This window comes from Pelodiscus sinensis, chromosome 18, assembly GCF_049634645.1.
Source record: "Pelodiscus sinensis isolate JC-2024 chromosome 18, ASM4963464v1, whole genome shotgun sequence".
Classification (NCBI taxonomy): Eukaryota; Metazoa; Chordata; order Testudines; family Trionychidae; genus Pelodiscus; species Pelodiscus sinensis.
The window spans coordinates 12,210,033-12,341,566 of NC_134728.1; the positions used below are offsets into that span (position 1 = coordinate 12,210,033).

General features: G+C 44.4%; 1 protein-coding gene, 1 long non-coding RNA gene and 1 pseudogene across 4 annotated transcripts; 2 read left to right on the forward strand and 1 right to left on the reverse strand.

The window, feature by feature from the left end:
• Positions 1–27,264: 27,264 nt before the first annotated feature.
• Positions 27,265–58,708, reverse strand: LOC112547691 (uncharacterized). Of its 2 annotated transcripts, none has more exons than XR_012896498.1 (5): positions 58,570–58,708; positions 47,562–47,774; positions 37,042–37,125; positions 27,640–27,792; positions 27,265–27,395 (listed from the first exon to the last, which is right to left on the reverse strand). It is a non-coding gene; the product is annotated as an uncharacterized LOC112547691 (long non-coding RNA). The 2 variants fall into 2 exon arrangements; XR_012896497.1 differs by having other exon boundaries at positions 27,640–27,828.
• Positions 58,630–83,067, forward strand: LOC102448285 (androgen-induced gene 1 protein-like). Of its 2 annotated transcripts, none has more exons than XM_075901122.1 (6): positions 58,630–58,885; positions 67,561–67,704; positions 71,886–71,987; positions 75,482–75,597; positions 82,293–82,444; positions 82,881–83,067. In XM_075901122.1, the coding sequence occupies exons 1-6, from the start codon at positions 58,856–58,858 to the stop codon at positions 82,910–82,912; spliced, it is 576 nt and encodes a 191-aa protein (XP_075757237.1). In that variant the 5' UTR covers positions 58,630–58,855; the 3' UTR covers positions 82,913–83,067. The 2 variants fall into 2 exon arrangements, with proteins under 2 accessions (XP_075757237.1, XP_025046268.2); XM_025190483.2 differs by having other exon boundaries at positions 58,633–59,023.
• A 25,540-nt stretch (positions 83,068–108,607) lies between these two features.
• LOC142818885 (aurora kinase B-like) lies at positions 108,608–123,567 on the forward strand (annotated as a pseudogene).
• Positions 123,568–131,534: the final 7,967 nt, after the last annotated feature.

The window sequence follows — 131,534 nt, forward strand, 5'->3', positions numbered from 1 at the left end:
GTTACATGTACAACACAACACTGGGGACAGAACAGATGCCTTCTTACTGTTTTTCCTTATTTCTCATTGATGTCAATGTTTTAATCCAGTGATTCCTACATGGTGTTTTGTGATCCACTCATGACCTAAAAAATACCTTATTTAGTATTAGCCGTGTAATGATAGTACTGAAAGGCCCAAGACAGAACAAGGGCCCTCTTGGATTATGTGCTGTAACTACATATACTAAATTCTTGGAGCAGGATCTATCTGTTACTCTCTAATTTGATATGAAGCACAATGAAGGAGGAGGGAGTAGAAAAAGTAAGGGTAGAATCCTGATTTACTCATCTCCCAACTATTCAAACAAGAGATTCTGGCAGAGAGGAAGAAACGAACACCGACTCACTCATTAGCCTCAATACACTAACAGGCTGTAGAATATATTAAAAGATGTATATTATACATGAAAAAAAAAGTAACCACTGTTCCACTCAGCTCCTATGCCTATTAATTCATCAGCAGGACATGCAAGAAATGGAGTTATATTTTTTAAAAAACAAACAAAAACAACCCACTTAGTTATTTGAATTAAACCATCCATATATGTAAGGATTACTCATATTAATACTGATTGCAGAAGTGGGCCATGAAGAGCACAGCAATTGTTTTCATCCTAGATTAAACACAACTATTCTTTATGCAAATCAGTGGTTCTCAAACTTTTGCACAGGTGACCCCTTTCATATAGCAACCCTCTGAGTGCAACCCCCATCTTATAAATGAGAAACACATTTATAATGTTTAACTAATATAAATGTTGGAGGAGAAGTGGGGCTTGTGGAGAGAGGCTGGCGGCTCGCAACCCCCCCCCCCCCCAAGTAATAACCTCATGACCCTGAGGGGTCATGATCCCCAATTTGAGAACCCTTGATGTGAACTCTGGAGGGACATGAAAGCCTATACTTTCATACATCTAAGAGAGACAAAAATAGTATTAGCCATGGCCAACTTTTACAATAAATATAAATATTTGTTTGAATATTGCCTATGGGAATCCTGGGAATGTGTGTTTAAAATGCTTTGCTTCCTTATTTCTTGCACCACAAAGCAATTTTGCTAAAAAACAAGATAATATGTTGCACAGACATATCAAATTTTTGCTTTGGTTACCTGAACTTTTAGTATTTATTATATTTTATTCCTAGAATAATTCTAAACTCTTATTACAATATATGACTCCTTATAGAGAAAATAAGCAGTCAGCTACAATTTGCAAACCTTTACTACTAATAATTAGAGATGTAAAATCCAGGTTAAAAAGTTAACCAGTTAAATGGACAGTTTAACCAATTAACCATGATCCCATGGGCCCAGCTGAGCTGGAGGAGCACTGCACCAAGCTTGATAAGCATGCATGTACAGGTTAACCCTTTACATCCCTAATAATAATATGACCTCCTGCAAACACATTTCTGAAAGCTTTATATTTTGTTTTCTCTCCCACTCCAAGATGAATGACTTTTATCCCTTTCTGGGTCCCAATACTACACTGAAATCTTCACTTCATTGGGATGCTATATAGACTTGGGGTGTTCCATGATTGCAGAAACTAATTTTTGTTGTTAGCCCTGCTTTTTACTCCACAATATCATCAAAGAAACAAATTGATACCAGCAGTACTGCATGAAATGGAAGGATTCTGGCTGGTCAAATCTGGCTAAAAAATTAGGCTTTATAAAAATAAGCTTTTAATACAACCAAAGACAATTATTTCCATTACTGAATCTGTTGTGGAAATCATTTAAAATATTCCCTTACCTTGTTTACAATTGAAACACAGAAACTCTATGATAATTCACTGAAAGTTAAACTGACTAGTCTATTTTCCTTATCCAAGTTAAGAAAATGGGAGTGTAAGAGGGTGCGTGGCAAATTGTTTGTAGCATTTATGCTGATTAACTTAGATTTTACATGTATTTCAGTCTGGAACCTGATTCCCCTTTTATTCATACAGCCATAACTCCAGAATTTGAGTGGTGCTTAGTGGTGATTTATCCAAATACAAGGCAGGAGGGAGGGATAGCTTGGTGGTTTGAGCATTGGCCTGCTAAACCCAGGCTTGTAAGCTCAATACCTGAGGGGGCCATTTAGGGATCTATGGTAAATCTGTCAGGGAAGGTACTTGCTCCTGCTATGAGGGCAGGGGACTGGATTTGATTAACTCTCAAGATCCTTTCCAGCTCTATGAAATGGTATGTCTCCATTTATTAGATAATCAAGCCTGTAATTTTTAACCTGTCATTGTTCTTTAATGTGTTATAAAAGTCCACACAGAACTGTCTTCTCATAAAAATATTTTCAGTCTTTTTATATGAAAAGTGGACCCAAAATACACACATATATGTATATTGAACCTGATAATAATGTCACTTGGCAAAATGAACTGACAATAGCTGTTCTTTTATAGTGAAGGCATGAACAAAAAAAATGTTAGTACTGATTCACTGGGGATACTTTGTGTCCTTAAATATAATCACAGCTATTACCATTGTATACCGAACAAAACACTGCACCATGTAGAAAACACACACACACACACACATGGCTGCAAACACTTATAGACACCAATAACGGGTAGATACTGTATCCCTTTCCTGTACTTTTCAGAATATCTTTGGGAGAGAAAGGTAAGATTAAAATGTAAAGAGCTATAATAACAAGCATACTGTGTACTTCAATGATACTGTCACTCAAGGAACTCAAAGTACTTTGCAAACATGAGTGAATCACAGTGCACAGTATCTCATGAGGTTGTTAACTGTTAGCATCTCAATTTTTCAAATGGAGACAGTGATGTACAAAGAAGTTACATGACTTGTTCAGTATCATGCAACATAAGTAGCAGCACCAGAAACTGGAACCAGAATTCCTGATTGCAGATTATCCACTAACTTCTAGCAATAGATGTCATTGTACGCACCGTCCCTGAAGTGGAGGGAACTTTATCTAGGCTTGCTGAAGGAAGGCAGAAGTGTTCCATGATGGTGGAGAGGGGGCAGAAGGTCAGGAACTGCCGTAAACATGTGAGTGGTAGTCAGCTCTGTGGCACTGACTCACTCCCATGGGCATTGGAACCCTTTTTCCACACAGCAGGATTTCCAGAGTCAGGATCTCAAACGCAAATCACCAACATGGCCCACCAGAGAAGGGCTTGTGTTGCAGTATCTGGTCTTTGACAACCCAGCTACTGGGTTGCCGAATCTGGCCAGGCCCGCCAATAGAGTGGAGGGGAGGGGGCAAATGGGGCAGTGCCCCAGTGCCTGGCAATTCAAAGGGGCTTGGTGATGCAGCTGCAGTAGCAGTGGTAGTGGCTGGAGCCTTGGGCCCCTTTGAATTGCCACTAGAGCACCAGAGTGCCACTCCATGCAGCTCTAAGAGCTGGAGGGGGAGCACCATGGTCCAGGCAACGCTGAGGGCTCGTTGCCTCCAGGCCCACCTCCTCTGTCCAAGGAGCCTCCCCCTCCCCACCTTGCTCCTGGCTGTTGGCCCCACTGATCCTGGCATAGTGCAAGTGGCAAAGGGGGTCTCTTGGCAGAATGGAACTTCACCTATTTGGTCACTATAAAAGAGACCACTGGGAGATGTCTGGGAATCTGACTGGGTATTGGTGGGGAGGCAGCCAGCCTAGCTGCTGGTGCCTCCTTGTGACAGCTGTCCAGTGTGAGTACTCCATAGGGAAGGCATCCAGTGACCAGATAAATAACCTGGGAAAGGACTTAAAAGAAGGTTCTGAATGAATGGATGGAATGCAGGTGGGGGATCCTATGATTGGTTTAGGAGGGAGCCAAATCTCCCTTTCCTATAGCCCACCTTAACCCTTCTATGAGGGAAGGGGATAGATGGTAAGGTCCAAGCCATGGGTTGGCTTCGGGATCTGGATGAAAAATGAAGAGGGGCTGAGGGAAACCCTGGGTAGTATCTAAATAAACATGGATTTGTCTGTGCTGTACACTTTATCTGCTAGGTGGTCCCAAATGTATACAGTAAAGTTGCATATCAAGTGTCTCCTGTCTTTTCAGTATAGTTGGACAATGCTTATTGGAAGTACTTCCTGGAAAATAGATCATATTTGTAGTCAATTACATTTTCATGCACAGTATGAAAAAGTAATTGTACCATTAGTAATAACTTAATTATGAATGTTACAATAAATACCATTTTACTTGGTAGAATAGGAGAAGGGTGTTTTGAGGGAGAAGGTTCAGAATTGTTTTTAGAGTACACAAGTTCCATATACTTCTAGACTTCAATTCTAATTAGTAACAGAGTGGCTTACAGGCCCAGAAGTGACTGCTAGTCCCCACCAAGATACCTTTTTTCACCATAAACAATTTATGCCTCTGGTATTTCTTCTCATTCTGAAATCATTTCTTGAAGCTGAAATAATCTCTCTGTGCCTTATAACATACGTGCATATTTGACTTCGGTTCTTCAGCTGTTCTTCAAGGGACCTGATCCTGTGAAGTTCTAAGTAACAGCACCAGGGTGCTGAGTGCTCACAACTTTTGCTAAAGATAATAGAGTTGAAGGTATTCAGCCCATTGCAGGATCAGGACTCAGCTTTAGAATCTCCTCACCTTTGGAAATATTGATAATCTTTCCCAGGAAAATTAGTCTTAATGATGGTCTGACCCTGACACATCTGCCTGCTCATTGCATTATCAATAGTCCCTGAAAATCACACACAGTGTCTCAGCTCTGGTGGACAATAACAGCTACAAACCATGCTTTATCTATGAAGCCATGGGACCACAAGAGTCTTTTGGGTACTGTAGATAAATATTTGGGAATATTTTATCCTTACTAATTCCACAGTATGCTCCTACCATTTCCTAGTTTTACATATTTTTTGTGTATACAGGCAGTCCCCGGGTTACGTACAAGATAGGGACTGTAGGTTTGTTCTTAAGTTGAATCTGTATGTAAGTCGGAACTGGCGTCCAGATTCAGCCGCTGCTGAAACTGACCAGCGGCTGACTACAGGAAGCCCGAGGCAGAGTTGGTCTGCCCCGGGCTTCCTGGAATCAGCCTCTGATCAGTTTCAATAGGCTGAATCTGGACGCCAGTTCTGACTTACATACAGATTCAACTTAAGAACCCCAGGCGTCCCCAAGTCAGCTGCTGCTGAAACTGATCAGCGGCTGATTCCAGGAAGCCCGGGGCAGAGCAACTCTGCCTCGGGCTTCCTGTAGTCAGCGCTGGTCAGTTTCAGCAGCGGCTGACTTGGGGACGCCTGGGGCAGAGCAGCTGGGGTGCTGCTGGGTTGCTCCAGTAGCGCCACCAATCCACCAGCACCCCAGCTGCTCTGCCCCAGGCGTCTTGATTCAGCCACTGCTGAAACTGACCAGCAGCGGCTGAATCAGGACGCCTGGAGCAGAGCATCTGGGGTGCTGACAGGTTGGTCCAGTAGCGCCCAGAGCGGCGCTGTGGGACCAACCGGCAGCACCCCAGCTGCTCTACCACAGGCGTCCGGAGAAAAGCCTGGACTGCTGAGGGGGGGGCATACTAGCTGCGCCTCCCCCCCAGCAGACCAGGGAGACGCTAGCGGGAGACCGAGACGCACCCGTGTCCTCCACAGCTTTGCTCCGCGTCTCCCTGGTCTGCTGGTCTGCTGGAGACCAGCAGACCAGGGAGATGGGGAGCAAAGCCGCGGAGCACGCCGGCAGCGGGACAGCCGTGGCGCGTCCGGGCTGTCCGCTGCCCGCATGCTCCGTGGCTTTGCTCCCCGTCTCCCTGGTCTGGTGAGACGTGGAGCAAAGCCGCGGAGCACGCGGGCAGCGGACAGCCCAGACGCGCTGCGGCTGTCCCGCTGCTGGCGTCCTCAGAGGCTTTGCTTCCCGTCTCCTTGGTCTGCTGGTCTCCAGCAGACCAGGGAGACGGGCAGCAAACCCCGTTCGTAACTGCGGATCCGACATAAGTCAGATCCGCGTAACTCGGGTACTGCCTGTATTGCATCAGAAAATAGTAACTCAGAGAGTGCAAAAGAAAGCAAATTAAACCTGTAAGATCAGAATACTATGTAGCAGGTGACTTAACTTTTTATAGCAATTGAAACATATAACATTGATTCATCCTATGGCAGCATAGAATTTAGGATTTATCTAGGGGATTAATAAAAGTGTATCAATTTGTGCTCTTTGTTTCTTCTCCTCTTAGGTATTTTTATGATTGAAACCTCCAAAAGGTTTGACCTCAGTATAAACATTCTATAAGCTAAAAATATATTTTAATATATAAATAAAACATTATTTTTTACTTATAGTTGTCTCAGTCTATATCATTTGTGCATTGGAATATTTTCCATTCTAATTCCTATACCACTTCTCATCTCACCTGAATATCACAGTATTGTACAATGTCTATATTTCTATTTTAAACTCAGCTTATTTCTCTCAAAAGGGAAACATGTTATTCTTGTACATTGCTGGCAGCTCCACAGTGATCAGACAAATAGGATTCTTGTAGTTGCACAACAGAACAAGGGAATTTGTGTTTTTCTTTTGTCATTGTCAAATTCACTGTGAATTTTCTGTGCTAAGAAAGAGTTAACAACCTTCCGCCAACAGTCTGCAATCAACAGGTTGCTCTAAGAGCAAAATAATAATCTTAATCCATCTTTTAAAGTTTTGAAGGCTGGACTAACAGATGTAAAAATACCGATTATAAAGCTGTCTCAGACAGACGTGGGACTGGTACTAAGATGTTCTGGAGAAAAGCTTTCCTCATCTCAAATTGAAATAATTACTGCAATAAAACAAACATAACTTAATGATCTATCTGTCTCATTCTGTATAGAATTTCTACCCACATAAAGTAACAACAAAGCACTTGCTAACCTTTAGATGGCCAGTCCATAGGCAGGTGGAGTGGTACAGGTCTCTCTGGAATAGCCTTGAAACAATAGAAGCATCCTGTTTCCTTTTTCAATTTTCTTTTTTTTTTTAAACTGATCATTGAAGGTTTTGCAGTGGGGTGTGTAGGGGGTGGGGGTGATTTCAGCCCATGCTTGGCGTGGGAAGAGTTTTAATGGCTGTTGCTGGTAATATGGTTTGCCTGCTACAGTGTCTGCACTACTGCAGCTCTGTGTGGGCGTAAAGAAATGACACGACTGGGTTTCAAACCATTACAGTGAACATTTGCAAACAGATAAAAAACAAAAACAAAACAAAACTATTGGGTACAAATGAAAAATTATTTTTTTCCCTTTCATATATTCTCTTTTGGTTTTGAAAGAAGCCTTCTTTTTTAATATTAAAGACTGAATAGAACAAATGCCCTTTCATTCCATCCAGGTCTGCTTCTGGGCCTATAATATAAAGAACATAGCTGAAATATTTTGCAAGATTCTTGGCTGTATTTTGCAATACATGTTTCACTGTCATCTTTGCTTTCACTCTTTAAGGAATTACAACAGGTTATCTTTTTAAAACTCCTTATCAGAATAATTTTATTTTCTATAGCATCATTTACATCTTATGCCCTTATACAATACTTCAGTGACTTAATCATATGTAGAGTTAAATTATACAGAATTTTATTCAATATAAAAGGAACACTTTGATTAAAAGGAATCCTAAGGGCCAGATCTTGGTCCCTCTTCTGGGGGCACAGAGGTCCCTGATTCAGTCGGACAAGTGGAAAATGGGTGGCAGAATATAAGCACTGTGCAGGACAGCCAAACTGCCTGCACCCACAGAGTTCTATTTTATCAGAGGCTTCCTATACTTCAATATGACTTAGAGGTGCCCTATGGAAATGGTGGAAAAAGCTTTATCAGCTGTTCTTTTGCAAGGAGAAGGAGTGCACTGGCCACTGAAGCTAATGTACATTCCAAGAAAGAATGATTAATAGATATAATGCTGTTCTGATAGTCAAAAATGCAATTTATCAAAGGGGTGTGCAATTTGTCACATTCACATCACCATTCCATGTGTGAGTATGACAGACCAGATTTTTAGAAAAATATGTAAGCATTTGGCGCACACAGATGCAATGCAATAAGCCCCAATTTCATGATTTCATACTGTTATTATTTTTTGCTTGTATTACAGTGGTACTTAGAAACTAGAGTGTGTTTTGCTAGGCTCCAAACAAATGTACATACAGTCTCCTTCCACACAAAGAACTTCCAATCTAAGTGGGTAGACAAAGATGGGGAGGGAAAACAGAGGCAAAGTGACTTGTACATGATCACGCAGCAGATTAGTGGCAGAACTGGATTCAGAATCCACATCTACTAACTCTCGGTCCAGTGTGCTATTCACAACATCATACTGCCTTTCCATATATTGTACTGTGCCTTTTACAGCTTATCCTCATGATAACTCCAAGTTGCGTTCCAAAAAACTTGGACTTATAGCAAAATAACTTAAAGCGAGGAATTTTTTCCCCATGGCTGACTTCCATTTACGCAAATTGTTTTTTTTGGTTTTTTGAGATGAGGGGTTCGCAACTTAAGAGAAGGGAATGGGAGGACTTATAATGCATTAGTTCCTACAAGCATCAATAACTTTAGTGCCAAACAGATGTATACCAGGGCAACTTAAGGTAGGAAAGCCCTGTATACCAAAGAATCCGTGTTGGGGTATCCAACCCTCACAGGACTGGAAGGGAGATGGCCAGGTAGACAGATTAACTCTACTAGCTCTACCCAGAGAAAGAGGTAGGAAGCAGGGAACTGATTGCAGTAAGGTTCAGCTGTGCAGGAATAGTCAGGGGCTGTAAAGCTAGCAACAGATGGGGTGCTGTTGGGAAAAAGAAATCATTCCCTGGGAAAAGGAAGAAAGAAGAGTTTGGACAGTGGCAACTGGTGCCTGCAGGGGGAGGCGGTGCAGGGAGGACCACCCAGAGCAGGCCTGCACCACTCAGAAAGCAGCGAGGGCCATACTACTCCAAAGAAAACAGCTGCGGGCCGCAAGTAGGGATGCTCTCCCCAAAAATACTGAACATGAAGGCTGAAAATTTTTGTCGAGGAAAAAAAAAAACCACGTATGTCTCCACTTGGCCCCCTGGCATTTGTCTCTCCTGCACCTTGCCCCTTGGTGCCTTCCCCTTTCCCCTGCCCTGCCCCCCTCCCCTTAGCACAAGCCCCTTGCCCTCCCTTACGTGGCTTCTGCCTTCCAGGTTGCGGGGCTGCCGGAACCTTTTTGAATCACGACACCATGTCACGCCAGTATCCTGGCATCTGCTGGCATCCCGCCCTTTGGCTCGTGTCCTGCCTTCTCGCGCCGGAGCTGCATGCAGGCAGCCCAGCAGCGAGAATCGCTGCTCTTCCCCTTCCCCAGCCGTAGTTGGCATGGGCCGCATGCGGCCCTCGGGCCGTATGTTGTGCAGGCCTGACCCAGAGGAACAAGCAGGAGACATGTGAGTGCACCCCAATTAGCAATTAAAATGTTGGCAGGTAGCATAGGGGAGTGGTAGACCACGAGTCACCTGTGGGGTGTGGAGCTGGTACTCTCAGGGATCTGACATACTACTGTATAAACTATCTAGGGCTGATAAAAGAATTGTGTGACTATGCTTGTGGTGGATTGGGAGCTGGCAGCAATGGATACTCAAACTCTTTTATTGTACACATTATGGCAGGTTATAGCAGGGGTGGAAAAACTCAGACCCGTAGGACGAATCCATTCCACCAAGCATTTTTCTCCTGCCTGCTTAGCTGATTAGCAGTGGTGCATACTTACAGCAGGGCAGTGTGTGTTCAGCTGCTCCTCCCCCCAGCTTGTTCCAGCCTGCAGCCAAGATGCTTCCAGGATTTTCCTGCTAGCTGTTCAGAGCTGGGGGGAGAATGGAGAGGGGAGTGCTGAAGTCAGGATGTTCCCCTGCTCCTGTATCCCATCTCTGCAGAGTAGGGATCGGAGATGAGACAGAGAGCAGAGCTGCTCCAATCTGAAGGTATGACTCAGAGGGGTGCCAGTGGGGAGGAGAGGGGGAACCAGAGGAGGACAGGTTTCTCTTGAAGAGACAGAGCGTGGTTTCTTTCAAAAACTTAGCCAGCCCATACACTCTCTGTGTCACTGTCATACACACCCCAGTCTGTGCCACACTGTCTCTGTGCCACACACACACACAGTCACTGCCTCATACACACTGCCACACACATTCTCCAGTCTCTGTGCCACACACACTCAATCTGTCACAGTCTGTGTCTCATGCACAAAATGTTTCTCTCTCTCTCTCTCTCTCTCTCTCTCTCACCACTCTCTTTCTCCTTTCTGTAGCTCCAGCTCCATCCCTTCCACCCAAAGCCACGGCCCTTCCAGAGGCCGGAGTCAGCCTGCAACCACTTACCAAAATCTGTGAAGTGGCCCCCTGTGAAAATTATTGCCCACCCCTGGGTTATAGCCAACTCTAATTGAACTTTGCCCAGCAAAGATGTCAGTGGCTTCAGTTATAACAATAAAAATGTTCCTTGTGCAGAGGAGAAAGAAACAATAGTTCTCAGCAGTCTTGCAGAGCATTATATTCACGCAGACTCTGACAAGTGTGATTATACAGTATAATATTGACTTTGAACTGAAACTGCTTAAGTTAATTCATTTAAAATTGTAGATTTTCTAGTGCTCTAACCATGTATGTTGCAGCAGCGGCAAGTCAGGCTCTCGCCTCTTAATTATCTCTTCCTTTGAACATTAATGTAATTGTTGCTGGACTGCCTCAACACAGAGATTCCTCATGAATTAAGCATTTTTTGTGTCATGGTCATCGAGATCTTGCAGCCCTCAAGACTTATCCTAAAAATCTTCATCTTCTAATGACATTACACATGACTAAACCACTTGAATTTCCAAGGTTAAAAATCTGTGCTGCAACTCGTGGAAAAGGGCCTAACTGGGAAAGAGAACCAGAGAGATTGGGGAGAAAGACCTAGGGTATGGAGCTGAGGAGAAACAGAGACTGCTTAAGAAAAAGCACTGGTGAGAGGAACCGAATAGGGGGATGTTAAAAAATGTTTATTTTTATAAACAGGTAACTGAATTATTTTAGCAGTTACACTTTTACACAAATGGGGGGCAGGCACGAGCCGGTATGCACAGGGAGCTGGCTTTTAAGCCAGCTCTCCACACATACTGGCTCCCGTGACGCCACCTCCCCCTCCTCCACTGTTCCATGGAGGCAGCAGCATGGTGGGGCAGGCAGGAGCCAGTGCTTGGAGAGAGCCAGCTTAAAAGCTGGATCCCCACAAGCACTAGCTCCCGCAGAGCCACTTGGACAACCCCTCCACCCTGATTCAGAGGCAGCTGTACTGGGAGGGGCAGGCAGGAGCCAGTACACATGGAAAGCTGGCTCCCCATGAGCACTGGCTCCTGCCTGCCCCCCACTCCACCTCTGATAAAGAGGCAGCAGCACGGGGGGCAAGCAATTCTATGGGAGCCAGTACACACAGGGAGCTGGCTTGAAACCCGGCTTGCCACATGTACCAGCTCCCGCCTGCCCCGCCCTGTGTTGCTGCCTCTCATTCACCTCATTCACCTTGACCCTCTAATGTACTACTTTGTTAAGTTACAGCGTTAGGTCAAGTGGCATAGGTCTGTGTTGTGGACTTAAAGGATCAAATTTTTCTAATGAAATGTGTAGGACTCAGTATAAGTCCATATGATGTAACTGTTTTTCAGTTTGCTGTTTCAAAATTCTAGGGATGTTAGAGAGTAGTCGGCTGGAGTATCAACTACTCGCTCTTCCCTCTCCCGCCCCTATGAGAGGCAGCAAGTCGCGGGGGGGACAGGAGTCAGTGCTGGGGGGAGCCAGCTTAAAAGCCTGTTCCTCCCAGCACTGTTTCCACAGTGCTGCCCTGCCCTTCCCTTCCACTCCCGCCACCTCTATTGGGGCCGACAGTCATTGCTGGCACTGGAAAGGCCCCACCAACAAACCTCAGCACTGACGCCGACAACATCTCAGGACCTGGCACCAACAAAAGTCTCCACACTGGCAGCTAAGTAGCCGTCCCACAAATCATTGGTGCCACCTTCCACCGTGTCAGCCCACCAACCTCAATTCCACCTCCCCCAAAGGACCTGGCACCAGAACAACATAGTATGCATAATGAGTGCCATTGTTGTCTTACACTTCTCCAGGCCATGTTAGGTCCCCAGTGCTGTCTGAGTGCACCAGATTCGGTGAAGAATATTAGAGGAATGTCTTTTCCTTGCTGCACTCCTCCCATACTACATCTTGTCACAACTACTCTTGTTAAGACAGACCTCGCCACGCACCATGGAACTCAGAGTGGCTATATCCTCCTCCCCACTATCTACCCCACTGGATACCATGGGAGAAGTGGGGATTATATAGATATCACTCCATGGCTCCATTTGCATACTTTTCATGTTGCCATACACCCATCCCACAGACGCTACCTGTTTTACCATGGGCAAGGATCACTTTCAGTACAGTCCTACTCTTTGGCCTATCCTCTGCCCCCTGGATCTTCTCTGACCCCTGCAGCCCATACCAACACCCTCTTGCCTCATGACCCCACCACACCCTCACCTAACACCCCTTTCCCCCCCACACACTCTCCAGAATGAGGCTGCCTCCTCTAGGGAGTATGGCTGCTACTGCCATGCAGGCAGGGGAAGTGCCCATTGGCAGCGCACACACTCCCTCCTCCTTTGCGCCCCCTCCCTTCCCAAGCACATAGAGGCATGGGGGAGCGCAGAACCCTGGCCAGGCTGCCATCTTACCTGGGTGGGAGGGGTGAGGAGGTGCCTTCTACTCCACCTCCTTCTGCTGCCGCTTCAGCCCCAGCGCCACCACTAGGCAAAATCAGCTGCCAGAGCTGAAGCCACTGCAAACAGCTGGCTTCAGCTCCAGCAGCTGCTGTGGCCCGAAAGCCAGTGATTCGCGGCCCAGCACTGGTCCGCGGATCAGCATTTGGGAACCGCTGCCTACAGCATAAGAGGAGGATAACCGAGTCATAACTTATTAGAAAAAAAATGGTCAGGGCAACAGAACATACAAAGTTGTTGGTATGATATTTAAGCATAGTAATACAGAGATGAAAAAGCTTGTAGAGCAATGATTGGCTTGTTGTTTTAAATTGCGAAGACAATAGGGTTAGCTATGTCAAACATCAGCAAAGTCATCTCATCATTCTTAGTTTTTCCTTTCTTTCCAGCCTATTCATCACAGAAAAACAGGTAACTGTTCTCAGAAAAGTTCTTGAAAACCTCAATACACCATATTAATTAATGGAAATAAGAGAAAAATGTTGGAAGGTCCTTTCATCACCTGAATTAACCTTCAGACATAATATCAAATATCATATGAATAGCATAATATTATATCAAACATTATAACAGGAGACATCAGAGATGAGAAGCTTTCTGTTATTTTTAGAAGACCTGTAGTATATGGAATTAAGAAAATCATTTCCAAAATCTGTCTTTTATTTGCAGAGTAAATAAGTCAAGAGCTCCAGACACATTTCCTGGCAAAATCCATACCATTGTGTGGGATTAAAGGTGCAATGACTATTTAGTTGCTCAAAACTGACTTTTGGCTGGTAGAAATCCAAAGTGCAGTGGAAACCAAGGACCCCTTTTGGTACTAAACAAGCCAACAAGTCTTCTGAGTTTTGAGGATTTTTTGACATCCGGAGAGAAACTCAGTGGCATGTATTTGGAGACTCACTGAAGCATCATTTGTCATGTACTGAGAATCTTCCAAATGCCTGGTATATTATATATACATATAAGAAACTGGAGTTCATGTCCTACAGTCTAATTCACATATAGATAATTCAGTGCAGACACTAAAAACTCCATGATGGGTTAAACTAGAAGCAATGCAGATCTCATGGAAATACCAGAACTGAAGGACTTTGTGAAAAAAATGTATTTTAAAAGAAGAGATATAAATGAGAAGGCAGTTATTTGTCAGAAGAGATGGAGGCAATTCTAAATTTAGGAAGTATATTGGTGCAAGATAAAAAAGAGGTTGTGGGGGGAAAGTGGAAAATACTAGGGATCAGCTATAATTGATTTTGAGATAATGAAAATCTGGGTCTATCTAAATCATCAGCCATTCAACAAGGTAAGAAAAATCCAAGGGGACATACACTGGCGTTACTAATCATATTTCTATGTCCTGTTTCCCTCTCTTGTGCATGTAGGCTTTTATGAAGCTGAATAATCTGGGTTGTATCTACTACTAAAGGTTAATACTCCAGCATAAATACGCTAATATGTTTTGAATTTTTCTGTTCTGAAGTATTACGGTGGAGTGGAGTGGGGAGTGTGCAAGATTGAGAATTAGATACAAAGTATCTTATTTTCATTATCCCTCTACATATAGATAGAATTATGTACAGAAATGACCCAATTAAGTTTTGGAATAGCAAAGAATGCAGCATCGGATTCTAACACAAAGATTATGTCACCTCTTTAAAAAACTTAGTTCTAAGATGAAATTTGTGGGTGGAACCTCAGAAATGGATTATCCATACCAATTTAATATTGCCCTTCCTGCTTATCTAATGAAAAAGTGAGATCTGGTTCTGTATAACTCAAAAGCAGAGTCCATTTTATTCCACTGTGCCTGTGAATCATCCAGGCTACTTTTAATTTTATAAATACTGCACAAAGAGAAAATGAATCCAAATAAATAATGTTGCAGAAGGATTATCAGTTTACCAAAAAAAAAAAAAAGCATGTCAATCTCTGAAGACTAATAACATTCTTTGATTCTGAGTGCACAAGGTCAATATGTCACTTGGAGTGAGAGATAAAGCTAGGGTCACGGAGACCAAAGTTAAAAGAATTTCCCTTCTTTCACTTTTTAGATCACTAATTGTTAAACAAATAATCAGACTGAATCCAAAATATCCATATATGAGTGTTGCAAATAAAGAAACCAAAAACCAAACCATGCTGTCACTTGCAAACTATGTACCCTTATCACTTAGAAAAAATACAAAAAGATGGCTAGTTTAATGAAAATGGTCAGAGCACTTTATAATATAGCAATATATAAAATCAGAAATTGAGGCAATTAAACACAAAATCATAGGCTCTTTAATCTATTTTTAGGAACTGTTATCAACTGGAAATTATACATAATAGTCAAAACATATTCCAAAAAAAAGCATTTAATCCCATTATCTCAAAATGATCTTGTGATAGTGCCCAGCACTGAAGGTCCCATTTGGTAAAATGTTGTACAAAGACATTGTAAAAGATAGTTGTTTCCCCAAAAAGTTTACAAGTAAGTTTGAGTAGACACAAGTGTAAAATGAAATGGGACAAGGATGAATATCACACTGATTAAAAATATATGGTTACTAGATTAACTCTGTGTATTACAATGAATCAATTACATGTGTAAAAATTATTTTAAAAGTCCTACTTTAATTATGGAATGGTTGTCAAAAAATTTTATCTGAGTTGCAGACAAGTCATGACAAATTATGGAAAAGTAATAATGGACCTTATTATTTGCAGTAATAAAATCCATTATTACTTTTCTTTGATTTTCTGCTGTCAGCTGCTTGAGGCTAAGGGTGTGTCTAGACTACATCCCTCTTTCTACAGAGAGATGTAAATTAGGCACTTCGAAATTGCAAATGAAGCTGGGGTTTGAATTTCCGATGCTTCATTTGCATAATTGCGTCATGGCGCTCTTTCGAAAAAGCGCTATTTCTAAAGTAAAACCACAGTCTAGATGCGGTTCTTTCAAAAAGAAATTGTTACTCACCTTGTGCAGTAACATCTGTTCTTCGAGATGTATGTCCCCGTGGGTGCTCCACTACAGGTGTCGGGCTTGTCCCAGCGCCGCAAACCGGAAAGTTTTCGCCAGCAGTAGCCCCCTCCGGAGGACCGCGCATGCGCAAAGCGTCCCGTGGCGTTCGCGCCTTTTCTGCGTCACACAGTCCGACGCGTCAGTTCCTCCTAGCTGGAACGTCTGAAACAGGGAAAGAAAGAGCTCCGAAGCAGGGAGGAGGGCGGGTCATGGAGCACCCACGGGGACACACATCTCGAAGAACAGATGTTACTGCACAAGGTGAGTAACAATTTCTTCTTCTTCGAGTGATGTCCCCGTGGGTGCTCCACTACAGGTGAGTATGAAGCAGTCACCCAAACAGCTGGTCGTGCTTCAGAATTATCTGTGCACAGAAGAAAGAACTGCCTGAGCGACTGCTATGTCTGCAGCTTTGAGACGGTCTAGGGCATAATGTCGAGTAAACATGGATGACGACGACCATGTTGGTGCACGGCATATGTCACGTAGCGGGACGTTCTTTAGGAATGCTGTGGAGGCAGCCATACTCCTGGTTGAGTGTGCTGTTGGTGGACAGGGTAGGGGCCTGCCCCAAGGGTGTAGCAGTGCGTGATGCAGTTAACGATATGTCACAATATACGTTGTGACGACAGTTGATGACCTTTAGAGCAAGTCACCACTGATAATAGTAATCGTGGAGACTTCCGGAAGGGACGCGTTCTGTCCAAATAGAATGCCAACACCCTTCTGACGTCTACTGTATGCAAGCGGGCTTCCTCAGGTGTAGCATGTGGCTTGGGGTAGAAGGTAGGAAAGACCATAGGCTCATTGACGTGGAATGACGAATTAACCTTTGGCACGAAGGCTGGGTGACATCTCAGTGAGACGCCCTGTTGAGTGAATACTGTATAGGAAGGATCGGCGGAGAGTGCCGCAAGTTCGGAGACTCATCAGGCTGAAGTAATTACAAGGAGAAAGGCAACTTTAATAGTAAGAGTCTGTAAATCACAAGTTGCGAGTGGTTCAAATGGTGGACGGGTAAGAGTGTCCAGTATGAGGGTAAGGTCCCATGGTTCTGAGATATTCCACGAGGCATACAGCTAGTTCGGATAGGAAGCCTAATCCAAACTAGCTAGTCCGTGCCGCGTGTAGCCACGCGGCACGGGGTCCGACCTAGCCGGCATTTAAAAATGGCGCTGGCCGGCTTTATGCAAATGAAGCCCAGGAAATTGAAATCCCAGGCTTCATTTGCAACTCCATATGACTACATTACCCCCCCCCAGTTCGAACTAGGGGGGTAGTGTAGACATACCCTCTGAGTGCTCTGACGTCTGCTTTGTACCAGTACGTCTCTGACAGCTTGGGAGCAGGTTAGCTCTAGGCCTTGGAGCCAGTTAGGAGCCAACCTGTCAGATGCAAACGGTTGATGTTCGGATGGAGAAGATTGCCGTGTTGCTGCGAGATCAAGTTGCTCAGCTGTGGAAGTCATTGAGGTCTGGATAGCGACATCTGCATGAGTTGCGTCAGCCAGGTCTGGCGAAGCCAGAAGGGAACCACCAGGATTACTGTCGCTGAGTCGGATAGTATTTTCCCTATTACTCGGGGTATCAACAGAATCGGGGAAAGGCGTATAGGAGATGATATGTCCCCCAATTGAGCAGGAAGGCATCTCCCATCGATTGGCTGCCTATGCCCGCTCTTGAGCAGTAAGCACGACATTTCTTGTTGTCGCGAGTGGCAAAGAGGTCGATTTCTGGGTAGCCCCATAGTTGAAACAGATCGCGGGCTACGTAGTCGAGGAGTTCCCATTCGTGTTGGGATTGGAAGGATCTGCTGAGTGCATCTGCAATTGTATTGATCTTGCCGGGGAGGTAGGAGGCTGTGAGTGTGACGCTGTGGCGAACCGCCCAGTTCCAAAGGCGCACTGATTCCGCACACAAGGTCCTGGATCTGGCTCCGCCCTGTCGATTGATGTAGTATACAGTGCATATGTTGTCCGTAAGGACCTGTAGTGTGGTTCCCTGGATCTGGTGGACGAAGTGGCGGCAAGCATTGAAAACTGCTCTGAGCTCCAGGAAGTTTATATGAAGTAGGGATTCCTGGTGGGACCACAAGCCTTGAACCCGATGTTGTAGTATATGTGGTCCCCAGCCTACAAAGGATGCATCCGTGGTAAGCTGGATTGACGGGGGTTGAGCCCAGAAGGGGACACCAGCAAGAGTATTGGCAGGGTGGAGCCACCATGCGAGCGAGTCCCTGACGCGGGCAGGAACAGGCGTGAGTCTGTTCATATTGGTAATACCGGGTCTGTAGGTTGCGAGAAGCCAATGTTGCAGGCACCGCATGCGAAGGTGAGCATGGGCTATGACATACGTAGTGGAGGCCATGTGGCCTAACAGTTTCAGGCAGGTGAGGTATGAGACTGCCGGGGCAGTAAGCAGGACGCTCAATAGGTCTCGGATGGCGTGGGCTCTGTCCATGGGTAGGTACGCCATAGCGGTTGTAGAATCCAGTCTGGCTCCAATGAATTCGATGGACTGGGCCGGGACCAGAGAAGATTTTGGTAGATTGATGATTAGTCCAAGAGTCTCGAAGATACCTCTTGTAGCGGTAACTGCGGTCTCAGCCTCTTGCATCAAGGGGGCTGTGAGTAGGCAGTCGTCGAGGTAGGGAAAGATGGTGATGCCGGCTCGATGAAGGTACGCAGCTACGACTACTAGGGTCTTCGAAAATACCCTTGGGGCTGCGGATAGGCCAAAGGGGAGCACCGCGTATTGGTAATGATTGTTGCTCACGGTAAAGCGTAAAAATCTCCTGTGAGCTGGATGGACGGCAATATGGAAGTATGCGTCCTGTAGATCGAGGGACGCGAACCAATCCCCTTTGTGTAGTGCTGGGATGATGGAGCCCAAAGTAACCATTTTGAATTTCTGTCTTCGCAGGTGGCAGTTGAGGCCGCGAAGATCCAGGATAGGTCTCCATCCGCCAGACTTCTTCTCCGTGAGGAAGTACTGGGGATAGAAGCCTCTGCCTCGGAACTCAGAAGGAACTTCTTCTACCGTACCTATGGTAAGTAGGTGCATGACCTCCTGACGCAACAGAAATTCGTGAGAAGGGTCCCTGAAAAGGGACGGGGATGGGGGGTTGGAGGGAGGTAGAGTGGAGAAGGGAATGGTGAGTCCAGAGGTTACGATCTCCCTGACCCAACAGTCCGTAGTGATGGCAAACCAGCAGCGGCAATAAGGGCTCAGGCAGCGAGGCAGCGGTGGAAAAGCTTGGTTACTCGTGATTAGGACTCCAAGAGGGGGATGGTACGCAGACCCTTGACAAGGGCGTCAAACTTGCTGCCGAGGTTGTTGTTGATTCTGATGCTTATTAGGCTGCTGGCGGCGATGTTGGGGGTGCTGCCTTTGTTTATGTTGGTCGTAGGGCCTAAAGCGTTGAGTGGAATAATAAGAAGAAGGCCTTTGTCTGTTATACGGCCATGCTCTCCTGCACCTGAAAGGCGGAGTGTACATCCCGAGGGTTCTTAACGTAGTTTGGGAGTCTTTTCCGAAATGGAACACTTGATCCGTGTTCTGGGCAAACAAGGAGGCTCAATCAAATGGAAGGTCCTCCACCTTGGGCTGTAGATCTTTTGGCACAGAAGAAAGGTGGAGCCAAGAGGCACGTCGCATGACGATCGATGTCGCCGTAGTGCGGGAAGCCGAGTCGGCAATATCCAGAGATATCTGGAGTGCATTACGGGCTGCTGTATAACCCTCCTGCACAATGGATTTCAGTACATCCCTTTTGGAGTCTGGCAGATGTTGTATCAAAGGCACCAACTTCGAGTAATTATCAAAGTCGTGGTTAGCCAGTTGGGCGGAGTAGTTGGCCATCCTCAGTGTGGCTGTTGCCGACGAATATACCTTCCTGCCGAGCAAGTCCAGACACTTAGCTTCCTTGTCCGTAGCAGAGTTTCTCGATTGCGCGGATTTCGCCTTTTGCTGAGCTGCGTCGACGACAATGGAATTGGGGGCGGGGTGAGTAAAAAGAAATTCTGCGTCTTTAGCATCAATAAAGTATTTCCTGTCTGTGCGTTATTGGTAGGTGGCACGGATGCCGGGGTTTGCCAGATGTCATTAGCTACTTCAAGCGGCATCGAAAGCGAAAGCTAGTTTCGATTTATTGGATTGTTGTAAGTTTCTGAGGAGGGCATGCTGCTTTTGTGGCGCCTCTGGGGTACGTAGGTTTTGTGAATATGCTACCCATTTAAAAAGCTCATGGAATTGTTTGTAATCATCCACGAGAAAGGGTTCGTCATTGAACACCACATCGTCCGGGGAAGAGGAAGAGACGTCTGTTGGAGAAGCCGTGGGCTGTTGCTCTGCTACAGGTGACTGAGTGATATCGCCATGTGGGGCAGAAGCTGTTGACGCATCACCAGTAGGCATTGGTGGGCGTTGGGCCGGCGGGATAGAGTCCTGAGTCATTGGTCGTGGTGAGTATAATTGCTGCCGCTCTGGAGACGAGGGTGAGCGTCTTGTGACTGAACGTGAACGATCACGATGGGGCGAGGTGTACATACGATAACGAGAGTCATGGTGCGAATATTGCGGAGAGTTAGAAGCGACTCTCCTGTGGTGATAGTAACGGGAGCGAGGAGGAGATCGCGGGGATCGTGAGCGGTGTGAATGGTGATATGGAGATCTCGAGTATGTACGGTGGTAACGCGGCGGTGTAATAGATTGCCTCGGAGATCTGTAGTAACGGTGCATAGGAGAATAACCGTAATGGTGGTCCCGCCATCTTTGGCAAGGTGAGAGCGATGGCTCAGGGGAAAACGCCGCCCTGTCGGGACTGGGAGAAGGCGTACAGGGATGGTGAGTCTTCCTTTGCGCCTTAGTCGGTACCACCATGGATGGGGGAGCCCTGGGGATTGGACTACCAGGAATGGAGACGACCGAGGCAAAGTCAGAAACTTCCTCCGGGAGGTGTGGTGACCGAGGTGCGGAGGATGGGGATGGTGGTGCCGTATCGTCTCCCAAGCCGTGGGGTTGTGGGCCCGTAGGGGCCGGCGCCGAAACAACAGATGGTGCCGGTCCAGCCGCACACAATGGGTGGTAGGTGCAGGCGTGCCCTGTATGTGCGGCATAGCCGCATCCCCAGGTCTTGAATGGGGGTGGGTTGACCTGGGTGCCGAGTGCTTTCTCGGTGCCGTCTCCAGTGTCTGCGCTGATTGCGGCTTAGGCTTCGGTGCCTGCTTAGGCTTCGGTGCCGGGTCGACTCTCGGTGCCGGGTTGGTCTGAGAGTCTTCATGAGGCAACGGTGCCGAGTGTCTCAGTGCCGAGGACCGCACCGTATCTGGCTGCGGTGCCGCTCGGAGACTTAGTGCTGCAGATGATGGTGCCGATTCCGGATGACCTGGCGGGACCGAGAGCACTGAAAGCGCGGGGCTCGGCGCCGACGTACTATGGGCTTTGGTAACTTGTCCACTCCCTGTGTGGGAGGATAGCCCGATGAGCCTCGTGTCTCTCCTGCACTTAGGTTCCTGGACGGAGCGGAGCTTTTTCTGTCCCTGGACTTATGCGGGACTGAAGCTTCCCGTTCTTCTACTCTATCCCACTGAAAGTAGTTCTAATTAGGTAGAGATTGTGAATTTGCTATCGTAGCCTAAAAATCGGTCAAAGAATAGATTTTTCTGCCAGAAAGATGCAATCTTTGTGACTATATATCCTTCAGAGTAGATGTAGATGGTTCATATTTTCTCAGCCTTTCATTAGCAGCTGTCATCTTCACTAAGGTGGCCGGTGAAGGATGAATATAAAAATACTTGAATCTCTGTGGTCTGCACACTGTTATGTGGCAGAGGATAAAGCTGGGAGAGTGTATAAATCTTTGGTTGGGTTCAAAATTCCCTTGCTAATAGGCATAGCAACTTGACTTTGAAAGACCAGGTAGAGAATATAAAATAATTTGAATGCTCTCTCTAGAATGAGTTCTAAAGGAATCTCAAGGATCCATTTCATTCTTTTGATGCAGTCCTGAACTGCTTTAAAGTCATCAGTCATAAAAGGGACTGATGTCACCATTGCTTCATTCAAAGAAGATGAAAATACCATCGTTACTATGGTGTTCTCCTGATGCTCTGTGCAGTCACTTTCACTCAGTAGGTAGTTATTCATGGTCCCCTGGGAATAATGTCCTGAGACTCTCCAATGCTCACCTGCTGGAAATTTGTCCTCAGATCTTGATGGAAAAAATAACTTGGATACTAAGGCCATTCAGGCCAATAAAGACAAGGATGTGCAGCTCCAAACAACTATGGAGATCAGAAGATCCAAAGTCATGCACATGGGGTAATAGGCAGCTCTTGAACCTCTAGCCCTAGCCCCCAGCCCTGTCTCTTCCTCCACAGGGCCTCACTCCTTCTGGGCCTGCCCCTGGTTGGCTATTGCCCGCAGCCCTTCCCCAGCTAGAGCACCAGGAGAACATTCACCCCACACCTCAGAGCACTGGAGGAAGAGTGCATGGCAGTGCCCCCTCAGCCTCCTCTGACCCAGCAAGCTGGGCAGCATGGCCCTAGCCCCTGGGAGCAGAGTGTAGCCAGAGCCATGCCTGCCTGTTTGGGGTGGCTGAGCCACCCCCAGCCTCCTCTAGCCGCTGGCTGTACATGGCGTCCATGGACTCCAAGAATGGGGTCCACAAATGCTCAAAGAAGTGGTAGAGTCTCTTTATCTTTATGTCTTTTGTTAGTCAAACATACAAGTTACTCATACAATCTCAGTACAAGGATAACTAGATCAAATGTAATGACCAGTGATATACAGGTCAGACTGGATGATCTAATCCAGCAGTTCTCAAACGGTAATGGGGTAAGAGGGCCAATGTGGGTATGTCTACACTACAGAGAAGATTGAAGCTACCGCTATCAATCTTGCAAGGTTCGAATTAGCGGATCTAATTCAAACTGAGAAGGGCACTCTGGTCGATGCCGGGAGTCCTGCTTCCATGAGGAGTAAGGGAAATCAAAGGGAGAGCATTCTCCCTTCAACTTCCTGCAGTGTGGACTGTGCCAAAAGTCAAGTTAAGGTACTTTCAACTTCAGCTACGCAATTTACGTAACTGAAGTTGCATATTTTAATTCAACCTTTATGCCATAGTGGAGGCATACTCTCTTAGGCTTGCTAGAACCTGGGGCTGAAACTCCATCCTGGGGCTGAAACTGGGGTAGTGGACATGAGCTGCTGCCCCATCTTCCCCAATCCATGGTAGGGGGCTTTTCCCCAATCTTCGGGGTCATGTAATAACTTTGTCAGAAGGGGGTCACGATATAATGAAGTTTGAGAACCCCTGATCTTCTGGCATTAAACTCACTGAAACCTTAATAATGTTCTTTTAACATAAGTGTTTCTGTGTCCATTTACACGTATGGCATTTTATAAATAATATTAAGTAATAATGCACAAGAGTATATAGTGTGTTAGGTAAATCAGGTCAAACTCCATTTAAGACAAGGGAAGTACACTGGTTTAAAACTTTGTAAGGGTTTGTCTACATGGAGAAATTTACTGGAATAACTAATGCATAATAATGTTCCCAGAATAAGAGTGTCCACACAGGGAGTTATTCTAGAATAACTATAGCACTTTACATTCACACCCTATGCTACTCTGGAATATTTTACCTGAATAGACAAGACCTAAAAACAGAACCTGATTCATAGTGTCAGGGGCCTCTTCATAATAAAAGATTACAAAACTGTAACTGTTGTGACTCAGCTGCTGTATGGTATTTTAAGATGGTTTTCATTAGGAATGTTCAAAATCGGGTAATTGGGTAAACATGTAACTGCTGAAAATCTCAGCAGTCACCTGGTTATTGGCACCTGCAGTGGGGGGTGGCAGCTAGTGTGTGCTGGGAGCCAGCTTTTAAGCCAGCTCTTGGTGCAAACTGGCTCCTGCCTGCCGCCCCATTCCTGGGGAGCCAGCTGCTACCCCACACTGCAGCCTTTGATACAGAAACCCTGATACAGAGGCAGCAGCTGCAGAGTGGTAGTTGGCTCCCCAGGAGCCAATGTGCGCCAGGAACCAGTTTTTAAGTTGACTCCCGACACACACCAGCTGCCATCTGCAGCCCTGCTTCTAGGAAGCCGGCTGCCACCCCCAAGATGCTGCCTCTGATACAGAGGCTGCAGCACAGGGTGGTAGTCGGCTCCCCAGGAGTAGGGTGGGATCTGTGTGTAACCAAAACATTGACTGATAAGCCCAGACTTATCAGTTAACCATTTACACTTTCAAACTTTCATATCCCTACTTTTCATATGCACAAGTTCACTGCCATGATAACTAACTGTCTTACAACTCCCAGTCACTAAATCCTTCTGATTGTTTTTAGCATGTATGTAAATCACTACTACTTTCCTTATTCCTTCATCTTGGAGTAATTTATAGACCAAAGGGTTGCACATGTATAGAATCATAGAGGATTAGGGTTGGAAGAGACCTAAGGAAGTCACCTAGTCCAACCTTCTGCTCAAAGCAGAACATTGTGTTACAGCTTTTTGAGCTGCTGTCACTTGGCCCTAGCAGCTTGATCTTAAAACCTTCCCTAAATTCTTATTTCACTTTTTCTACTACTGAGAAGTTTTTTCTTGTGTTAAAAAACCACAAAGATTCAATACATACAAAATACTGTTATTTCAACCATTTTTAATAGAGGTGGACCTAAACTAAAAAGTCCAGATTCAGAATTTTAAAAATCACAGTGTTGCAGCCAGGGTTTTAATTTAATCTAATTTTAGTTGGTTTTTTTTTTTTTTGGTATGTTTTTTAACATTAAAATATATAACTGAAACTTATTAAAGGGCAAAGTTTTACTGGACCTTGCATAGAAAAGTGCATTTACTGCTTGCTGTGTCCCATATGCAAGAACCAAGGATTTATAGTCTCTCCTCTCCTAAAGACACAAACTTTTTGATGAAAGCCACCCTAAGTCTGCCAATCTATAGTTTCCACCTCTCACCAGACAGCTGAGCTACATTTTTAACTTTTACACTTTGCTTTCATGCAGTGTTTTTTTCTTAGTTGTCAGGGAAACACTAGACTTCTCCTCTTGCAATTTAATGGCTAGATCCATACTGCCACAGACACAGAGGCAATTTAGGATTTAAAGATAACTGGTGTAGTTCCCCAACAGTCTGATTTGCTGCCCTCAGAAATATGACCCAGGTTTGCCTCAAGGAATGACACTTTTTGAAGAAACTTCTTTTGTGGTATCTACAAGAAATATGATCCCTTGGAATATATGTTAACTTATGGTAAACAATCTGTTCCATGCTGTATTGAGCTGTGACACTTTGAGTACATTTTCCAGACAGGAATCAGTGTAGCTTGAAAGCATGTCTCTCTTCACAGAAATTGATCAAAAAAAAATTACCTCACCCACCTTGTCTTTAATATCCTGAGATCAACATGGCTGCAACAACGCTGCATATAAGAAATGTGTCAATTAAGTCTTCTACTTCTTCATTCATCTATTTTGTTGTAAAACATTGTTCCGTCATGCTGTGAACTAATGTTTGACGAATAACTCTGTGATCTAATTCATGTTGCCCCACTCCTTTGTTTGCATCCCACAATATTAACCGACTACCGTCCTCATTTTATCCCGTGTGAAATATGTCAGCTCTCTTCTAGCAAGGATTTTTTCATCTGTACTGATAGGCATCTAGCACTCAATTAATAATGCCACATGCTGCATACTAATCCCCAGTTGTACACTACATGATAATAATATTTGCCTTTATATAGGACTTTTGATTTGTAAATCTCCAAGTGCTTTACAAAGATGGGTAAAATCATTATCATTATGCCTGATTTACAAGCAGCTGAAGCACAGAGAGAACACAAGCTCTGTTACAATTAGAGATATGATTCTATCATGAAAATTGTGACTTTTAATAGTCTGTGAAATCTTGGTAATGGATATAAAATACATTTGATTAGGCCTCCAAATGAAGTGGTGGTGTGACAGGATACAGAGTCAGAGTGTCACTTAGGAGTCACTTGTTTACCCAGATGAATGGATGGGCCACACTTAAGTGGTGCTGCAACCCTATGCATCATGGTTACAGTGCCTGGAGGGGGGAAGTTCATCCCATGTCAGTCCAATGGGACAGGAGCTGCAGCTGTGGAGCAATCTTGCTTTCCAACACCAACACCCTGCCAGGTCTCACCTTTCAGAACCCTCACTATAGTATGTGTATACTGATGTAGCGAAAAGTACATAATTTGCTGAGCTTTCCATGACTACTCCTCTGCCATCAAATGTATTAAAAATTGCCATGCCAAAATCATAGCTTAATCACTGAATCACACTAGGAAAGTGCAGTGCTCAAGCGGAGGCCCTTGGCGACATTATGCTTATTCAAGTTAGGAGCAGGCATATTTGTAGTAGTCTAATATTGTCAGTGAGGGCCCCTGTGATACCCATAGGAAGGCATGTGTACTGTAGTTCCCACGGTACAGCCTTAAAGTTGGTCAATGTGTAAGGCCCTAGCTACACCCCTAACTCCCTGAACAACTTTCTCTTGAATGATGCATATTGTTGTGGTACTAACTAACCTCCCTCCCGCTGTCAAATCTCATCCTGCCAAACGATAGTTGTCTTCTGTGTGGGAATATTTTGGCATAGAAGAGATTCTCTTGGTTTTCTCTCCTCGTTGCACAACCGTAATTTGGCCAAGACAGCTTTATCCACAGTCACACAGCAGAATCAGGAATAAAACACAGGCCTCTCATTCCTGGCCCTTAAATTAAGCCCTTAGACCACAGCTGTTCTCCCTTGGTACATTATAAACCTCTAAAGAACACCCCTCTTTCCATTCCCTCCACTATGATTTTTAAGGTTACCATATGTTACAACTGCCAACTACTCCTTGAGTGTCTGGTAACGAGGTCACAACAGCATGCTTCTACCCTGGGAGTGGAATATAAAATGAGAGAGAGACTGATTGAGTAAAATACACTGGATTAAATTCTAGCAGAATATTATATACAGCCAGACAACCTGTGCACAGTAGGGAACCAAGGAGCAGAAAATTTCCACGTCAGTTATGGTTTCCTTCAGCTCAGTTTGTTCTGCAGGCTCTCTGCAAAACGGTGCTATGGAAGGTCATTCTGGAGGCAGGAAAGGGAATCAAAGCTCATTTACTTTTTTTATTCTGATAAAGCAGCAGCAATAAACACTCTCTGGATAAATTATTCCCATATAGGCAGCAATAAGCTGCATATAGAAAATATATGTAGAATCATTGCTTGTCAGAAAGAGACTATAAGTATATATTAATGTTTCTTTTGTAGATCTAGAATCATTTAAACAATGCAACTAAGTGTCTATTTTTGACCAGTTTATTTGTATAGTGTTAGGATATATTTGATCAATTTTGTACAATATTTTGGTAGGGAAGACTACCAATTAATAAAACAAATCAGAAGAGTAGTGATTTATTCAACCAGGTTCTGCTCTTCCTTTCTTCTCACACTGATGATTCTCTCCAAATTACCACTGATTCCCCCTCCATAAAATTCCAAAAGTGGCAAGGCATTGAAATCATTGAGCACCTCAGGTATCCTTTTACACATTAATGCCTTCAGAACAAAGACAAATGTTGTCTATTAGATAGTATCAGAAAACCAAATAGTCTAAAAATAATTTGTGACAAATCTTAATATTAAAGTGTTAGCTATATTTTAAACGTTACTTTTTTTCCCCGAAGATGACCTTTGAAACACAATCAATGGTACAGAACAGCACTGCACAATGTTAGAGTTAGAAAATCTAAGTGATCATGTGAAAAAAACACTTGATAATTTGCAGGTAGAGCATTTTTACCTGTTTATCCTTAAATATGGTATCTTGCAAGTCAGTGAAAGTTGTTCTTGCACTGGGGTTATGTTTCAATAAATATGACTGTAAAAGTGAATCTTCCTGGGTTTCACGCAGTTGTGCTCTCATCAGTTGTCAAGGAAACACTGGGTTTCTCCCCTTTGTGAGTTAATGTCTAGATTTTCATTTCCATAGCTACAATGAAACCTTAGTATTTTAACATAACAGTATCATAACATTAATTTATCATTAATAATAACAATCCAAATTTGCAATTACTGAAAATTACATCTGTAGTTTTACAGGTACATTTGTTTGTCCATGCAAAATCCCACATTTGCACATGCTAAACATTGTATTGTCTAGCAGCTACTCAGGTTCTGTACATCAAATTCTCTGAAGTCAGCTAGCAACTTACAAGAGAAAACCCTCTGTTTTCACGTTTAAATGTAGGTTTCTGCATATGCTAAAAATAAGAGGACAATTTTATATGCCTTTGATCTATCACAAGTTATTCAAGACTTCTTATATTAGTACAATGAGATGTGACAGATACATTTTCTATGATCATGTGTGTATTGCGTGTGCACCACATGGCACTGACTAAACGCTCAAAGTCCTGTTCTAGTATAAAACTAGTCTCAGTAAAACATTTGAGCTGGAATTTCTAGGAATAATCTCTTCAGATATCCCAAAGTCTTCATTGGGAAACTGCAGGTATCATCACAGCTTCTTTGAAACTCTGACCCATAAATAAAGTCTCCCCCTCCCCCCACCATGAATAGTTGCACAGGGTGGACCTGATCCTGATCTTTATGCTTCCTGAGTCTTACAAACCAAGGACATTAAAACTAAAGCAGACAGACATCCTAAAATGGTTGTGCCATAGCCTGATGAACAGGATCATCCCGAGTGGAGTGTGGGGCCTGGGATAACCCCTCCAAGTGCCCGAGGTGCAGGGCTAGTGTTGCCAGATGGTTGCACCAAAAATACTGAACATCCCCCCCCCCCCAAAAAAAAAAACACTGGGGAAAAAATTCTGTTGAGGAAAAAAAAGGGGAGGGGGAGACCAAAGTTGTTGAACAACAACAAAAAAAGGACTCCCAAGACTTAAGCAAAAAAAAAAGAACAGCATTAAAACAGCATGGCCCCTTTCAGAGAGTATGTCTACACTACAGTGCTATTTCGAATTAACTTAATTCAAAATAGTTATTTTGAATTAAGCTAAATCGAAATAACGCATCTAGACACAAAATCTAATTCGAAACAGCGTTTTGCTATTTCGAAATAGTGCATCCACACTGATTGGACGCTGGATCGCATTTAAGGGTGGCTGAAACCGGTTCCAGCAGGGCATCAGGTCAGTAGTTGCTTTGTGTGGCTGTTGTCTGAAGCGCGTGCTTAAAGGGACCCCCCCGAACAGCCGCTTCTCAGATTTCCTGCTTGCTTGCCTACCTCGCTGAGGGTATGTCTACACTACAGCACTAATTCAAACTAACTTAGTTCGAATTAGTTAATTCGAACTAAGCCAATTCAAATTAGCGCAGCTAGACTTAAAAACTAGTTCAAATTAGCATTTTGCTAATTCGAACTAGCATGTCCACACAGACTGGACCCTGAACAGAGGTTAAGGATGGCCGGAAGCAGTGCCGGCAGGGCATCAGATAAGGACTTAGAGCGTGGAGCTGCTGTCTCAGGCTAGCCGAGGGCTGTGCTTAAAGGGACCCGACCCCCACCCCAGACAGACAGTTCTCAGGGTTCCCCGCTTGCAAAGCAGTCCTGGCTTGGAGTGCCCTGAGTGCCCACACGAGGAACATCACAGCACTCGGCCATCACCCCGGCTGCACATGCCACAGGCTGCCATCCGGAGGGAGGGGGCAATCGGGGGGCTGCAGGAGAGCTTCCACCCCGAGAAGCCCGCAGAGCCACCCCAGTCCTCCCCATCGGGGGTGCGTACCCTATTCCTCCCTCACCTCCTTCCACTTACCCTTCCCTAGCCCCCCTTCCTGATGTACAAAATAAAGAAAACGTGTGTTCAAAAATAGAATCTTTCTTTATTGAACAAAACTGGGCGAGACTGGGAAAAAGAGGTGGGAGAGGGGAAGAGAGAGGCTGGGAGAGGGGAGGGCAACTAAAATGATCAGGGGTTTGGAACAGGTCCCATATGAAGAGAGGCTAAAGAGACTGGGACTTTTCAGCTTAGAAAAGAGGAGACGGAGGGGGGATATGATAGAGGTCTATAAAAGCAAGAGTGGTGTGGAGAGGGCGCATAAAGAAAAGTTCTCCATTAGTTCCCATAATAGAAGGACTAGAGGACAACAAAGGAAAGGAATGGGTAGCAGGCTTCAAACTAGTAACAGAAAGTTGTTCTTCACAAAGCAAAGAGTCAACCTGTGGAACTCCTTGCTGCAGAAGGCTCTGAAGGCTAGAACTAAAACAGAGTTTAAAGAGAAATGAGATCAAGTCATGGAGGTTGGGTCCATGGAGTGGTATTAGCCAGGGGGTAGGAGTGGTGTCCCTGCCCAAAGTTTGTGGAAGGCTGGAGATAGATGGCACGAGACAAATGGCTTGGTCACTGTCTTTGGTCCATCCCCTCCAGGATACCTAGGGTTGGCTGCTGTCGGCAGACAGGCTACTGGACTAGATGGACCTTTGGTCTGACCTGGTACGGCCATTGTAAGCTCAGGGTCGGGGGTCTCAATGGACCACCCTGATTTTCATGCAAACCTGCTCCTGGGTGGCCAGGCTGGCAGCTCTCCTGCCCTAGACGGCTGCTTTCCTGTGCCTAGTGCGGAGGTCGTGGACAAGGTCCATGATGTCTGCACTAGACCAGGCAGGTGCCCGCCTCGTGCGGTCCTGGCCAGGCTCCCGAGAGCCGCCAACCTGGTCCTGGGAAGAGGCGGAGGGCTGGGGGGCATCGGGTGGCTGGCTCATGGCGTGCCAGGTGCAGGGTCTGCTGGCTGGGTGCTGGCAGGCTTGCACCTGGCACGGGCACCGTAGCCAGCCCGTGCCCCTTTAAGGTCTCCTGGGACGGGAGGGGGGCATACGAGTTTCCCTGGTGGTGCCCAGAGTGGCCACCAGGGAAAGCTGGGGAGGGCTAGCCTCCCACTAGTTCGAATTAAGGGGCTACACAGCCCTTAATTCGAACTAGTAAGTTCAAACTAGGCTTAGTCCTCGTGGAATGAGGTTTACCTAGTTCGAACTAAGCGCTCCGCTAGTTCGAATTAAGTTCGAACTAGCGGAGCGCTATTGTAGCGCCTATGAAAGTTAATTCGAACTAATGTCCATTAGTTCAAATTAACTTTGTAGTATAGACATACCCTCAGGGACAGCAAAGCGTTTTCCTCTCTTCCTGCTTTGGTCGCTCTCATTTGGGACACCACAGCACTTGGCACTATGGAGCCAGAGCCACCCCCGGGCACTCTGGTGCTCATGTTGAATGTCTTGCTGCAAACCTGGCAGCAATTGCTGGAGGTTGCCTGATTCTGCTGCAGACCAGGTGTCTGGCCCTCCCCCTGCCTCCCTGGGGGCTGTGGAGGAGTGGTGCCCAGACGCCAGCGTGCCCCACTGCATCTGGCATCTGGACACCAGCAGCGACTGGTGGGACCTCATCGTCCTGGAGTGCTGGGGAGACCAACAGTGGACCCAGAACTTCAGGATGAAGAAGGATACCTTCCTTGAGCTCTGCGAGTGGCTAGCCCCTGCTCTGCAGCAACAGGACACACGCATGAGGCCTGCCATTCTCCTCCACAGGCGGGTGGCCTTCGCCCTCTGGAAGCTCTCCACACCGCATGGCTACCAATCCGTTGGCAACCGGTTCTGCGTGGGGAGATCCACCGTTGGAGTGGTGCTCATGCAGGTACGGCAGTCACTGGCCACAGGCCCATGAAGGGGGGCTTCAAGGAGGACAAGGTCTGCCCCAGGGAAAACAGGGCGGGAGGTGGTGTAAGTGCCCTCCCCGGGAGGGTTCGGTCTGTCCCAGCTGCACTACAGACCTCCCGTGGTAGCCAGGATTGCAGTGGGGGTTGCTCCTGGGAGTGGGGCACAGGGCAGTCGCAGGGAATGAACATTCCCAGCCACCCGGGCACCCCAGTGACCCTTGGTTTTGTGTGTCTCTCTGCAGGAGTCAAGGCCATCAACAAGGTGCTGCTCCGCAGAGTCATCTACCTCACCGACCTGGACACGGTCATCCAGGGGTTCGGTGCCCTGGGCTTCCCCAACTGTGGGGGGGCAATTGACGGGATGCACATCCCCATCCGTACCCCGGACCACCAGGCCTCCCTCTACATCAACAGGAATGGGTACTTCTCTGTGATCCTGCAGGCCGTGTCTGACCACCAGGGCCAGTTCACGGACATCAATGTGAGCTGGTCTGGCAAGGCACACAATGCACGGGTGTACCACAACTCCTCCGTGTGCCAGAGGCTGCACTCCGGGACTTTCTTCCCCGACCGCCACATCAGGGTCGGGGACGTGGACATGCCAGCGTGCCTGCTGGGGGATGCAGCCTACCCTCTACAGCCCTGGCTGATGAAGCACTACATGGGACACCTCAACCCCTTCCAGCAGGCCTTCAATGCCAAGCTCAGCTGGGCCTGAATTGTGGTCGAGGGGGCCTTCGGCCGACTGAAAACCCGATTTAGATGCCTCCCCACCTGCCTCAACCTCTCCCTGCACAATATTCCGCACATGGTGACAGCATGCTGTGTGCTCCACAATTTATGTGAGAGGAAGGGGGAGGCTTTCCTGCCAGCCTGGATGGCAGATACTGACCACCTGGCTGGCCAGCATGCACAGACCTGCATGGCTGCCAGCTGGGAGGCCCTTCAGGAAGCCTTGCGGGAGAGCTTCTAGGTGGATGAGGACTGAAGTCCCCCTGGCGTGCCCCACTGGGGCCTTGTGCCTTACATTCCACCCCTACCTCTTTCCCCTTTCCCTTCCCTAACCCCCCTTCCCGATGTACAATAAAAACACCTGTGTTGCCACAAAAAACTCTATTTAACTGGGGTGGGAGAAGGGGAGGAATGAGGACAGGAGAGGGAAGGGGGGAAACCTAGGAGGAGGGAGCTGGAAGGGGGAAGCAAGGAGAGGAAGGGGGAGGGGAAGCTCAGGGTTGGGGGTCTTACCGGCCCCCCCATCTCGCAGCACTGCGGGTGCGGAGGCCTCAGCGTTCCTGGGGGGGGGTATGGAGGGTGGGGCAGGGGGAACAGGGTGGAGGGGGCAGAAGAAACAGGAGGGGGAGCAGGGGTGGAAGGAGGAGTGATAGCTGGGGTGGCCACAGGGCCTGGAGCAGAAGGAGGCAGCAACCGGTCCACCAGGGCCTGCAGGTGCTCGCAGAGGGCACGGCCCTGCTCCCACAGCTCCCGCAACCTCTCCTGCCGCAGCTGCAGGTCTTCTTGCACTCACTGCTCTTGGCTGTGGACCTCCTTCCCTGTAACCGCAGCTGCTGCCTCTGGTACTCCTCCTGGTTGAGGGTGCACCTGCTGGCCCGGGTGCGAGTGGATGTTCTAGGCGGGGTGGTGCGCCCTGCACTCGCAGGTGCTGCACCTGTGGTGAAACAAAAGAAACGGTCAGTTCTCCCTGGGGACACAGTGGGTGAAACCCAGCCCCCCTCTGGAAGGTGAGGACGAGAGGTCTCTGCACCATCACGTCCTGCTATCCCCAGGAGAGTGAGCTGGCCCAGGACTGCACCCCAGCCCCTGTGCTGCCTATAGTGTTGTGTGGGGGCGGGGAGGGGAGATGTGCCCTGCCGTAGAGAGGGCATCTGGAGGGAGGGCAGTGTGAAGTGTCTCTCCCCCGGGTCAGGAGCCTGTCATGTGCCTTCACATATATGCGTGTGAGGAACAGGGCCTGGGCCCCTGCATGGCACCCAGCTGGGGCCACATGTCCCGTTGGCACGGCAGATGCACAGATTGCCACCTGCTCCATGGTCGGCAAGGTCCACGCGCATGGTCCCTAGGCTCCCCCTCACCCCCCACCCCACATAAGGGGACCGTGATGGCACTCACATGTGGAGGCCTCCCCGGCCTCGGATGAGGCTGCTGACGGGCTCTCTGGTACAGCTCAGGGGTCCTGGGTTCAGGGCACGCTGCCTGCAGGCTCCCGAGGCTCTTGGCTGCCGTCCTCCTCCTCTTCCTCCTCTTCCCCTGTGTCAGGGGCAGGGCCGTCTGCCCCGGGGTCAATGACCACCAGGAGGGCACGGACCATCTGACCCCCCCCACCCACAGGATGCGGTCCAGGGCCTCATACTGCGGGCAGGCCTCTGGGTTAGCCCCTGGTTGGGAGGCCCTGGTATAGGCCTTTCGCAGCTCTTTGATCTTGCTCTGCACCTGCTCCTGGCTGCACGTGGCCTCTGGTGGCCACATGGCAGCCATGAGGCTGTAGACGGCCGCATTCCTGCATCTAGTGCAGAGATTGTGGGCACTGGAAGCCTCCCCCCAAACCTCAATGAGGTCCACAATCTCCGCACTAGACCAGGCAGGTGCCCGCCTTTTGTGGCCCCTGGCATGTTCCTGGGAGCCACCAGCCTGGTCCTGGGGAGCGGTGGAGTGCTGGGTGGCAGCGGGTTGCTGGCTCATGCTGTGCCAGGTGCACAGTCTGCTGGCTGGGTGCTGACAGGCTTGCAACTGGCACAGGCACTATGGCCACAGTCTACCCCTTTAAGGGCTCCGGGGTTGGGGGGGAGCAGACGAGTTTTCCTGGTTGTGCCCAGAGTGGCCACCAGGGACCCTGGAAAGGGCTGGAGGCCCCCTAATTCGAAATGAGCGTCTACACAGCACTTATTTCGAATTAGCTATTTTGAATTTGGTGTTATTCCTCATAGAATGAGGTTTACCAAATTTGAAATAAGACATTTTAGGTGTCTGGTATTTTCTGGATTTTTTTACCGGACAGGAGGCGAAAATACCGGATTGTCTGGGTCAATACCGGACACCTGGCAACCCCAAACTGCCACAGGCCCCACTTCCACTCCACTCCTTTCCCAAGTCCTACCCCTGCTCTGCCTCCTTGTCCCCTCCCATGAGCAACATGGCCCAGAGAATTATGGGGGAGGCGGACCTAGCATGGCAGCAGCAGGAGTCACCCACCCTCACTCACCACACATGTGGCAAGAGCCAGAGCAGCCCAGCAGTCTGCTTCGCCCCGCTGTGCCACCCTCTCCCAGCCTGCCTCACCTACTTCTCAACAGCAGTGGGAAGCAGACATCCTGAGAAGCTGAGTGCAGCAGGCTGGAAAGGCGGTGAGGCAGGGTGCAGCAAGCTGCCAGGCCACTTTGGCTCCTGCAGCCCACATGGTGAGTGCAGGGCAGGGACAACCCCCTCCTGTTGCCCTGCACCAGGCCCTCATAATACCCTGATCCCTCCTGTCCACAGGACAGTTGGGGTGGCCACCTTGGGCCCTCCAAAAGAGCAGGGCCTTGAGCAGGCATCCTGATTCATTCTATAGACAGGCTGGCTCTGCTGATGAACTTCCACCCAACCTGACACTTCAACTGACTTCTGTGAGGAGGAAAAACTGACTCTGTACATACTCCCCCTAACATCACCAGAAACATTCTGTACCGATGTGTTTCTCTGAGGCTACTGCTAGGAATTGATGTTTGTGTGATGTCCCTTCCCTCTCACTGCAGCTGTGCCTAATTAAGGCATAACAAAGTCCTTAGTGTGCGGTAGGCCAAATACTACATTTAGTATTTGGAGGAAATTATGAAAAAATAATGTAGGCAATTTCTCTGAACTGTGTTGGATAAGTAGAAAATATTCAGCTATGACTGCCGTTCTGTCGGGGCAATTTTGCTGTTCAAGACTGGTGTGAAGTACTGTATCAGACACAAAATAAAATAATGTTGACACTGAACATGCCTGTAAGGCAATGTTATTAACGTATTTAACTGTCTTCTATTGTTCACCACAGTTATAGTAATTCCAATGCACTTAAATAATTTTATGCCATACATAAAGGCAATGCAAATGTAAAACAATTACATCCAAATAATGGCTAACTTTGCTTTAAAAGGAATTTTGCAACTGTTCAAGTATGTCTTTAACTGTCTCTGTTGTCCAGAGAGCAAGAATTTAGAAACCTGGAGGATATAAGGATTTGAGCTCTTATAAGTTTGTATCATATATCCATAATTCATATTTTTAAATGTTTGGCTCTCACCTTAGCTTTTCTAATGAAGCCAATCAGAGCCCTTAATAAGTTTAATTATAGAACATATTATTTCATCTATTTTTATCTGTTTGTATGCTACTGACTAAGAAAGAATAGGACCGTTTCCAGAAGCTACCAGTAGCAATAATAATAGCACCTTTCATCCAAGGAATTTAAAGCACTTTACAAACATGAATTAAGATTCATAACACCCCTTTTTGAATGGGTATCAAAACAGCAAAATTTTTATATCCATTATACAGATGACTTAACTGAGGCACAAAATTATTAAGTAACTTGTCTAAAATCACACAGTGAATCAGTGGCTCACACAGTGAATCAGTGAACTCAGAATCATGACACATGTTCAGCTAATTAAAAATACTCTGAGGACTTCCAGAGAAGATTATAGTACAGAGTTGGGGGTAAAAATAAATCTCCTTCCTTATGTCACACTTGAGAAATCAATGTCCAGTGATGATCCATTTAAACTAAGAAAGAGAAGTGATCTCAGAATTTTTTTTAAAAAATATTAAGATTGTGAATCAAATAATTTTTAATTATTTTAAGCATATATATAATTATTCCCATGATAAAAGGCTAAAATGTTATGACAAGTTGTATATATTTACATTGCCATATGTGCTGTTATCTATACTATTGTTTGTCTATCTCCATGGTGTCCAGCACGCTAGCCACTCACCACAAGTGGCTATTTGGCTGGTTGAGTGTGGCTATTTGGCTGGTTGAGTGTGGCTAGTTTGCTGGTTGGACACCATGGGTCTATATAACGAAGAATGCTCCAAATTTACTTTGAGTTCAGTATTGATTAATAGGTTTTGCCGTGATTCTCATCACTGTGGTATGCAAGCACAATTCAACAATTTAAAAAATGAGGAATATTCATACACAGGAAGGGATGAGATTAAATAGTCATAGTCTAAATTCACTGTAAAGTTGATAAATTGTGTGGAATGTATATTATCTATATTTCCTCAATGTTCCAGTTCATTTCTTCCTTCACTGATGCTTTTACACTTTGGTAATTTGCCAGCTCACTGTTTGTCATCCTACGTGGGTGGTTATCTAGAAATTCATTTTTCCCTTTTTTCTGCTTTTGCACAGTTGAATAAATTCTGACTGAAAGATATTCAGATCTTACAGCATACTCAAATATCCTTGGTCATATGGTATTTTAATTGAATAGCCTTGCTATATATATAAGAAAGAAAAATTGGGAGAATTTTTACTTACAAATGTTTCTTCATCTAAATGTTGACAGTTGCTGTCAAATTCTGAGGTCCAATCCACAAATCTTTATCTGCTATACACATCGTCCTAATCAATAAATCCAAAAACATTACAATTAGATGGGAATAGTAAGTGTAGAAAATTACTATCCTGAAGTGTTTTTCATTCAAAGTGCTATACAAGCATGTACATACAGCACCACTAACATGTAGAAATCTATAGGAAAAAAGGACGTTTTGGCCAGACAACAGGAAAAAGTCCTACTACGCAACTGCACATGCATTTTGTTCCAGTAAATCTGCTCCTTACTGTCCACACACACAAACCAGCAGCCCTTTACCACAACATGCTCTCTCCTGCACCTCTCCTGGAAGGTGTCTTTCCTGGTGGCTATTACCTCTGCCAGGCAAGTGTAGGAACTGAGAGCCCTAACAGTGGACTCTCCATATATGTTTTTTTTAAGGATAAGGTCAGGCTGAGCCCCTACCCTGTCTTCCTGCCCAAGGTGGTTTCACACTTTCACATTAACCAGGACATTTTCCTTCCTGTTTTTTACCAAAAGCCCCATGGCTCCAGGACAGAACAGGCTCTACCCACTCTAGATGTGAGATATGCTTTAGCTTTTTATTTAGAGACAACCAAACCTCTCCACAAGTCCCTCCAACTGTTTGTGTCCATAGCAGAAAGGATGAAGGGTCTACCTGTGTCAGCCCAGAGTATTTCATCCTGGATCACCTCCTGTATTAAGGCGTCCTATGAGCTGGCGCAGGTTCCAGCTCCGTCTATCATGGCCCACTTGACCAGTGCCCAGGCATCATCCACCGCCTTTGTTGCTCAGGTGCCCATCGTAGAGATCTGTAGGGCGGCTACCTGGTCATCAGAGCACACCTTTGTGAACCACTATAACATAGTGCAGCAAGCCAGGGAGGACACCGCTGTAGGTAGGGCTGTATTGCAGTCCGTCTCTCTGTAAGGCTCCAACCCTGCCTCCTGAGATTTGGCTTTGGAGTCACCTAAGTGGAAGGGATATAAGCAACCACTCAAAGAAGAAAAAATGGTTACTTACCTTTGTAACTGTTGACAAGATGTGTTGCTCATGTCCATTCCACTTCCTGCCCACCTCCCCCGCATTGGAGGATTTTGGCAAGAAGGGTATATATGCACTGATATAGCGGTGCCACTCCAGGCGGCTCCCCTATTGGCCCAACAGGTACCGCTAAGGGAAAACTCCATGCACCCGACATGAGCACACCCAAGTGGAATGAACATGAGCAACACATCTCAAAGCACAACAGTTACGAAGGTAAGTAACCGTTTTTATTCATTTTTTCCTCACTAGTCACGATTTTATAGAGCTCTATTATATCCCCACTTAGTCATCTCTTTTCCAAGCTAAAAAGTCCTAGTCTAAGGCAAGTCTACATTGGCAAATTATAGTGCACACCTTTGCAATAAATCAGCTCCCAGTGCTGTAACTCCCAAGGTGTCCACACTGGCAAGGCACTTAGGCTTGGTTTACACTAGGGGTACGTCTAAACTACATGGCTCTGTCGACGAAGCAATGTAGATTAGTTTATGCGAAAAAGGGAAATGAAGCTGCAATTTAAATAATCGCTGCTTCATTTAAATCAAAATGACCGCCGCGCTGTGCTGATCAGCTGATTGTTGGCACAACGCAGCAGTCTAGACGGGGAGCTGCCGACCCCAGAACCCTTTGTTGGCAGATCCAGTAAGCCTCATTTCACAAGGCATAAAGGCTCTGATGACAAAGGGTTCTGGGGTCGGCAGATCCCCGTCTAGACTGCCACGCTGTGCTGACAATCAGCTGATCAGCACAGCGTAGTGGCCATTTTGATTTAAATGAAGCGGCGATTATTTAAATCGCAGCTTCATTTCCCTTTGTCATCCTACCTAATCTATATGGCTCCATCGACGTAGCCATGTAGTCTAGACACACCCTAGGAGTTTAGATCAAGGAGTTTAGCCTCATAAGGTCAATTTTCTAAATGATGCATCCACACTACCAAACTTGTTGCATTGACCTTAAGGGCCGTAAAAGTCAATTTCTGTACTCCTGCTTTTCACAAGGAGTAACACTATTCCCAGCCTTGTATGGCTGAATTTACACTAGTGTAAATGCAATGTTGCCAGAAAGTTCACACTACAGGCCTCAGAGAGTCCTCCTGCAGCTTCCCGCTCTGGCCAAAACTTGTACCTCTACTGCTCTCCTGCTGAGCTCAAAATACTCTGGGAACAATACAAGGGCTTGTTCTGTGAGGCCAGCTTTGCGAGTCCATTGTGAATGAGCAGCACACCATGGCATACATGGATAAGGCATTGAGTAATCCCAACAAAAGTGCAACGACTTCAAGGATTTCTGCTCCCACAGGCTCCAATTCCCAGAAGCACAGAAGAGTGCCTGCATGAAGTGTTCAGGAGATCCTGGACCTCATCAAGGTGTGGGGAAATGAAGCCATCCTCAATGAGATCTGAACCAGCAAGGAGGAACACCAAGATCACAAGCTGTATGGAAGCTAAAGGATATTCCAGCGATGTGCAACAGTGTAGTCAAGATCAAGGAGCTGCGCCAGTCCTACCACAAGACACAGGAGGAGAAAGCAGCACTTCACATATGCTGCATCTTAGACCAGCTAAACACCATTTTGGGGGGGTGGCCTGACCTGAATCCCCAACGTGGTCATGGAGTCCAGCCAAGAGATGCCTGGCATCAGCCTGGAGGACAATGTGGTGGTAGAAGAGAAGGCGAATAGATGGCTGCTGATCCCCAAGAGCCAGGAGCTGGTCAAGTCACTGGAGTCAGTCTCCCTGCCCCCGCCTTGACCCCCTCCCCAATCCAGGATGTCTCCCAGTCCAGCACCAACCCCCAGAAGGGCTCTTCTGGTGTTTTCACAAACTTTGTCTAACTATAAGCAGGTTAACGCAGTGGGGTGTGAGGTGCAGCATATTCTGTGCCTGCACAGCATGTGAGGTCTGGAATAGCTTCTTCATGTGTCTGCAGATGGAGCAGGAGTCATGTCTGAACAGCTCCATGAAGATCTCACATAGGAACTCTTTAATCCTCAAAAGATTTTTGGCGGGGCCAGCCTTATTCTGTTCTCTGTGGTAGGACACCTTCCCACACCCACCCACCCACCAGGAAGTGATCTGGAGCTATTGAACCACAAAGCAGTACAGCATAAGGCCTGGGTTTATGGCCACATTCAGTCAGCACATGCTCCTAATCACTTGGTGTGATTCGAAGAACACTGATATCTTGCATGGGGAACCTATTCAGCACATGCGGCTTCCTGGGGAGAGTGCTGACATACATCTTCCCCCGCCCCCTGAGCAGGAAAGGAACCAGTGTCCTTGGGAGGCTGAGTGTAACAGACCCAGCATGTGCTGGACACAGCAGCAATAAACCCGGCGTGTGCTGGACACAGCAGCAATAAACCCGGCGTGTGCTGGACATAGCAGCAAGATGACCCGCATCTTCCCCCTACTCCCGCCTGCAGGCTCTGGCCCCTTACTATGACTGGCTGCCTCCAGATCAAGTGTGTTCCGATTCTCCCCTGAGAAGTCTGTGCATCTGCTGTAAAGTGCCCTCTTTAAAGCAAACATTTGGCCTTGCATGGATCACATCTCCTTTGTCTTTGCAAAGACCTTCGGTGTAGGCTAACAGATTAGGGGTAGGCTTAACACAACGTATCTGCTGTAAAGTCTGCCCTTGTAACTTTTCTTTGCAGCTGGGACAGCAGCCAGCTCAGTGAGTCCTCTACCTCTTCTGGCATCTGCCTGCCTGAGTCACATCCACAGGCGCAAACGCACGAGGGAGAACATGTTCTGGGAGCAAATGGACTGCTTGCACACCCTCAGGGTGAAGATCCAGGCAGAGTGGCAGAACCAGATCGTGGACCAGCAAGAGAGGAGAACCGCCAAGGAGCACTTTGCGGCTGTGTCTAGACTACATGCCTCTGTCGTCAGAGGCATGTAGATTAGACACATAGGCAAAGTCAAATGAAGCCGCGATTTAAATGATCGCAGCTTCATTTAAATTTACATGGCTGCCACGCTGAGCCGACAAACAGCTGATCAGCTGTTTGTCCGCTCAGCGCGCTAGTCTGGATGCTCCCCTGCCGACATCAAAGCCCTTTGTCGGCAGCCCCGTTATTCCTCGTGGGATGAGGTTTACCGGGGCTGTCGACAAAGGACTTTGATGTCAGCAGGGGAGTGTCCAGACTAGCACGCTGAGTGGACAAACAGCTGATCAGCTGTTTGTTGGCTCAGCGCGGCAGCCATGTAAATTTAAATGAAGCCGCGATCATTTAAATCGCGGCTTCATTTGACTTTGCCAAAACAATAAATCTACATGGCTCCGTCAACGGAGCCATGTAGTTTAGACGTACCCTGCAAGACAGCATGAGACCATGTTTGCCTCCCTGACTGCTCTTATGGAGCTCATGGCATCCTGCCTCAAGACAGCCACCTCCCAGAACCCTACCTACCCTGATAATATCCCCTGGTCCCTCCTCCACCAGCTCCATGATTTCCACCTGTAGGGCTCCCAGGAAAAGGGGGGGGGGAGAAAACCCAAGGGAAGCCGGTCACTCCAGGCCCTCAGGAGGCAGAAGGCAGTCCCACTCCTGTTCTTGAGTCCCCTTCCCATTCCCAGTTCTTCCACTTCCCTGCTGTTTTCCCCTAATAAAAACTCATGTTCACTGAACAATGGTCTCTTTATTGCTCAAACTGCAGAGGTGGGTGGGGCATTAAAGGGAAACACAGGGAATGCAGGAGCAACTTGTGGAGAACCACGTGGCAGAGTCCTTGCATAAAACTGCAAAAGAGTCCTTGCATAAAATTGTCCTTCAAGGCGTTTCTGATTCGCAGTGCTCCTTGCTGTGCTCTCCTGACCATGCTGGTGTCTGGCTGTTCAAACTCTCTGGCTACATCTACACTGGCATGATTTTCCAGAAATGCTTTTAATGGAAAAGTTTTCCATTAAAAGTATTTTCGGAAAAGAGCATCTAGATTGGCACGGACGCTTTTCCGCAAAAGCACTTTTTGCGGAAAAGCGTCCATGCCAATCTAGACGCGCTTTTGCACAAAAAAGCCCCGATGGCTCCACACCAGATCCGGCTTGCTAGGAAAAGTACACTGCTGCTTCCCTTCCCTCACCCCCAGCTGAGGACAGCAGCGCAGGACTTGTTTCCTGGAGGCTTTCCCTACTGCTCCAACTGGTCAGAATCTGGCCAATGGGGAGCAGCGGGAGGCAGTGCCTAAGCTATGGTGCCTGCATGTGAAAGTAAGTGCCCCTGTAGCCACACAGCCCCCCCCCCCGCCCCGTCACATCAATCTTGCTTGCCCCTCTGAGGTGCCTGTATACAGGGCAGAGTAGGAGCAATAAAAATCGGCGTAGCCTTGGAAGGTTTGATGTGAGATCAGGATATGCGGGCTCCTCTGACCCTAAGTAAGCTGAAAACATAGATATGAGAAGAGAGCGATTAAGGCAATAAGCTGACCTCGAGGCTGCGAGAACTGCCCTGGCTGGCACCTATATTGATACGATCACACAGTCATCCCTGGGAGACGAATCTCCCAGGGTATGTCTACACTACCACCCTAGTTCGAACTAGGGGGGTAATGTAGGCATACCGCACTTGCAAATGAAGCCCGGGATTTGAATTTCCCGGGCTTCATTTGCATAAGCCGGCCGGCGCCATTTTTAAATGCCGGCTTGTTCGAACCCCGTGCCGCGCGGCTACACGCGGCACGGGCTAGATAGTTCGAACTAGCAAGCCATTCCGCACTATCTGTACACCTCGTTCCACGAGGCGTACAGATAGTGCGGAATGGCTTGCTAGTTCGAACTATCTAGCCCGTGCCGCGTGTAGCCGCGCGGCACGGGGTTCGAACAAGCCGGCATTTAAAAATGGCGCCGGCCGGCTTATGCAAATGAAGCCCGGGAAATTCAAATCCCGGGCTTCATTTGCAAGTGCGGTATGCCTACATTACCCCGCTAGTTCGAACTAGCGGGGTAGTGTAGACATACCCCCACCGAGAAAAGAATGCCCAGTATTCCCAATTTAGTTATCAATCTTACAAGTGTAAATTAAGTTCACAACTCCCTTGTAAGAACTGGCGTCACAAAAGACAGACCAGCACCATTTGGCATCACAGATAAGAAAGAGAAATATGTGACCCCATGGGTATAAAGATGGGTCCAGCAGCACACTCACTTTGAGTGTCAGTCTACCATCTATCTGCTGGTCAGGTAGGTGATTGACCTCCTGAGGTCCACGGGGATGCCCACCTCGTATTTTCGTCTTTCAGAGGAATTGAGGGACTGATCCTGGCCTGACAGGCTGGGACCGAGCGACGCAGAACGGGGTAAAAATTGTACCCGTATGTGTCCTTTTGTTTTAGTGCATGCATAGAATAGAGCTCTTTAAAGATTAAGCTGTCACTTGGTACCATTACTTTCTATCTTCCTTTTTCCTATGTAACCATAAGATCTGTATTTGCTAGCAGTTAAGAAATAGAGCAATAGCCATTGTAACCATATGATTTATAAGCTTCTTTAATAAACCTGTAACTGTTTAAGCTTTAACCTGACTCCTTCAGTTGCTGTAACAGAACCAAGCATAATTTAAAAGAACTTCAGCCAGTCATAAGGGACAGGTAGAGGAAGAGCTTGGGTACTTTGGATCGTGTCACTCCCAGGGGACAGATCCGTTGGGGCATCTCTCAGTCTTCCCTAGACTGCCCGTTGCAAAGGGATCCTGTATCCTAGCAGTTGAAATCTGAGATGTAATAAGCTCTTCCTATAAACTCTGGGGCGTCTGTCAGCCTGTTGGCTGCCCTCCACGACGGGACCCCAGTCCTAGCGGTAAAGACACAGACGTTAAGCCTTTTCTCAGGGCACCCTTCAGCCTCCTAGGCTGCCCGCTGCGACGGGACCTTGTGTCTCAGCAGTTGAAGACTTGGGTGTAACACACACACACACACACTGCCCTGACCATCGGCTGATAGCCCTCCACCCCCTCAAGCCTAGATCCCACACCCCCACCATGCTCACCGAGACCCCACACTCCCGGCCTGCTCCTGCTCCCTTTCTTCTCCTCCCCCGTTCAGACATCTACCCCCAGTCTGTTCCTGCACCTTCCTCCCTGGCTAGACACCCTACCCCCAGCCTGCTCTTGCACCCTTCCCTGCTTCTGCTCCCTCTCCCCTGGCCAGACACCTACCCCCAGCTAAGGATGTTAAATATTGATTAATTGAATATCCGAGTAACCTCATGAATTCTTATTGGTTACTCGACTATTTTATAGTCCCCAGGGGCAGGGCCGGCAGCCAGTGCACTCTGGCCTCAATCCCAAAGAGCCCCCCTGCCACTCTGCGCTACTGCCTCTATATCAGGTGGGAGCTGGCCCATGAGGGGAGCCAGTTTAAAAGCCAGCTCCCCTTGCAGACCAGCTGCCTGTTGCCCTGTGCTGCTGCTGCCTCTGATAAAGAGTCAGCAGCGTAGGGTGGCAGCAGCCCCTGTCTAGGGGGCGTTTGAGCTCCCAGACCCGGCACAAGTCAGGCTACCTGCCCACCTAGCTCCTAATACAATTTAAATGCAGAGCTGCAGCGGGAGTAGGTCCCAGACCCAGCGTGAGCCAGGACTGAGCAGGGCTGCTGGCCAGTCTGCTAAAAAATTTACTGGTGGGGAGGAGGGAAATGCATGTAGTCCATAGCTTTTGCTTATCGGTTAATTGACTATACTATTACATCCTTACCTGTTCCTCTCCCCTCCCCTCTGACCAGACACCCTCCTGTCAGCCACACACCCTACCCCCAGGCAGCTCCTCCACCCTCCCTTGCTCCTGCATCCTGTCTCCCTCCTGGTCACACACTTCATCTTCCCTTGCTCTTGCCCTTTCCCTCCTGGCCAGACACCCTACCTCCCACCCAGACTTTGCACCCTCACCCCCTCCTGCACCCTATCTGCCGCCCAGATCCTGTACCCCCATCCCTATCCCACTCATTGGCAGCCCTGTCCACACACTTAACCCCTCATTTTTGGCACCACTACAGAGCCTAGGGGGACCCAAAAAATCGTGGAACACCACGAGCAAATCTTGCCTGAAGTCTTCAACCTCAATCCTCCTTGCCCCTCCCCCACCATGGACCTGGAACACCAGAGGAGTGAGGTGTTTCTGTTGGGGGCCACATCAGTGAGGGTTGGGGATTTTTTTTAAGGATTTTGTTTTTGTTTTGTTTTGCTTTGTTTTTTCTTTTCACTCGTGTGGTCCCTCACTAATTTTTCTGTGGGTCAGTGGTTCCCAACCCAAAAAAGGTTCCCAACCCCTGCCATAAAAAAAGACAATGTTGAAACTTTTTGTGGTGGACATAATATTTATTTTATTTAAAAATAAAGGCTGGCCAACAAGCCCCCAGTTGGAGCCCAGCCCCCATCTGACCACAGCATCATAATATTCTTGCACCCCCCACACTCCAAACCTGAGCCCATCATATACCTGAACCCCCTGCTCTGGGCCCCCATCCCTCACATCCACAGCCCTCTGCCATAAGATTGACAGAAGACAGTCTGAATGCGTGCATGAAGCTGGATTTGACCAGTTATGATATAAACTTCAAAGAAATGCAGCAGAAGTCCCATTAAATAAAGTCTGTGAGTACATTTCATTTATGCTATTATTAATCATGTCAATTATCAATAATATTAAGTTGTATATTTTCAATCTTGCAAATGGACATTCTTATACAGCTCTTTGTTGACCACCTGTTCTGAATTTTGATGTAGTTTGGCTCTTTGGTTTGAAAAGGCGGCCAACCCGGCCATAGAACAAGGGGATTGGGAAACCTTCATCATGTGATGCTGACTGCTCCATGCTGCATTGCAAACTCTTCCCAAAGCACCTTGTGGCCAGCTGCACAGTGAGGTAGCCACAATGCACTGTTCTCTATGGCACTGCAAGAGCTTCTAATGTGGACGTACTCCACAATCACAAGGACACACAACAGCATGTTCCATGCAGCTGTCTATGAGCAGCGCTGTAACTATCAATACTTTACATGTCAGTGTACATATAGCCTTATTAACCTCTCGTCATACAGTAGCCGTTCCATACCCCTCATCATTTGTGTTGCTCTTTTCTGAACTTTTTCCAATGCCAAGATATCTTTTCTGAGATGAGGTGACCACATCTGCACGCAGTATTCAAGATGAGGGCATACCACAGATTTATATTAAGACAATAAGATATTCTCTGTCTTGTTCTCTATCCCTTTCTGAATGATTCCTGAAATGTTGTTTGCTTTTTTTTTACAGATATTGCATGCCAAGTGGATGTTTTCAGTGAACTATCCACAATAACCCCAAGATCTCTCTCTTGCATGGTCAAAGCTAATTTAATACCCAGCATTTTATATGTATAGTTGAAATTATGTTTTCCAAAATGCATTAATCAACATTTTGTTGCCTACTGACCTAGTTTTATGAGATCCTTTTGAAGCTCTTCACAGTTTGCTTTGGACTTAATTATCTTGAGCAGTTTTATACCATGTGAAATTTTGCCACTTCACTTTTTAATTTTGCTATCTCTCTGTTTACCATTTAATATATCAAAAAGGACAGATTTTTGGTATTACAATTTTAAACAATGAAGCACGATTTAGTACTGTTTGGCAACTAGAAGTTTCAAGATTCCTGGATTTTATTCCAAGCTCTTATATCTTTTAGAGCATTGACTAAGTCACCTAAGCTATCTGCCTCAGTTTACTCAACTGCAAAATGAAATTACACTTAAAAGAGTAGTTACAGGGATTGTTTTTAAAAGTACTTTTAGAATGATTACACGTATGTGCAGAACTTTTCTTTTAAACCATTAACGTCCCAGAAAAACAAGAGGTTGAGTGAAAAGAACTAGAAAGTATTCCACATTTTGTTTCCTGTAATGACTGCTTCCCCTTTGTGATTTCCATCAGGTTCTGATTTAATTGTAAACTACTAAACATGTAGTTGGAGGTTATATGACCTTCTTAACCTCACGATCTGCCCTTCTTGTGGAAAAATGTTGATTAAATGGAATACCTTGTTGGCTGGTGTAAGTGCAACTGCTGCTTCAGCTGTGTGGGACATTATTGCCTTGGAATCTTGAAATGCAGGCATCCAATTTTACCACGTTATTTTTTACAGTTTTCAGTTTTATGGCCAACAACCCCTTCAGTGAGAGGTTTCTTTCTATAACACCACAAACAACTGTTTGGTTTCCCAATCCAAAATTATGGGGTTTCCTTAACGTTTAACACAAACATGACATGATTACTCATTATCTATGAGGTACTAAGGAAATGTGCTTGCATATGTGTAGTCTCTTTTACAACATACTTAAATCTATATACAAATATGAACTCTCATTTAATCTCTTAGCAAGTTTTTAACAGTACTGTGTTATAAAATTTCAGTGATCCAAGCAGAAAGTCAGCATCCAATATATATATGGTGATCCAAAGTTTACCTGTTTGCTTTCATGAAAGTCTTGTTTGGAATGTACATGGACTCCTGAAACAGACCCTGCTAACAGAGTGCTGAACAGAACTCTTTTTGAAGCTCGTCAAGATTGACAGAATGATATGTTGATGAATCAGTTTGATTTCTACAAAGCCAAAAACTGTATTGTAGCTCTTTATGTAGTGTACGGTCAGAAAAAGAACGGAGATTTAACACAGTCCTACAAAGTAAAAACAGAAATAATTATTCCAATGGGGAAAAAACAACAAAGGGGACATTTTAAAGAAATTTAAAAATATTTCAATTCAAGAGAAACTCTTTTAAAACTAAACATATGGCCTGCTTTTAAGAGGTTTTATGCACATACAATTATCACTCCTAGAGCCTCTGAAAATAAAGATGTGGGTACATATGATCCACAGAAAAATCAGTTGGGAGCCACACACAAGTGAGAAGCAATGTGAGAAGGCCCTGACTGAGAAGGAAAAAAACACTCCTCACATTCCTCTCATACACCAGTGCCTAGGGGGCCGGCCCCAGGCTAGTAGATTTTGTGCACTCCAGCCCTGTGAGTGGGTGGCAGGAAGGCTGGATCACCAGCACAGACTCTCCAATACAGGGGGCTCTATAAGCCTTGCGGGCTGGATCCAGGCAAGCCGGGGGCCACATGCAGCCCCCAGGCCTGAAGTTCCCCACCCTTGTTCTATAACCTTCCATTGACACAGGATTTGGGAATTGTGATGGGGCATCTGCCCCATACTGGCTCTTTAAGGGTAAAATGCAACCCTTAGAGAGGGTTGAGAGAGCAAACCCCCTACAGCTGAGGCAGGTACTAGCTAATTAGGGCTCAGCTGAGGGGAGTATAAATAAAGACTCCTGTAGGGTAAAAGACTCAGACTCACTTGTGTTCTAGCTAGGGAGTAGGAGAGACCTAGCTGCCCCTGAGGTGAAGACTGGCAATTGGGGAGGGGGGCAGAGGATGTTGGTGATTCCCAGAGGGGGAGGACCCCAGAGTTTGGGGATGCTGTGATAGGACAGTACCCAGAGGTGGAGAACAAAACAGGTACCCATGGGTGAGACACTGGCTGAAAGAGGGTGCTCCAGGACTGAAGGACCTAAATCCTGAGTGAGCAGCAGGAGATGCCTGTGGTGGTGAGTCATGCCTGGTTACAGGAACATGTACACTTCATAAACTATTACTAATGTTCTGTTACAATAGTATATTAGGCAATTGACAACACAATTCTTCTTCTGCTTACCTTCTCAAAATATAATGTTTAGGACTAGGATGTCATTGTGGAGATGACCATTCTTATCCTAGGCTTATCAGTTAATCTGGTCGATTACATGTTTAAAAGCCAGTTCTTCTCCTCTTTCTTCCCCCCCTCCCCCTGCCCCTGCTCTGTGGTACTGCCTGCAAGCCTCTGTCCTCCTCCCCATGCTGTTGCCTCTATCAGCAGCTGATACAGAGGCAGCAGAAAGGGCAAGGGAGGCTGATGCAAAGCAGCCTCTGTCTGCTGGGGGAGTCTGAAGTCCATGCAAAGACTGCTCTGCATGCAACAACAGCCTCTGTCTGTGAGGAACTGGGACCCCCCCACACACAGACAGGGGCTGCTACCACCCCATGCTGCTGCCTCTGAATCACAGGCAGAAGCACAGGGTGGTAGGCAGCTGGTCTGCTTAAGGGGCTGGTTTTAAAACTGGCTTCCCTCATGGACAGGCTCCTATCTGCCATCCTGTACTGCTGTCTCTATCACAGGCAGCAGTACAGGGTGGCAGGGGGCTGACTAGGAGTGCACTGGCTGCTAGCCCTGCTCCTGGGACCTATCAAATAGTCACATAAGAACTAAGTTTTCATGTGGCTTCATGACTACTCAATTACACTATATTTAACATCCCTATTTAGCACCTTGATTTGATCGTTCAGAAGAGTGTTTTGGCCATTTTTTCCCTATATTCCCCTTAATACATCTAATCAGGATAAATTGATTCAGAAGCATTGAAGCAGTATAGCCACTATTTGCCATATTGCCAAAGTTGGGACTTGTAATGGAGCTTCATTAGCAGAAACAAGAGGAGGCTGGTAGCTATGGCATTATTTGTGAGGGATTTTGTCCCTACTAGTCTGAAAATATCCTGACAATCTTCAGGGCATGCTGTATTTGTTTTCCCAAACTTTTGAAAAGTAAAAGGAATTGTATGGATGAGAAATGGGGAAGTGGATTTTGGTTTTCAACTTACCAGTAGTGGGCTATATGTAGAAACCTACCAAACTGACAATATATTTAGGTCAATTTCATGGACAAAGGATTTTTAAAATAGTCAATTTCACAGTTACAGCTATTTTATGTATGAAATTTCAGAGTGGTGTCACCATAAGCATCCAGACACAAGTGCATCTTGGAAGAGGTCACAAGGCTATCATAGGGGGTTCATGGAACTGCCAGCCTTACTTCTGAGCTGCTGCTGGCCGGGGTACTGCCTTCAGAGTTGCGCAGCCAGAGAGCAGTGGCTGATGGACAGGCGCTTAGCTCTAAAGCTAGTGTCACTGACTGCAGCAGTGCGGAAGTGAGGGTTGGGAGGTATGGGTTACCATATGTCTGGGTTTTTTCCCCAGACACTTCCTGTACTGGCAGGGGGCAGACAACTGATTGGGTAGACTCCCTGCTCAAGGGGTGACAGCTTGAGCCAAAGTCTCCAATCCAAGTCAGGAGCTGACAGCTAGAGCTGCGCCTTTCTGGACTGGGGGAGGGTGCGATGATAGCCCTGGATGGAGAGGAGGTGATGACAACTGGAGTCAAAGCCTCTCTGTGGGGAAAGGGTGGTGACAGTTGGAGTGACAGCCTACCACCTGGGCTGGGGGCAGATAGCCACCCTCACTTCTGTGCTGCCTTCTAAGCTGAGCTCCCAGTTAGCAGCTGTCAGGGCTATTCCCCACTCTGGCATGCTGAATGCAGAAGATGGAGGCCCACAAGGGACCTTAAATACCTTGACTCTACAGGCTCTGCTTACAAAAACTCCCCAGTGTCACAGATTTACTGACTTTTGGGGTAGCTGCCTCCAAGTGATTTAATACTTGAATTCCGTCCCTGGGGGTGCCCCAAGACAACTTGAAGAAAGAAGCAAAAAGCACAAACACACTATCTCCTATGTCCTCCTGTTACCTTCCAGGACACAAGAATCAAACTATTGCCTTCAAGATGATTTTAACAACCAAACAAAAAGATATACTTGGTTGCTAGGTGTTACAGAATTTCTAAGAAAAGAACAGATCAAAGACACAAAGTATCCTAGTTCTTTGGGCTGTAACTTAAATGGTGAGTGGGGGAAAGAAGGCATAAACTCCATATACAGAGTTTAACCAAAATAAAGAGAAAAATACACATTTTTTTCCTTTACTCATGATCCAGGGTGATCTGTACTTCAAGGCCCAGTTCACTACCATGTCCAATATTTATCGGAATGGTAATTCTGATTACTGCATCTGCTTCCTCCAGCCCTTACCTTGCTCTTCTTGTGGGAAGATTATAAGTTATCTAAATACAACTCAAATTTCAGCACTATATCCCCATTGGTTCTTTTGGTCCCCTGCCAAAACTCTTGCTAGCCTACTGAGTTTAACCCCTTAGGTCAAAGGGTCAGCACTCTTCCTATCCATCACAGCAGCCATAGAGCTTCCTACAGCTGGAAGAGGTTCCCAGAGGTGGATTAAACCTAGCTCCAAAAGTAGCTACTGCAGGGGAAGAGAAAGTCCTATCCTTCCCCAGACCAGGACTAATAATTGAAGCCAGGCAAACAATAGAATGTGGGGCACCTCTAGTCCTGCCCTACAATATGCAGATTTTGCAGTCAAGTCAGAGTTCATGGTCCATGATGAGTATTTCATGGTTATGAATATGGAAGGACCATTGTTATCTTTAATTGCATTGCTGGACTTAAGATGCATTTTTAAATAGTCAAGAAGATCTATGAAAAAGAGGTGCCTCTTATATCTTTTCTGTATATGGAAACAAACACGAGAATGGGGTTATTTTATTAAAATTCTGCTTTAAAGGAGGAGTTAGTATTGGATACATGTTACCAAACAGCTAAATCTTGCAATTACTTTAAATACTTAACGTTACTGCAGCTGTGGTGATGAATGTTACCATAACAACACAACTGCAGTGATGTCCATGATGACACAGAAGACTGTTTCTATGGTAATGGAATGTCTTCGTTTCAAGGATGCATAAAAACCCATCCCAAAAAATGGGAACTGACACTAGATTGGAAAATTTCTTCCTTGTAATGCCCCATCTGTCTGTCTTACACTGAGATGGCAAACACTTTGGGGAAGGGACCTTCTTTTTGTTCAGTGTGTATATAGCCCCTAGCATAATGGGGTCCTGGTGCATGATCAGGGCTGCTAGGGAGCCCTAGCAATACAGATAAATAATCATAATCAATATATATATAGGACTGACAGTTCACAACAAATACAGTGGCTGGATAATGTTCCTAATTATGTATGTGCAAGTTCAGATATTTACTGGTCTAAATAAGACTCTAATCAGGCATAATATGATTCTGATCTCAAACTCTTACCCCCAGTGAAATTCTGCTTGCTACAAAGGAATTATTTCAGTAGTGTGAAATCAGAATGAGGTAGCTGTTCTAGTTTATCCAAAGGATAATCTGTGTCTTGTAAAGTAGACATAAGAAATTCTAAAGGCAGACACTAGACTTAGGGATGTCATCTTGTAGACAATTACACAATTAACTGATAAGCCTGGGTTTATCGGTAAATCTTGTTGACTAAATGCACTCTCCCTGCTGCCTCTGATACAGAGTGGGAGCTAGTGCCCATGAGGAGATGGCTTAAAAGCTAGCTCCCCACCCCCAGCGCAGAGATGAAATTAAATAAGGACAAATGCATAGTACTACGTGATGGAACAAATAATCAACTGAATTATTGATTCAGGGAATAGCCAGCATGGGTTTATGAAGAACAAGTCATGCCAAACTAATCTGATAGCTTTCTTTGATAAGATAACGAGCCTTGTGGATAAGGGAGAAGCGGTGGATGTCATATACCTAGACTTTAGTAAGGCATTTGATACGGTCTCGCATGATATTCTTATTGATAAACTAGGCAAATATAACTTAGATAGGGCCACGATAAGGTGGGTGCATAATTGGCTGGATAACAGTAGTCAGAGTTGTTAACGGTTCTAAATCCTGCTGGAAAGGGATAGCAAGTGGAGTTCCTCAAGGGTCTGTTTTGGGACCCGTACTGTTCAATATCTTCATCAATGATGTAGATATTGGGATAGAGAGTACGCTTATTAAGTTTGCAGATGATACCAAACTGGGTGGGGTTGCAACTTCTTTGGAGGATAGGGACATAATTCAAAATGACCTTAGCAAGTTAGAGAAATGGTCAGAGGTAAACAGGATGAGGTTTAATAAAGAGAAATGCAAAGTGCTCCACTTAGGAAGGAACAATCAGTTCCATACATACAAGATGGGAAGCGACTGTCTAGGAAGGAGCATGGCGGAAAGGGATCTAGGGGTCATAGTGGACCACAAGTTGAATATGAGTCAACAGTGTGATGCTGTTGCAAAAAAAGCAAATATGATTCTAGGTTGTATCAACAGGTGTGTTGTAAGCAAAACTCGTGAAGTCATTCTGCCGCTCTACTCTGCACTAGTTAGGCCTCAGCTGGAGTACTGTGTCCAGTTCTGGGCGCCACATTTCAAGAAAGATGTGGAGAAATTGGAAAGGGTACAGAGAAGAGCGACAAGAATGATTAAAGGTTTAGAGAACATGACCTATGAAGCCAGGCTTCATGAACTGGGCTTGTTTAGTTTGGAAAAAAGAAGATTAAGGGGGGACATGATAGCAGTTTTCAAATATCTAAAAGGGTGTCACAAGGAGGAAGGAGAAAATTTGTTCCTCTTGGTTTCTGAGGACAGGACAAGGAGTAATGGGCTTAAAGTGCAGCAGGGGAGGTTTAGATTGGACATTAGGAAAAAATTCCTGTCAGGGTGGTCAAATATTGGAATAAATTGCCAAGGGAGGTGGTGGAATCTCCCTCTCTGGAGATATTTAAGAACAGGTTAGATAGACATCTGTCAGGGATGGTGTAGACGGAGCTTGGTCCTGCCTTGAGGGCGGGGGGCTGGACTCGATGACCTCTCGAGGTCCCTTCCAGTCCTATTATTCTATGATTCTATGAATATAAAATGGGAAACTGCCTAGGAAGGAGTATGGGGGGGGGGGGGAAGGCTCTGGGGATTATAGCAGATCACAAATTAAATATGAGTAAAAAAATTAAACAGTTTTGCAAAAAAAAAAAGCAAACAGTATTCCCTGATGCATGAGCAGGAGTGATGCAAGCAAAACACAAGAGGTCACTTTTCCACTCTACTCAGCACTGATTATACTCCAGTTGAGGACTTAGTGCAGTGCTGGGCACCACACTTTAGAAAAGATTTGGATAAACTGGAGAAAGTTGAGAGGAAAGCAACAAAAATAATTAAGTCTAGAAAGAAACTCACATTTTTGTAATTCTTAAACCATTGCAATATTAGGTAGCGTGACTAGTGATTCATCTCAGTTTGAACAGTACAATGCTGAATTCAAAAAATCTACTTATCTGTAACTGGTCTTTATTCTGACAGCTATATTATAGGGTGTCCAGTGATTAAATCACAATTAATTGTGCAGTTAATAGCACTGTTAAACAATAACAGAATAACATTTATTTAAATATTTTGTATGTTTCCTATGTGTTCAAATATTTGTTAACACAGAATACAAAGCATGCAATGCTCACTATATATTTTATTAAATATAAACAAAAGAAACAATGTTTTCAATACATCTAATACAAGTACTGTACTACACTATCATGAAAGCTGAACTTACAAATGTAGACTTATGTACAAAAAACTGCATTCAAAAATAAAACCATTTTAGAGCCTAGAAGTATAGCCCTGAGTGGATACAAAATTTGTATCTGCAGCCACATCCATATCTGCAAAAAGAGCTGCAACTATCCGCACACACTTCCACGGATGCAGATACCTGTGGATGTAGACGGGATAACTGCAGATTTGCAGGCCTCTCTACCTACAAGTCCACTCAGTTCTACTACTTGTTCAGTCAACTGCTCAGACAAATAAGTTTGTTTACACTTGCAGGAAATAATGCTGCCCACTTGTCTATGTCAACTGAAAGTGAGAACAGATTCATATGGCACTACTGTAGCTAGAATCACAAGAAATTTACGTGCCAGATTCACTAAATATTCATCTATCCCTTCATGTTTCAACCACTACTCCAGAGCACATCTCCATACTGATGATGGGTTCTGTTTGATAACGATCCAAAGCACAGCAGATCGATGCATGGTCAGTTTCATCATATGAGTCAGATGCCATCAGCAGAATTTTAGCAACACTCTGATACTTCTGAAAGCATGATCCACACCTCATCCCTCTTAGATTTTGGACTGTACCTCAGATTCTTTAACCTTGGGTCGAGTGCAGTAGCTATTTTTTATAAATCTCTTTACTTTCTTTGCACTTTGTCAAATCAGCTGTGAAACTGTTCTTAAAATGAATGTTTCTGGGTCATCTGAGAATTCTAGAACATGAAATATGTCTCTTGTGTTTTACACATTCCACTATATAATTCTCCTACACATTTCAGTCACAAATTTAATAAACACTTTTTTTTAACAAGCATCCATCAGCATAGAAGCATGTCCTCTGGAATGGTGGCCAGAGAATGAAGAAGCATAAGAACATTCAGTATATCTGGCATACATATTCCAATGCCAGCTACAAAAGAACCATGCAAACACCTGTTTTCACATTCAGGTGATATTGTAAATAAGAAGGTATCAGTATCTCCCATAAATGTAAACAAACTTCTTTGTCTTAGCAACTGGTTGAACAAGAAGTAGAAGAGGACTTGTAGGTTCTAAAGTTTTACACTTTAAGTGCAGTTATGTAACCAAAAAAGCAACATTAAGTTATACTTTCACAACTCAGATTGCACTAAAACTTGTATATTTCTTTATCATTTTACATCACAAATATTTGAAATACATTTTGTATTCTGTGCTGTAATTGAAATCTATGTATTATAAAGCTTTGCCGGGATGTAAAATCTGCATGTGTATTGGCAAAAATTAACCACAAATATCCACACAATTCTTTGAGAATTTGAATTAACGGTGTTTAGTCAACAGTCTTACTAAATAGATATGAATCATCAACTGGGTGACTTATAAGGATGTTAACGTTTTTTTTAAACATGTAACTGCTGAATTTTTTTCCCAGTTACACATTTACATGCAGAGGGGCAGGTGGCTCCATGGGAGCTGGTACACGCAGGGACTGGCTTCCCATGTATACTGGCTCCTACCTGCTCCCTCTCCTTCACTGCAGTATCTCTATCATAGGCTGCAGTGCAGGGGGGCAGGAGCCGACACTCACAGGGATCTGGTTTTAAGTCAACTCTCCCCTCCCTTCCCCCCACTGACTCCCATCTGTGCGCCTGCCCCCCCCCCCCCCCCCCCCGTGCTGCTGCCTCTGTGGGAGGCAGCAGGGCTAGGGCTGCAGGCAGCTCTGTAGGAGCCAGCACATACAGTTCCCGCCTCCCCACACCTTACTGTCTCTGAAACAAAGGCAACAAGGGGGGGGGAGGGAACACAACCTTTAGGATTAACCAGTGAGGCCAGGCTTATCAGTTAATCATGTAAACAGATACACACTAACATCCCTAGTGACTTGTCAAGCAACTTATCATACATTACATATAAAAGCTTTTTCTAGAAGTGCAGGGCTACTAAGCACGCAGTCCATTTGTTTGTGGCCCGCGGTGAAGCTTGGGTTTATGTGGGACTCAACACGCGACCTGCGAGTGGGAGCCCTTGAAAATGGCCTCCACTGGGAACACGCTCCTCAATGGCAAGGCTTCTCCCAGGTGGGGTGAGCATTGAAAGACACAAGTGGACGGGTTGGCTGGAACAGATGGGTATAGTGTCAACATTTCTAGCCCCCAGGAAGAAGAGACTGGGAATGCTGGAGCAAAATGCAGGACAATGTAGCACTTTAAAGACTAACAAGATGGTTTATTAGATGATGAGCTTTCGTGGGCCAGACCCACTTCCTCAGATCAAAAAAAGTGGGTCTGGCCCACGAAAGCTCATCATCTAATAAACCATCTTGTTAGTCTTTAAAGTGCTACATTGTCCTGCATTTTGCTTCAACTACCCCAGACTAACACGGCTACATTTCTATCACTATTCTACATGGGAATGCTGGGACACTGTGGGAAGTGCTTTGCATTCATGCCCATCAGTCTGAAACAAGTTATTTGTGTATAGTTGCATTTATATGCAACCACACTTAAGTTGCAGCCCTTGGCATGTGCTGTGAGTATCACTGTGGTCCCTGGGGCTTCCAAAGTTGAGTAGTCCTGTTCCAGTGTGATCAATTAAATTGGTACAATTCTGTCAACTGTATGAGCTTAATTATCCCATCTGCTTTTGTATCCAAAAAACATGTTGTTGTACACTATGAAAGGAAAATGAAATAGATGACAGATTATGAAACAATTGACAGAATTGGTGAAAATGCCCCACAAAATACAAACTAGTAGTAGCTGTAATTGTAATGTTCCAAATTTGGGGAGAGAATGTCAGTTGCAGGTGAGATGCGGAGAAGAGTAGCAGGTAGAGATGCCATTCATTGTCAGAATGAAAAAGTGGCTGAAATTGTAAGTATGCAGACATCTTCAGTGAGGAGTGAACACAAAAACCAGACTAAAGTACCTCAATTATGAAACCAATCACCACCAGTTCTCCTAAAGTCAGTGACTGATCAGTATGCTTGTAATCATTAAACAGGGCCTATGTCTATCTTACTGTACTTACAAAGGCCATACAATTTACCTTACAATTAATTAGTTGAAATTTTAACACCTTTATTTTTCTAATGCAAACAAATTATTTAAATCTAGCCCCAAAACAATACAAATTAAATACCAACAAAAACATTTGAACTGTGGGAAGGACTTTCAAGTGTCAATTTTGAAGTAGGATTGTAAGAACTCTAATTCATCCTTCTCACTCTTTCCATCCAGCTCTTTCCTATTAAACATTGGAAAAACATGTTTAGCACCCCACCTTGTAATCTCAAGCCACTGTTATCAAACTAATATATTTATAATATATTAATCAAACTTATCAAACTAATATAGCAAACTAATATGTTTTCAGGTAAAACTATTTTACAAGCCCTACAGAAGTCATTCACTCAGCATAGAAAACAACTCCTTTTGGGGTTTAATGTGACAATTCCAGATGGATTCAGTAATTTAGGCCAAGAAGTGAAGACTTTAGGTTGGCATATGTAATTAGCTAAAATGAAATTAGTGCTGACTCTGCAACTTATTAAAGATCCCATGCAGTTTTCCTATAATCTGGAACTCTGATTTTTAGTCTCACACTGAGGATGGGCCCAAAGACATGGGTGACAGGTGCCTGTGGGAGCAGGAGGGCCACCCAGAGTAACAGGGAGGGCACATACAGGGACAAGCTATATTATCAATTACAATATTGATGGGGGCAAAGAGGGGCAGTGTACCAGCTCCATGCTGCCACAAGTCACCTCTGGACATCATGCCCAGGCAGAATGATGCCATGTCTAGCCCAAGAGAAATATGCCCGCCAAAAACCCCAGAGTTAGCGTCGCCACAGCTGGCAACAGGCAATCTCTCCATAGAGCGAGCCTCATTTGGTCCAGGACACCTTAGTCCTGCACTAAGGGCAGATCCTTCCCAGCCAGCACCAGATCCACCCTCACCCCGTTACACCACTGAAAGAGCCACGGTCTGTAGACGGGGTAATTCCGGGCTGCCTGTCATTCTGCGCTCCCTGACACGCACCCTACTCCCGCACTGACGTGCATCCTCCGGCTGCTGTGCAATGAGGAGGCGTCGCCGCAACGCGCCTCACCTGGCGAACTTAACATGGCGTCACAAGGACCTCAACAGGGACGCACGAGATGGCGGTGGGCGGCCCGACGCACGCGCAGAGTTCCCCCCAGCAGCCAAGGCCCTTCGGGAAGGCGGAGTAGGAACGCGCCTCGTTGGCGGGCCGTCCCAAGATGGCGGCGGGACGCTTAGCTCGTTCGTAGAACGCAGCGAAAAAAAGGAGGGGTTTGCGGCGCGCAGGCGCAGCGCGCCACCCGGGCGCGTGGTGGCGCCCACTCTCCCTCCCCGCGCCTTCTGACCCACCCAAGATGGCGGGGCAGTTGCGGCGCCCGCGACTCGTGAGTTTCGTCCACATGTGCTGTTTCCTGTGGGCCTTGTTCTCGCTCTCTCAGAACGTGGGCATGCCCCACTCCCTCCGCAGGGAGAGCGAGAACACCTACGGCGGCCGCTGGAAATACCTGACCTTCATCAACCAGGTGTGGGCCGGCCTGAGTGGGCGGAGGGGGGGTCCCTAGGGAGCTTGAAAAACTAGTGTCTGGAGGGAGGAGACCGGCAGGGGGCAGCTCTGACTGGGGCAATACGTGTGCCAAATGGGTTGGGGGGGGCAAAAAGGGAGGGCTGGCAGGCAAGGGAGGAGGTATGGGAATGAAGAGGGCTCAAGAGCTTGAAGGGGACAGGTGTGGATTGAAGCTAGGGCTCAAGAGGGAGGGATGGCTTGTGGGGAGAAGTACTTGTCGATCAAAAAGTTTGATGGCTTCAGGGGACAGGTGTGAGTTGAAAGTGGATGGAAGGGCTGTCCTGAGAAGAGGAATGAGCCATGTTGAGGGAATCTGGCCTATCATCACTTGATCCATGTCTCCTTTACTTGAATAACATAAAATTTAAATGAATTTTGAAAATTAAAAACAATAACGACATGACAATATATCCATCCCTTCTCTTGTGCATCTCTTTTTCAGAGTATTTTACAATCATACAATAAATAAACAGTAATTTGAGGATATTCTCATCTAACTCCTAGAGAATTCAGGGAATTTTTCTCTTTTCAATTTTTTTTTTTATTTTAGTGCTTGGCTGTTGGCTGTATTATAAATACAATAATTTTGTTGAATAGTGATAAAAATGTAGCCGTGTTAGTCTGGTGTAGCTTTTGTGGGAAGTGGGTCTGGCCCACGAAAGCTCATCACCTAATAAACCATCCTGTTAGTCTTTAAAGTGCTACATAGTCCTGTTTTTTGTTTCAATAATTTTGTCCTATTTCTTATACTGGTAAGATCTCATTATGGTAGCTAGGATGCCATTTAGGTATGGCGGCGAGCATTTTAGCTGTCCTCTTACCCCTTTATTTCATGCTGGAAGTCTGCTTTTCAAAGCACGTGCCCTAGCCTCTCAAAGAGATCTTAACTACATAAGAACATCCATAGTGGGTCAGACCAAAGGTCAGTCTAGCACAGTATCCTGTCTTCCAACAGTGGCCAATGCCAGATACCTCAGAGTGAAAGATCAGAGCAGGTGACCATCAAGTGATCCATCCCCCGTTGCCCATTCCCACCTTCTGACAAACAGACTAGGGACTCCATTCCTACCCATCTTGGCTAATAAGTATCGATGAACCTAACCTCTGTGAATGTATCCAGTTCTTTCTTGAATCCTGTTAAAAGTCCTGGTCTTCACAACATCCTCTAGCAAAGAGTTCCACAGATTGACTGTGTGCTGTGTGAAGAAAAACTTCCTTTTGTTTGTTTTAAACCTGCTACCTATTAACTTCATTTGATGACCCCTTAGTTTTTGTTATAAAAACAAATAACTTTTCCTTATTAATGTTCTCCATAACTGTCATGATTGAATAGATTTCTATATCATATTCCCCCCCCCTTAGTCTCTGCATTTCTAAGATGAAAAGTCCCAGTCTTTTTAATCTCTCTTCATTTGGCACCCGTTTCAAACCCCTAATCATTTTTTGTTGCCCTTTTCTGAACTTTTTCCAATGCCAACATATCTTTTTTGGGATGAGGCAACCACATCTGTATTCAGTATTCAAGATATGGGCACACCATTGGACCATAGTACGCATTGTGGGTGCACTATTTATATAGAGGCAATAAGATATTCTCTATCGTTTTTTAATGATTCCTAACATTTGCTTTTTTTGACTGCCACTGCATACTGAGTGGATGTTTTCAGAGAACTATCCCGTAATGACTTCAAGATCTCACTGTTGAGTACTTATAGCTAAATTAATCCCCATCATTTTGTATGTGTAGTTGGGATTATTTTCCAATGTGCATTACTTTGCATTTATCAACGTTAAAATTCATTTGCCATTTTGTTGCCCAAACACCTAGTTTTATTAGATGCTTTTGAAGCTCTTCACAATCTGCTTTGGTCTTAACTATCTTGAGCAGGTTAGTATCATCTGCAAATTTTGCCACCTCACTGTTTACCCCTTTCTCCAAATAATTTATAAATATGTTCAATAGGATTGGTCCCAGTAAGGACTCTTCGGGGATACCACTAGTTATCGCTTTCCATTCTTGAAAACTGACTATTTATTCGTACCCTTTGTTTCAAATCTTTTAACCTGTTATCAATCCATGAGAGAACATAAGAATGGCCATACTGGGTCAGACCAAAGGTCCATCCAGCCTAGTATCCTATCTGCTGACAATGGCCAATGCCAGGTGCCCCAGAAGCAGTGAACTGAACAGGTAATGATCAAGCGAGCTCTCTCCTGCCATCCATCTCCACCCTCTGACAAACAGAGGCTAGGGATGCCATTCCTTACCCATCCTGGCTAATAGCCATTAATGGATTTAACCTCCATGAATGTATCTAGTTCTCTTTTAAACCCTGTTATAGTCTTGGCCTTCACAACCTCCTGAGGCAAGGAGTTCCACAGGTTGACTGTGTACTATGTGAAGAACTTCCTTTTCTTTGTTTTAAACCTGCTGCCCATTAATTTCATTTGGTGGCCCCTAGTTTTTATATTATGGAAACAAATAAATAACTTTTCCTTATTCACTTTCTGTATACTGCTCATGATTTTATATACCTCTATCATATCCCCCCTTAGTCTCTTTTCCAAGCTGAAAAGTCCTAGTCTCTTTAATCTCTCCTCATATGGGACTGTTCTAAAACCCTAATCATTTTAGTTGCCCTTCTCTGAACCTTTTCTAATGCCGTTATATCTTTTTTTGAGATGAGGAGACCACATCTGTACGCAGTATTCAAGATGTGGGCGTACCATGGATTTATATAAGGGCAATAAGATATTCCCCATCTTATTCTCTCTTTTTTTTTTTTTTTTTTTTTTGATTCCTAATATCCTGTTTGCTTTTTTGACTGCCGCTGCACACTGCGTGGACATCTTTGGAAAACTATCCACGATGACTCCAAGATTTCTTTCCTGTTTAATTGTAGCTAAATTAGCCCCCATCATATTGTATGTATAGTTGGGGTTATTTTTTCCAATGTGCATTACACGCAGTCCCCGGGTTACGTACAAGATAGGGACTGTAGGTTTGTTCTTAAGTTTAATTTGTATGTTAGTCGGAACTGGTACATATTGTAGGGGAAACTCTAGCCAAACATTTCTCCAGAGCTCAGTTTTATTCTCCCACACCTCCCTTCCCTCAGTCCTTTATTCTCAAGCTGAGGTGTCTGCTGAGAAAAGCTGCTCCGCATCTCCCTGGTCTGCTGGTGGGGGGGGGGGGGGGGGCACTAGCTTCGCGTCTCCCTGGTCTGCTGGGAGGAAGCAGCTAGTGTGGGGTTGCCTCACCCCATTTGTAAGTAGGGATCCGATGTAAGTTGGATCCATGTAACCCGGGGACTGCCTGTACTTTACATTTATCCATATTAAATTTCATTTGCCATTTTGTTGCCCAATCACTTAGTTTTGTGAGATTTTTTTGAAGTTCTTCACGTCTGCTTTGTTCTTAACTATCTTGAGCAGTTTATTGTCTGCAAACTTTACCTCTTCACTGTTTACCCCTTTCTCCAGATCATTTATGAATAAATTTAATAGGATTGGTCCTAGGACTGACCCTTGGGGAACACCACTAGTTACACCTCTCCATTCTGAAAATTTACCGTTTGTTCCTACCCTTTGTTTCCTGTCTTTTAACCAGTTTTCAATCCATGAAAGAATCTTCCCTGTGGTGAGGGACCTTGTCAGAGGCTTTCTGGAAATCTTAAGTACAGTGTATCTGCTGGATCCCCCTTGTCCTCATGTTTGCTGACCCCTTCAAAGAACTGTAATAGATTAGTATGACATGATTTCCCTTTACAGAAACCATGTTGACTTTTGCCCAACAAATTATGTTCTTCTACATGTCTGACAATTTTATTCTTTACTATTGTTTCAACTAATTTGCCTGGTACTTACGTTAGACTTACCGGTCTGTAATTGCCAGGATCGCCTCGAGAGCCCTTTTTAAATATCGGCATTACATTAGCTATCTTCCAGTTATTGAGTACAGAAACTGATTTAAAGAATAGGTTACAAACCATAGTTAATAGTTCCACAATTTCACATTTGAGTTATTTGAGAATGCTTGGGTGAATGCCATCTGGTCCTGGTGACTTGTTACTGTTAAATTTATCAATTAATTCCAAAACCTCCTCTAATGACACTTTACTCTGTGACAATTCCTCAGATTTGTCACCTACAAAGAATGACTCAGGTTTGGCACCTACAAAGAATGACTCAGGTTTGGCAATCTCCCTAACATCCTCAGCTGTGAAGACTGAAGCAAAGTTTCTCCGCAATGACTTTATCATCTTTAAATGCTCCTTTTGTATCTCAATCATCCAAGGGCCCCACTGGTTGTTTAGCAGGCTTCCTGCTTCTGATGTTCTGAAAAAGCATTTTAATACCTTTTGAGTTTTTGGCTAGCTGTTTTTCAGACTCCTTTTTTGGCTTTTCTTATTACATTTTTACACTTAATTTGGCAGTGTTTATGCTCCTTTCTATTTTCCTCACTAGGATCTGACTTCCACTTCTTAAAAAGATGCCTTTTTATCTCTTATTACTTCTTTTACATGCTTGTTAAGCCACGGTGGCTCTTTTTTAGGTCTTTTACCGTGTTTTTTTTAATTTGGGGTATACATTTAAGTTGGGCCTCTAGTATGGTGTCTTTGAAAAGTGTCCATGCGGCTTGCAGGGATTTTATTTTAGTTACTGTATCTTTTAATTTCTGTTTAACCTCATTTTTGCATAGTTCACCTTTCTGAAATTAAATGTCACAGTGTTGGGCTGCTGAGGTGTTTTTCCCACCACAGGCATGTTAAATGTTATATTATGGTCACTGTTTACAAGTGGTCCTGTTATAGTTACCTCTTAGACCAGATCCTGCGCTCCACTCAGGACTAAATCGAGAATTACCTCTCCCCTTGTGGGTTCCTGTACCAGCCACTCCAAGAAGCAGTCATTTGAGGTATCGAGAAATTTTGTCTGTGCATTTCGTCCTGAGGTGACGTACCCAGTCAATATGGGGATAATTGAAATCCCCTACTATTATTGAGTTTTTTATTTTGACAGCCTCTCTAATCTCCCTTAGCATTTCATAGTCACTATCACTGTCCTGGTCAGGTGATCGATAATATAGCCCTACTGTTATATTCTTATTCGTATTAGAGCATGCAATTGCTATCCGTACTGTTTCTGTGGAATATGTTGATTCATTTAAGATTTTTACTTCATTTGAGTCTACATTTTCTTTCACATATAGTGCCCCCCCCCCGCCCCGCACGACCTGTTCTGTCCTTCCAGGTTTCTGTGATGCCTATTATATCAGTATCATTCTTTAACACAAGGCACTCTAGTTCACCCATCTTATTATTTAGACTTCTAGCATTTGCGTACAAGCACTTGAAAAACTTGTCACTGTTTGTCTGCCCTTTTCTGATGCATCATATTCTTTTTTATGTTAATGTTTCTCATCTGATCTGGCCCATACTTTATCCTCTTCCATCCTCTCCTCCTGACTAAAACCTAGAGAATCTCTATCAATAGACTCTCCTATAAGAGACGTCTCTGTCCAATCCACATGCTCCTCTGCACCCATCAGCTTTCCCCCATCTTATCCCATGACCTTCCCTCTTATCCCATGACAACTTACTTAGGAGCCTTTGGTGAGGGATCTCGTCAAAGTCTTTTTGGAAATCTAAGTACACTAAAGTCACTGGATCCCTCTTGTCCACATGCTTGTTGACCCCCTCAAGGAACTTCAGTAAATTAGTAAAGCATGATTTCCCTTTATAGAAACCGTGTTGAACGTTTCCCCAACAAATTATGTTCATCTATGGGTACATCTACACTGCAACACTATTTTGAAATAACTAGCGCAATTCCAAAATAACTTAGTCCACGTCTACACAACAGGCAGAAAGTGTCAAAATACTGTCAAGCTGGAGGACTACTTACTCCGACTCCTGTAACTCTCATTGTACAAGGAATAAGGGGAGTCAGAGGAAGAGTGCTCTATTTCAAAATAAGTGCTGTGTAGACACTCCCTATTTCAAAATAAGCTATTTCAAAATAAGATACGCAATTGATGTAGCTCAATTTGCATAGCTTATTCCGAGTTAAGCCCTGCTGCGTAGAAGCACCCTTAGTGTCTGACGGGTGCTGGCATTAGACTTACCAGTTTGTAATTGCCAGGATCACCTCTAAAGCCCTTTTAAATAATGGTGTCACATTAGCTATTTTCCAGTCATTTGGTATAGAAGCTGATTTAAAGGATAGGTTACAAACCACAGTTGTTAGTTCCGCAATTTCACATTTGAGTTCTTTCAGAACTCTTGGGTAAATAACATCTGGTCCTGGTGACTTGTTACTGTTAAGTTTATCAGTTTGTTCTAAAACCTCCTCTAATGACATCTCAATCTGGAACAATTCTTCAGATTTGTCACCTAAAAAGAATGGCTCACATTTGGAAATCTCCCTAACATCTTCAGCCGTGAAGACCAAAGCAAAGAATTTATTTAGTTTCTCTGCCATGACCTTATCATCTTTGAGTGCTCCTTTAGCATCTCAATCATCCAGTGGTCCCACTGTTTGTTTAGCAGTCGGTAGGATTTAACTTCCACTTTTTAAACTATGCCTTTTTATGTCTCACTGCAGCAGACCTTGAGTGTGGAATGTAATGAGTTCTGTGATCCTCCCAGCTTTGCCTAAAATAGTTAAATCCAAAGCTGACTGCAAAGAGTTACAAAAGGATCTCCTAAAACTGAGTGATTATGCAACACAATGGCAAATGGAATTCAGTGTTGATAATTGCAAAATAATGCACATGGTAAAATATAATGCCAACTATACATCCAGAAATGATGGGATCTATATAAGCTATTACCTCTCAAGAAAGAGATCTTGACATCATTGTGGATAGTTCCTTGAAGACATCCGCTCAATGTGCAGTGCCAATCAAAAAGCTAACAGAATATTGAAAATCTTTAGAAAAGGAATAGATCAGACAGAAAATATTCATGTTGCCTCTATAAATCCATGGTATGTCCGCATCTTGAATACTTCTTGCAGATCTGGTTGCTTCATGTAAAATATATATATATAGGATTTGGAAAAGGTACAGAAAAGGTCAACAAAAATTATTAGTGTCAGAGGGGTATCTGTGTTAATCTGTAACTTTAAAAGCAACAAGTAGTCCTATAGAACTTTAGAGACTAACAAATATATATATATATATATATATATATATGAGCTTTTGTGGGCAAAATTTATTTCTTCAGAGGAGATGAGCTTGAGAATGATTAGAGGTAAGGAATAACTTCCATATGAGGAGAAATTAAAAAGACTGGGACTTTTTAGCTTAGAAGAGAGTTGAGTAAAGGGAGGGTATATCAGAGGTCTATAAAATCATGAATGGTGTGGGAAAATTTGAATAAGGAAATGTTATTTGCTCCTTCACATAACACAGGAAGGTCAGCCAATGAAACGTATAGGCAGCAGATTTAAAAGAGCCTATTTCATCACCGACAACCTGTGGAATTCTGCCAGAAGATGTTGTGAAGGCCAAAACTATTGTAGAGTTCCAATAAGAACTAAGGTTCAAGGAGGATAGGTCCATCAATGGCTGTTAGCCAGGATGGGCAGCAATGGCGTCCCTAACATCTGTTTTCTAGAAAATGGGAAGAGGTGATGGGATGGATCACTTGATGATTGCCTCTTCTGTTCGTTCCCTGAAGCACTTGGTATTGACCACTGTTGGAACTCAGGATACTGGGCTAGATGGACTTACTAGGTCCAGCTCCCCTCCCAGAGCTGAAGTAGGACCCAAGAGTCCTTTCAAGTTGTCTGTCTGTCTCTCTCTCTCTCTCTCTCTGCAGTTAGCCTAAGCAGTTCCTCTTTAGTGAGTCACCACAAGATGTAAGAACATTAGTGTTAGAACTGAGTGGGTCTCATATTTAATTTCCTGTCTTTTATATAAGAATTAGATACAGTGCTCTACAGTCAGCTAATTGCTACATATTCTGCCAAAAAACTAGAGTTTTCAACTGAGTAGCTCCTGAAAAGAGGTGATGAGTGTGTGGAGGAGTGCGTACAGGGTCGACACACCAGTTTTGCTGTTTCACTTGTTATTACGAATGCTCAATACACTGCTGAAGCCACTCTCACTCTGCCCCTCCCACCATACCCTCACTTCACCTCCCTGCTCTCGTGGCATGCACCGATCAACCCTTCCCATCAAAATCTGATATGGCATCCTTTTACAGTAGATAGACTAGAAACACAAATAATAGAGTTGTTTACTTTTTTCAAAGTAAATTTAAAGCTATTATAGTACCAGCATGTGTATATGTGAACAGAAACAACGATATTGATTAAAGAGTTAAGGCAACAGGCTAGGTAAACATGAGTAATTTCCATGGTAAACAGGTTATATTCATTTAAATAAAACGTTTTCTTTTGAGAATTAAAGAGTAATAAAAAGGATATATATGTAACCAAAATAACATATTAAAAAGATTTCTTATTTTTTTTTCTTAATATGTTTAGATTCTACAAACTCTGTTGTTTGGAATATGTTCCATAGTTGATTTTGCTCGTATGTTCATCCCTGCCAAAAAGAACAGTGTGTCTTCCAGACTGTTGTCTTTGAGAGACTTAATCTTCTCGATACTAGTATTCCCTGTTGGCTTAGTAAGTAGTTCTTAGTAGGATGTTAAATATCAGTTAATTGAATAGTTGAGTAACCACATGAATTCTTATCAGTTAGTTGACTACTCTATAGTACCCGGGGGCGGGGCCAGCAGTATTGGAGGCAGCAGTGTGGGGTGCCAGGTGGGAGCTCGTCCCCGAAGGGAGACAGTTTAAAAACCAGCTCCTCTCATGGAACAACTGCCTGTTGCCCCGTGCTGCTGCTTCTGATACAGAGGCAGTAGCATGGAGTGGCAGCAGCCCCTGTCCAGGGAGGGATTGGGAGGAGGGGGGAGGAGTCTTTGCTCCCAGACCCAGCATGAGCCAGAACTGAGCCGGGATGACTCCTAGCCTAGATCCTAATACACTTTACATGCAGAGCCTCAGCAGAGGTAGGTACCTGTCCCATTGCAAGGTAGGACTGAGCCAGGTTGCTGGCCAGCCTGCTAAAAAATGTACTGGGGGAGGGGGGAGAAACGCATGTATAATCTAGCACTGACCTATAAGCTTTTGCTTATCAGTTAATCAATTACACTATTACATCCCGAGTTCCTACCAAAAGGCCCCCTCTAAAATAATTTCAGAAAAAACAGAAGATAGTAGTGTGTCCATATTAAACTGACAGATAAGTCATTGTATTTTATACACCATTTTTATTTAGTTTCAAACATAAATGGATAGTGACACAGATTTTTGGGGAAGCTGGTTCCTAGTCCCTCCCTTCTTCCCACTTCCCCTGCAGGAGCCCACAGCATCCCCACCACGGCCCCAGTGCTGAGTAGTCAGTCAGCATGGCCACAGTGCCCCAGCCCAGGTGCCTCAGGCGATGTTGCTGCAACCCTCCCAGCCCTGGTGCCCTTAGTGACCAGATGGCATGGCAGCAGTATCTCCAGCCCCCATGCACCAGGCAGCCATCCCAGAGCTCTGGGTGGCACGACTGCAGTGCCTGCAGCCCTGGAGTATGGGGCAGCATAGTCTGAGCATAAGGCAGGTAATGCAGTGCCAGCCACCCCAAGTCCGTGCAGAAGTCAGGTCAGCCAGCTCCAGCCCCAGCCAGCCTGATGAAGGCAGAGCACCAGGAAATGCAGGAACATGTCTTGGGGCAGAGCTTAATTGGAGACATCCCAGGCTGTTGGGGGGGCAGCCTCCCTCTACCTAAAATACTCTTTGCCCGTGCTTTCAGACATAATAGGTCTAATGTATCCCTCGCTCAGGTGACTTTTAATGTATATCTGGTAGGAAGGTATCATTTTGTCTAATGTATTACCAGCTGCTTTTTTTTAAACGTGTGGACACAAAGAAAGTGAGAAATGAGATTTCTCTTGAGTTACCTGAAGAAAGATAGGCCCTAAGTTAAGTAATCCTCATGAATGGGGGTACTCATATGAACCACGAATATTTACATGAAAATGAGTGTGTGGTGTCAGATTCCTAGACTGATACCTTGTCCACCTGAGACAGGTGTGCCAATGTAACTAAATTGGTTCAGTCTGCTTACACTGGATTAAAAGTGTCCACCTAAAAATACCTTATATTTAGTTTGTTAGCAAAGAATGAGCATAAGTTAAACCATGAAAAAGCACTCATAAATCAAATTAAGTGTCCACACAAAGAATTAGCAGTGGGCTGTCCCGCTGCCCGCGTGCTCCGCGGCTTTGCTCAGCGTCTCCCTGGTCTGGGGGGGGGGGGGGGGGGCTCCTTTTCTACGCGGAGCAGCTTTTCTCGCCCCAGAGGACGCAGGCGGCGGAACCGCGGTGCATCTGGGCATCCCGCCGCTCCCGTCCTCCGGGGCGAGAAAAACCCCGTTCGTAACTGCGGATCCGACAGAAGTCAGATCCGCGTAACTCAGGGACTGCCTATACTAACCTGTCTTAATATCTACCATGTAAACAAATTTTTAGAATCATCTTCCCCTCAATGCAATTATTTTGGTAAGGATTAACTCTGAATAGTTCTGTGCACAAACTAATACAGTAAAATCTCAGAGTTACAAATGGTTTATGAATGGAGGTTACTGGTAACTCTAAAATGTTTGTAACTGAACAAAATGTTATGGTTCTTTGAAAAGTTTACAGACAAATATTTACTTAACACAGTTTTTACTCCTGGAGGAATTTTGCACCCCTGTAGGAACACAGAATTTATACCTTCTGCTGAATTCTTGGCTCCCCTGCAGAAAAATGAGAAAGCAAAGAAATCTGTGGGGAACACGTGCCCCTTCCCTGGCAGACCTGGGAATGTGTGGTGGGAGCAGATGACAGGAGGGAAGCTGAGCGTGTGTGTGTCCATGGAAAAATATTCAGGGAGTGCATGGAGCTGGATGCATGCCTGCTTGGGAATAAGTGAGAGAGGTGCCTTATCTACACCTGCAAGTTTTATCACCAAACACCCTTTTCAATGACAAAACCCAAAGAGCATCCATATAGCAACGTGACAGAAATTGCAACAAATGCCAAGTTTTGGCAACAAAAAACTTCCACCTCTGAATGAGACATTTGTTTCTCCCTCTCTCTTTATTGTCGACAGTAGGTTTTTTGGTCACCTCCAGCATGTTTCCCACAATGCCTGATTAGCCACTTGGTCCAGCACTTTGAACGCGGCTGCTTTGCAACCACATAAACAGGGTAAGCAGACACACCCCTCCCCCCCCCCCCCGAAAACCCCAAAAATCCATGTGGTGAATGGTATCTGGCTCATGTTCTGGTCCTCATGGCATCTTCTCAAGGAAATGGGTGGGTATTGCTTAAAATGCTCTCCTGCTTGGAGCAATGCAGAGCTTTTGGATCTTACCAGTTTGTGGGATGCAGAATCAGCCCAGTAACACTGCACGTGACCCATAGGAACTGAGATGTATGGTTACGTTTTTCGATCCCTATGTGAGAAGGGTTATGAGTACAATACTCTACAATGCAGAGCCAAGATAAAGGAACTCTGGAAGGCATACCAGGAGGTGCAGGAGGCAAACAGCTGGTCAAGGATCGAGAAATGTGACTATATCTGTCCCAGTTCCTATGGGTCCTCTGATTGCACTGATTCTTCACTGCAAAAAACAATTAAATCCCAAACCACTGCATTGCTTCAAGCAGGAGAGCATTTGGATCAATAGCCACCACTCCTGTTTCCTTGAAAAGACCCATGAAGACTACTACGCAATGTGCCACATACACAGGAAATGAATTTAAAGTTTCTGGTGTTTGCAGGTGGAAGGGGAGCATCTGTTTACCTGTAACCATTACGTGGCTGAAGGGTAGCCACGTTCAAGGTGATGTCTAGAGTGGCTAAAAGGGGCATGGTGGGATACATGCTGGAGTTCAATAAAATCAACAAAGCCTATTTTAGTACATACTGCATGATTGTCAACAGTCAGACACAAAAGTTCCTCACAGGGCTGGAAGCTTTTTGTCACCGAAAATAGCCTTCAAACATTCACATTAATGAAAGAAAAAATGATGCTTTCCCTTTTTTTTTCCCCTAGTAGTTTACGTTTAACATGGTACTCCACTGCATGTGTTTTGTTAGTGGGTTGATTTTTGTTTGTTTGTGTTTTTGCAGGGGGGCAGGGGAGGGTTGGGATGGGTTTGGTTTGGTTTTGCTTTGTTTTGACTCTGCTCCTGCTTGATTGTAGGGATGTTAAATATTGATTAATTGACTAGTCAATTAACCTCATGAATTCTTATTCGTTACTCGACTATTCTATAGTCCCTGGGGGCAGGGCCAGCAGCCATTGTGCTCTGGCCCCACTCACAAGGAGCCTTCTGCTGCTCCGTGCTGCCGCCTCTGATATAGAGGCTGGGTGGCAGCAGCCCCTGTCCGGGGTGGGTCTGAGCTCCTGGACCCAGTGAGCAAGAACTGAGCCGGGCTGCCTGTCTCCTAATACATGTTAAATGCAGAGCTGCAGTGGGGGTAGGTCCGGACCTGACCCAAGCCAGGACTGAGCTGGGCTGCTGGTCAGCCTGCTAAAAAATTTGCTGGCGGAGGTTGGGGGGAATGCATGTAGTGTATAGTATTAATATATAAGCTTTTGCTTATCGGTTAATTGACTATGCTATTACATCCCTACTTGTTTGCATACTTCCAATTCCAAATAAGATGTGTAGTTGACTGGTCAGTTGGTAGCTCTTGTGATCCTAACTCAAGGTTAAACTATATTTAATTTTATTTACATCGAGTTTTTTTTATCTCAGTTTGTAGCTGTTACTTTTTGGACTCTTTATGCATATGACAGAGAATTAGTGTATCCTAAAGAGCTGGATGAGATTAATCCTTCTTGGCTTAATCATACTATGGTAAGTAGATAGTGTTTCTAGAGTATTGGGTTTAAAGTTTATTCACTTTATGGTATTTTCCTTATCTCATATGTATGATACATGCAAAGTTTGTTTGAACATAACAATTAGGCATGCAAATTTCTTACTTTCTGGTATTTCTTACTGTATCAAATGTAGATATCAGGGTCATGGCCTGTAGCTACCAGGGCATTCACTAAGCTGTAACTCCTTCCATCTCTAACACTGGTGGAGATGCACCAGTAGTTGTAACAGTTGGGAAAAAGACATGTGTAGATTCAGCCAAGGGTCTCTGTGATGTAGGGTACAGGTACACTGTGGAAAGTAGGGAGAAAACAACAACCCTGTGCAACAACTTTCTAGGTTTCAGAGCCCAGTCTCCAACCTGAGCAGAAAGGTCTATGCTGCTATCTCTAGTGAGCCTATGTCAGTTGACCCAGGTTTAGAGACTCACTGCTATAGGGTGGTTGCATTGTTTTGAGGTTCTTTTGAAGAGGAGAATGGGGGGGGGGTTAGTTCCTCATACACAGCTGCCTCTGTCACTGAATATCACCTGTCCTGTGCACTGAATTAGGCAGGATGTGTGGATAAAACTGTCACATGCAGTGGTGAAAGTAACTTAAATTTCCTACAGGTATTGTCGTATAGCAAACCCACCCCCTCCACAGGGAGGGGAGTTGCTCAGGGCTGGAAGGTTTGGGGGCTTAGAGCAGGAGGTGGGTATGTGGGTGGGTGTTGGAGTCAGGGCAGTGGGGGATGCACAGGGCAGGGGTGGGAATGCAGGAGTCAAGGCAGGGGATTTGGGGAATCTTAGGCCAGAAGATTGGGGGATGTGGGGGAAGCTTGGGGTTGTGAGTGTGGCCACCACAGTGCCCAGCCACCACATTCCCAGGACTGCCCAAGGTAGCAAGCACCATGCGGTCTGGCTGCTAGCTGGCTGAGGTGGTGGGTACAATGCAGGTTGGCTGGGATGCCAGGGACCGCACTGTCCAGCTACCTGAATACTAGGGCTGGCTGGGGCAATTGAGGCTGTATTGCCCAGCTTCCAGATCTACAGGACTCGTTGGGGCAGCAGGGACTGTGCTGCCCAGCTGCTTGAGCACCAGACTGAAGCCCAAGTGGGCTGTGGCCACACAGCCTAGGGCCGTGGTCACCAACCAGTAGATTGCGATCTACCGGTAGATCTCAGGAGCTCTAAGAGTAGCTCTTGAGCCCTCTCTGAACTGCCCACCTGCGCAGTACATTTACATTAATTTCCTCATTTGAGCAGCAGCTACTCACTGAGCAACAACACAGGTGAGTAGCTGCGAGGAATGGTGGGAGCTGAGAGGTCAGGAGGGCTGAAACACCCCAGCAAGCTGACTGGCTTTTAGCTGAAAGCGGCTTCCCTGCACTCCAGCTGATCGGTGGCTTCTCCTCTGCGTCTGCCCACGTGGAGCTTGGTGCACCCTGGCTGAGCGCCGTGGCCAGCTGGCTGGGCAGCCACTTCTCCTCCCTATAGCCCGGCTGCCCTGCGCTCAGCCCAGGGAGGCTGCATCTAGCTCCAGCTGTGCTGGAGCAAGCTTCCCAGGCTGAGCGCAAGATCACAGATGCCCATCTGATGGACTGTATACGACTAGCAATCTCAGACTATAACCCAGACTTCCAGACACTGGCAGATACTGTTCAGTCACAGGTGTCACACTGAGACTTTGTTGTTGGAAGAAAAAATATATAATTATCAATACTTGATTTTAGATTTACAAAATAGCAGAGAACAAAATGTATATTGTAAATGCTTAATTTGACATTTAAAGAGCATGAATTAAAAACAGACCAACAACTATAAACATGTGATTTTAATTTTATATATTGCATGATTTAAAAATAACTGTTTAACAGAGTGTATAAGGGCTGGGGATAGCAAGTGATGGACAAGAGAATGGAGAAGGCGGGGCTTCAAGGAAGGGACGGGGCGGTAGATCTTCCCCTGTTCTGAGACTTAAAAAGTGATCTTGAGTGTTAAAAGGTTGGAGACCACTGGCCTAGGGTGTAGTGATACAGGTACTTTTGGTAACATCCAGAGCCCCATCCGGCAAATCTCTTAACATTGTGCTATCCCAGGGCACACAGGCTTATTTTCACCTTTGATAATTAAATATTGTATTATCTATATATATATTTTAGAGTGTGTCTGAGAGTCTTTCTGTGACTGTTTGTTCAAGACCTCCTTCTAAATAGTAAGAGCTAGGGCCATTTAATTTGGTATGCAGCTCCCTCTTATCCTAACTTAAAGCAAGGTCAAGTTTTGGTTGTCAGGAAAATAGAAAGTCTCTGGAATGGGACTGTTTTCCATAACATGGAAAGGGAGGTGGCTGAGAGGAGGGACCATGAAAAGGAGAAAGGGAGGGAGGAGAGAGAGAAAAGGCCCCTGTGGGCCGGAGGGAGGAGAGAGAGAAAAGGCCCCTGTGGGCCGGAGGGAGGAGAGAGAGAAAAGGCCCCTGTGGGCCGGAGGGAGGAGAGAGAGAAAAGGCCCCACAGACTGGAGGGAGGGAAAGCCCCACCAGATGGGACATCCCCTGCCCTGAGCCCTTCCTTACCCCCTCACTCCCACATCCCCAGCCCCCTTCTCTGAGCCCCTCCTCAATCCTCTTGCCCTGACTACACACACCCCAGCCTCTTCCTGTCTTGCCCCTTTTCCACATCCCCAAGACCCTGCCCTGAGTTATGCACCCTCTACATCGACAGCCTCCTGCCCTGAAGGACTCAGTCAACACTGGATAAGTCTTCTAGTAATATGTAGGTGAAAGTGGGCAGAATTAAGGCTGCACAAGTCTTTGTCATTTTCTGATTTTTGAGTGCTTCACTTTACAATCAGAACGTACGTGTGTGTGTGTGTACATACCATTAAATCTGGTAAAACATCCATAGATAGATGTGTAAATTGCATAGTAACTTGTCTTATATATTATGGGCCAGGTCCAAAGCATGTTGAATCCAGTCTGCTTTGGATCAGGACCAATTTTAGTGAACTGTAAGTTGAACATAATTTCCCCACTGAAGTCAATTGGGTTCTGAATGAATAGGACTTCAGGAATATACATTAATTAATTATTGACTCTTAATTTGTTTCAGAGGTCCTGAGCCAGCATCATGTCAATGGCAGCTTTGCCATTGACTTCAGTGAGTATAGGATCATATCTATAGTATTCAGAATCAACTAAGGCCATTTTATTTCTTGATTAAAAACATCAATTTAATTTTGATTGTAACAGCTTCATCCACTCCCCAGAAATAAAAGGCCACCAAAAGATGCAAAGAAAAGAGACTGCATTTGTGAGGGATGGAAGGCATCTGTTATAAATAATAGCTCATCTGAGAAGCATATGAAACAAAATATTTCATTGATATTTCTGAATTTTTCACTATGTTTCTATTGTATCATTTTCTAGGATATCATTTATTCATACTGTATATTTCCAAATCTGACTCTTGTATTTTATTTTTATTTTCAGCATACCACTATACTGCCACTACTGTTTATTGAGCTGATTACTTGTCCGCATAGATATCTTTCCAAATTGAAGGGAATGGTAGGACTTAGCATCTTTGGTACTTCATACCTCACATGGTAGGCATTCCATGTTTCTCAGAGACACATCAGCAACAAGAGAGTAGAATGCATGTGTGTATTTCTACCATGTGTGTTTTTGTCATGATATTTTTGTTAATGTAATTACTATAATGGTTCTTACATTACAATAGATTCATATACACATTTTACAAGAAATAATAAAAATGTGAGCTGCAGTCACTTTTTTTTTTAAATGCAAGTGTGATTCCATGACCAGTCTGGTCCCAGATACAATCTCCCTGTATGCTTTGGAGAGAGTTGCTGCAGGACACCTCTCCATTTCAGATGTAGTAGCAAGTTTTCATATATGTGGCCTTTATGTGGAGTTTCCCCCTCTGCTGCAAAATATTTATGATCGGTAAATTTGACCCAAGGAGAGGCTCCAACTACTTACTTTATTCAAAATTGGTGATCACGTTGAAACCTCATGTTGAACTATTTCACTGCTTAGTGTATTAGCAAAACATCCATGTAAAATATTTATCCTGTATGGTTGGATTCCTTTAATAGATGTTCCACAAAAATAAAGTTTCAAGTTTTGCATATACAGTAATTCAAATAGTCTAAGTGTCTAATTCTACACTTAGTATGCTAGGAAGGAAACAAGTAACTGAGTGAAAGAGGAAGATTCTTGAGGGGAAATGAAAGTGGTCAGGAAACTAGAAGGATTCAAAAAAGCAAAGCAGATTACATTTAAAGTCTCTATTGAATAAAAGCTAGAGATGTTATTACACAACATGCTGTTTTCACTTGTTTTGAGTAAATTTACTTTAAGAAAAACCTCTTTAGATTTCTCCAAAATTTCTGCAGGCTCAGAAACAAAAGTCGTACAAATTTTCCCTCAAATTCCCTGTAATTTTGCTCAGGATGAATAGTAATCTGTCATAACTGTTGAAATTGTCAGTGATCTTACAAATTCACCTGAAGCAGGTAGACTGTTGATCATTATTTAATTTTAAAACTAACATTAAAAATACCTTGAACATTAATCTCCTTTCACTTAATTATAAATATAATTTCAGCCAGCTATGGTTAAGGTACTAGTTAGTATTCCCGTAATTATAAGATTTAAAAAAATAGCCAGAGCTCTTCAATCAATATATTCTCCCAATATACAAACCAGTGTGAGTGCTTACTACACCATTCCTTAACCAAAAGCCTGGGTAAAAAGGTGGGCTTTTCAGCTTACTCTAAAGATAGCACATTTGAGTTATTTTGGCTTGGGGAGGAGAGTAATGTAATCTCTTAAGCTATATGTACACTGCACACCATACAATAGACAGTTGGGTTGTTGCAGCCACACCTATATAAAATGCACATTGTAGCTGCCCTTTGTCACAAGGAGATAGCTCTCCCAGTGATAAAATAAATCCACCCCAAATGAGCGGTAGCTTTCTCATCAGGAGAGCATCTCCCATTGACAGAGTTGTCCACACTGGCTCTTTTCATCGTTGTTTTAAATTTTTTGTCATTCAGTGGAGTATTTTTCACACGCCTGAGAGAGAAAAGTTTTAACAGCAAAAGTGCTGTGTAGACATAGCCTTTATGTGTGCGCACAGCAGTCCCTAAACTAGCTACAATGGCATGAGCCTGGCTAAGATATCAGTGTAGATGCATTGACATCCATAGGCTTCAGCATGGGCTAGACAAACACACTGAAAATCCTGGCTACTTGCATTGTTAAAGGCTGCATTGCCACATCTACAGTGCTGTTTTTAGCGGTGCTACTTAGATGCGTCTACCTGTGCTGCAATCACACCTCTAATTACTTTGTGGAAATATCTTAAGATACTCCAGTTCAGCTTTTAGAGCTCAAAACCAGGACTTTAAACTCCTCCTGGAAACTAAGATAGCTGATGCATATCCCAGGGTAAGGGGACATATAAATAAACCACCACATCCTGTATCAGCTTCTAGGTTGATTTAAAATGTAGCCAGTTGTAGGATTCACGGTATTAGTCTAATCTTAAAATAGAAAAGGCATGGATTACAGACACAAACAGAAAAAAATCACAATACACTGCTACTGTATGATGGCAACATTTAGGGATATACCTGAATTGAAATGACAATCTCTATAAATATATAATTAATGTACTGCTGCATGTATAACATGGAAAAAACTGAGAGACTAGCCAAAATGGCATATACCATGGAATTGGTAACAAGGAATCAGTATGTCCCCTATGTACAAAATACCTGCATAGATCCTGGAAACTCTTGCAAATTCCCTTCCCAGTGCAGCTTTTTTTAATCTTTTCCTCATAGAATAGTAGAACTGGAAGGGACCTCAGGAGGTCATCGAGTCCAGTCCCCTGCTCTCATGGCAGGACCAAATAGACATTTATCTAACCTACTCTTAAATATCTCCAGAGATGGGGATTCCACAACCTCCCTGGGCAATTTATTCCAGTGTTTGACTACTCTAACAGTTAGGAACTTTTTCCTAATGTCCAACCTAAACCTCCCTTGCTGCAGTTTAAGCCCATTGCTTCTCATTCTGTCCTCAGAGGCCAAGATGAACAAGTTTTCTCCCGCCTCCTTATGACACCCTTTTAAATACCTAAAAACGACTATCCTGTTCCCCCTCAGTCTTCTCTTTTCTAAACTAAACAAACCCAATTCTTTAAGCCTTCCTTCATAGGTCATGTTCTCTAGACCTTTAATCATTCTTGTTGCTCTGCTCTGGACCCTCTCCAATTTCTCCATATCTTTCTTGAAATGCGGTGCCCAGAACTGGACACAATATTCCAACTGAGGCCTAATCAGCACAGAGTAGAGCGGAAGAATGACTTCTTGTGTCTTGCTCACAACACACCTGTTAATGCATCCCAGAATCATGTTTGCTTTTTTTGCAACAGCTTCACACTGCTGACTCATGCATAGCTCTCCATTCCCTACCTGACCAAACTGAAAGGTCAGTCAATTCCCAAAAACAAGTGAAATCCCACAAAATCTGATTGTCTATAAAGAGAATATGCAAAGGGAAGGACTGCATGTACAGAGCCTTCGTAGTTTTCTTCCCCCACTGGCTCTTTCCTCTGTTCCTTACAGCCTGGCTATGATAAAGCCTTGCTGCCAAGCACACATTTAGGAATAGTATATAGACAATATTAACTGTGATGGAAGACACAATTTGGCCCTTAATTTGAGCCAGGTCTAGTAAACACTACAGCAATAATGCTCTGTGGCAGCTTGGTGTAAGTTTGTTTATGGTATTACATTATTTGTGTAATGCCTATACATTGTAGTTTTTAAGTGCTTTTTTTGAAATTCCATCTATTACTTCCCCCCCCCCCCCGATTTTGCAGTTCAGAATTTTTCATCAAAATACAGATAAGCAATTATAAATAACATTGTGAAGCTCTGTTTTTATCTAAATTCTCTTATTGTGGATCTGTGGTCCTGGATTTTTCAGCCATGGAATTTTAATGAGGAAATTATATTGGCTCTTGAGAGATGTTATTCAGTACTATGAAAAAAGATGAAAAGCAAGTATTTTTACGTTTGTATATTCTCCCAGTTAACACACACTTGTTTGGTAAGCTTCTCTTTTTTAGTTTCAGACTTCTGACTAGAACAGTGATGTAACAATGCATGATTATTTGGTAGAATAGTGATAGAAATGTAGCCGTGTTAGTCTGGGGTAGCTGAAGCAAAATGCAGGACAATGTAGCACTTTAAAGACTAACAAGATGGTTTATTAGATGATGATCTGAGGAAGTTGGTCTGGCCCACAAAAGCTCATCATCTAATAAACCATCTTGTTAGTCTTTAAAGTGCTACATTGTCCTGCATTTTGATTATTTGGTGACATCGGTCCCAAGTGTTGATAGCAGGTGTTGCTAAATGGATGCAGAAAAATGAATCTGCCAGCCTCTATTTCAAGTGACAATTCCATTCTATCCAATATTTGACATGTAAGCCAAAAACCTCGTTGGGCTGACACTATGTGATCTTGGACAAGTCACTTCATTGTCTCCTCCATTAGATGGAGGTGTTAATGTCTTCCTCACCTAAAGTTGGCTATTAACTGTTTTATTATTTCTTAATAATCTTAGTTGAAATTATTCAAATCTTCATGGGTGAGTCTAGACTGGCATGATTTTGCCCAAATACTTTTAATAGAAAAGTTTTTCGGTTAAAAGTATTTGCACAAGACAGCGACTATATTGGCATGTGCCTTTGCGCAAAAGCATTCGTGCCAGTGTAGACGCTCTCTTGCGCAAGAAAACTCCGATGGCAATTTTAGCCATTGGGCTTTCTTGTGCAAGAAATTAACTTAGCTGTCTACACTGGCCCTCTTGTGCAAGAATACTTACGCAAGAGGGCTAATCCCTGAGCAGGAGTTTCGGAGCATTTGCGCAAAAACCACTGATTTTGTACAGTACAAAGTCAGTGTTCTTGCGCAAAAGCTTGCCAGTCTAGACGCAGCCCATAAATAATTGTTATTTGTCCCTTCCAGAGAGTGCTGTCTTGTCTTATACCTCTGTTGCCTTCCACAGGAACCAGAGAGGGCATAAAATTCTCAGATTTACTGCTAGTATTCTGCAGAGTAAAATTATGCAGTTTTGATTTCCAAGACTTTATTGCTTGTGCCATGAGGCAGTGAGAGCCCTTAGGGCCAGATTTTTAAAGGTATTTATACACTCCCAGTGAAAACAGTGAGAGGCATCTAAACATGTTTTAAAATCTGGACTTTACTGTTGGGGCATGAATCCTTCATATTATCCAATAGTGACTTCTCTGACCAATTTTGAGGGTAACACAGTCCTCAACTGAAAGACTGGTAGCTACTATACAGGGCCTCAGGAGTGGGAGTGAGGGGGGAAAAATGGATGATTCTGTGCTCAGCAGGTTATATGAAGAACTTATTAAAAATCTTAGCAAATCTTTAGTTATATAGTTTCTAATTGTGGAACACCATAAAATATTTAAAAACAATTACAATAACATTTTCCTAGTTCTGTGCCTGCTATAATGTCTGTGCTAACTGTAACTCAGAGTTCTTTGGTTGTGTGGTTTGTGTTACATCTTTAGGGTTAAATTTTCAAAGCACATCCATTCTATACCCAGGAAGGACTTGTTTATGTAAAAACAACATTGGTATTTTAGCAATCAGAAGAGGTAGATAAGCCTTCAAGAATGGCTGTTTCCATTCGGAAATGGTTTTTGTTCGTATACATAAAACTGGGGTTTGTTCAGCTGTATGAATAATTCACAATTCAGTTGTGTTACTTACCCTTCTAGTGGACAGAGGTTTATTAATCTGCTACTGCTTACACCTAAAAAACGGTGATTTAGTTCACATGACTGCTAAGGACACCTATCTAGACATTCAGATACCCTGATTTTTTTGACAATTGTTTTATGGATAAGTGGCTGCAGAGTCTTGCACTAGGTTTTGAATATTTGATCTTCAATATTGTTTTATTTTGTGTTTAAATAACCATTGGAATGCATACACACGTAAAAAATTTGACAACACAAGTTAGCACAAATGAAGAATTGTCTATTTATTCTTCTGTACACACATGTAGAGCCTTGTGTAGATGCATAATTTGTATCTGAATCCATATCCACAAAAATGAGCAGTGGATACCCTCAGATATCCACAATTTTGCAGGGTTCTAGATACAAAATTTATATCTACATCTGCAAAAATGAGCCGTGGATATCTGAGCATTTGCAGGTATCTGCACATATGATATATACTGCTGAGATGTAACTCAGCTACTCAGTTCTACCCCTCCCTTGCTGCCTCTGTATCAAAGGCAGCAAGGGGGCATGGAAAACCGGAGCCAGTGCTGGGGGAGCTGGCTTAACAGCTGCTTCCTCCTAGCACTGACTCCACAGTGCCGCTTGCTCCAGAGGCAGCAGCGTGGAGGATCGGGGAGGCTGCTCCAGCAGCAGCCCATATGCAATGGCCTGGCTGGCTGCAGACGGGTTGCTGCCAGGGCAAACTCTGCCTGCAGACTGGCTCGTACCACATTTAAAAGGCAGAGCTGCAGCAGTCCTGGGCCCAGCAGAAACTGGAACTGCTCAGTCCTGGCTCTCGCCATTTTATGGACCTACCCCCGCTGCGGCTCTGCAGAGCACCTCCCCTTATCAACTAATCGTGTAGTCCATACAAATTGTATTAATTACATGATTAACCAAATACCTGCTCCTTAACATCTTTAATATATTGTAACTTGTGGTTTGGCAGAGCTACATAGTTTTGTGACTTTAAGCAGAGCCTGAAAAATGTTTTGCAAACCTCTGTAAAAGGTGCTAGAGAATTTGAAATCATTATTACTTTTAATTGTTATTTAAATGATAGCAGTATTACATTTCACTCTTAGAGCTTTTCATCAAGGATCTCAGAAGATTATAAATATTAAAATATCCTCACCACACTCCATTTAATCCCCTTACGTTGCTGTTTCTGCAGGGAAAACGTTTAAATCAATACAATGTTATTTTAATTTTTTAACTAAAACAATTCAATATTTCTAAACATTTTCATTTAGGGAAAAAATGTTGTTTGAAAATGTAACTAATTTACCAAACATTGTTCCTTTTTAAATGCAGATTTGTAACTGACAACTGAAATTTTCATATGGTTTGAGAAATAAAGCCAATTTTTAATCTTCAAGCAAAATATATGTCTAGTTCTCTTTATTAATACTGTTTGTTTTTCATTGGTTTAGGGTACTATGGGTAAATTATGCATCAGGTATTTGGGCATACCCAATTCTAGAAGTACTAGGCACACCTGGAAAGGTGATACTTTTTAGCATTTCCTACCTTGTAATGGTAGGATTCTACTTACTTGGAGAGCATCTAACAAACTACTTATGGGGTAAGCAATGCAGAGTATTTTCATTGTTATGGGATTTTAATTGGGATAAAGGTGGTAAATGTGTGTTAGCAGAAAAATCTTCTAAATTTTTTCCCAACCACATTTGTCAGCATACAGCTTCCTCATCTCTAACTTTTCATAGAACATAAATTTCTTGAATTACTGATTTTATCTAATAAGGAACTTTATAAGTAAATGTCTGCTGTTTCTGTGGAATTTTCATCTCTGGAAATCTAGGCTGAAGTCATGCTTGAGTTAAAAATGAGAATGAGTTGAGTGGTTTCAGTTTAATCTCTAGCTAATACAAAGCCATTAGATAGCTTAAAACAATTCTTTAGCAATAGAAATCTGTGCTCAAGAGAGTCCCACAATTGGAAATGAATGCCAGGATTGAAATGCCCACACTACTTAATTTTACTTTGTTCCTTTCTTGCAGGTGACTTTCAAAAATATAAGAAGAAAGCATAGAGAGGAAGCTGAAAAATAGGTCTCAAAAAGTGCAAGTTCATTTATGAACATACTGCATTTTTAAATCGAGATGCCAACTTACACTGTTTTGAAAAATGCTCAGACATTTGTCAAATACGTTATTCAAAGCAATAAAAAATGTTCTGTACCAATAATTGTAGTCAAGCAATCTATAAGGAAAACAAGCTGATTTATAATCAAGATTTTAATGGTTCTAACAAACTCTCATTCCAGTTACATAAGGTAAAAAATGGTTTACATATATATTCTGGCCTGTAGCTCTGTATGTATATATGCACGTAGGTTTTTAGGTCACGAGAATGCTTGGCATTTTTTACCCAAGAGGATATAGTTTTGGTTAACCTTAGGATTTCAGTGCTCAAAGAAACTAACATTTTCTCACAGCGTCAGTTCAAGGAAATATTATGCCTAAATGTGACTACATGATTTCCAACATTTGTTAGTACAGTTCTGTATCTACTATATATTTGAGAGAGTGAGTCTGTCAGTTCAAGAATTCCTGCTAAATGGTAAGAGCTAGGACCACCAATTTTGGTATACAGCTTCCTCTTATCATAACTAAAACAAGATAGGAGTTTGGTTGTGCCAAGAAAATGTGATATGCCTTGAGTGGGATTTCTTCTCATAAAACCATACAGAAAGCAGACAGAATCATGAGGCAGGTGAAAGGGGCTGTCTGGGAATACCATAGCCCTGAGCCTCCCACTCCCAGGCATCCTTTAGGGAGGGGGACAGCTGAAGCTTCCAACCCATTCATACTGGAACATTGCTGGCCTTTCCTCTCTGTCAGGGAGCAAGGAGAAAGTGCACAGTTTGCTGCATTACTTCCTTACGCTGGGTAGTACAGAGAGGCAGACAACCTGAACATGCACCTCTCCCCCAACTATGCCTGCTGGAACTGCAGTGACAGTGGAAAGGGGCTTGTCACCTGGCCCCAAGCTCCTCTCTTCTTTCCCTGGTGCAGTTTGCATACCAAACCCTTCCTCCCCAGCCCCGCCCCAGAGCAATGGTTTAAATGAAGTGTATACATTTTCATTTTATTTTTCAAAAAACAAAAACTGAGTTAACCCAAGCAAAGCCAGGTAAATCTTCTAGTTAATATTACAGAGGGCTTAAACATAAGCCTTGTAATTAATCTGTTGCTTAAATCATTTAATCTTGATTTCAATAACAACAACATATTGCCTTATGAGCCCTTATAAATAGCATACCACTTATTTCTATTTTTAGACTGAAATAACTATCCTTACAGGTCCTTACAAAATATTGAGTCATAATAACATCCTAGTAAGTACATGCATAATTAATCATCAGGTTTTCATTGGATGAATTAAATACATTAACAACCTTTCTGTTGCATTTATAGCTAAAACAGATTTAGGATTTTAAATTTACAGGAGATTATTTAACTGTTGTAAAGCTTTTTGGCGCTCAATATCTGACTAGTGTTGAGGTGCATTTCAACTTAGACCCCTTGGTATTGGAAATGGAATATATTTATAAACTAATTCCATTAAGATTAGTCCTGGATTGTTCCCTTTCTCTTCTTTGCGTGTCTTAATCATTCTAAGAATTGCGCTCCTCTACTTCTTGTGGGAAGAATATTACATAGTTTGATAGCGTTTTATATTAGGATAATTCTACTATTTAAACTACATTTTCATTCTCTCAGCCCCTTTCTCTCCAATTGCGTTCACTTGAGACATCCTCTGTCTAAATTTATATTCTTCAGATCTTTGTAGGCTGCTATTCTAACTTATTCCAGGGCTTTGTTTTCCTAAATGCTTTGAATATATTGTTTCTTGTAACAGTTTCACAAACTCAGAAAACTGAGTTAAATAAATAAATCAGAATACCAGATTTATAAATGTGCCCAAAGAATACACAACAGAACTCAGGAGCAAATGGTGTCAAAAGTGGTCCCTGAGCTTCTCAGAGACTAGCCTTGATGTACATCAATCCAGTCCCCTGATTTTAATGAGAGCAATCCAACGTTATTCTATGTGGATTACCAACAGCTTTAACAGGGTATTAATGTTTCTGTGACTAGCATTTAGCTGGCAACAATGGATCCAGCTCCCCAACTCAGTCTCTTCAGAATTCTAATATATGGTACCAAATTTCATGTCACTATCAATCTTGCAAAGTTTAATTGTACCTTATGACAACAGTGATCAAAGCCTTGTAGCTAGATGTGGTTTACAAATCAGTAAAACCCAATTAGAAGTTTTGAATTTTACTTGAAACAGATTGTATTTTGTGTTATAATCAATTCAAAACATTATTGAAGAGTATTTAATCTTTTTAAAATACTGAATATAAATAACCTTTGATTTGGGATTTGTATCAATGAGATTTTATGTGACTAACCTTGCAGATAATAAGGTGTCTCTGACTTTCTGGTCATCACGGCCCGCATGTGCATCAAGCTCCTACATGCACATATGTGGTTCCATTTTTCTGGCTCCACCTGCAGCCCTTCCAGTCTTGGCTGGCCTCAACATACCACCCAGGATAGGACAGCATCAACATGATACTTACGATGCCCCACCATGTCACTCATGCCCTCCATTGTTGGCTAGACACCAGGTCAGCGCTGGCAAGCATACCCTTTCATGCCGCACAATCTATGGTGTCTCTGCTCACAGATGCATTGGTTTTGGATTGGGGGACTTACCTCAGGGTGCTCACCACTCAAGTGATATGATCAGCAGAGGGCCCATCCTTCCATACCAATGCATACAAGCTTCGAGCAGTCCATCTCGCCACCTTCTCTTTTGGGGATACTACATGGCAGTCATGATGGGCAATTTGACTGCCACGTTATTATATCAACAAACTGGATGGAGCATGGTTGCCCCCCTTTTGTATTATCATAGACTACTAGGACTGGAAGGGACCTCGAGAGGTCATCAAGTCCAGTCCCCTGCCCTCATGGCAGGACCAAATACTGTCTAGACCATCCCTGATAGACATTTATCTAACCTACTCTTAAATATCTCCAGAGATGGGGAGTCCACAACCTCCCTGGGCAATTTATTCCAGTGTTAGACCACCCTGACAGTTAGGAACTTTTTCCTAATGTCCAACCTAAACCTCCCTTGCTGCAGTTTAAGCCCATTGCTTCTTGTTCTATCCTCAGAGGCCAAGATGAACAAGTTTTCTCCCTCCTCCTTCTGACACCCTTTTTGATATCTGAAAACTGCTATCATGGTCCTCCTCAATCTTCTCTTTTCTAAACTAAACAAACCCAATTCCTTCAGCCTTCCCTCATAGGTCATGTTCTCAGACCTTTAATCGTTCTCGTTGCTCTTCTCTGGACCCTGTCCAATTTTTCTACATCTTTCTTGAAATGCGGTGCCCAGAACTAGACACAATACTCCAACTGAGGCCTAACCCGCAGAGTAGAGTGGAAGAATGACTTCTCGTGTCATGCTCACAACACACTTGTTAATACATCCCAGAATCATGTTTGCTTTCTTTGCAACAGCATCACACTGCTGACTCGTATTTAACTTGTGGTCCACTATAACTCCTAGATCCCTTTCTGCCATACTCCTTCCCAGACCATCGCTTCCCATTCTATATGTGTGAAACTGATTGTTCCTTACTAAGTGGAGCACTTTGCATTTGTCTTTATTAAACTTCATCCTATTTATCTCAGACCATTTCTGCAATTTGTACAGGTCATTTTGAATTATGACCCTGTCCTCCAGATTAGTCGCAATCCCTCCCAGCTTGGTATCATCTGCAAACTTAATAAGCGTACTTTCTATACCAATATCTAAATCGTTGATGAAGATATTGAACAGAGCCGGTCCCAAAACAGACCCCTGAGGAACCCCACTTGTTATGCCTTTCCAGCAGGATTATGAACCATTAATAACTACTCTCTGAGTACGGTTATCCAGCTAGTTATGCACCCACCTTATAGTAGCCCCATCTAAGCTGTATTTACCTAGTTTATTGATAAGAATATCATGCGAAACTGTATCAAACGCCTTACTAAAGTCTAGGTATACCACATCCATCGCTTCTCCCTTATCCATAAGACTCGTTATCCTATCAAAGAAAGCTATCAGATTGGTTTGACATGATTTGTTCTTTACAAATCCATGCTGGCTGTTCCCTATCACCTTGCCACTTTCCAAGTGTTTACAGATGATTTCCTTAATTACTTGCTCCATTATCTTCCCTCGCACAGACATTAAACTAACTGGTCTGTAGTTTCCTGGGTTGTTCTTATTTCCCTTTTTATAGATGGGCTTATTAAAGTCCTTCACCTTGGGACTTATCCACAGTCCACTCTATTCACCTGAAAGCGTTGTACCTCCCAGCGGTCTAGAATCAGCTGGCAGATGACCTCAGCCACCATTTTCTCTTTCACAATTGGTCGGTCTGGCCTGATGTCCTCCACACCTCCTTCTGCAAATGGGGGTTTCCCCAGATAGAGCTCTCTGCTATCTCAATCAGAAATGCCCGTAATTCTGCTCATTCCAGGGCCTCAATCTGAGGACTGTAGTGGATACAATCCTCGTTCTGTGGTGGACCGGCCTGCTATACGCTTTTCCCCTGTTTTCACTGGTCAATAAAGTGTTCCTCAAGGTCTGCAGAGTCAGGGCAAATAGCATCCTGATAGCCCTGGCCTGTGCTCATCAGCACTGGTACCCTACCATCCCGCAACTGTCAGTACAACCACCCATTCCACTCCCCCTGTTCCTGGACTTCATCACACAGAGGACCATGGTCACCTCCACCTCCTGGACCTGAACTCTCTCCATCTCATGGCATAATGGCTCCCAGCAGGGTGGTCCGCAAGCTGGATCTGGCCCCCTAAGCCATATTTTGCCCAGCCCTGTTCTAGACCACCCCTGATAGATGTCTTTCTAACCTGCTCTTAATTATCTCCAGAGATGGCGATTCCACAACCTCCCTAGATCAAATTGACATAGTCCCCAACCTCGGCACCGGGCCTAACTAAAGAACGAGACATCATACGGCACCACGCCTCCATAGCGGTGCCCAGCACTCCAGCCCCAGAGGCAAGAGGGCATCACTGCTCCATTGTGGCACCAGCACCTGCCCTGTCAAGCAACGGGACCAGAGTTGGCACCATCTCTGGGGACCCATGCAGTACCAAACTAGGTGCCCTTGTCCTTTAGCTGCCTGGCACCACCCTTGGCCGTGCCTCTGCCTCCCCCTCAGCACTGAGGGAAGCCCAAATCAATGGCACAACATACCCTGTGATGGGGGTCACCGACTCCCACTGCTACTACACCACCCTGATCAACATCCAAGTACTCAGCCGATTTGGAGGCAGAATCAGTTTGGTCCTTGTGGAGCATCAGATCAAGGTTGTGGCATCGTTCTTACTCCAGCCTCCGGTCCCAGCACCACAGTACATCAGCACTCCCTGCCCAGCAGCAGCCTTGGCCACAGCCCACCCCAGTGCCAGGGGTGCAACAGTCTTGCCCCCTCAGCTACAGGCTCCTGTTCAGTGGCCATTCTGGACTCTCTGGGCCTATCACCAAAGCCAGGGTGTGGGTCCCTCTGGGCCAGGGTCAGCCTATTAGTGATCCAGTGTTCCCCCATCAGAGACTCCACTAACTCGCTCCCCAATGTTGGGACAGTCTCTCCCTGTGGGGCAAGCCTCCCCTGGGCCATCAATAGAGAGGGGCCTATCTGCTGCCCAGCCTCCATGGTGGCCTCATTTGTGACTTCTCAGGCCCCATCACAGGCACTTGCTTTGGGGCCCTCCCATCACAGGCTCTCCGTGGGGCCCTCCCATCCATGCCAGCTGTGGACTCTAGATCTCATCAGGACCTCCTCCGTTGCCTAGCGCAGAGCCTGAGGATTCAGGCTCACAAAGTGTCGGAGGATTTGGACCTGATGGTTGACATCCTCCAATCCGACATCCCTACCAGTGTGGCCTTGCCTGCGCTGATTAGGCCTTAATTGGAGTCTTGTGTCCAGTTCTGGGTACCACATTTCAAGAAAGATGTGGAGATATTGGAGAAGGTCCAGAGAAGAGCCACAAAAATGATTAAAGATCTAGAAAACATGAGCTATGAGGCAAGACTGAAGGAAGTGGGCTTGTTTAGTTTGGAAAAGAGAAGACTGAGAGGGGACATGATAGCGGTTTTCCAGTATCTAAAAGGGTGTCACAGGGAGGAAGGGTGGAAAATTGTTTTTCCTTGGCCTTTGATAATAGGACAAGAAACAATGGGCTTAAACTGCAGCAAGGGAAGTTTAGGTTGGACATTAGGAAAAACTTCCTAACTGTCAGGGTGGTTAAATACAGGAATAAATTGCCTAGGGAGGTCATGGAATATCCATCTCTAGAGATATTTAAGAGTAGGTTGGACAGATATCTGTCTGGGATGGTATAGACTGTGTTTGGTCCTGCCATGAGGGCACAGGACTGGAACTGATGTCTCTCAAGGTCCCTTCCATTTCTAGTATTCTATGATTAACAAAACCATAACAAAGATTACAAAGGCCCTCTGGCAGACCCTGGCCTCCATCCTGCCGACTGATAAAAAGGTTGAGCGGAGGTACTTTGTGCCACAGGAGGGGAACAAACATCTCTTCTCACCCACCCCCGGGGATGCTGTTTAGTCAGGTGGTCAACCAGAGGAAGGGGCAAAGCCAAACAAAAAATAGGCCAAAAAGATGGCTCTCCTGGGCAGAAAGACCTGTGTAGAACTAGCAAGTTCTATTGTTGCTATGTATACAATACTTGGGCAACTGTGGACAAATTTGCCGAACTGCTCCCCAGGGTCTCCCATTTAGAGTTTAAAAGTCCCTCGCAGAGGAGAGCAGGATAATCTCCCAGATGACCCTACAAGCAGTACTGGATGCCACGGATGTGGCAGCATGCACTATGGCCACGGGACTTATCTTGTGATGCAGTTTGTTGCTGCAGGGGTCTGAAGTGCCTCCCAAACTCCCAGACCACCATTCAAGGCCTCCCCTTTGAAGGATCATCCCTGTTTCCAAACAGACCAATCAGTGTCTGCATGGCATTAAAGACACCTGGACCGCCCTGAAGTCCTTCGGGACTCACACCCCGGCTCCTCAGAAGTGTTCCCTCCTGGGTAGGAATCTTCCCAGGCCTGCCCAACAGGGCTTGAGACCTAACTTCCCTCACGATGGGGGAAAGAATGGGAATGGAAGAAACAACAGATGCCATTCCAGCTCTCCCTCGGATCAGAATCAGCACCCTTCTAATAAGTCCCAGGGGACCCATCAGGGTTTTTGAGGGTTCACCCATGGACAGCCTACCAGCCTCCCCCTTCCAGTTCCAGGATCACTTATTCTTCTTTTGCCAGCCCTGTGGGTCCATTACCTCAGACCAATGGGTTCTAGAGATAGTGGGGAGGAGATATTCTATCCCTTTCCTTTCACTCCCCCTACCTATCTCCCTACACTGTCCCTCTTCAGAGACCCCTCTCACAAGCATTTCCTCTGCAGCTCCTGAGTCTTTGGGCAGTTGAAGTGGTTCCTGGGAGTTCATGAGCGGGGCTTTCTACTCTCAGTATTTCCTGGTTCCCAAGGTGAAAGGAGAGTTTTGACCCATTCTAGAGCTCAGGGAGCTCAACACCATCATTAATGCCAAATTCAAGATGGTGATCCTGGCATTGATCCTCCATTCCTGAATCTTGGAGACTGGTTGTGGCGGCTCGTAAGGGCTCCCCTGCCTCCTGCACCCCCGTAGTGGCACGAACAGACTCCACCAGCCGGTAGAATAGAGGGAGTTTATTGCTTCTCCAGGATATAGCACAGCATAGATGTAATCTGGTTACAGGGCCAGGCCTAGGATGCTTCAGCCCCCCCTTGAAATGGGGGAGACTGGGCCCTTAAATCCCAGCCCATTTGCTTAGGCTGCTTCTTCCATGATTCCAGACAGAAAACTAAAACTCTCTTCCAGCTCTGCCCCCCAGCCAGCTGTTGGTCTCCGCCCTCCTTCCTTTGTCTCCCTGGGAGGCTGAGCCTGGGTGTCTGGGTTAATACACATTTTTTGGGAGAGTCAGTGAGAATCTCCCATCACAGCGCAGGGGGACCCCAGGTCACAGAGCAGACAGCACCCCCACTACGCCACACTGGTACACTGCCCTTAATCTAAAGGACACTTACTTTCATATTTCTATGGCCCCTCACCACAACTCCTGAAATAGGTCTCATACCAGGGCAATGGGGGCCAGCATTTTGTCTCAGAAGAGACCCCGAACCAGCCAGATAGAAACACTTGGACACCCCCTTTTCTCAGGATGGCAGCGACTATGGCCATGCATTTCATGAATACCCGAGGAGACATGGAAAGGCCCAAGGGGAGAGCCATAAACTCATAATGGCCCTGGCCAACCATAAAGCAGAGGAACCACCTGTGATGAGCCATCTGTCAAACGGTGCCCAGACAGAGCCTGCTTCCTGAACCCCCTCCTGCACCCAAACTTCTGCCCCAGATGTGAGTCCCCCTACACCCAAACTCCTTCCTAGAGCTTGCACCCTGAACCCCCTCCTGGACCCCAATCTCCCACCCTGGGCTAAGCCCAGAGCCCCTCCACACTCCAAACTTCTTAGCCCTAGACCAGAGCCTACACCCCAACCCCCTTTCCCACCTAGTGCAAGTGAGTGAGGATGGGAAAGGAAGGGGGATGGAGTGAGCAGGGTGAGGCCTAAGACAAGGGGTGGAGTAGGGGCAGGGCCTCCAAGGGGCGGGAAGGAAGTGGGGCAAGGGTTTGGGGTAGATCTTACATTGCACTAAAATTGAACAAGTGATTTTGTGGTTAAAAAGGTTGGAGACCACTGATCCACGCTTTTGCCAATCATTATGTACTGGCTCATCAGGCTAGGGAGGATATAGCGTTGGGCAGGGCTGTCCCATGCACATTTGAAGGTTAGAACTCCAACCCCACCTTCCTAGAGTTTCTGCTTTGGAGTCACCTACGTGAAATGGACATGAGCAGTCATTCGAAGAAAAAACTCTTATTTGCCTCCATAACTGTTCTTTGAGATGTGTTGCTCAGGTACATTTCAAATTCCACCCAACTCCCCTTCTTTGGAGTAGTCTAGTAAGAAGGAACTGAGGGGGTGAAGGGCCAGCAGGGGTATATATTAGCCAATATATCAGTGCCACTCCATGGGGCTCCCCTGCTGGCCCAACTGGTACTGTTAAGGGAAAGCCTTCCAATAATGTGCGTGTGCAGTGCACACACATCTACCTGCAATGGACATCAGCAACACATCTCAAAGAGGGAAGTAATCATTTTTTCTTGGTTGCCAACAGCTCCACCAGACAGGTGTCACTTTTGCGCCCTCATGTCATAACCCCCATACACTGTCTTCCATAAAGACAAGGTCCAGCTTCGCCCACACCGAGCTTTCCTCCCAAAGGTGATCTCTACCTTCCATGCAGGTTAAGACATTTTCCTTCTAATTTTCTACCCTAAACCTCACCAGAGTGTGCGTGAACAGAGACTACACTCACTAGATTGCCAGCCGGGTTCTCACCTTCTACATCAACAGGACTAAAGCCCTTTATAAATCTTTGCAGCTGATCGTGGCAGTGGCAAATCGAATGAAGGGACTTCCAGTCTCATCAGAGTGCATCTCCTCCTGGATTAGGGCATGCATCCACACAGGCTGTGATTTCCCCACCACTTCTCATGGCACATTTGGTCAAGGAGGCCCACACCCAGGTAGCTTTTTTGGCCTATGTTTCTCTTCAGGAAACCTGTAGCGCTGCATTGTGGTCCTTAGTTCATACCTTTACGTCGCACTACGCCATCATTCAACAGTCCAGACATAATGCAGCTTTTGGTGCTATAGTACTTGAGTCAGCTACGCATGGATGCCAACCCCTCCTCCTGGGTAAGGCTTGTGAATCATCTAACTTGGAATAGATATGAGCAAGCACTTGAAGAAGAAAAAACAATTACTCACCTTTGTAACCATTGTTCTTCAAGATGTGATCCTACTTCTCCGCTCTCAGAGTAGCCGGCAAGGAGGAACTGAGGAGTGGTTGTGTTGACAGAGTCATATATAGTGCCCACTCTCGGGGCTCCACAGCCAACCCAAAGGGTAGCAGCTAGGGTAAAAACTTTTCTGCAGTCAAGCATGCAGTGTGTGCACCTAACCTGGAAGAGAGATGAGCAACATATCTCAAAGAACAACAGTTATAAAGCTGAGTAACCATTTCTGTTTATGCAAAATGCAGGACAATGTAGCACTTTAAAGACTAACAAGATGGTTTATTAGATGATGAGCTTTCGTGGGCCAGACCCACTTCCTCAGATCAAATAGTGGAAGAAAGTAGTCACAACCATATATACCAAAGGATACAATTAAAAAAATGAACAAATATGAAAAGGACAAATCACATTGCATTCATTTCTGTTTATGTGCACATGCTGCCTTGGTAACTTGCAATAATTCTTTTACAATTAGTCAGTGTGTATTTCCTGCTAACTGTTTTGGGAACCCCTGCCCATCTATGGTCTAAATACAAAAACACAAGGATCTGCCCTTAATAAACCCTTCTCACCCAGCTCATGTCTGACAGCCCACATCTACACTCTGTATAGGTCACAATGGATCAACATTCAGCTTTATGGATCTAAAGGTAGATTACCAAGAGACAAACATGCACACAAACCAGCCCCCAAAATTCCCAGGTTGCTCCCAGTTGTTTTGTGAGGTAGACATGCTTAAAAGCACACCTACCAGATCAGGCAAGATAGAGTGGGCAGTCTGAGACATGTATCCGTCTGGGCATGGGCATGAACAGTAGTCCCTAGTAGCTCATTGACTGTGAGGCAGCATCAGGACATAAAAGTTTTTGTGCAGTCCGACCAGTGGAAACTTTGCTACCTTCAAGGTTAGGTAACAACTGAGCAAGGATTTTGAAAATGTGGTGCTTAAATGTTAGACTTGTATATCTTGTGAATCTAACCTCTATTTTTCCCTTATACAAACCTACGCACATAACCTGGAGCTAACAATTCCATTAAGAGGAAGGGGCATAGGAATGGTGTATTACAATGCCGAGCATTGCAGTGCCTAAATTCCCCATGTGAAACTAACCCCAAGAACTTAGCAGAATCTGTAACAAAAATGTTAAGAGTTATAACTGTAAACATTTTAAAAATAATACACGTGAGTAAGCCTTTGTGCTTCAGGGCTTAACCCAGCCTCTTAGGCTATTTGGATTAAGAGGAGACTTTTCCTGTGAGCAAGTTATTCTAGAACTGCATACTGTAGGAGTACTTGCCCCTTTTTCTGAAGCTGATGGTAATAGCCTCTTTTGGAGACTAAATACTAGACTGGTTGTGCCATTGGTTATATTCAGTATTCCCATGTTCCTTGACGCAACGAATTTGCTTGAGTGGTAACGTCAGCTATAAATCTCTTGGCTATCCCATGCTCAGTATTTTTAATAACTTTGTTAGTAATAATTTAAGGGTAATACGAACTCAGACATAATCTGTTTTAATAATGTTTTGTCTGAGATTGTGTAAATAAAGAAAATTATGAATGGTTGTGATTATGATTTTCAAAGTTTGTTTATAATGGCATTTTACTCCTTAAGCATGATAAAATAAACTTGTAAAGCAGCCCTCAGGAGACACTTGGTAAGGATAGCAATGTTTCACAAAATTAAAAACTAAAAATTGTGTTTTATCTGTGTCATAATAAAGTTGCAAAACTCTTAAATAACCCCTCTTGTTTTTTTGGAGTAAGCATTTTGTTAAGGTGGAATAATATAGTAGATAACAAATGAGGTTCCAACACTAAGACCAGCCTAGGTAAGCTTGATCTTTGGATCTGTCTGATTTCTACAGGATACAGGCCCCAGAGGGACCAGGGAATAAAGACTGTTTTATGCTTTGCCCTCCACCTTATTGTGAGTTTAGCTAAGGGCCAGCACAAGTTGTTGCAGCCTCAAAGCAGTGCTAATTTGCACAAGATGATAATAGTCCCCAGAATCTATTGCAAATAGCAACTGACACAAAGGGCTATGCAGGAAGAAGCCTCAATTGGCAGCTTCATGGCCTCTCTGCAGAATCTGGCTCTTATATAGAAAGGAGATACTCTCGTCTCCCTTTCCAGGAATATATATAGGGTAAGACCATATGCAAGATGCAGCCACTGACAAGATGGACCCAGGCAGGCTTGGGTCTCTGGCCTGTGTAGGTAGTTACTCATGAACTTGGGATCATACATTTCTTTGTAATTCTTCGAGGATGTATATTGATTAACAGGACTTGCTATTATATTTCATATAGTTTTACAAAAGTAAAACCAGTAGATTCAGAATTTTCAAGGATCAAAGTTTTGAAATATTATGTTTATTGTATAACTAAAGGACAACACAACCTCTTAAACAAGTTAAGGTATGCAACTGTGTAACTACTATGATTGTTCAAGGAAACAGAGTGAATTCACAGGCAAATACATATGATTATCATCTATTTTCAGTTATGCAGTTCACATTGTGAACATAAAGCTCATTACCCTAATGTTCCCTGTAATTTTTTCCATCTATGCGCAGAATAAATTTTATGTGCACTATGGTATGTGCAGATATGCACACATGCACGGTCAACCTGGGGAACTTGCCAGAGACATTGTGAAGACCAGGACTTTAACAGAGTTCAAAAAAGAACTAGATAAATACTATTAGCCAGAGTGGATAGGAATGGGGTCCCTAGTGTTTGCTTATCAAAAGCTGAGAATGGGCAACAGGGGATGGATTGCTTGGTGATTACCTGATTTGTTCATTCCCTCTGGGGCACCTGTCATTGGCCACTGCCAGACAGGATACTGAGCTAGATGGACCTTTGGTCTAACTCAGTATGGCCATTCTTATGTTCTACGTGCAGCACCGATAGAAATACATGCTGGTGGCTGTGGGCTCTCTACTAATCATCTGGGTGGCATTTGAATCTCTCCTCCGTGGCCGCCTAAGCACTCAGCTTACAGGGAACACTGCAGCTCTCTCATAATTTTCATCATCTACAATGTTTTAAAAAAAACATTGGAAATAGGAGATATTCCATTGCTGGGGCTTAGTTCATTCATTTCATATGCAGTAGAGTTGTGCCACCAATTGTGCAACTGATTGACATAGCTGGTTACAGCTGCACCCCATTTAAAGCACAAACAGGATAGGAATCATAAAGAGAACTATTTTGTGCAGGCAATAGTCAAAATTCTCAGAACGATATGTCAGATTTATTTCCGTTATTGTTAAAAATCTGTTAGAAGGAAGAGTGCCAGTGGCATGAGTCATACAATATGTACAATTTATTACAAATTCTGAGTCATTTTTAAATTATGCATCATTCATGAGCTGAAAACCATTTAGGACAGTTGTGTATCGCCTACTTCTGACATTCCGATTATCTGCAAAATGTAAAAAATATGATTGCACTTGTATAACATGGCATCTTGTTTCATCATGGGGAAGTTTGAGTATGTTAAAGCAGAAGAGGACTCTGTACTCCGCATGTGAACTCGCTAGGGCCCAAATGGCCAAGGTGTATCCTTTGCAATTGGATATGTTGTAGAATTCTAGTATGGAAAGAGATCTGACTGAAATATAATTCTTTCCTCTGGTACTGCATTTTCCAGACAAAGGTTTCAGCATACTTCACACTTCAATTAATATAGCCTCACAATTGCTCTGTGAGATAAGTATTCCTCCCATTTTACAGGGAGGAAATGACACTCCAGTGAGGTTGTGTGACTTGGGAAAACCACTTAAGGAGTGTGTGACTGCTCAGAAGAGAAACCATGTCTCCTTGTCCTGCGCCTTAGTCATCAGATAATTCTATGTAATCAAGACTGTGAGCTCTAATTTAAACTGTTTGCTCTGTAAGACAGAGACAGTGCTTTTACTTGGGGGTTTCTTTGGTTGTGACGATGTGGAGGGTTGTTGTGAGGGTAACTAGCATGTTTTGGGGAAGCGCCTAAAGAACTGGAAATAAAATCCAACCTCTGTTGAAACGATCTGTTTTTAACTTCAGACAATGAGGCTGAAGTGTTTGGGTGTGTCTAGACTACAGAGTTTTGTCGACAAAAGTGGACTTTTGTCGACAAAACTATACCTGAGTCTACACTACCGCTGAGTTCTGTCGACATAATGTCGACAGAACTCAGCAGTTTTGTCGACACTGGTAAACCTCATTTTATGAGGCATAACTCAAACCATGGGGTCAAGAAGAGCCAGAGGCTTGGTGAATGCCAGTGGCTCTCAGACCTTTGTAATGGTGACCTCTTTCACACAGCAAGCTTCTGAGCATGACCCGCTCTCCCCCCCTCCCATCTACTAGATATATTTAGAGAGTTTGTTTAATTAAGAATTCCAACTAAACAGTAAAAGCTAGGACCACCAAATTCAGTATACAGTTTCCTCTTATCATAACTTAAAGCAACATAAGGGTTTGGTTGAACCAGGAAAATGGGATGTGCCTAGAATGAGACTGCTTCTCAGAAAATCAAACAGAAAAGAGACAGAATCACTAAATCAAGTGCAGTCCCTCAAAATTGACACAAATAAGCAAATGTTGAAAGAGATTAAACTAAGATGAGCCAGAAAAATAGGATTAACCTGGAATAGGATTGCTTCTCAATAAATCTCACATAAAAGAGATAAAATGGAGAAAATTGGAGAAGTGCTCTGTTCTGGCACAGCTAACTCAATGCTTAATGTTTGAAAACTAGAAGACAATTTTATTGGAAACCAAATTGATTATACCCCATGTTCATAAAAATAACACAATATTTTTAAAAAATACAATCAATAAAGCATAAACATTTTAAATGTATTTTCCAACAAATAATTGAGTTGAGGACCCAAGCAAGGCCAGGCACGTTTGCTAGTTATAAACCCTTTTTTATATTTAACACTAGGCATGGTTAGACTGCATCTGTTTGTCGAAAAAAGCTACGCAGAGTGTGCTCCACATTTTGTGTAATGTAGCGCCCCCTCTCCACCTGGTTACCTTCTTTTAAAGCCAATCTCCTTTCAGGTTTGGATGGATAGGTCTGGGTTCTTCTGGATCCTGCCACCCACTTAGTTTTATTCTTTCTGATTGATGTACTTGGCGGTGCCTCCACCCCCTTCACTCCTTCCTAGCAGGGTCACCAGGGCAGCTTGGGAGGAAAACTCTAGCCCAGGATAATCCCCACGTATTTGCCAGATAGTTGGAGACTCCCAGAAAATAGCACAAACACATACACTATAATAAACACAATTATATTAAACAGGAGACAATTAGAACAGGGTAAAACACTATTTTTAGGGTCACCGGTGCCCAGCAACTGTGAGGTTAGTGTCCCGTTGGTACGCGTACTTTGTTGGGGCCCTTGATGACTGTTGACCACACAATCCTTCTCTGCAGTGGTTTAGCAGTGGAGCTGACTAGGTCCAGTACAGCCCAAAGGACTCACAAATGGGAGAAGGCAGTAAATCCCTCCACAGGTTTAATATGCTGCAGGTAATAAAATCCCCAAACAAATTCCCTGATTTACTAACTAAAAATTGGTGCACTCACACACTCCATGAATGACCTCAGGTTGAGAGATGACTCAGTCTCTGCAAAGGGCTGCTCTCTTCTCACAGGGATCCTCTTCAAGCAGGAACCAGGCTGCTTCGGTCCCAGAATTTCCTCTCATCGCGAAGGGGTGCAGGGCTCAAGATGCAGACCACACAACTGCACCACAATTCAAAACTATAGCCTCCCAGCCCAGCATTCAGACCCACACAGCAGGCAGCAGCCCTGAACTTGCTGCTAGAGCTGAGCTGACCATGTGGTGACTGGTCTCACCCAGGGAGCTGGAGAGCCAACTCAGCCTGGCTGGGGAAACCTCCCAGCAAACTCCACAACTGGGAATCAACAGTGGAGACATAAACCCAGCTGAGGGATCCTGCCTTCAGGGCCCTAGAGGCTAGTTCTCCAGGGGAACCCTGCATGCAGGCCTGGGGCTTACTAGCTCCCACACAGCCAGTCCTCCCCTTTCCCTGGCTGGCTCCAGACTCCCCTCAACAATGGTCTCTCCTTCCCCCTGGGAGGGGCATCTCACTCCCCATGGGTTGCCGGGCTGACTCTGGCCCTGGTAGGGAGGGGAAGCCAAGGCAAACTCAGTGTGCCTCTCCCTGAGCTGCCAGCAGACAAGGCCCCGGGAATCCAAGTAATCTCCTTGGGGGTTACATGTAGCTTTTTCCGATACTTTGTTGGGAGAGGCTTTTCAAACATTTGGCCTGTCTAGATTGGGCCAAATGTTGGAAAAACGCCCTCTTTCGAAACCCCCGTCTTCCTCATAGAACAAGGAATATAGGGGCTTCTGAAAGAGCGCATTTGCTCTTTTATAAAAAAAAAGACGGAAGAGCAAATGCGTTCCCTGGATGCGGCAGAGTTTTTTCAGGATACCTCCAGCATCCTGAATTCCCCTCCCCCACCCCCACCCCCCGCAGTCTAGCCATACCCACTGGAAGCAAAGTGTGGTTTAGGGATGGAGGCAACCCTCACATAATCTTGAAACCCCTCCAGTGGTCAAGACCCCCTGGTATATGCAATTCTCTCTTCCCCACATTGTATTTGAAATGTTCTTATAGTTTCACTTTGAGTTTTGTTTGCACTGTTGCAATAGTTAAGGGTTTGTGTGTGGTTGCTTGCTTAAGAAAAGTGGTAGTTAAATGTATTTACAAATACAACCATTGGTTTCATTAAACTTTATATCCATTTTTGTATCATTCTTTCATTATATAGTTATTTACATTACATCCCCTTTTGAGTCATCATTAGTATTTAACTGAGAAAATCGTTAAACTAAAATTGAAATAATTCCCGGAGATTTACAAAAGCACATAGGTAATGTTAAACTTTCTTGCCTCTTCCCAATAAACCAGAGTTTACATTGTGCATCCCAATAGATCCCACATGAACTAAGGTTCAGGCATGAGTCTCAAGGACAAGCAAAAAGACATCCCTGACAATCTCTTTCCTGGGCATTTGTGTTTTCTATAGGCCCCTTTGCTGGCTGCTTGAACATCCAAGCAAGCCTTCACAGCCTCCCACCCAACAGTAATGCTTTCACCCTTGCTCCCACAAATATGGTGTGAAACACAACATGCAAATACTGAAACATTTTTTCTGATACTTCCATAAACAGCACCCTCTGTCTTTCAAACAACCAGCTCAATTGCCGTTCTGCAACTCCTTGGGTGATAGTTAAAATTTTTCTTCCTTCTGTTCCAGTGTTTGTCAGTGATTTCGTTAGCCTGGGATTCTGAGGTAGACTCTGAGTCTTTCAGAATAAATGGACCAATCTCCACGCCATTAATGTCCACAATGATCCTGGCACTAAACTGTCCATTTTCCATTACTTTAAATAGCACTACATTTTGAAAGTTCCTACTATCATGGACACTCCAAGACCATTTACTATCTATAAATTTGCCACCATGTTCCACAAGTCCTTTCAGCACCATGGGGATCTATCCCTTTCTGTTTATAAGTTGTACACAATGAGAATGGAAGTGGGTGAGCAATAAGCACATGGATTTAATCTATTGCCCTAATGCAGTCTGGGAACTACATGCATGTAAATCCATCAATAATCTCCTGGGTATTATCTGGTTTCATGACCTGGTTAACACCTAACCCATAGTATAACAGACCTGCATGTAAATGTGTCCCTATATCAAATTGGTGGGCTACAGACCAGTAACTTTCTGGTGTGGCCAGTTTCCAGGTATTAGTGGTGGCCCACACTTCCATGGGTAGGAGACATCACATATTGGTATGTTGTTGCTGAAGCTCCAGAGCCAGTTCTGCCCAGATCTCAAAAAAGATAACCATTTCTCTCACCATGATCATCATCCTCCCTCAGCAGAATGATCATCTTCCCCCAATCAACAGTGGTTTCATGGGCTCTCGAAACAGTGCTGACCACTGTGTAGATGTTCCAGGAACTGGACCGCTTGTTTCTACAACTCGACATCCTACTGGTTTTCCTTCTCGTCCTGCTGCCAGAGGAGCTGCTGCTGTTATCACAGAATATTCTTTCCAGCATCATCTGCTCAGTGATGCACCAGGCAAAGTCCAAACTAGAGCCATGTGTGTTTGTACTTGTTGCCATAGTAGTGCAGAACATCAGGAAGTCATGGTGGCTGACAAACGTCGAAAATGGCTTGCGCCATCTCAAAAAGGCAATATGGGATGGAGACCATGGACATAAAAGATTTTTTTAAATTAAATCATCCTGGCATCCCATAATTAACAGCAAAAACAATTTCTGGATGCACACTGCTCAGTAACAAAGCAAAGGACCATAACATATCTCAAAAAAACACGGGACCCTCAGATTGCAGCAAACTGCATATTCAAACACTGCAAACTGGAAACAGGCCGGGAGTTTTATGTACACGCTGTTGGTGCAACTCAGGTACTGCAGTTTACCAAGTGTGCAATAAAAATCTTCATCTTAAACCTTAATATAAATACGCCCTCGGTGATTACCTTTTGTGTTTATTTTGCATCAGAGTACTTACTGTTAGCGAACAGCAAGATCAATGTGTTGTTAATTTTACTGTCCTGCGTTATGGGTAAATAAATTAAATGAAAACATCAGCTCAGAAACATACCAGTTCCAAATTCCTTCTCTTCCATTAAAAAATCCCAGGGGTCTTACTAAGATCACATGTCATCTTTGGGTTCAGCAATGTCATGGGGAATTTTATAGCTTGAGTATAACCTAAAAAGAAAAACAGAAATTTTTAAACAAAAAGTGCATTGCAATAATAATATGTGTGTGAGGTGGGGTGGAATTCAGTGTCACATGAGCTTACTATACACAAAATCAGAGCTTGGCTACTGCCTTGATATTACAAGCTCTTTGTAATAAAAAAAATCATGCTACAATATGAGGCTTAAGAAATTATTAGAATACAAGAAAACTGCAAGTAGTCCTGTGGCATCTTAGGCTAGGTCTAGACTTCAACTCCTGAAAAAATTACCTGTCCCATTATGGTCTGTTAGCAATGGGGAGTGAGTGGAAGTGATGTATAAATCTGCTCACTCCCCTCCCCCCCCCCCCCCCCGCTTTCCGTGAGGAGGTCATAGAAACAAGAAAAAACATAGTTTAGCATGAGCAGTGATACATTACCGCTTTTTGTGTTTTAAAAAGGCAAGAAGTGAAGAGGTAGGGGAAGGTCATCTTTTATTGTTTGAGCACCAATGCAGTCCATTAAGTTAATAAGTAAATAATGCATATGATTCTATATGTGAAGCCAAGGATCAAACTGTGTGAGTCATAAGTATGGTACTGTCCAATCAGCAACAGTCTTTTATATGCTTTGTTTGTATTCTATATTTGTATATGAAAATTATAAGAAAATATCTGGAAAATAAATCTATAGCCTCTGTCCAGGATGTCCCCAAATCACATATTCTGAGTATTACTTACTCATTCAAGTCCTACTGCATGTTCCATATTTCCACTTCCCCACTGCGATCCAGGCACATACAGGATTGAGGCTATACAAATATTAATAAATTATTTTACTTGAAGCTCTTCTGTTTCGTTTAATCTCTTCAGAAAGACACTGGAGGACTTAAACTGTAAAAGATCAGGCAATGGATTTTTTTCTTTGTGTTTAGTTTTCCTTGCACATTACCAACATAAAGGGACAAATTCTCAGTTAATCTGTATTCTCTGTAGTCAGTTAAGTCAGTATAAGGTGAGTGCAAAGTGAGTGTAAATTATTGCCATTCTGATTTGCACTTATTTTTGCTCTAATGTAGAGTCAAGGCAATTAAGAATCAAGCCAAGAGTTTTCAGCATTAATTATATGCTACCACTCCCTTGCACCTTATACAGTAATTTACACTTCAAAGTAGGCATGTAAGACTACCACTTGGATTTGGTACTGTTTTACACCCACTTTGCCTTCATTTTGCATAGATGTAGTTGTCTCCGGTAATTGAAAATGAGGCATAATATATATATACACATGCTGTACAAAATAATAAGTCCCATGTGCATCTATACTTTTCCTAATTAAATAGATGAAAGTGTCATATGTGAAGTGACTTGTAAAATTGGGGTGATCAAGTTTAGCTGGTACTCAAATGCATCGAGGGGCTTTGTAGTCAATTAATATGAAGTAGTCCGGAATCTACACAAGATAGAACATACACAGCAGGGAGCATTTATTTTTTTCAGATGAAATATTAAGTTCTGATGCTTAAAATAATAACGATTATTTGCACCAATAGTTTTCTTGACATAGATGTGGCTACTGACATGATTAAGGGCAAGAGTGGGCAAAAGTCTCTCAGCACACTGGATCTGCGAAGCAGTTCCAGGCCCCAACCCTAGCGCAGGGCTACCCAACATGCAGCCCATGGGCCACATGCGGCCTGCAGCCCCTTTGTTTGCGGCCTGCGGTGAATTTGGGTTTATGCGAGGCTCAACTCGCAGCCCACAGATGGGATCCTTTGAACATAGCTTCCACTGGGAACATGCTCCACAACAGAGAGGCGTCTCCCAGGCGGGGTGAGCATTGAAACATGCAAGTGGATGGGCTGGCGGGAACAGACGGGTATAAGGTGTCAGTGTTTCTAGCCCCCAGAGAGGAGGTGCTGGGAGCACCAGGGCATTGTGGGAAGTGCTTTGTATCCATGTCCATCAGTGTGAAATAAGCTATTTGCATATATTTGCATACATATGTGCATGTGTATCCAACCACACTTAGGTTGCGGCCCTCAGCATGTATCATTGTGGCCCCCTGGGGCTTCCAAAGTTGAATAGCCCTGCTGTAGCACGTTGCCTCAGAACAGGAGGGGGGTGCAAGCCCTTCTAACTGCTTCTATTTAAAGAGCTCGCATCTTCCCCACGCCTTGCCTAGCAGCCGCAGGGAAGGTGCAAGCCCTTTAAACAGAAACATCTGGAAGAGATTGCACGTCTCCGGCAATGCACTAGAGGCGTGGGGAGCTGCAAGCCCTTTCAGCTGTTTCTATTTAAAGGGCTCTTGTGTTCCCCACAACTGCTAGGCAATGTGTTGCCTGACAGGTGCAGGGAAGGCACCAGCCCTTTAAATAGAAACACTTAAAAGGACTCGCAGCTCCCCGCACCTCTAGCACGTTGCTATGGAGCCAGAGATGGGAACCCTTTCAACTGTTTCTATTTAAAGGGCTTGCGCGTTCCCAGCGGCTGCTAAGCAAGGTGCGGGGAAGATGCGAACCCTTTAAATAGAAGCAGTTAGAAGGGCTCACGCCCCTCTCCCGCTCCGAGGCAACATTCTAGGGGGAGGAGCCTGGAACTACCTCACAGATCTGGCCTGCTGAGAGGCATTTGCCCCCCCCCCCCCCCGTTCTATGATAATCTTTGGATAATGTTGTATGCAGTTAATTATCATTAAAATGTAGTCGCTTTGTTGTGTAAAAAACATAGTGGCATCTTTTTACAGCACATGCCCTGCCCCTTCCACCTGAGGCCCCACCCCTTTCGGGTTGGCCTGTAGCCACTTCTGAAATTTGTGAAGTGACCCCCTTCAAAAATTATTGCCCACCCCTGATCAAGGGTCTTTTCAGGGCTTGATCCCTTATTCTGGTTACTTTTATTTTTATTATTTCCTGTTATGATCTGTTAACTAAAGGCCTAATTGTATCATTCTGGTCCACTTGAAGAGGAGACCCTTGATCTATGGATCACACACTGACACACCCAGACAGAAGCAAGGAATCATCTATCTCTGCAGGGAAACCTCCTGTGGACTTCATGGACTTTAAGGCAGCTGCTGGAAAGGCAGCATCAAGACAAATGTGATGTCATTAAGCATGGATTTAGGATCACAGAGTCATTGTAGAGGCACATGATTTTCTTCAGATGAAAATCCCCTGGGATGATTCCCTGGGATGCACAGGGTTGGGGGTGAGTCAGTAGCTGTTTTTTGAGGGCAAATCCTGTCCTTTTCTTGGTGGAATCAGGGCCAGATTAACTTTTTGTGTACCAGGCTCCACACACATTTGTGGGCCACTCTGGAATATGGCACGGGCAGGTTGGTTCTTGGAGAAAGGTGCCAGCTAGGGACAATGGGGCATGTCATGGTAGGGGAAGCTTGTTACCCCTGGGGCCTGGGTAAAACTCAAATATGGCCTGATAGTGCAATCCCAGTCAGAAGAAAACAGATCTGCCCCCTCCCTCAGGGGCTATCACCTGTGAATTAGGCTGACAAAGGAAAACAGACTCCCAAGTAAAGGTGAAAGCAAAAAGAAACTTTATTAGGGATTTTATACAATATTAAGGGAAAAGCAGGGGAGAAACCCGACGCAAACTAATAACCTTCAACAAAACAGTGGAAGTGAACAGTAAAACCCTTGATGTCCCAACTGGACTGCGTGAAAATAATTGGTAAGTTCTACCCCAAATACAAATGGTTACTTTACTCTTCTGGACTGGAGTGGCTGAGCCAGAGGTGTGTTGCCCAGGACCCGCAACCTTTGGGCTGATTGAGAGCCATCAGGGAGGAATGCTGGGGAGTTCCTTGCTGGTGGTACAGGAACCCCGAAGAGGATGGCAGGCAGATGACACTCCTGTAGATGGAGGACAGTGGATGGGGTGCCTCTTCTATTCTTTTGACTGGCTTGCAGCTGGATCAGATCCCTTGGTGATTTCAGGAGAGAGAGCTGACAACCCGTGCAAACACTGCCACTCAGATGGACAGCACCCGCCCATGGGCTGCGTCCAGACTTATAAAACCTTCAGGGTGGGAACAGGGCTGGATTAAGGGGTGGGCGAGCCAGGCAGCTGTCCGGGACTCCAACCGATGAGGGACACCTGATGGCAGCTGTAAGGGGCGCGCGGCGTCCCTTATAGCTGCCATCAGGCACCGCGCGCCCGGCTCCCACAGAACTGGCCCCCCCATCTCTGCAGCGTCAGCCAGTAGCACCCTTCTCCCCATGGCCGTGGGGCCCTGCACAGCCCAGCGCGTGCGCCAGCAGCAATAACCAGGCCGGGCTGGGCAGCGCATGCACCATGCGCTCCGGGGGCGGGCACCGGGCTGAGCGCCGATGGCCATAGCCGGGCTGCGCATATATTGTGCGCCCCGGTGGCCAGGCCACACATACGCTGTGCACCCTGGGGGCAGGCCCGCGAATGCGCCGTGCACCTCGGGGCAGCGGCGCGTGCCCAGGCCTGGGGCACCAAAATGGCTCGGGCTGGCCATGGGTGGGAAACCCCTGAGGTGATTTTTACCATGTGACCCCTCAGTGGGGACCAGTTCTGAGGTAACCAAGAAAAGGCGAGAAATTCCGGTCTGTGCCAGTTCTTGTTTACCACTGTGAGGTGGAGGTCCCTGTCCTGAGGTCACCTGGTATACAGACTCCATGTTGTTTTTCACAAACAGCCTAGAAATACCATTCAGCATTATCAACTAAACATACAAATGTGTGTAATTAACATATATACATAATTGATCAGCATCATCAGAAGATCAGCCTGCAGGCTCTTCTCAATGTGAGGGCACTGTTTACAATCTGGCAGTGCACAGTGGCCTTCCTAGCCCTGAGCTGCCAGTGTGCCCTTCCACTCCATTCCTGGCTGCCCGCTGGTTATGGGGGTGGAGAGCATCCCTCAGCTAGCCGGGGGCCGAAAGGAGCATGTGGGGTGGGATGCCCAAGTGGGGAGGAGCCAGTGGGTAAACTGAGGGGTGTGGAGAGAGCTGGCCGGCCACGCAAGAGGAGTGAATGGTAATGGGGAGAAGCAGAGAAGTGGAGAAGAACAAGCTCGCTGGGGTGCAGCACAAGTGAGCAGGCTGGATTGGGGTCCCTTTTGAGTGTGGGCCTGGTACCATGGCACCTACAGCGCCATAGTAAACCTAATATTGGATGGGATTAATAGCAAAATTTCTCAGTGAGAACTTTATAGAGATTTTTCACTTCTTCTCCCTCCCCCTCTCGCCCCTTCTGGATTTTCCACGCAAGAGACATGAACAGACTAGGAGCCATTTCACATACTTTTGAACAACCACAAAAACACCTTCTGAAGCATGCTTGCAATTCTGTGTTATATCTATATTCAGACTACATATGTGCATTCCAGTACAGAATTTGGCTGCCTGAGAAAATTTTAACATGTATGTCATTGCAACCTGGCGCTCACTTCTAGCAAGGAAAATGCGGACGCTTAAGTGAAATGTCACGTTGAATAAAATGTGATGTATTTGGGGGAGGGAAAAAGGGGGAGAATTATAATTTGAATTGCCTGAACTGGAAAAAAAAGAAAACCAATCATTTAGAAACAAAAAAATCTGAAAAATGTAATAAAACTTTCAAGAGAATGGAAAGACAAGATCAGGTTAAATATGCTGCTATTTTTTTCCAAATTAAATATCTTTGGAGGATCCTCTGGAACAATTTAAAATTCAGCCAGAGATGTTTCATAAGACATGCTGAATAATTTTTCTTCTCTCGTCTTGATGGTATATAATGATTTTAATTTGTTCTACTTTTCTTTAGTCCCTCCACCAGTCTTCAAACTAAACTAATATAATTTTGAAGACTACCATTTTCTTTCACTTTCATTTGAGCAACTTATTATGCCAATATGCACATGGAACTGCTAAAGATCACAAATGCTTCTTGGCAGAAGTTTTTGAAGAAGCTTTTAGAGAAGCTTTTACTGTTTTGTTCTGAAAAGCAATAGTAAATAATGAAAGCTCATTACTCAACAGATCTGTCTCCTGGGTACATTCACCTCCCCATCTACTGGCCTCAATGACAATGTGACAAGATGCTGACCAGGAACTGCTGGGCCATCCCTCTTTCATTCCAGCTCCAATTCAGGGTACAGCTAGACTGCAGGGGTTGGTTTGCTTTTCCACTTTTTTTTTTCAGAAGAGCAAACATGTTCTTTTGGAAGCCCCTTTATTCCTCGTTCTACGAAAAAGAAGAGGGATTCCAAAAGGGTTTTTTTTTCTGACATTTGGCCCAGTCTAGATGGGAAGTGGAGCACCCACAAGGACAGAATTCGAAGAAGTTACTCTCCTTGTGCAATAACAATGGTTCTTCAAAATGTGTGTCGTTGGGGGTGATCCGCTATCCTCCCTACTCCTCTACTTTGGTACCCCTACAGGTGTTTGTCCATGATAGAGAAGGAACAGGGGAGCCATGCCACACAGTCGATAGACACCAATGGTACAATGGAGCCGCCATTTTGAAAGCGCAGCCCGGCAGAGCACTACTAGGAAAAATCTCTGATCACCGGCATGAGGATGCACCAGCATCTGAAGTGGAGCACCCACAAGGACACACATCTCGAAGAATCATCATCACTGCACACAGTGAGTAGTAACTTCTTCATTAGGGTCTAATCACATAAATTGGGATCTAGGAGGAAACAAACAAATATTATATCAAACAAAACTCAGCAACAGTGACACCAACAAAGCTTGAAGCTTAGGCCCAAAATACCTTGACAAAAGAATCAACAAAATCCCCAATATACATATCCTACTGCTATTCAGACACCTATGGATAAGTCAGATAGCAGTGCACAGTGGAACCAGGACCTCCTATCCTGAATGCATGGTAGCCATTGGGGAGGAACACTGGGCCTCAGTTGTGAGATGATAAGTGTTACAGGATCTGGAACTGTGATGGATGGATGGTCAGGAACTTCAGCTATCAGGTAAGTGATGGTATTGGTGACTGATGGCACAAGGCTCTTCAGTCCTCAATCCAGTAGACTGCGCAAAGCCCCAACTGCACATGGCTGCCTCCTGAACAGACAGTCTTGTGGTAATGTCACCAAGTTCTTTACATAATAGAAAGCATGGCCAGGGAATTCTGAGGTGATGTCAGTTACAAGTCAGTTCAACTGGTTTGAACCAGCTTTTCACACCATGCCTCTCATGCTCGAATTTCCTGCCTTTTTAAGAATAAAATGGAGTCCTGTAATAAATGCCATTTTAATTACTTGACTCCATATTGTACAAGCATCATACTCAGTAGCCATGGGGGGGGGGGGGAGGCAAACAACACAAATGCACATAGGCACCGTCTGATTTGCACTGTGTAAATAAACTGCATTGGTGACTGCTGAGCCAGAAAGTCTCTGAGTGATTTTTGGAGTGGAGCAGAAGCAGGACCAGGTGGGGGCTGTGCTACACCTTATTACAGACAAAAAATAGGTTTTCACTACAGGTTGGAGCTCTCTAAACTGGGACTCTCTGGCTTGGCAACATCTGTGGTCCTGCCAGCCGACCGCTGTTGCTGTACCAGAAAGTCCTGCTGCAGGGTTAGGAGCTCTGCAGGGGGGCCAGCAGTCTCAAGCCCTGACATGGGAGTGCAGCTGAGCCTGCAACAGGCCATCTGGAGTGCCAGCAGGTGCCAGTGGAGCAACAGTGTGCCTTGGCAGGACTTAAGCCAACCTTCCTAGTCTAGTGTAGACCAGGCCTAAGAAGAGACTCATTCTGTCACTCACACATGCTCTATCAATTGTCCCATTATACCTTGCTCTCTGAATAGTCCCATTTAAATGATGAAGTTATTACTTAGCATAAGTCAGGATGGCAGAATCTGTCCCAGAACAATTGAGGATAAGACTCTCTTGTTTTGGAGTGTTTTTGGGTTTTTTTTGTTGGGGGGGGGGATTATGATCTATATTTAAAACCCAAACTCTGAGAAATGAAAACATTCAGATATATACTTTTGGATCTCTAACCTTGGCCATTTAGAGAGTGCACTATAACAATAGCCTGTAATATTCTTTCCTTTTTAAAAAAATATTTGATTTATTTTTGCACAAATCAAGTCACTTCCTATTGCATGTGGTATTTATAACTGTGTAAGGAAATGCTGAGTATAGCATATGTCAACAGTCTTTGGGAGACCTTTTTGTGGCCACAGCTGGATTTTTGTACGTATTAGTGTGTTTTATTATCCTTATAAATCACTTCTGTCTCACTCCAGAAATATATAGGAATGACAGGCCAGAACAGACAATGGAAACTAATTATGTTCTTGAATAGGTACTATGTAACAAGAGGAAACTGCCAGAGAAGGTAATGGAAGAAGCTGTTTTATAATCTATTCGTTATAAAACAACTCCCCGCCAGCAGGGTTACAAAACAAATTGGCTAACGCCAAAAAATTGTTGTGTGTAGAGTCTGGGATGAACATGAATAAATCAGTATAAATAATGTTTATACATGTTATCCCCTCTTTAAAGGCATCATTCTAGTTCTATCAATGGGATTCACAGCATCTCTGTGCCCTCTAGTGGCTGATAGTCAAATAGATCTGTTTTCAAATACCGTAAAAATTAAACGAAGTCCTACATAACAACTTATTTAACATGTTGTTATGTAGGACAGTGAATAAGCTTAGATTTGCAGGTAATATTGATCTCATAACATTGACCAAAGAGGTTTTATAGAAAACAACTTACAAGATAGGCTGCAAAGCAGAAAATTCAGACTGAAGACACAAAAAACTGTGGCAATCAGAAGACAAGAGGAAGAGGCATAGAGTGCATCTACACAGCAGGGCTTAAGTTGAAATAAGCTACACAAATTAAGCTATGTCAATAGCGTATTTTATTTCGAAATAGGGAGTGTCTACACTGCACTTATTTCGAAATAGAGCACTCTTTCTCCAACTTCCCTTACTCCTCGTACAATGAAGGTTACAGGAGCTGGAGTAGGAAGTCCTCCTGCTTGACAGTATTTTGACACTATTTCAAAATAACTGCCTGCTGTGTAGATACGGACTAAGTTATTTTGGAATAGCGCTAGTTATTTTGAAATGGCATTGCAGTGTAGACGTACCCACAGATAAAAATTGGAGACCAAGAACTAGGATAAGAGGAAAAATGTGTGTCCCTTGGAGGTTTAATATCAAAGAATGGGAATTGTGAAGATGATATTAAAAAGAACTTTGGACTGGCTGCTGTTGCATTTGGAAAATTCTGAAAAATGTGAAACTCTAAAGACATTTAGATAAACGTGAAAATCTGTGTATATGAAACAATTTGTGATGGCACTATGCATGTATGGTCTGAATGTTGGGGAATGACTGAGGAAAGCTGATGAATATAAGATTGTGTTATACTAGAGTGCAAGGAACTTGAAACAGAGAATCATAGTACTGAAAGGGACCTTGAGTACTTGACCTTGAGGGTTGAGAGGTCTATTAATCAAGGCAGGACTAAGTTATCTAGACCATCCCTGACAGACAGGGGTGGCAGGTTAGTAGAAATTTTGGTAGTGCCCAGAATGCCCAAATCCTAAGGCTCTGGGAGGGAGTTTGGATGGGGGAGGGGTGTGAAGTTTGGGTGGGGAGAGGGTCTGAGGTGCTGGTTCTGCAACCGGAGGTTGGGTGCAGACTCTGGGCTAGGGCAGGGGATTGGGCTGCAGGAGGGAGTACAGAGGTGCAGGCTCTCGGAGGGAGTTTGGGTGCAGAAACGATGAGAGGGTAGCCTCTAAGAGGGAGTTTGGGTAGGGGAAAGGGTTTGGGGTTCAGACTCTGCAACAGAGTCCTGGAAAGGGATGAGGGTGCACTGTTTACCTTGGACTTTCCTCTCTAGCAGTGGTTCCTAGGTGGGGTGCAGGGGGTGCTCAGAGTGGGGTCAGCACATAGAGAAAGACACACAACACACCCAAGCCACTCTGGACCCGCTGACTGCCAGTGGCAGGGGTGGGGGCCCTAGACCCTTTTAAATTGCACATGGGTTGCAGTTGGGGCTGGAGGACACACTGAGGCAAAAGTGTGCGGGGCACAGGTGGACCCAGGGAGAGCTCCAGCCCCGAACTTTGGTGGAGCTGGGCCCCCAGCCCAGTAATATTCCTGGAGCCCAGGCACCATGGGCTCATATAACTTGCCACTCCTGCTGGCAAGTGTATGTCTAACCCATTTTTTAAAAAAATCTGATGATGAGGTTCCTCAACCTCTCTAGACAATTTATTCCGGTTCTTATGTCCCCTGACAGGGAGTTTTTCCTAATGTACAACCTAAACTGCCTTTACTGCAATTTTCTCAATATAACAACCTTTTATGTACTTGAAAACTATTATCGTGTCCCTTCTTAATCTTCACTTCTTCAGACAAAACAAACCTAGTTTTTTCAATCTTCCCTCATAGGTCAAGTTTTCTAGATCAATAATGTTGTTGGTCTTCTCTGGAATGTATTCTGTTTCTCCACATCTTTCCTGAAATGTGACACTCAGAACTGGACACAGTACCCCAGATGAGACCTAATCAGCACAGAGTAGAATCAGAGGAGTAGCGAGGAGTGGCGGGAGGCAGTTGCCCCTGGGAGCCACACTAGGGGTGCACTGGGATGGGGTGGAACTGGAGCGCACACCACACAGGCCCACACGACGCATAGAGCAGCGAGCTGGGAGCTGGGCCATGTGCTGCCTCCCTGTACACACTGCGAGCCAAGGCAGCCGGGTCAGGCAGCAGAAGCAGCCATGTTAAAGGCAGGATTACCTTACCTGGCCTGTATCTCTGGTGCCTGGTTCTGTGGAAGGGGGATTTGGTTGGAGGGCACTGGGGGTACCTGGTTCTGAGGGAGGGGTGGGAGCATCGGGATGGGGGGATGCGGTGCATGGCTCTGAAAGAAGAGTGGGAGTATTGGGATAGGGGGATGCTGGGAGAGCCTGGCTCTGGGGGAGAGGTGGTTACATTGGAATAGGGGGATTCTGGGGGAGCCTGGCTCTGGGAGAGGGGTGGTTACATTGGGATGGGGGGATGGGGTGCCTGACCTGGCTCTGGGGGAGGGGTGATTACATTGGGAGGGGGGGATGAGGTGCCTGGCTCTGGGGGAAGGGTGGTTGTATTGGGATGGGGTGGCTGGGGTGCCTGGATCTGGGGGAGAGGTGGTACTTATAATTTTTTTAAAAAGGTACTTTATAACAAAAGGAAAACTTAAAAAAACAATAGTCTAGTAGCACTTTAAAGACTAACAAAACATGTAGATGGTATCATGAGCTTTCATGGGCAAAACCCACTTCCACCCATGAAAGCTCATGATACCATCTACATGTTTTGTTAGTCTTTAAAGTTCTACTAGACTATTTGTTGTTTTTTAAGTTTTTCCTGTTACATACTAACTCGGCTAGCCTTCTGAAGCTTATAAAAAAGGTTGCGAAACACTGCTCTGTACCATTCCTTTGGGCCTCCCTGTTTCCTTTCTCCTTTGGCGAGTTGGACAGGTAGGAGTTTTGGTAAAAATATATCAGACATGTGGACACAGTGCCCGCTTTACCTCAGCTGGTGCTGGATAATCAAAGCCTCAATTCTAAAGAAGTTGGCATTACTGAGGTGATAGATCCCCCCCACATTTTGTTGTGGATTTTCCAAAGAAAATGCTGGTATTTTCTATGGGTTACCCACATCTCCCAGTCATCGCAGAGACTTGGGATTAACATGGCTTTTTCAACTAAAAGTCTTATACATGTTCAGGTGTTGTGATTGTGAACACCTGGAGAGGCAGTCTGCTCAAGGCAAAGCTAGCCTTGATATCTATCTTGATATCTATGGCTTCAGTTGAACGGCTTGTGTAAAATTTGGAAGAGCAGCTCAGAGAGACCTCTCTCCTTTCCTTAAGGGTAGAATCTCACGGCAGCCTGAAGGAAAAAGTCCTCATGGCAGAGAGAAAGCCATGCTTGCAGTGTATCCTCAGATAGGCTACTTATTGCTTCAAGTGCCTTCAAGAAAGTGAGGGTGATTCTCATGTTGTGTGTTAGTTTTATTTAAAAGATTTTCTATATCTTATTTTAACAGGTAAGTTAATCTCTTACATTCATAACTCTCATGTAGTTTATTGCCGTGCGATAGTATGAAAAATAATTAGGTTAACTAGGTAAGTAACTAGGCAGTTAGGAAGCATTACAGATTGTTTACAGTAAATTTAATATGTTCAAAATCTTTTTTACCTTTTATTCATTAAAGTAACAAGTTACTCATTTGCTATAACAGTGGTTTTAAATGTTTGATTGAAATATAGTGATGAAATTCATATTTAGGTTGTATAACATTTATTTTTCTTGTGTTTTATAAAACTTACATATTTTACTAATTTGACATTTTTATGTAAAAGACATGAACCTAATGAGAACAGGATATGAACAAATTAGAGAGAAATTTTTTTAACAGAATGTAAACCACAAAATCTTTATAATTTATTTGTCTGTAGTTAATAAAATAAGTAATTCATTAAACAATAAATATCCTAAGAGGTGGATTATTAATTATCTCTTGTTTTACTATTCTTTCTTCCGTAATATATATAGCTAAGGTATTTGTTAGTAACTAGTGGGTGCCACACATCCGAACAAGCACACATGACCTCAATATTGCAGCACAAGACAAAACTCACTCACTCTGCTCACGGATGGGAGGGAACACTGCCTGTGTATAATCTTTGTTCAGCCCTCCTATGCATATCCATTATGAAGCTGCCATCAGTGACGTGATCACATTCTGTGTTTCTCCCTGGGGCTCCAGCCTCCTTCAGTGCACAAGATGGATACAAGCATGAAGCAGCAGCAACACTACGTCCAGCATTTCCTAACTTTTGAATTCTTTACATTGAAACCTACATCGCATTCTTTTAGCATAGTTTTTAATGAAATGTATCTCTATCTAGAAATCCAGCATTTGTAGCAACACAAATGGAAGGAATCTCTGAGCTGATCAATACCAGTTTATTATGTCTGCTATATAAATCTTGAACTTTCCAATCTCTTTCTAGCATCTCTTCCATTTGGGAATAGAAAATAACAAAACCCACTGTTGAATGCTGGAACCCTAGTGTCAGCTGCCTAATGACAGGTGAAGACAGAGGAGAAATCTTCAGGAAACCTTTCCCAGTCTCAAATGAAAAATACAATTCTGCAGTGAGACAGGCTGTTTGTTTGCCATCCCACAGTAGAGAGCAAAGCTTTTATGAATTATACAAATAACCTTGTAGTTGACTGTGTTCCTCTGAGTAAATACGGCCCATGAACCAGTGCATTGTTTCAGAAAAAAAATACTGTGCTATGAGTTGAATAAGATGTAGCCTGTTTGACTAGACTGGTGAGCCTTCCTCCAACCTCCACAAAATGTTTTGGCTTGGAATTCAGGAACCCTCAACACAGAATGCAAATACAAAGAACACAAGTGCTCAGGGGGGTTGAAGGAGTAAAGTATTGTCTATGCAAAATTACAGCTCACTTGAAGAGTGGGGAAGATCCCTTGGAACTGTAAAGATTTTCACTTGGTATTAGCATTGCTGCTCATAAAAGCGATATGCAATCAGGAGCAGGGACCCAAATATAGACTCTCTTATTAAAGTTACTTGAATGTTCTCACATGTTAGAAGCTCATATTTGATAGGAAAGATTTAGCTTCCAACAGTCTGCAAACATTAGGCACAAGCCTGGAACAAGATCTGGATTTTTTTTCTCACTCTGCAATTGACTTACCGGGTGACCCTGGGCAAGTCACTGCATCCCTCTGTGCCTCAGTTTCACAATTTAGAAATCAGGTTCTGACAGTATGGTATAGCTGGAGTGGTGAGTATGACTTTAAGGTCTCAGATGAGTCAGATGACCTTGACTTGCTTCATAAAGGGAGCTTTTGGAACTAATTTGTGTTTCTTCTGCTAGCTGATAAGGATGGGAGTAAAAGAGATATGGAGGAGGTGCTGCTACAGGTTAGAACTGAGATCCAGACATAGTGCCACTTGGTCTATAGCTTTATTGTAATGCCCTGGGTCAATGGAATGCTTCCAATCTGGTCTGTTTATTATACTTTAACTGATTTTGTTAGAGCATTGTCAAGGCTTCTGCAACAAACCCCTCTAACTGTGGGCACCTTTGTTTTAATATAAGTATACCTGCTGTTGTATTAGAAATACAACTTAGTACATACATTAATGAATCCTAAAATACTCATTCAAATTATTTTAATATCGTTGGGCAATCTCTTACAAAATACTCTTTCTTAATAACTTGTCTACCTAAAATTACAGCAGTACAGCTTAGTTTCTGGCCAAACATTAGACTGTTTATTTGATACCTATAAGCAGCTTGTTAGAACAGGTTTATGGGTGACTATTTGTGCCTATTTTCTTGTTTAAAGCCTCAACTCTTGGGAGATGTCTGAATCAATGCAATTTGGTCTAACTATCTTACCAGGTGTAAGTGATTAGTAAAGTCCATGATCATAATGACTAATGGCGGAACATATCAGTTTACAAATGATAGCCTAAGCTTTCAAAAGTAACTAGTGATTATAGGTACCCAGCTTGGGACACTTTAAAAGGGACTGATTTTCAGAAAAAAAAAACAGCAAGCAAATGGTCTGGTAGCACTTTATAGACTAACAAAACATGTAGATGGTATCATGAGCTTTCGTGGGCACAGCCCACTTCTTCAGATGACCAGAGTTATGATTAGAGGATAAGGAAACTCGAAATAAATAGGAGAAAGGAATCGGGGGAGGGGAGAGAAAGAAAGATATTCTGTTGCTGACTCCCCTACCTCTATGCATAAAGTATCAGGAGAAAGGGTGCTAAACCTGAGTAGATAAAGATCAAAGCCAGTGGATGGATAAGGCAGGAAGGATACAATTCAGAAAGCACCTTGATTGATAAAGGTTCCATCACCCCATATCTTGATTAAGTCCATAATTAATTGAATTGAATTTCTATATGTATTGTGATTCCAAGCTTTCCCTGTGGATTTGGCTTGAGGAACTGGCCTGTGACAAGACCGCCACCTTCAGATCTGTGAGATTTAGGTTAGGTAAACAGAAATGTTCTGCCACTGGTTTCTGAGTATTTTCTTTATGTATATCCAATTTGTGTCCATTGATTCTTTCATGTAGAGAGCATCCAGTTTGACCATTATATATAGTAGAGGGGCACTGTTGGTATTTGATGGCGTAGATCAAATTACTAGATGAGCAGTCAAATGACCCTTTGATTTTGTGGCTAGTGTTGTTTGCTCCAGTGATGATTTTGTCAGTGATTTTCAGAGGGAGAGTACTGAAAAGTTGGGGCTGTTCTAAAACTAAGTAGCTCTTGAAAAAAGCATGGAGGCCAAAGAATTCAAGTTTCATTCCCTTGCCCCCTTTTATCCATGCTAATGGGAAACCTCTTAAAAGTGATATCTTAGAGTGGGGGTTGGGCTGTGACAAGCATTTAAGACAGCCAGGTGAAGGGAGCAGTGAGCAGAGGGCACATCAAGGCATGGGAGAAGCTGTGATAACTATTGACTAAAATCAGTTTAACAAAGGAAAGTTCTTAATTTCAGCCTCTGAAGTACAAACTTCAGGCTGCCTTGGATTTGCTCAAACTGATTCCAGCTCTTCTTGTGCCAGTGTAATTCTTGCAATGTGGGTGTGTTATCCCTCAGCTAGCTGAGCCTCTATTGGCCCAAGTATCTATCTGTACCATAATATTTCCTGCTATGATACTGTGGTTCTTCCTCCCCAGTATCCTTCTCTTTTAAGCACATAATACACCATGGAAAGCAGAGACTGTAGCTCCATACCACATCAGAGATGGCAAAATGGTAAGTCATTGTGGCATATAGGCTGGGAGGAAGGACATTCACTGGGTTTAGTTTAGCATTTGTGTTAAGATCCAGCCCTTTGTTTGCTTGCAGTTGTGCACATTGTACTTGTTTTCTTGTGCAACATTAAAGAAATAGCTACCATTTTTATTGAACTACAAATTGACTGCATTATCATGACAGCCTAAGACGTTATCCACCTTATGCTCTTCCCTAAACTAGAATTTTGAGTGAGTTTATCATTGGTGATAAAATGCCTGTCTAAAAGCACTGGAGACTGAAGTTCTCTATTGAGGAACAAATAAGAATCAGTATGTCTTAATGCTGATATGCCTTTGATAGCTGTGAATTATGATGATGGCTTCCGAGAGACTGGGCAATTGTCCATTTGATACTGAGACTGCTGGCCACTGCACAATCATCCGATATTAACTTTGACCTGGGTTTTCAGAATAGATCAATATTCACAAAATTGAAAGCAGATAAACCAGTACTCTTGAGCAGTACCATGTATATTTCTTTATGTATGGTATAGCCTATCTTTTAATTTGTATTGTGACAGAGGCTCCCAGCTCTTTCCATTATCCAAGGCCTATTGGTTCAAGGGGCCATACAGACATAGAACAAAAGATAGTCCCTACCCCCAAAGAACTGGTAATTTAATCTCCAGTTGTTCTTGTCTCTTGCATTTTCACTGTTACTGTTGTCTCCACAGCCAATGACCATAAGCAGCCCAGATGTGCACCAAAAGAACATAAGAAAACAACTGAATAGTTCCAGCATTTCAGTGTTTTCCTGCAAGGGGCCATCTTCTCTGACAATCAAGAATATTATAAGCAAAACCAAAGCAGGATCGGAGTCTAAGGGTATGTTACTCACTCAAACCATAGATGTGCCCACAGATTATGTGGAGATGGGAATTTTCCAGTGCTCAGAGATCCTGAAGGAGTTCCCAAAGAAATGTCTTCAGTTCAACTATAACTTCAAAAAATAGTGGAATTGAAATTGGGCAAGAAGTAATCTAGCAATTATGTGGCCAGTGACTTCTTTGGTGGAGTGAGGGGAAAATGGGATCCTCTGGTCTTGACTGGTGCTTTCCATTAAAAATCTGTCTGAGACTTGGCTAGCTCTGAAAGCTTCAATAATAGGCACTAATCCTATATATTGATGAGTGTTAAGGAGCTTGAGCACCAAGAAGCTTGTGAAATGCTTTTGTTGCTTTAAAAAAAATGTAAGACACATGACCACAGCATCACTGAAATGTGGGTGCATTTTCACCTGCTCACAAGTAACCCAGCTGAGCTCCAACAAACTGGGCAGAGAGGTTGCTCCACCCTGTCAATAGCTCAGTTTCAATGAGTTCCAGAGCAAAGCAGTGTTGCCTCCCAGTTCATGGTGTCTTATTTTATAAAGAAATGCAGAAACAGTAAAAATGTCAGTAATACATAAAGGGCAGATTGGCTCCTTTTCATTACTCAGTTACCCGTTCCATATTACGCTATATTTTTAAAAAGGCACTTTATTGCCACCACAATTAATGGGTTACCCAATGTCTCGTATTAGTACTCCTTTTCATTACTCACTTACCCATTCTATATTACGCTATATTTTTAAAAAGGCACTTTATTGCCACCACAATTAATGGGTTACCCAATGTCTCGTATTAGTACTATGTCCAAACGTTCCTAGGGCTGACTGTTTCCACTGTAGAATTCATATTCATTCACACAAAAGCTCTCCAAGCCACTCTATAAGCTACAGAGTAAAAATAAATATAGTCTATTCTACAGCTGACACATTTGTTTTACAGATGAGGAAGATGGTTCAAAACTGGACACCAAACATGCCTCTGTTCTTCAGCAACCAAAGTAACTATTTTGAAAATCTCATTATGCTACTTCTGGATCATCAATATTGTTTGCTGTAGAAATCTCCTCGTAGATACTATGTACCGTCTAGCTTTTTCTGTGTAAGAGCTGTCTTGCAGATAAGATTCTTGAGTTGGTCTGCACAAGAAGCCAGTTTTTAAAATAGCTCCCCTCGTTAACTGGCTCCTGCCTGCCATCCCACACTGCTGGCTCTGATAGAAGCGGCAGCACAGGGTGTCAGGGGGCTCCCTGGAAGAGGGATCAGAGTGAACTAGCTGCTGACCCCACCTCCAGGGACTATCGAATAATCGTGTAACTGCTAAAATATCATGCAGTTACATGACCTATTCAATTACACACTATCTAACATCTCTATTTAAGAGACAGATACTTAAAGGGCCTTTCCCCTAACATATTTAGAACTCTCTATATTTTACATCTTAGGGTATGTCTACATTAGCCACCCTAGTTCAAACTAGGGTGGCTAATGTAGGCATTCGAACTTGCAAATGAAGCCCGGGATTTAAATATCCCAGGCGTCATTTGCATGTTCCAGGGAGGGCGCCATTTTTAAATCCCCTTAGTTCGAACTGACTGCCCGCAGCTACACGCGACATTCAGAAATTAATCCGAACTAAGTCCTTAGTTCGGATTAACTTTTACTCCTCCTCCAAATTTGAAATAGCTATTTCAAAACAAGTGCTGTGTAGACACTCATATCAAAATAGGAGGCCTCCAGCATTCCCAGGGTGCCCTGGTGGCCACTCCAGCCTCAAACAAGAACACTCCTCTCCCTTCCTCTCCCCAGAGCCCTTAAAGGGGTTGACTCTGGCCACAGTGCCTGTGCCAGCTCCGAGCCTGCTAGCCCAGAGCCAGCAGTCACTGCCCCTGACCTAGTGGCCCCCAAACATAAGCCAGCAAGCCACTGGCAGCCAGCCCTCCACTGCTCCCCAGGAGCTGTCTGCCAGCTCCCAGGAGCCTGCCAGGGCCTGGAGAAGGCGGGTGCCTTCTGGTCTAGGGTGGAGATCATGGACCTTATTGAGGTTTGGAGGGGATGCCCCCAACATCCATGATCTCTGCACTAGACGGAGGAACATGGCCGTCTATGGCAGGATAGCTGCCAGCATGGCCACCAAAGGCCACATGTGAACCCAGGAGCAGGTTTGCATGAAAATCAACTTGGCCCGGCGAGACCCCCAACCCTGAGCCCTGAGCTTCCCTTCCCTCTTCTTCCCCTTGCTTCCCCCTTCCAGCTCCCTCCTCCCAAGTTCCTCTTCCCCTCTCCCACCCTCTCTTCTCCCCTCTCCCGCTTCCTTTCCCCAGTCTCACCAGAGTTTCATTCTCCCCCCACACCAGTTTTGTTAAATAAAGAGAGTTTGTGTTCATGAAAATACATGTATTTTATTTGACATCAGGAAGGGGGGTTAGGGAGAGGTAAGTGGAAGGATGTGAGAGAGGAATGAGGCACAAGCCCCCAGTGGGGCAGGCCAGGGAGGCTCTTAGTGCTCCTCAGGGTGGAAGCTCTCCCACAGGGCCTCCTGGATACTGACAGCCCCCCAATGGACCTCCCGGATGGCAGCCTGCAGAAAGTGCAGCCCTAGGCCCCTCATACCCCCACATCCCCAGACTCCTGCCATAAGATTGACAGAAGACAGTCTGAATGCGTGCATGAAGCTGAATTTGACCAATTATGATGTAAACTTCAAAGAAATGTGTGAAAAGATGCAGCAGCAGATGTCCCATTAAACAAAGTCTGAGTACAATGTTTCATTTATGTTATTAATCATTGTCAGTTATATTAAGTTTCACTGTCAGTTATTAATCATTGTCAGTTATATTAAGTTGTAGATTTTCAGCTGTGCAAATAGGCATTTTTATACAGTTCTTTGTTGACCACTTGTTCTGGATTTTGATGTAGTTTGGCTCTTTGGTTTGAAAAGGTTGCTGACCCCTGATCTAGACTATCCCTGACTGGTGTTTGTCTAACCTGCTCTTAAAAATCTCAAATGATGACGGAAATTCCACAATATCTCTAGGCAATTTATTCCAGTGTGGAACAACCCTGACCGGAAGTTTTTCATAATGTCCAAGGCTGCTTTCTAATCCTCAGATGTTCAGGTCATCCATCCCTGATTTTATATAATAACTACCGTTAGCTTTCTAAGCAACTCTAATAAGCAACATCAAAACAAACACTGTAAATAACAAACCAAATCACTCACTGTTTAGGCATAATAAGGTTTGTATTTAATTTACTAACTGGCTAACCCATATTTCCTGTACTAAACCACTACATAAACTGTATTTGTATAATTCTTTTAGGTGTGGCACATTCTGCAGTATGTAGAATAAATATCTGATGCTCTGATATACTGCCATGCTCAGAAAGTGATCCACCAAGATATCAAGCCTAAAAACCTCCTGCTAGGACTAAAAGGGGAACTGAAGTTAGCAGACTTTGGCTGGTCCGTGCATGCTCCATCACTCAGGTAATTCTGAATCCTATTTTCAGTTGCAAGACCACTGCTATATGGACTCAGTCTTTGACTGTCCTGTATTTCCAGCTCCTCCACTTGACAACACTTTGGTAAAATCAGTTTAATATCCTAATACTCTCATCTGATTCACTGATGACACATAATTGTCTCCAAAGAAATGAATAGTGAACAATCATTGGATTGTGACACCATGGATGGTGAGCAAGGAGGAGCAGGATTGCTTCAAGACTGTGTGGTCCCTTGAATGCTGAAATGAATCTTCAAGGCCTTCACAAAAGCATGAAAAGTATACTCATTGCACCGTGCTTTGCTTCTACTTGTAATCCCTGAGACAGCCTGAGGAGGATTAACAGCTGACACATACATCTCTATACCTTGACTTACGCTTTGAAAGGGAAAAAGCAAAACAGTGCTCTTCTTAGCTATTAGAAACTTTAAAAACAATTATTGCTACATAGATTATAATCTCAAATATTACTGTCACGGAGGCATATAAGTGCCTCTTGTCTTTCATGAGATACTCAGAGAATGTTTTTGACTGAGCAGGTAGCTTCTGGTCTACCTAATCTAGATTTCTGGGGACTAGGCATTACTTCTGCAGCCAATCAGGCAAAAGGAGCAATTGCCCTTGGGCTTGGTGATGTAAAAGGACTGGAGCTCTGGGCCACTGACACTACCATAGCAGCAACAGTGGCCATTGCCCCAAGCCCTATAAATCCCCTCTGAAGCCCCATATAGTGCGATCCAGGTAGCACTTAGGGCTTTCTGAGGAAGGTGAAGCATGGTCTGGGCAATGCTGAAAGATGGCTGCCCCTGGTCCCGACAATTCTGGGACACGCACCCAGCCCAGGGCCTGGTGAAGCCTATCATCAGCCCTGAGCCAATCAAAACTACTCCTTTAGACTGAAACTTAAGAAATTGTATGCACCGAGTCACACAGGTTGCATATACAATTTTGCAAGTTTGGGCCTTAATTGGTCAGATTAATTGCTAGGTAATAAAAGCACTTGCTAGGATTGAGACAAGGTAGTTAATTTACTTTCCCCACAACTAAAGCACATAGCTGACTTCCTGCCTAGGCAAGGTTTTCAAAACAGTTCAGATTCTAGCGGGTCCAAATCTAGGACCCTGAAGTTCTAATAAATTGGGTGTGGAAGTGTAGCAGTAAATCAGTTATTGATGAATGTATTACCCCTTATTTAAATGCAACAAGATGATTTATTTTTAAATAGGAGAACAACCTTGTGTGGCACAACAGATTACCTTGCCCCAGAAATGATTGATGGGAAAGCCTATGATGAAAATGTTGATGTTTGGTGCATTGGTGTTCTATGGTTTGAGTGTCTTGTGGGTTATGCACCGATTAGAGTCACCACCCACCATGAAACATACAAAAAAATTGCAGAGGTAAGCTTTCCTAAATTCTAAAGAGGTTACTTGGTTTTTAAAGCAAAGAGCCTTCTCTGAGGCTTACAAAATATTTAGGCACAGAAGGGTTTTGGTTTTTTTCCAATAAGTGAAGGTTGATTTCATGGTATGCACAAATCAATACAATAATAGCTTCATTGATGATAGGCAAAGTAAGAAAAATTCTCCCTGAGAACTTTTCTTTGTTTTAAAAGATATTTATTTCATATATTTTGATGGATGTTGGCAATTTGTTTTTAATGTTTATAAATCTTAAACTTTTTGAACCTGTCTGTCACTATCCTTCATAATTTTATGCAACTGTGAACATTTAAAATGATAAAAATGGAAAAAAGCTTTAAAAAGCTTGATTATTTATCATTAAATTGTGTTTTAAAAACCTACAAATAACCTAATCCTATAAAGTATTGAGTAGGAACCCGCAACGTTGAGCACCACTGATAGCCAAGCCATAAAAATCCCTTAGGGTATGTCTACACTACAGCACTAATTCGAACTAACTTAATTCGAATTAGTTAATTCAAACTAAGCTAATTCAAACTAGTGCATCTAGGCCTAAAAACTAGTTCGAATTAGCATTTTGCTAATTCGAACAAGCATGTCCACATTGAGTAGACCCTGAACCAAGGTTAAGGATGGCCGGAAGCAGTGCCAGCAGGGCATCAGATTAGGACTTAGAGTGTGGAGCTGCTGTCTCAGGCTAGCCGAAGGCTGTGCTTAAAGGGACCCGACCCCCACCCCGGACAGACAGTTCTTAGGGGTTCCCCGCTTGCAAAGCAGTCCTGGCTTGGAGTGCCCTGAGTGCCCACACTCGGCACGTCATAGCACTTGGCCATCAGCCTGGCTGCACTTGCTGCAGGCTGCCATCCGGGGGGGGGTCAATCGGGGGGCTGCAGGAGAGCTTAGACCCCGAGAAGCCCGCAGAGCCACCCCAATCCTCCCCATCGGGGGCTCGTACCCCATTCCTCCCTCACCTCCTTCCATTTACCCCTCTCTAGCCCCCCCTTCCTGATGTACAAAATAAAGGACATGTGTGTTCAAAAATAGAAACTCTCTTTATTGAACAAAACTCGGAGAGACTGGGAAAAGGAGGTGGGAGAGGGAAAGAGAGAGGGTGGGAGAAGGGAGCACCCTTTGGACCTTTGGAACAGGTCCCATATGAAGAGAGGCTAAAGAGACTGGGACTTTTCAGCTTAGAAAAGAGGAGACGGAGGGGGGACAGGATAGAGGTCTTTAAAAGCACGAGTGGGGTGGTGAGGGTGCATAAAGAAAAGTTCTTCATTAGTTCCCATAATAGAAGGACTAGAGGACACCAAATGAAATGAATGGGTAGCAGGCTTCAAACTAATAACAGAAAGTTCTTCTTCACAAAGCAAATAGTCAACCTGTGGAACTCCTTGTTGCAGGAGGCTGTGAAGGCTAGAACTAGAACAGAGTTTAAAGAGAAGTTAGATCAAGTCATGGAGGTTGGGTCCATAGAGTCCTATTAGCCAGGGGGTAGAAATGGTGTCCCTGGCCTCTGTTTGTGGAAGGCTGGAGATGGATGGCACGAGACAAATGGCTTAGTCATTGTCTTTGGTCCATCCCCTCCAGGGTCCCTAGTGTGGGCCGCTGTCAGCAGACAGGCTACTGGGCTAGATGGACCTTTGGTCTGACCCAGTACGGCCATTCTAAGCTCAGGGTCGGGGATCTCACTGGACCACCCTGATTTTCATGCAAACCTGCTCCTGGGTGGCCAGGCTGGCAGCTATCCTGCCCTAGATGGCCACTTTCCTGTGCCTAGTGCGGAGGTCGTGGATGAGGTCAACGATCTCCGCACTAGACCAGGTGGGCGCCCGCCTCTTGCGGACCTGGGCAGGCTCCCGGGAGCCGCCAGCCTGGTCCCGGGAAGAGGCGGAGGGCTGGGTGGCAGCGGGTGGCTGGTTCGTGCCGTGCCAGGTGCAGGGTCTGCTGGCTCGGTGCTGGCAGGCTTGCACCTGGCATGGGCACCGTAGCCAGACCGTGCCCCTTTAAGGGCTCCGGGGCCGGGAGGGGGGCAGACGAGTTTCCCTGGTGGTGCCCAGAGTGGCCACCAGGGAAAGCTGGGGAGGGCTAGCCTCCCATAGTTCGAATTAAGTGGCTACACAGCCCTTAATTCGAACTACTTAATTCGAACTAGGCGTTAGTCCTCGTAGAATGAGGTTTACCTAGTTCGAATTAAGTGCTCCGCTAGTTCGAATTAAGTTCGAACTAGCGGTTGTCCTGTGTAGCGCCTATCAAAGTTAATTCGAACTAACGTCTGTTAGTTTGAATTAACTTTGTAGTGTAGACTTACCCTTACTTAGGATCAGACACTGCTTGGGTTTTGATTTTGCTGGCATCAAATGTGACTGCTTAAAGCACTGTCAGGCTGCATTACAGAGAACTAGGCATCTATTTGATATCATCTTGTTTGATACCATCTCAGTATTCATTAGGAGCACTGACTCTCAGTTAAAATCTTCAGAACAAAGTCAAAATAACATTGTTGTTTATTACAAAAAAAAATCCTGGTTACATTTTTGTGTCCTTACCATTTCCCCTCTTCAAAATCTGTAGTTGAACAGAGTTGGAGACATTTGGACTCATTCTTACATTACTATTCAAGGACTCTGAGGATTTAAGTTTCTCCCTTTTACTGAAGCACTGATCAATTGCTTTAGTTACTAAAAATAGCACAGACCTACTGTGATACTTCAACTGGCACTCCATATTACAAAAATTGTTAAATCTATCTTAGTGTTGGGTGTGTTTCAGGCAGTTGCTCCTTTTTCTATGGAGCATGGGGTGAAAAAATGGTGACAAAATGTACACAACCTAATTAGAAATAGTGGGCCATCTTGGATATAGATTTGAATCTTGTCTTGTACCTATTCATAGCTACTGGAGTTTAGCCACTGATTTAACAGGGAGCAACACTGAGGCTGTATGTTTTTTCCTGTATGCATCTGCAAAATTGGCATTGTGGAGGAGATGAACAAATGTAGATAAAAGTATATAAATATATGGAAGACTAGGGATATACATACAAAATGTAGTTGGTTCTAATAGTGGCCTTATTCAATGAAGGTTATTCTCCTTCATTAATTCTAGCTGTCTTCTACATTGCTCAGTACAAAATGTCTCTTTAAAATTCAGAGCAGCCAACCAATTTATTCTAGTGAATGCTATCCACTAGCATCCTTGACTCTGACTCTAATGTGCACGCTGTATTGTAAATAATGGAAAGTGCATTATCTAACAAATACTGATTTTATTTTGCACATTACTCAGATTAAATGTGTATAAGATAAATTTATTGTGACTAGGTCTATTCAGTGGCTACAGTGACAATGATCTGGAATAGGAGATGTGCTGTCCAGAATTACCTTATAACAAGTAATCTTACTTTAGATTGGAATTTAGGTATAATCATCATCAACCCATTTATACTAGGGATATAAAAGGTTAACTGGTAAGCCTCACCCTTAATGGGTGAGGCTTACTTGTTCCAGTTAACCAGCAGGGCAGGAGTGGGGAAAACAAGGCCTGGGGGCCAGGTGTGACCCCCCTCCTCCAGCTTGTCTGGATCTGGCCCCTGATCTTGGGGCTCTCCCCACTCCCCCACCATTTAGAAGACTATGCTGGTGCTCCAGCTCCACAACCCCTGAGGGGCTGGAGCATCAGCGCTGGCTCCCTGCTGCAGGGACCAGAGCCTCGAGCCTGGCAGACCCGGAATCAGGCAAACCAGGGCCTTATCTGACCCATGGGCTCTGCCTGGTGGGGGGAAGAAGTAGCTCCAGGCACTGCCGCTCCCTGTCCCCCCCAGCTGTCAAAGCAATGATGCTGCCTGGAGGCTATTCACCTGCTTCTCTGCCCATAATCTTGGCCAATAGGAGCAGCAGGGGGCAGTGCCTGGAAGCAGAGGGGGACATGGAGCCATGTGTGTCCCTGGGGAGCTTTGCCAGGTAAGAGCGCCTCCCCATCACCCAGACCCAGCACCCCATTCCACTCCCACATCCCTTCTTCCTCCCACCCCCAGATCTCTCACTCCCAGCCTGCTCTTGTACCCTACCTCCCACCCACTCCATACTCCAAGTTTTGCCCCACCCCAGAGCCTAAGGGGGACCCACAAAATCTATTAGCCTGGGCCTCCTAGGCTCTGGTGTGTGAGGGTAATGTGGAGAGTCTTTCTGCTTCTCGGTCAGGGGCCATGTCAGTGAGGGAGTTTGGGGGGGGGGGGGTTGTTTGGTTTTTTTGTTTGCTTCTCACATTTTGTGCAGCCCCCAGCAGATTTTTTTTTGGTGGGTCAGTAGCCCCTGCCCCCAAAAAAGATTCCCCAACCCTGCAGTAGGGGCTGGAACAGCTCCCTATCCTCCCTGGCAAGGCCTAGCCACCCCGTTTCCCCCTTCCCCCTAGGTTACATGCTGGCTGCAGAGCCCACAGCAAAGCTTCTCCAACAGCAGTGCTGGCAGCCCTTGCTGGCCCTGCTCCCAGGGTGGCAGGTTTGCTGGCACAGCAAAGCCTCCTCCCCTGGAGGAGGGCTGGCACAGCAAAGCCTCCTCCCCTGGAGGAGGGCTGGCAGCAGCCCTGACCCTGCTCTCAGGGAGGCTTCGCTGACGGCTCTGCAGTATAAAGCTTATTTAAGCTTTATATGGTAGAGCCTTCATCCCATGTAACTGCTATGATTTTTAGTGGTTACATTTTTAACCACATTTTTACATCCCTAACTTGTACACTATCACCCTCACACGAATTTCAAAACCTAATTACTGTCAGTAGCTATTTTCCCTTTTCATAGTCTCTTTTGAATACACTAATTTACTGTTGTAGAATTACTTGACTGGTAATACTATTACCAGCTGTGAAGATTACAAAAAACTTGACAATTGATAGTTGGCTGGTGTGCCGATACCACAGCCTATTGTGCTGACCAGTACAGTATTCTGCATCAGTGTCTTATAGGTTGCAAACTTTCTGCAGCAAAGACTGTCTCCCCATCACTCTCCTCACACTTCATTGTTTGTACAGCATATGGTGCATTGGGAATCTAGTCCATGACTGAGGCTCCTAGGTGATATGATGTAAGTACAAGGAATAATATAATAATTGCTGTTACCTTGTGAAAATAATAGTTTTTTGTTGTTGTTGGTTGTTGTTTTAATTTCAAGTCAAGTTCACATTTCCCACATGGATGCCCAATGATGCTAAGGACCTTATTTCAAAAATACTTAAACAAATCCCTTCTTTGAGGCTCCCTCTCAAAGAAATAATAAAACACCCATGGGTTAAGAAAAATCAGGGTATGTCTACACTACCCCGCTAGTTTGAACTAGCGGGGTAATGTAGGCATACCGCAATTGCAAATGAAGCCCGGGATTTGAATTTCCCGGGCTTCATTTGCATAAGCCGTGCGCCGCCATTTTTAAATCCCGGCTGGTTCGAACCCCGTGCCGCGCGTCTACACGCGGCACGAACTAGGTAGTTCGAACTAGGCTTCCTAGTCCGAACTACCGTTACTCCTCATTCCACGAGATTTAAAAATGGCGGACGTTACTCCTCATTCTGGGATTTAAGAATGGCGGCGCCCGGCTTATGCAAATGAAGCCCGGGAAATTCAAATCCCAGGCTTAATTTGCAATTGCGGTATGCCTACATTACCCTCCTATTTCGAAATAGGAGGGTAGTGTAGACATACCCTCATAGAATACTAGGCTAAAAAGGGACCTAGAGAGGTCATAGAGTCCAGTCCCCTGCCCTCATGGCAGGACCAAATACTGTCTAGACCATCCCTGATAGACATTTATCTAACCTACTCTTAAATATCTCCAAAGATGGGGATTCCACAACCTCCCTGGGCAATTTATTCCAGTGTTTGACCACCCTGACAGTTAGGAACTTTTTCCTAATGTCCAACCTAAACCTCCCTTGCTGCAGTTTAAGCCCATTGCTTCTTGTTCTATCCTCAAAGGCCAAGATGAACAAGTTTTCTCCCTCCTCCTTATGACACCCTTTTAGATATCTGAAAACTGCTATCATGTCCCCCCCCCTCAATCTTCTCTTTTCTAAACTAAACAAACCCAATTCCTTCAGCTTTCCCTCATAGGTCATGTTCTCTAGACCTTTAATCATTCTCGTTGCTCTTCTCTGGACCCTCTCCAATTTTTCCACATCTTTCTTGAAATGTGGTGCCCAGAACTGGACACAATACTCCAATTAAGGCCTAACCAGCGCAGAGTAGAGCGGAAGAATGACTTCTCGTGTCTTGCTCACAACACACCTGTTAATACATCCCAGAATCATGTTTGCTTTTTTTGCAACAGCATCACACTGCTGACTCATATTTAACTTGTGGTCCACTATAACCCTTAGATCCCTTCCTGCCGTACTCCTTCCCAGACCATTGCTTCCCATTCTGTATGTGTGAAACTGATTGTTCCTTCCTAAGTGGAGCACTTTGCATTTGTCTTTATTAAACTTCATCCTATTTATCTCAGACCATTTCCCCAATTTGTACAGGTCATTTTGAATTATGACCCTATCCTCCAGATTAGTCGCAATCCCTCCCAGTTTGGTATCTGCAAATTAATAAGCGTACTTTCTATACCAATATCTAAATCGTTGATGAAGATATTGAACAGAGCTGGTCCCAAAACAGACCCCTGCAGAACCGCACTTGTTATGCCTTTCCAGCAGGATTGTGAACTATTAATAACTACTCTCTGAGTACGGTTATCCAGCCAGTTATGCACCCACCTTATAGTAGCCCCACCTAAATTGTATTTACGTAGGTTTTTTTATAAGAATATCATGTGAGACCGTATCAAATGCCTTACTAAAGTCTAGGATTACCACATCCACCGCTTCTCCCTTATCCACAAGACTCGTTATCCTATCAAAGAAAGCTATCAGATTGGTTTGACATGATTTGTTCTTTACAAATCCATGCTGGCTGTTCCCTATCATCTTGCCACTTTCCAAGTGTTTACAGATGATTTCCTTAATTACTTGCTCCATTATTTTCCCTGGCACAGAAGTTAAACTAACTGGTCTGTAGTTTCCTGGGTTGTTCTTATTTCCTTTTTTATAGATGGGCACTACATTTGCCCTTTTCCAGTCCTCTGGAATCTCTCCTGTCTCCCATGATTTTCCAAAGATGATAGCTAGAGGCTCAGATACCTCCTCTATCAGCTCCTTGAGTATTCTAGGATGCATTTCATCAGACCCTGGTGACTTGCAGGCATCTAACTTTTCTTGGTGATTTTTAACTTGTTCTTTTTTTATTTTACCTTCTAAAATTACCCCCTGTCCACTAGCATTCACTATGTTAGGCATTCCTACAGACTTCTCGGTAAAGACCGAAACAAAGAAGTCACTGAGCATCTCTGCCATTTCCAAGTTTCCTGTTACTGATTCTCCCTCTTCACTGAGCAGTGGGCCTACCCTCTCCTTGGTCCTCCTCTTGCTTCTAATGTATTTATAAAATGTCTTCTTGTTTCCCTTTATTCCAGTAGCTAGTCTGAGCTCATTCTGTGCCTTTGCCTTTCTAATCTTGCCCCTGCATTCCTGTGCTGTTTGCCTATATTCATCCTTTGTAATTTGTCCTAATTTCCATTTTTTATATGACTCCTTTTTTATTTTTAGATCATTCAAGATCTCGTGGTTAAGCGAAGGTGGTCTTTTGCCATATTTTCTATCTTTCCGACACATTGGAATAGCTTGCTTTTGGGCCCTTAACAATGTCCCTTTGAAAAACTGCCAACACTCTTCAGTTGTTTTTCTTCTCAGTCTTGATTCCCATGGGGCCTTACCTAGGGTTAACTCTCTGAGCTTACGAAAATCTGCCTTCCCGAAATCCATTGTCTCTATTTTGCTGTTCTCCCTTCTACCTTTCCTTAGAATTGTGAATTCTATGATTTCATGATCACTTTCCCCCAACCTGCCTTCCACTTTCAAACTCTCAACCAGTTCCTCCCTATTTGTTAGGATCAAATCTAGAACAGCTTTCTCCCTGATAGCTTTTTCAACCTTCTGAAATAAAAAGTTGTCTCAATGCAGTCCAAGAACTTATTGGATAGTCTGTGCCCCGCAGTGTTATTTTCCCAACATATATCTGGATAGTTGAAGTCCCCCATCACCACCAAATCTTGGGCTTTGGATGATTTTGTTAGTTGTTTAAAAAAAGCCTCATCCACTTCTTCCACCTGGGTAGGTGGCCTGTAGTAGACTCCTAG

What these genes read in the sequence shown, in the direction of transcription:
- LOC102448285 (XM_025190483.2), top strand. Translation starts at nt 58,856, where the DNA reads ATGGCGGGGCAGTTGCGGCGCCCGCGACTCGTGAGTTTCGTCCACATG. An exon ending in CTTGGCTTAATCATACTATG is followed by an intron (nt 71,988 to 75,481) that starts GTAAGTAGATAG and finishes TTTTATTTTCAG; the next exon opens with CATACCACTATACTGCCACT. An exon ending in TCTAACAAACTACTTATGGG is followed by an intron (nt 82,445 to 82,880) that starts GTAAGCAATGCA and finishes CCTTTCTTGCAG; the next exon opens with GTGACTTTCAAAAATATAAG.